This window comes from Miniopterus natalensis, chromosome 12, assembly GCF_054644295.1.
Source record: "Miniopterus natalensis isolate mMinNat1 chromosome 12, mMinNat1.hap1, whole genome shotgun sequence".
NCBI lineage: Eukaryota > Metazoa > Chordata > Mammalia > Chiroptera > Miniopteridae > Miniopterus > Miniopterus natalensis.
The window spans coordinates 58,770,711-58,914,889 of record NC_142092.1 but is presented as its reverse complement, the minus strand read 5'-3'; the positions used below and the strand labels follow the sequence as shown (position 1 = coordinate 58,914,889).

At 44.6% G+C, this 144,179-nt stretch overlaps 3 protein-coding genes across 3 annotated transcripts; 2 read left to right on the top strand and 1 right to left on the bottom strand.

Moving 5' to 3' along the window:
• The first annotated feature begins 3,522 nt into the window (after positions 1 to 3,522).
• On the top strand, positions 3,523 to 6,667 carry LOC148091862 (lipocalin Can f 6.0101-like). Its single transcript, XM_087822555.1, has 6 exons — positions 3,523 to 3,618; positions 3,977 to 4,113; positions 4,834 to 4,907; positions 5,598 to 5,708; positions 6,042 to 6,143; positions 6,519 to 6,667. Exons 1-6 carry the CDS (start codon positions 3,523 to 3,525, stop codon positions 6,665 to 6,667), a joined length of 669 nt encoding a protein of 222 aa, XP_087678681.1.
• A 42,794-nt stretch (positions 6,668 to 49,461) lies between these two features.
• Positions 49,462 to 56,421, top strand: SLC46A2 (solute carrier family 46 member 2). Its single transcript, XM_016213686.2, has 4 exons — positions 49,462 to 50,581; positions 51,484 to 51,567; positions 51,975 to 52,131; positions 56,364 to 56,421. Exons 1-4 carry the CDS (start codon positions 49,462 to 49,464, stop codon positions 56,419 to 56,421), a joined length of 1,419 nt encoding a protein of 472 aa, XP_016069172.2.
• A 3,747-nt stretch (positions 56,422 to 60,168) lies between these two features.
• On the bottom strand, positions 60,169 to 143,945 carry SNX30 (sorting nexin family member 30). Its single transcript, XM_016213699.2, has 9 exons — positions 143,695 to 143,945; positions 108,524 to 108,715; positions 99,049 to 99,159; positions 90,811 to 90,969; positions 86,998 to 87,193; positions 85,399 to 85,598; positions 75,043 to 75,129; positions 68,656 to 68,808; positions 60,169 to 66,251 (listed from the first exon to the last, which is right to left on the bottom strand). The coding sequence occupies exons 1-9, from the start codon at positions 143,848 to 143,850 to the stop codon at positions 66,192 to 66,194; spliced, it is 1,314 nt and encodes a 437-aa protein (XP_016069185.1). The 5' UTR covers positions 143,851 to 143,945; the 3' UTR covers positions 60,169 to 66,191.
• Between the last annotated feature and the right edge of the window lie 234 nt (positions 143,946 to 144,179).

The window sequence follows — 144,179 nt, the reverse complement described above, 5'->3', positions numbered from 1 at the left end:
CCCCACATCAGACCCCCCAGCCCAGGGTTCCAGTGCCAGGAACAGAAGTCCTCACAACTCTGGGCTGTGAAAATCAGTGGAGATTGTGGCTGAAGGAGGCAGAGGCATGCAGGAGGCAGCCAATCAATGACAACTCTCTCATCATTGATGTTTCTATCTCTTCCTCTCCCTTCTTCTCTCTGAAATCAAAAAAGATATATTTTTAAAACTAATTAACTAACTAACTATCTAACTAACTAACTCCTTTAAAGGGCCCGTACACAAACTTACTCGGACTCACTCCCTCTGAGCTCCAGCACTGGGCAGCAGCTTGAAAGGAACCTGGGACATTTGGGGAGGAACTAACTTGTCTGCAGGGTGAGAGCTGGAGTGACAGCTTTTCCCAGAAAGAAGAGCTAGCACAGGCCATTGCTCCTTTGACCATCTGTGTCCCTACTGAGTAGGCAGACAGGCACCTTCTCTGAATCTCTATCGCCTGTCTCACACCTTTTGCCCACCCTGGTGATTCCTGGAGACCCTGCCCCTCCCTACCTGCAAGCTCATCCAAAGCCATTTCCAGTGGCTTTTCTATGCAAATGGTGTCTCTAGCTTCATGCTTAGAATTTCCCTAAAATCTCTCAAACAAGCAGGAGCTGGCTACAGTGTGCCTCATACCACTCAATAAGCGGCCCCAGGCCTGGCACTGATGGCAGCCTGCATTGGTTCATAGCTTGGCCTCTAGTGGGCACCTCCAAGCCCAGCATAAGTATCAGCCATTTACTGTTTGCTGTGTAGCTCATGCTGGGGGGCCCTGGGCAAGGCACACGCAGAGGCTGACTTTGCACCTCCCGGGAGGCCCGAGACAGGGCACCTGGTGGTCACCTTCAACCACCCAGGATTACAACCCTACCACACCTAAGAGTGACACACTCAAGGAGTGGACTCAGTGAACACCAAAGCTCCACTGAAGTAATTCCTGCTCCATAGGGGTGTCTCCAGCACAGCAGCTGGCATTATGGTGCCAGAAGGAGAAGAAAGAGAGCAAGAAATTGAAAACCTATTTGAAAAAATAATGACAGAAAACTTCCCCTACCTGGGGAAAGAAAGAGACTTACAAGTCCAGGAAGCTCAGAGAGTCCCAAACAAGAGGAACCCAAAGAGGCCCACAGAAAGACACATCATAATTAAAATGCCAAATGTTCAAGACAAAGAGAGAATCTTAAAAGCAGCAAGAGAAAAGCAATTTGTTACCTACAAGGGAGCACCCATACGACTGTCAGCTGATTTCTCAACAGAAACCTTGCAGGCCAAAAGGGAGTGACAAGAAATATTCAAAGTGATGAAAAGCAAGAACCTACAACAAAGATTGTTCTACTCAGCAAAGCTATCATTTAGAACTGAAGGTCAGATAAACAGCTTCACAGATAAGAAAAAGCTAAAGGAATTCATCACCACCAGACCAGCACTACAGGAAAAGTTGAAGGGTCTTCAGGACGAAGCAAATGAACAAAATAATCTGACCAACAAAAGAGACCCAGAGACATTGAAGCATGCAACAGACAGTCGTATCTCAGAGGGAAGGGTGGGGGGAGTGACAAGAGATTAACCAAAGAAGTTTTATGCATATATGCATAACCCATGGACACAGAAAATAATGGGGTGAAGGCCTGGGAAGGGGGTGGGAGTGAGATGGAGGGGATCAATGGGAGAAAAATGAGAAACCTGTAATACTTTCAACAATAAAGATAAATTTAGAAATAAATAAGTAATAAATAAAACAAAAAACCTAAAAGACTGGAAAGACATCTGTGGCATATTCCTACATTTCTGGTTTTCTCCTAGGGCACAGAGTGGGAGTGCCCAGAAGAAGGCAGTTGCGATGTGGTGCTCAGATGTGGGTGCAGAGTTAGCAGGGGTGGAGGGATGGCATAGGGATGGATGGTGGGGCAGCAACAGTAGCTGCCTCTCCCCTCAGCATCCTAGACTAGTTCATCTTGGAAACCCAGTTGTTCACAGGCGGGCCATCTATCCTTGGAGAGAATCCCCTTGACAAAATGAAGTGCACAGCCTTTGCCCCATCTGTCAAGCTCAGTTTCTCTACCTCAGTGGCAGAACAGCTTATAGCCCACCAATGGTGCCTAAAGTTAGATTAACCTCAAAATACCAGTGACTTGATATCAGTTGAGCATGAAGTAGGAATGATTACACAGGGACCACACTGGGTTGACTTTGGAAAGCAGGCCACAGATACAATGCCACAATTCCTCGGTTCATGCTTTTTGCCCAGCTCCTTCCATGACACTGACCTCTTTCTGTTTTGGGGGGTACAGAAATGGATATTTTAGCACAAGCTTTTAACAAGCCACATGGGGGGGCACAGGTGCCTAAATCACACCATCCCTCTCACTAGGAACCTCATCCCACATGCTCTCCACATCTCCCCACCTGACTAATGTTCAAGACCTCCCCTAGATCAGGAATCATTCTCTGATCCCACCAGCCTAATTGTGCCAGACATTAGCCTTAGGGTTCTATACACATCATCCCATTGAATCCCTAGATCAATCTATTCAGGTACAATTATCCCTATTAAACACTAAGCTCCAAGACATTAAATTTGTCCTCATGCCTTCAAAATGACAGAGATAGGAATGAAGCCCAGGTCTACATGACTCCAAAGCCTCTTTTTTTGAGCACTTTCTTTGTGAAGTCACATCTACAGCATCACCTCCAATTCTGATTCAAAAGGGTCTGGACTTGGTCCCACTCTCTTGGGTTACTTCACAGACTTGGAAAATGAAGATTTTGTTGAGAATATAAAGTATTTCCCCAACTTCACTGAAAGTTGCATGAAGAAAGGAGTGACATCTACTGCTTCTCTATTTCTCTAAGGGGGTCTGTGGTATATAGGGAGGTATATGTAGTGATTAAACATCTGTTCATTCATTGTGGTTGAATTCAGACAATAAGGTAAAGGAATTAAAATGTGCTCAACACCAGACACCATTCTTTCAAGGCATTATTTAATCCAGCTCTATTCTAATCTCTTCTATCTGAATGCTTTGTGAAAAGTACTGTCATCTTTCGTAGACAGTTTCTCTTCCTTAGGCAAGTTAACATGGAAGACTCAACTGTTTCCACACACAGTGTGATTGGTGGAACATGGGTGGTCCACACATTCTATTTGCAAGTTCTACTCCATTTCTGTCACACATATTTGGCTTTCTGATCTCACAATTAACTCTGGTTCCCAACGGCAGCCTTGTATGGCATCCACTAGTTTTCTTTTCCAGTGTGTGATTTGAATAATTTCAGGTCACTGAAATTTCAGGTCACTCAGTATTTCTAAAAAAGATTGATAGGAACAATCTTGGTCCTACATCAATGAATACAGGCTGTTCGTGAGCAGGAGACGGAAAGGTGAATAAAAAACTGGACAGAGAATAAACATAAAGACAGAGAAGCTGGGAGTGGGGCCACCATCAAGGGAAGACTCACTCTAAGCGCCTCACTCTTAGCTGAGTCAGTGCCGTCCTTCCCAATATGAAGCTGCTGCTGCTGTGTCTGGGGCTGACTCTGGTCTGTGCCGATCATGAAGGAAACAATGCTGTTGTGACAAGGAACTTCGATATGTCAAAGGTAGAGTCAGGTCTTTATTCTAAGGCAGACTTTGAGGGTGGTTTGGAGGATTCCAAACAAGGTGGGTCTACTGGAGGGCAAAGGTTTTGGGAATGTTAAACAAAGGAGGTGGTTTCTGACCTTGGACTAAGATCAGTTGTAGCATGTGGAAAGGTGGCAACACTTGGAGACCTCCATTCTCATTGGAGGACAGTGGAAAGAGCCTTACATGTCGAGTCAATTGACCTGAGATTTAATTCCATCTTCACATCACCACTAAGAGTCCTGGCCCATGGGCCATAGTTCAAGCAGACAAGCGTGTGTGTGGTATCTCCTCTCTCTTCTTTTCTTACCAACTCATTTTACTGATTTATTGCAGATTTCAGGGGAGTGGTATTCCATTCTCTTGGCCTCAGACATGAAAGAAAAGATAGAAGAAAATGATAACATGAAAGAATTTGTGAATTCCATCCAAGTCTTGAAAAACTGCTCTTTGTTACTTAAGTATCATAGAAAGTAAGTAGACTTTTTTTACTTGGGAAGAAAACTTCAGAAGGTGGCTATGGTTTTGGAGCTCTGTACACACACACAACACAAACACACAAACACACACATGCATGTGGACCTGTATCCACAATCACTGTCACTTCTTAGACACTGAACCACTACATGATGAACCTGAAGCTTTTCTAGATTCAGAGAAAAGAATTGGTGACAGGAATAAATTTAACTGGGAGCTGAGGTCAGTGGCAGAGAGTTTCAGAATCACAAGCCGTGGGGCAATACAGCATAGGCTAAGAGCAGGGATGGGAGGTCAGCAGCCTAGCCCTCTCTCACTAGTTGCACGGCCTAGAAATGTTCTCCTTCCACCCCAGCTTCCCCTGAGGGGAAAGCAAATGATACTCTCTCTCCTGGTGCTTCTTCCTGAGGACCGAGTGAGGCCATGTTTATAGGGCCCTTATCTGAGAGCTGGCACAGCTGAGCCCTCAGCTAATTCTACAGGGAAGTGGCTGCAGTCAGAGGATAGTGGGAAGTGGCGGTAGAGTAATAGTGACATCAGTAGGTGACTCATTCATAAGTAGCAAAAGAAGTGAAATCAGGTCAATAAAAGCTGCTTCAAATGTGTACCAAAAATGTTCAACAGTTAAGTAGAATCAGGTACACATGTTACAGGTGCAGTATAAGGGAGCGAGGCCCATCAATATCTCTTGAGCATCAGCTCATTCTGTTTTGCAGGATTGATGGAGAGTGCACTAAAGTTTCTTTAATTTGTGACAAAACAGAAGACGATGGTGTATGTAATATTGACTGTAAGTATAAATAATAAAATATTTGTAAATTCTATTCCCAAGCCCATTAAATTTACTAAATTTCAATATCCTTAGGATCTTGATCAATTCAATAACAGTGCTTATTTAGGTGATATAAAAGAGGTCATCTAATAGCCAATATCCTCCATTTGGGAGATCCCTGTGTGTAAAAGCCCACACATGGTGCATAATATGATCAGAATAAGATGGTGACTTGGTCATATGACTCACCTGCAACAAAGGAAAATGGATACAGATAAAAGAAAATTTTTTGGGTATATTCTGATTCCCTGCCCACTGTGATGATATTTGGTGGCCACTACCACAGCACATTGCTTGGCTAGAGTGCTGGGTATATATTGCCAGTGGGGCTTATAGACAGGACAGAGACACAGAGTTCGCAGAGTTGGCCGAGGGAGGTAGGTGAGCCTCATGGAGGATAATAGCAGGTTAGTTACAGCTGTGGCAGAATTCTCTGCCACAAGCAATCAACGTAACTCTTCTTGTCAATTCTACTCTCAGAAGTCACCAGATGAAGCCTAGGGAGATACAGTGGAAGACATTAGGTACCACTCTTCATTTCTCCAGGACATGCTCTTGAATTTGCTCCTTGAAAGATTATAGGTAAAGAGTTTCACTTGCTTCCCATGGACTAAAGAAGTTCTAAGCTATATTTTGTTTCTTCCACAGATGATGGATTCAGTAAATTTCACATATTTGAAGTGGACTATAATCAATATCTTATTGCTTATATCTTGAATCGCAAGGATGACAAAGAAACCCAAGTGATGGAGCTCTATGGTAGAGTATTTCATATGGACCCTCACCTTAGAGTGGGCTGGAGACAAAATGATTCCCCCAGTCTTACCCTGGGATGTCTTCCCTCCTCTGAAGAGAGGCGCTCACTTGGGTAATCCCTCAGGCTCAGTGATTGGAAGATGATAAAATTTATCATCATGCCAGAGGATAGCCTAAGATGTCAAATTCAGGACAGGTTATAGCCCATCCCTACCTTCTCCCAAGGACCAATCACTGCCATCCATTTCCCAACCATCTGTGCACATGCCCCTGACTCCAAGTCCCTCAACGACCAAAAACACAGTGTTACAACAGTTATGGTCATTCTTCCCACAGCCCGAAAAACAGATGTGGATCCAAAGATCAAGGAAAGATTTCAGGATCTTTGCCAAATAAATGGAATTGGTGAAGAAAACATACTTGACCTGACCCAATTTGGTAAGTTTAGCTGTCTCTGGTGTTCTTGTCATCAATTTCTATGTCACTGAATGGAGAAATGTAAGAGAAGGTAACATCTCCAATCAGTCCACTCTGTCCTAATGCAGATAATCATTTCCTTGTTCACTGGGAAATAAATGGGTTGGTGTTTGACTGTGCTCTGTTCTGCCTCTGCAGATCGCTGTATCCAGGCCCGAGGGAGGCAATGTGGCCAAGGCCCCCAGGTTGGTGATGGTTCCTGGAGAGGGGGTGGCCCAGGGATCGCTGTCTTCCAACACAATTAGGGGTTTATAGCCAAAGGTTACAACCAAATTAATTTGGAAAGGGAGCTTGAGGGATGAGCTTGAAATTTGGAACTGTGTGTCCTGGGTTCAGGATCCACTCCTTCCATGAGCTTTAGAACCACTGGCCTAAGCAATGACGAGGAGGCCAATGATGTGGACTTCACAGAGTTGCTGTGTGGATACCCTGCTGGTGAAAAGGCCTCAGTAACTGATAATGTCTTAAATATCACCAAGACATAAAATTGGAAATAAGAAAAAAGTACTAGGGTGTGAGTATGAAACAAATACATTTCAGTGTTTTGTCCATCTTCCAAGGGCAAAATGTGTGGTCTCACCCTCCAATTTTTGGTAATAATGTCTTCCTTTGATCTGGGCACATCCTTAACTTCTGATCTGGAAAGAGAGCCTTCTCACCTTCCAGTTGTCTCCCACCTGGAAAACAGGATCTGAATTCCCTCATCTGTGTCCTACCTCAGCTTTATTGTGGGGCTACATTCAGGAGATACATGGGAAAGACTTAGCAACTATGGCTTGCATAAGGTCAGCATTAATAAAAGGTAGCTATGGTTTTAGCCATTCTTCCTCAATTTATCAAAGATTCCTCAAAACATTTAATACTGACAGTGGCAGAAAGCAGCCTAGGGTCCTTACTGATTCCTTCTCTTTATCATAGACTCAGTGAGGAAGGTTAAGCAATCGAAAAAACACATCAGCCATTGACTCAGTGCCCTCCTTCCCCCTAATCTGGCCAGTAACACAGGTTACAGAGCAGGTTGATATCCATTTTCTCACCATTTTTCTCTGTAATAAAAATTCTCTTTATGTTCAATTCAATCCAGGAAATGATTAATGAGTTTCTGTTCTCTCTCCCATCTGCTCATTTAGTGCTGAGTGAATGCTTCCTCACCTGGGCTCCAGGATCTTCATTCCATGGACCCCGTGTCACCCTGTGATCAGTTCTGTGACCTGATTTCCATCACTATTGTCCATGAAGGCATTATCTCTGAATCTTCAGTCTTCTATAATTGTCTAGACAGACTCATCTACTCCCTGAGAATCAAAGGTTTCTTCCAAATTCCCGATTCTCTTCACCATACCCAGAACTCTACCATGAATAAGACCTCCTGAACCTGTTCAATAAATTATTAGTCTTGCAATCATTTGATCGTCTTATGTATGTGAGGAACCTGGGGATGACAGCAAGTGAGTGACCGAATTCCTTGGCCCTGTACCCATAATGGTTCTCTAGCATCTCCAATACTCGCCTGAGATTCAGGGTTTTCCCTCCCCTGCAGTCATTCCCTGTCCCTGTGAAGCTGCTTGCCCTTTTATTAGCCTATTTATTAGTGACCCAATAAAGCACGTTATGGGACTTGCCCCATTCCTGATTTCTCTTTCTCAAGGAAGTACTGAGAGACAGATGCTGTTAAGGCTGATGCAAGCCTGCCATGCTTTAGGACATGCCTCCACATCCCTGCTTCCCTACATCATCCACTCTATGACACAGTCGGCGTCCTTTCATGCTCTCAGAAAACCTCCTTCACCCAGCGCCGTTATCTACTGTGACCATGTAAAGTGAGGGGCAAGGAAATGGGAGCATTAGTGACCTTTAGCTATCTGTACTTGGTATTGTCAGGAGGCATCAAAGAAGTTAAACCTCTTTTTTCGGAGTTTCTGGGCCTGGGGAAAGGGAAATTAAAGTTCTTCCTGCACTTAGATTAGCTAATTCCTAGAGAGCATGGCCTAGCAGATCCTTGGGAAGGTTTAGAACATTAACAACCAGAATGATCAATGCAAGGAGGACCACTGTGGTGGTGGGGGAGGGCTGGTTGTGTCACATGTCAGGAAAGTACAGATTAAGAGAAGCACACAAGGACCCTCAGCTGCCCCTGGGTCGAAATGGCTGCTTGAACTCACTCTGAAAACTACTGTTTAATTCCAAACTTTTTCTGCAAATGAAGCATGAAATGTTAAGAACACTCAAAAGCAAGGAGTGAAGATGTCTGTAGATCAGAAACAGAGCAGAGAGGTCATTTTCCAAAGAAATGAAAATGAAAAGAGATGAAAGTTATGGGGAATCAGCCAGCAGCAGGAGCTATGTTACTGCTCCTTGGTGCATTGTGCTCACGGACTGGAGGGCCAAGCTGGCAGCCCAGTCCCACTGCAATTCCCACCATGGCATTTCATACTAAGTTGATTTTTCATTAGTTCAGTATCACCCACTCTCACCTCACTGTCCATCACACATTCTTAGGGTCTGAGAGCAAACTGAGCTTGTTAAAGAGAAATTAGCCTGTTGCACAGAGGGCCACAGAATCATATCCCCAAGGCAGGCAGGTGCGAATTAGGATCACTCAGTAGGTCATAGAGGCCACACTTCCTCCAAGAGTTAACTCTGCTTGTGTCTCAGAAATACAGTGGGGAGGCTGTGTTCTTGGCATCCATCTGGACAGGAGAAATGGGTCCTGTATTAGCTTCCAGTTAGTGCTGGAACAAATCACCACAAATATACTGTGTTAAAATAGTACAAGGTTTTTATACTACAGTTTCAAAGTTTAGAAGTTGATATGTGGTTCCCGGGACCAAACCCAAACGAGCCCCATGTCCGTAAACATATTCAGATCATCTTCTATGTCCTTTCTTAGAGTTTTAAAATTCTCTCTTTGGTAGTCTTGTTATTGCTGGTTGTTAATTCCTATATACTTTTGTTATGGAATAAATTAGGAGGTCCAATTTCCCCCATACTAGTCAGTGTGGAATGGCTCTTGTGATATTTTCAGAAAATGAATTTTCTAAGATTCCCATAGGAGAATGATTGGTTTTTATTGGCGTGGAGTCACATGCCTTGGGTTGTAAAGTCCCACGCCCTTAACGCAGTCCTGCAAAGGTGCAGCAGGCAGCTCAGCAAAGCCAAAAGCAAGGCCAGTGTCCAGAGCTTCCCTGCCATGTTGCAGCCCTTCCCAGTCCTGCATCAGGTTAATTAAAGTTCATTAGTCCATTGTGTGTCCCCTGCAACAGGAGTCCCAAGACTGCCAAGAGCCAAGAGAGCGAACTTCTTAGGTTCGGAAGTTTCAACATTCAGGTTTCGCATCCTTGCAGTGGCCACACCTATTCTGGCTAACTAACTGTTCCCAGGAGTGATGGACAGACAGGAAAGCACCTTTCCAGGTCACTCAGACTTTACTGGGCATGTGTCTATTGTCCAGTCCCTTCCGCCAGCAATCAGAGGGGAACAGACTTGGAGAGTGTTAAATTAGCAAAGCAGTGTAAATGGCATGCCTATTATCTAGTCTTTCCTTTACTCCTTGCCTGTTAAATAATAGCCAGATTATTATAATAGTATCACTTTTACCACTTCGTTTGTTTTACTGTGTAAAATTTTATATTTAGAATTAGCCAGCTGGATCCAGTTTAGATGATCCCATTTCTTTTTGCCAACATCCAAAGCATCATAGTTGGGAGACAGGCGAACATATGCCTCTTCTCTCCATTGAGCCTGATGAGGGTGTTGACCTTGGACACGTCACTGCCATAGAGCTTCTTCACAGCCTGTTTGATCCGGGGCTTGTGGTCAAGCGTGTTGCTCCTGGGAGCGCTCTTCCGAGGATATTGATGCTGCCTTCATAGTGGAGCCGCGGTGTCTTTGGCCATAGAAGGTAGATGACAGGCACATCTTCCCTGTTTTGTGGCTGTGGCCTGTCAGCACTGCTTTCTTTGCCTACAAAGCTTTTGCTTTGGCCTTGGCTTGGGCTGTGGGAGGGGCAGGGGCTTCCTTCTTCTCTTTGGGCTCGTCTTTGTGAAAGGCTGTTTGTTTGGTTTTTTTAACCATCAGTTATTATCATGAGTTTTTGCTGGTATAGGGAAATGCTATTGGTTTTTGTAAGTTGATGTTCCTAGCAACTGTGATGAAATTTTTTGTAGTTATAATGAAATTATTTCCAATACTTGTGGATTCTGTTGGTTTTTAGGTTATAGTCCTATTATTGCAATAATGTCAATGTGTGTCTTCCAATACTTAACTCTTTTCTTTCTCTTTTTTTCCTGTTCTTGTAACTTTAGTCAGAACTTCCTAGGGAACTTAAACTTTGAAACCATGTTTTCCATACCAGAAGTTGGTATTTAACTGTGGCTCACAGGCCAAATACCACATACTGCCTGTTTTTGTATTGCACACCAGCCAAGACATTTACAATCAATGCGATATTAGGAACACTATTTACAAGCCCAATGAAGCAGATTTCCAAAAATCTTATTTCTAAACAGAATCCAATCCTTTCACTAATAGTTCTTATTTTCAAAAAAATTATACTTAATATTTGTGAATTTCATCAAAAACTGTGGAAATGTGTTTTCCCCATTATTATATTAGCACCTATGTAATATCTTTGATTTTACCTCTTGGGCTGCAGGATCTAAAATGCTTCCTATCTGGCCTTTTAACGAAAAGTGTGCTGACCCTTCTCTGTACTATGGCCCCTCCCCTGACTGCTATTTGCTGTAGTTATTTGTGCTGCATTGTCCCCAAATACACATTTTTGTCAAATCGAACCCCTCAGAGACCATTCAATAAAATGGGCATTCAATTATACAATCCTGGTAGTGCGGAGATATTTTTTAGTTCTGCTCTTACTTCTCCCCTTAATGACTCAAACCTGAATGGAGGAAATGCAAATAAATGTCAAATAAACTTCCAAAGTAAATGGCTAACCTGGACACCCTGAGGTTATTTGGGGTTCCAAGTGCAACCCTGAAGACTCCAGGTCTTCCTTCCTGGCTTCGGGGACTTTGCCATCTGAGTCTCCAGTCCCAGGACAGATTTTAGTTGACACTGTCTGCTCCCAGAGACAGGCCCATCAAGATACCAGGGGCTGTTCTGAAAAGTTATCTTTTCTGAAGCACTGTTTTACTGCCTACATAAAATATTTGATGGCTCTGTTTGGTTACCAGAATATGAGACAATTGGTGACTGACCCTTTGGTAAGGAAAGACAGAGGACTGGAGAGCCCACCTGCTTAAGAGAGGCTGGCCCAGAGAGAAGCCCTGGGCAGCAGCACTGACCGCCAGGACCCCGCTGCCGGGCTTCCCACAGCCACCTTCAGCTGTCCTTGGTTCCTGTTAATCCTGAGTCATTTTGCACACAATGTTCCTCACACACCCAGGAGCACTACTGTCTCTGGAGCCTTTGTGTAAAATACTCCACCCCAGATATCTGCATGACCTACCCCCTCACAGCATTGTGGCCCCTGGGTGTCACTTGACACTGAGGTCTCCTCTGAACCCCAAGGACTAAGTTGTGTTCTTTCCCCACCTTCCTGGCCTGCCTCTCATATTGATTTGTGAACAGCCTGCACCCACTTGCTGGAAGGTAAGTGCAATGAAATCAAAGAGCTGATTTGGGGCACTGCAATAGCCAATAGCTGACACAGTGCCTATCTCCACACAGAGGCACTCCATGTGTGGGCTTCATCAGTTGGCTTCCCTGAACTGCACAGAACAATCTTGTAACCTGCTTTGTCCAGTGACATGGGAGTGCAAGGTCTCTATGTCGTGAGAACCAGGATTTTTACAAGCTCCCCAGGTAATTCAAAAGTGCAACCAAAGTTGAGAAACGTTAATGTAATGGTGGAGTGAGTTGGTGTGACCACTTATGTGTAAAGTAGATTCAAAGAGCCGGAGCCACGGGGAGGGGGTGCAAGAGCTGCCCAAAGAATGCTCTGTGAATGGGGACTAGAGGGGGTTGATGATCACAGATTGGCCCAATACTCCAAGAGGCTCTAGAAAATGGATTAGGCCCCCTCACAGGGAACCTGTCCAATGCCCCTGGCTCAGGCTTGTCTCCCCTGCAGCTGGGCAGGCATCTGTAGGTAGGCATTACAAGGAGCCTGAAGCCCCACTGGGATGACATCCGTGGGAGGCCTGGCACCTCCTGTTGGTGAATGCCCGGATCACAACCACCTTTTCCAGGGCTCTGCAAGAAAGAGCCAGGTGTCCTGAGGCCTAGACTGAGTTGGGCCCTAGGAGACTAAGGGACACTTTGAGAGTCCTCTTTCAGAAAGTCTTTCACACTCGCTTCCCCAGATTGCCTGCACACCTGAGAATTCAGGTCTGCGCGGAGCATGACAGAAAAGGAAGCCCAAAGAGGCGGTGGGGAAAGGGGAAGTTTGAGGCTACAGCTGCCTCCCTAAGGGGATGCTTTCAGAGCCTGGGTTTCTCCTGGACAGCCGCTGGACTGGCAGAGCATAGTATTAGGGCCTGCAGGGGCCCTGTGCTGACAGAACTTGCAGCCAGTGGGCGAATTGTTAGAGGCAGTGCCCCAAATATGTTTCAGAACCACGACTCTTTGCTTTCAGAACTCAGGGTCCATCTAGGCATGTTCAGAGTCTGGACCTCACAACCAGGGCGTGGTGGTCAACCAGAATTCAGCAGGATGTGAGCGGACTCTTTTGGAGTCTTAGCTCACACCCATCAGGCTCCAGGGCCTTTAGGAACTTAGAAAGCAGCTTCACCTGCCATAGGCCAGGGCCTCACCCAGCCTCCTCTCTGAGGCCTGTGTGTCAGCGCAGGGCCAGGAACTCATGAGTTCTGTCTTCCAGAGACAGGCATTTCCCTGATTAACATCAGAAATGAAGAATCATGTTCATAAAATCAGAGGTTCCATGCGCAAATGCTAACTGCAAAGTTATTTCCTATTGTTAATAACAACTTGTTTGAGGTAAAATTGACAATCAGCTGCACATATTTAAAGCATAAAATTTGAGCCCTGGCTGGGTGCTCAGTTGGTTGGAGCATCGTCGCATATACCTAAAGGTAGTCAGTTTGTTTCCCCGTTGGGGCACATAACTAGGTTGCTGGTTCCGTCTTTGTTTGGGGAGTGTATGGACAGCAACAGCAATGTTACCCCGAGCATCTGCACCCCCCAAATCAATAAAAATATGTCCTTCAATGAGGATTAAAAAGGAAATTAAAGTATGAAATATGACAAGATTTTACATGGAGACACCCATGAAACCATCACGAAGTCAGGAGGGAGAGTTTACCCACCCTCCTCTGGAGTTTCCTTTGGGCCTTTGTGACCCCCTCCCTCCCACTGAGCCACCCAAAGCCCCAGGCAACCACTGATCCACTGTCTGTGTCTAGAGTTTGCATTTTCAGGAGGTTTATATCATTGCAGCCATCAGTATGCACTTTGTTTACTGTTGTGGTTCTGCCTATTTTCACTCAGCATAATTGCTCTGAGATGCATTCCTGTTGTGTTTATCAACAGTCTGTTCCTTTTCATTGTTGCATCACATTCCCTTTTATGGACATACCACCAATTATTACCCATTTCTGTTGATGAGCATCTTGCTTGGTCCTAGTTCTTGACTATTAAATAAATAAAGTTCCTATGAACATTCACATACAAGTCCCTGTATGGACACATTAGGTGCCTAAATGAAAAACAGTAAACTGTAATGTTTGGACATAAAAAGCTTCCAACATTGCTTTCTCATCACCAAAAAGTGACATGGTTGCTTTGTGGTCAATAAGCCTGTGATGCTTTTCTTAGAACATCAGAGGTGCACATGGCGTTCTCGGATGGTTCTGAAATTCTACCACTTGAATTTGGAATGGCGCTAGAGTTTTCAACACAGATTGTTTAAAAAGTATTGCATTTTTTAAATGCAAACATTGGTTTTCTCTAAACTGCCAAAAGACTTATGTTGAGAGATACAAATATTCCACCAATATTTGGGTATTAGAAACTGAAAGACTGGAAAAACACTCTGTGCCATATGCCTTCATTTCTGGTTTTCTCCTGGGGCACACAGTGTGAGTGCTCAGAAGCAGACAGTTTCAAGGTGGCGCTCAGATGCAGGTGCAGAGTTACAAGGGGTGGAGGCATGGGATAGAGATGGCAGAGAAACAGCAGTTGCTGCCTCTCCCCTCAGCATCCTAGCCCAGTTCATCTTGCAAACCAGGTTGCTCAGAAGCTGCCATCTATTCTTGGAGAGAATCCACTAGAAAAAATAAAGTGCTCAGCTTTTACCCCCATATGTCAAACTCAGTGCCTCTATTTTAGTAGCAGGAAAGCCTACATCCCATGCGTGGTGCCTAAAGTTATATCGACCTCAAAATACCAGTGACTGGATATCAGTTGAGCCTGAACAAGGAATGATCACACAAGGATCACAATGGATGGCTTTGGAAAGCAGGCCACAGATAGAATGCCGAAATTCCTCAGTTCATTGCCTTGTGCCCAGCTCCTCCCATGACACTGGCCTTTACCTGTTTTGTGGGGTGCAGAAGGGGACCATCAGCACAAGGCAGAAGTGAGGCATACCTTTTAACACGTCCCAGCTGGAGACACAGGAGTCTAAACCACAACATTCCTCTCACTAGGAACCCCCTCCCACATGCTCTCCACATCTCCACAGTTGCCTAAAGTTCAAAAATTGCCCCATGCCCCACCTTCCCAGGAGAATTCTCTGATCCCACCACCCTAATTGTGTCAGACATTAGTCTGAGGGTTCTACCCACACCATCCCATTAAATCCCTACAGCAATCTATTGACAGGTACGATTATCCCCATGAAGAGGACACTAAGCTCCAAGAGGTTAAATCTGTCCTCATGGCTTCAAAATGACAGAGATAGGAATGAGGCCCAGGTCTACATCACTCCAAAGCCTGTGTTCTTGAGCACTTTCTGTCTGACATCACCTCCCCAGCATCACTCCCTTTTCTGACCCACCAGGGTCTGGACTTGGTCCTACTCTCTTGGGTTCCTTCACAGACTTGGAGAATGAAGTTTTTATTGAGAATATAAACCATTTCCCCACCTTCATTGAAAGTTGCTTGAAGAAAGGGTTGACATCTACTGCTTCTCTATTTCTCTTAGGGGGTCTGTGATATAGAGTGAGGTGTATGCAGTGATTAAACATCTGTTCATTCACTGTGGTTGAATTTGGACTAAAGAAAAAGGAATTAAAATGTGCTCAACACCAGACACCATTCTTTCAAGACATTATTTAATCCAGCTCTATTGTAGTCTCTTCCATCTGAACTCTCTGTGAGAGGTCCTGTCATCTTTGGTAGAGGCAGTTTCTCTTCCTTAGGCAAGTTAACATGGAGTAACTCACCGTTTTCCACCCACAATGTGATTGGTGGAACATGGATGGTGCACAGATTCTATTTGCAAGTTCTACTCCATTCCTGTCACACATACTTGGCTTTCTGATCTCACAATTAACTCTGATTCCCAGTGGCAGCCTTTACGGCATCTACTTTTTTCTTTTTGAGTGTATGTTTTGAGTAATTTCAGGCCACTGAAATTTTAGGTCAAATAGTATTTCTAAAAGAGAGAGATCAACAGGAACAATCTTGGTCATATTTCAGTGAATACAGACTATTCATAAGAGGGAGGCGAAAAGGTGGAAAAAAACTGGACGCAGAATAAATATAAAGACAGAGAAGCTGAGAGTGGGGCCACCATCAGGGGAAGACTCACTCCAAGTGCCTATAGCTGAGTCAGTACCGTCCTTCCCAATATGAAGATGCTGCTGCTGCTGTGTCTGGGGCTGACTCTGGTCTGTGCTCATCATGAAGGAAATAATGCTGTTGTGACAAGGAACTTCGATATGTCAAAGGTAGAGTCGGGCCTTTATTCTAAGGTAGAACATAGGGGCTTCTGACTTTGAGGGTGGTTTGGAGGATTCCAAACAAGGTGAGCCTACTGGAGGGCAGGAGGTTTTGGGAATGTTAAACAAAGGAGGTGGTTTCTGACCTTGGACTAAGAGTAGTTGTAACATGTGGAAAGGTGACAGCATTTGGGACCTCCATTCTCATTGGAGGAATGTGGAAAGGTCTTACATGTGCAGCCAATTGACCCTAGATTTAATTCCATCTCCAGATTATAGCTAGGAGTCCTGGCCCACGAACAAGAGTTGAAGGAGACAAGGGTCTGTGTGGTATGTCCTGTCTTCCCTTCTTACCCAGTCGTTTTAATGATTTATTGCAGATTTCAGGGGAGTGGTATTCCATTCTCTTGGCCTCAGACATGAAGGAAAGGATAGAAGCAAATGATAGCAGGAAAGATTTTGTGAATTCCATTCAAGTCTTGGGAAACAATTCTTTGTTACTTAAATATCATAGAAAGTAAGTATGACTTTTTTTACTTGGGAAGAAAACTTCAGAAGGTGGCTATGGTTTTGCAGCTCTATACACACACACAACACAAACACACAAACACACACATGCATGTGGGCCTGTATCCAAAATCAAAGTCACTTCTCAGACACTGAACCACGACATGATGAACCTGAAGCTTTTCTAGATTCAGAGATAAGAGTTGGTGACAGGAATAAATTTAACTGGGAGCAGAGGAAAGTGTCAGAGAGTTTCAGAATCACAAGCCGTGGGGCAATACAGCATAGGCTAAGAGCAGGGATGGGAGGTCAACAGCCTAGCCCTCTCTCACTAGTTGCACGGCCTAGAAATGTTCTCCTTCCACCCCAGCTTCCCCTGGGGGGAAAGCGGACGACACTCACTCTCTCTCCTGGTGCTTCTTCCTGAGGACCGAGTGAGGCCATGTTTATAGGGCCCTTATCTGAGAGCTGGCACAGCTGAGCCCTCAGCTAATTCTACAGGGAAGTGGCTGCAGTCAGAGGAATAGTGGGAAGTGGCGGTAGAGTAATAGTGACATCAGTGGGTGGCTCATTCATAAGTAGCAAATAAAGTGAAATCTGGTCAATAAAAGCTGTTTCAAATGTGTACCAAAAATGTTCAACACTTAAGTAGAATCAGGTACCCATGTTAGGAGGAGTGTGAGGGAGTCAACCCATCAATATCTCTTGAGCATCAGCTCATTCTGTTTTACAGGGTCAATGGAAGTTGCTCTAAAATTTCTTTAATTTGTAACAAAACAGAAGAAGAGGGTATATGTAGTACTGACAGTAAGTATAAATTAAAAATATTTGTAAATTCTACTCTCAACTTCAATAATTTCACTGAATTTCAATATCTTTAGGATCTTGATCAGTTCCATAGCAGTGCTTATTTAGGTGATATAAATGAAGTCATCTAATAGCCAATATCCTCCATTTGGGAGAACCTTGTATGTAAAAACCAATACATGGCACATAAGACCACCAGAATAAGATGGTGACTTGGTCATATGTACCATCTGCAACAAAGGAAAATGGACACACACAAAAAGTAAATTTTTTGGATAGGTTCAGATTTCCTCCCCATTCTGATGATATTTGGTGGCCACTACCACAGCACATTGCTCAGCTAGAGTATTGCCAGTGGGGCTTATAGACAGGACAGAGACACAGAGTTGGCAGAGATGGCTGAGGGAGGTAGATGAGCCTCAGGAAGAAAAATAGAAGGTAAGTTGCAGCTGTGGCTGAATTCTCTGCGACAAGCAATCAATGTACCTCTTCTTATCAATACTACCCTCAGAAGTCACCAGATGAAGCCCAGGGAGATACAATGGAAGACATTAGGTACTATTTTTTATCTCTCCAGTACATGCACTTGAATTTGCTCCATGAAAGATTATAGATAAAGAGTTTCACTTGCTTCCCATGGACTAAAGATGTTCTGAGCTGTGTTCTGTTTCTTCCACAGATGATGGATGCAATAAATTTCAAATAATTGAAGCAATCTATACTCACTATGTTATTGTTTATATCTTGAACCGTAAGAATGACAAAGAAACCCATGTGATGGAGCTCTATGGTAGAGTATTTCAGGTGGACACTTACCTTGGAGTGGGCTGGAGACAAAATGATTCCCCCAGTCTTACCCTGAGATGTCATTCCTCCTCTGAAGAAAGGTGCTCACTTGGGTACTCCCTCAGGCTCAGCAATGGGAAGCTGATGAAACTTCTCATCACGCCGTAGGATATCCTAAGATGTCAAATTCAGGACAGGTTATAGCCCATCCTTAACTTCTGCCCAAGCACCAATCAGTATCAACCATTTCCTATCCAGCTGCCCTCCCCCCTATGCCCCTAAGAACTCAAAGTCCAAGACACAGAGTTATAGCAGTTATTGTCATTCTTCCCATAGCCCGAGAACCAGATGTGAATCCAAAACTCAAGGAAAGGTTTGGGGAACTTTGCCAAGTAAATGGAATTGTTAAGGAAAACATACTGGACCTGACGCAATTTGGTAAGTTTAGCTACCTCTAGTTTTCTATTCTTCAATTCCCATGTTATTGAATGGAGAAATCTAGGAGAAGGTAACACCTCTAACCATTCCCCTTGGTCATAACCTGGAAAATCATTTGGTTGGTCACTGGGAAATAAATGGGTTGGTGTTTGACTGTGCTCTGTTCTGCCTCTGCAGATCGCTGTATCCAGGCCCGAGGGGGGCAATGTGGCCAAGGCTCCCAGGTTGGTGATGGTTCCTGGACAGGGGGTGGCCAGGGATCACTGCCTTTCACAACATTAGGAGTTATGTCCAAAGATACAATAAAAATCATTTGGTAAGGGAGCTTGAGGGATGAATTTGAACTTTGGAGTTGTGTGTCCTGGGGTCAGGATCTGTTCCTTCCATTAGCTTTAGAGCTATTAGCCTAAGCAATGACAAGGCCGTAAGCCAATGATGTGGACCTCAAAGAGTTGCTGTGCAGATACCCTGCTGGTGAAAAGGTCTCAGTAACTGATAATGTCCTGAAAATCATTAAGACTTGAAATTGGAATTAGGAAAAGAGTACTAGGGTGTGAGTATGAAACTGAAATACATTTCAGTGTCTTGTCCATCTTCCAAGGCCAAAATGTGTGGTCTCACCCTCCAGTGTTTGGTAATAATGTCTTCCTTTGATGTCTGCTCATCCTTAACTTCTGATCTGGAAAGAGAGCTGTTTGACCTTCCAGTTGTCTCCCACCTGGAAAACAGGCTCTGAATTCCCTCATCTGTGTCCTACCTCAGCTTTATTGTGGGGCTTCATTCAGAAAAGGTATGGGAAAGACTTAGTAACTCTGGCTTGCATAAGGTCAGCATTAATAAAAGGTAGCTACAGTTTTAGCCATTCTTCCTCAATTTATCAAAGATTCCTCAAAACATTTAATACTGAGAATGGCAGAAACCAACCTAAGGTCCTCAATGATTCCTCACTCTTTATCATAGACTCAGTGAGGAAGGTTAAGCAATAGAAAAAACACATCAGCCATTGACTCAATGCCTTCCTTTCCCCTCTTCTGGCCAGTAACATAGGTTACAGAGCAGGTTGATATCTATTTCTTCACCATTGTTTTCTGTAATAAAATTCTCTTTATCTTCAATTCAATGCAGGAAATGATTAATGAGTTTCTGTTCTCTCTCATCTGCTTATTTAGTGCTGAGTGAATACTTCTTCACCTGGGCTCCAGGATCTTCAGTCCATGGACCCGGTGTCATCCTGTGACCAGTTCTGTGACCTGATTTCCATCACTATGGTTGATGAAGGCATTATCTCTGAATCTTAAGGATATTCTCTAATTGTCTAGACAGGCTCATCAGCTCACCAAGAGTCAAAGAGTTTTTCAAATTCCAGACTGTTTTCACCATACCCAGAACTCTACCATGAATAAGACCTCCCTGTACCTGGCTAATAAATTATTAGTCCTATAGTCATGTGATCATCTTTATGGATGCCAGAGACATGGGGCTGACAGCAAGTGAATGATGGGAATCCTTGGCTCTGTACCCATTATGGTCCTCTAGCTTCTCAGAGTCTTTCCTGAGATTCGGGATTTTCCCTCCCCTGCAGTCATTTTCTTTACCTGTGATGTTCGTTGACTTATTTCTTAGTGACCCGATAGAGCAGATTATAAGACTTGCTCCACAATTTGCCCCATCCCTGAATTCTCTTTCTCAAGGGGTACTGAGAGACAGATGCTGCTGAGGCTGATACAAGCTTGCCATGCTTCAGGACATGCCTCCACATCCCAGCTTTCCTACATCATCCACTCTATGACACAGTCGGCGTCCTTTCATGTTCTTGGAAAACCTCCTTCAACCAGCGGCGTTACCTACTGTGAGCATGTAAAGTGAGATACCACAAAATGTGAGCAACAGCGACCTTTAGTCATTTGTATTTGGTACAGTCAGGAGGCATCAAGTGGGCTAAAGTGTTTTAACCTCTTTTTCAGGGAGTTTAAGAGCTTTAGAGAAAGGGAAGTTAAAGTTCTTCCTACACTTATAACCCTTTCCTTAAATCAGAGATAAAAACAGAGTGAAAGTTGCTGGAATAGAGCAACCTGAGGGTGGGGGCTGTCATGCACGAAGAATGTCTCAGTCATTATAAACATAAGCTTAATGACAGGTAGGCCCTGTTGTTCTTTTGTACATAAACAATCTCATAAAACATCAACATCATGAGACAAGGTCACTGCGAGATCATTAAAATCAGATTTTCATGCAATCCAAAACCATTTCCTTCCCTCAGCTAACATGAGAGACTGCTGCTTATCAAGTACAGCTTTATACTCATGCTTATCCACTCCCTATAGATGAGATTGATGGCTGTATTCTGTCACAAAGTTGCCCCTGATTTCTGACAACACCCAACCTAGAGTTTCCTTAGATCATTCAGGAACCCAGTTCTCTCTATCTTGTTTCCCCTCTTACCCTAGGACGTTGTCCTAATGTGTATGGCCAAAGCCGAGTTGCAAGAAGTAAGAGATCAGAGAATGTGGTGGAAGCATGGTTTTATGTCCGCTGTCCTCCGTGGGCCTGGTTCTGGGAGGTTATCCCTTACCCATTATCCCCCACAGGCACACCACCCTCTGCTTGTGAGGCTCAGAAAGATTATTTTGAAGACTAAGAAGTCACATGCTTTTGTGATAGGACAGACCTAAATTTCTTTTGGCAGTGACAACTCCTCAAAATCTTTGCCAACTTCTGATGTGTTTGCCTCTTGACTTCTCTGTGTGCAGATAACCAGACACCAAAATTCTTACTAGACATAGAGTTAGGCATGGACACTGGTATTTTTTAAATTGACCTTTATGCCCTACCTACCCCACACCTTTTCTTAACTTAATTGAGGCCATCTAAAACAATGGTTTTGGTGAAATGAGCCCTTAATCCCGTCTTTGCCAACAGGCCTGCAGCCTTTCATTGCAGCAGCATTCTCTCCTATGATACTAGACTTCCACTTCAGAGCCACTGCTTACAACTGCTTCACTTTGAGGTAAAGAAGTAGTGACCCTCACTCAACTTGGAGGCAGGCTTCAGGCAGAGAGGGGTGTCCCTTGGCTGTGCTACCTCCTCTTTCTATTTGCAGCCTGATTGGCTGTAGCCCTAGTCCCATCCTCTCATAAGTTTTGCTGAAAGCTGCAAGAAGTCATGGACACAATACCAATATTTCAACACCCTGAACTTCTCCTGCTTCTCCAAATGCTACTGTCTGTGTCAGCACACGGTCTCTGTCCCAAGGTACAGCAGAAACCATTTGGCCTAATGTTTTTCCAGCATAGAATGAGACTTACTAGCTTTCCAGGCTGTGAATCCTTGATGTCCCACTCTGGCCTTCCTGCAGTAAATTGGCCACATATTTTAGGTTCCTCCAATCTCCCCAGCTAGTAAGTCTCTAACATATCCCATATATTTTTTTAACAAGCCTTGGCTAATAAAACTCATGATAAAGCCAGACATTACACTTGTTCATGAAGATCTAGGTCCATTAATGGGCCTCTGAAATGTGCAGCAATTTATGCCTTATAAAGATCAAAGCCTGAAGATGTTTGCTGCTAGTTTCCCTACACATATTAAAAATATAAAGCTCAATCCAAGTTAGGGGTAAATGACCCTTTCTATTCTGTACAGGTGCCCTGTACTAACAGTACCCTTGCTGCTCTAATTTGCTTTGACTGTTCTCAGTGACACTGACACATCAGGACTTTAAAAACATTGTTTTCTCCTGGGTACATAAGATTTAGTCTTAAAGCCATAACAGCAATTGCTTTTCCTTGGGAAGAACACCCCCCACCAGTGGCCATAAGGCCCCCAAGAAATAAATACAGTAAGTGCATTTTTTAAAAGTGAAGAGTGCTAAGACTTTCTAGCCATCTCCATTCGTACCTGATTGTACTATATCAATGCCACTGACAGATTGATTTCCTAATAGATTTTATTATCAGCAACATGAGTGTAATTTTCTTCAAAAAGTTAAAGTGAATGTACTAGATCTATATGAGCATGGTTAGATCTCAAAAATCGATTGTAGAAGGATATGTCCAGTATGACACCATTCACATAAATCATAAGACACACAGAACAATGCAATATATCGTTTATGGATTCCTGTATGTGAGATAACTCAGTGATTCTCAGAATGTGCATCCAGATCACTTGGGGATCTTGATAAACTGAGAGTTCTGACTTGGCCAGTCTTGGTGGGGTCTGAGCTTCTGCTTTCTCACAAGCTCCCAAGGTGTCAAGGCTGTGTCACCTTGGGAGAGGGGTGACATAGGTAAATGGAAATTGTCCTCCTTACCTTCTTCAGTGCGTCACTGTTTTGGATTATCTTGCTTCACCTGGGTACTGGAACATCTCAGTCGTACTTCTGGATTCCCATAAAGGTATCCTTATAGGTGTTTCTATGGCAACAGGACGGCTGCTACCTCCTATTCCACAGTCTTGCACATGTCAACCCAGATAAGTGATCATTTCATCTGAAAGAAACAGAAGGAGAAAGACATTGAAATTACAAATCTATATTTTAATTTTCTAGATTATCTAATAAAATCAGGAATCAAATGAAAGTTATGGTGGATCATCCATCAGTGGGAGCTATACTACTGCTTCCCGGTGCACTGTGCCCAGGAGCTGGAGGGCCAGGCCAAGTCCCACAGGGGCTTTTCCACCATGACACTTAAGTGCTAAATTGTTTTTTCATTAGTTCAGTATCACCCTACTCTCACCTCACTGTCCATCACCACATTCTTAGGGTCTGAAAACAAATTGAGTTCATTAAAGAGAAGGAAATTAGCCTGTTGCACAGAGGGCCACAGAATCACATCCCCAAGGCAGGCAGGTGCGAATTAGGATCACTCAGTAGGTCATACAGGCCACACTTCCTCCAAGAGTTAACTCTGCCTGTGTCTCAGAAATACAGTGAGGAGGCTGTGTTCTTGGCAGCCATCTGGACAGGAGAAATGAGTCCTGTATTAGCTTCCAGTTAGTGCTGGAACAAATCACCACAAACGTAGTGTCTTAAAACGGCGCAAGTTTGTTATGCTATAGTTTCGGAGGTCAGAAGTCAGACATGGGGCCCCCAGGACCAAACCCAAATGAGCCCCATGTCCGTCAATGTATTCAGATCATCTTCTATGTCCTTTTTTTAAGGTTTAATATTCTCTCCTCGGCAGTCTTGTGTATTCCTGGTTGTTAATTCCTATATGCCTTCACTAGTTTATTTGTTTTACAGTATACAATTTTTTATATTTAAAATTAGCCAGCTGGACCCAGTGTAGATGATCCCAATTTTGTTGCCAACATCCAAAGCATCATAGTTGGGAGACAGGCAGACATATGCCTCTTCTCTCCATTGAGTCTGATGAGGGTGTTGACCTTGGACACGTCACTGCCATAGAGCTTCTTCACAGCCTGTTTGATTTGGGGCTTGTTGGCCTTGACATGCACAGTGAACACAAGTGTACCGTTGTCCTCTGCCTCTTCGTGGCTGGCTCAGTAGTCAGGGGGAACTAGATGATGGCGTAGTGGTCAAGCGTGTTGCTCCTGGGGGCGCTCTTCCGAGGATATTGATGCTGCCTTCACATTGGAGCCGCAGTGTCTTTGCCCATCGACGGTGGGTGACCTGTGGATCTTCCCTGTTTTGTGGCTGTGGCCGCCTGTGAGCGCTGCTTTCTTTGCCTACAAAGCCTTTGCTGTGGCTTTGGTTTGGGCTTTGGCTTGGCCTGTGGGAGGGGCAGGGGCTTCCTTCTTCACTTTGGGCTCGTCTTTGTGAAAAGGTCTGTGTGTTTTTTTTAACTATTAGTTATTACCATGAGTTTTCCTGGTATAGAGAAGTGCTACTGATTTTTATAAGTTGATGTCTCTAGCGACCTTGATGAAATTTTTTTATAGTTATAATGAAATTATTTCCAATACTTTGTGGATTCTCTTGGTTTTATAGGTATTTGGTCATATTATGGCAAATGTCAATGTATCTCTTCCAATACTTATGCTTCTCTCTCTCTTTTTCCTCCTCTCCTTGTAACTTTAGCCAGAACCTCTGGGGATACTTAAATAGTGAGACCATGTTTTCTATACCAGAAGTTGGTATGGAATTACGGCCCATTGGCCAAATCCAGCCCATTATCTATTTTTGTATTGCCCACCAGCCAAGACACATGCAATCAATGCAATATTAGAAACATTATTTTCAACTCTAATGAAGCAAATTTGCAAAAGATTTATTCCAAAAAAGACTCCATTCCTCTAATAGATCTGTATTTAAAAAAAAAAAAAAATTGTACTCAATGTTGTATTTTGAATTTCATTCAAAAATGTGGAAATATGTTTTTTCCATTATTATATTAGTACCTGCATAATATCTTTGATTTTACCTCTTGGCCTGCAAGACCTAAAATGTTTCCTATCTAGCCCTTTATAGAAAAATTTTGCTGGCCCCTTCTCTGTACCATGGCCTCTCCCCTAACTGCTATTTGCTATAGTTATTTGTTATGCTATGCTTTTTAATTCCTACGTGTGAGTCACTTAAAGATTAATGACATCAAGATGGCCATTAAAATACGGGGATGCTTAAAACCCTAAACCAAAATATTTGTCAATGAGAATATTTTTCAAGCAGCCCCTTGGGTCACCTTGCAGTTGCAGAATGAAAAACATACTTTATAATAGCAACATCTGGTGGTCACCCTCTTAACCAGATGACTAAATTAAGCATCACTAATAATGGGACTGAGATTATGTGTCTCCTTGTGTGATGCATCACCTATGACAAATTCTTGCCAAAAATGTTTAGCTTGAAATTAATCAAGCCCTTAGCCCTAATCTCCAGTTTACAGGAAATTCAAGGGACATAGGAACAGGGTAGCCAGCATTATGAGAACAGACAAATCCAGAGATGGGACACTTAAAAAACAAAACAAAACAACTGGCCTAGTCACTATAGAAAGTGAATATCATATTGTATGTCAATTGTACCTGAAAACAATTTTTAAAATTTTAAGTAAATATCATGGGGGGTTGGGCGGGAATCAATGATGTAGGAAAAAAGTGGGAGGACTGTTCCCAAGGTAGTATTGATCATTGATAAGGTTCACTATGGCTAACAGGCTTGTATTTTTTTGGTGCCCCCATTCGACAAAATCCCAGAAGGTTATGAGACATTACCAGTGAGTTGTGAAGTTGAAAGAAACTTTTCTAAACTACCCTTTAAAAAATTATTGTCACATCAAAAGGTGATCAGAGTGTGCAAAGAACCTGAAGGGGGGAGAGTATTAGAGATGTGTCAGGCAGTTAATTAATATAAGTACTTTTATTTCTCTAAATTTTATGACGTTTGAGGTCTATTTTAGCATTTTGGAATTTGCAATATGCTGATTTATTTGCTCACTCTTAGCAAGTACTCATTTTGGTGTCTAATTTCATCGGGGTCATTTTGAATTGGCCCCACTAAACTTTTATCTGAATGTGCTGTTGGACAAGTGGCTTTCTCTCTGAGCCTAGAGAGCAAACGGGGACTGAGGGGGGCAGTGCAGGGACAAAGGTGGGAAGAGGAATAGAGGCTATACCACAAAAGGTCTTGATGCTCTGGACCTTGGGGGCTCCTCTCCTGCAGAAAGCAGGGAGCCAGAGAGAGTTTAGGCAAGGGCATAGTGTGAGCAGGACTTCCACGAGCACTGTAGAGGGGAACGTGGAGTCGGGGGCCTGTGGAAACCAATGCAACAGTCCAGGTGAGAAGGGAGGAGGTCAGACTTCCAATAACCGAGGAACCAGCCGCGAGCTCACCCAAGCTTTAGGAGAGGCTGTGGGAAGATGGGTTGCTTAAAACCCAATAATCAGAATGTTCCCCTTTAAAATATTTAGGCCCATGCTTCGATATTCTGTCCGCTTTAGATATCTCTGCAGAAACAACTTATTGTATGATTCTACAACTTAATCAAATTGCTAACATAGTTTTCCAATCAGGTGTTCACACATGGGCATTTACTTCATTTCACTTATACACAATATTATGAAGGTGTCACGACTCAAGTGTCAGACCACCTTTTGGCATAACATGTAGCAAAAACTTTTTTTTTTTTTTTTTTTAATCACAGTGTAGGTTGTAATTTAAATCAATCACAATATGCAAATGTGTTTCATACAAAGTACCAGAGCCAAGCTGGGCCATATTTTATAAAACAAAAAATTATTTAGCACTGTTGATTTGGAATTCCTATCTGTTCTGAGATTTCCCCAAATTGCCACTATTTGTGAGAGAAAGATGAGCCACTTAGTGTTTTTCTCAAAGGGAAACAGCTACCCTTTCCCTTCTGTTTATCAAATAAACATGCACTGGCAGAAACAGTCTGGGTAGTGCAGATTATAAAATAATTGCTTTAAGAAGACTATCCATTACACCGTAGTGCTAAGCATTAACTAATATGTCCCTGTCCTTTATTTACCAAATGGCAGAGTCCTTAAAGATTTTGATTAAATGTGACCAGGTAAGAAAGACAAGGAACTCTTGCATAGAAATGCTGAACTTGAGCAACTTTGCTGCTGACACTCAGACCACATTTTTCATTTTAAAAACTCTTTATACTAATTAGCCTGTTAAAGTATGAATAGAGACATTGTTCTTTTCAAATATATGCTCGGAAAATAAGCATGTACCTGTAACGGAACTCACGGTGTATAATACAACACATTGTGAGATGCTAAATTATATGTCATTTTAACTATGTAGACAACATCTCAACCAATTGAAATGGCCTTGTATGGGGGGCGGAGCTTACATTTTTATATGGCCTTCCTTGTATGGGGGCTCAGAGCCTAAATGTTACTAAACACTTATTTTCTACTTTAAGTACATACTCCCCCTAGATGAAGTGGATTCTTATGGGGCCTTGTTCGAGCTGCAAAGACAGAAGGCTTGTGTGATGCTCCTGGTTGATCAGGCTGAGCCCTCTGGTCCAGGATCTGGAAAGCACGTGAGGGGCAGTGGTGGCTGCAGGCCAAGGAAAATATGATCAAAGCTTGATGCCCAGAGGATCAGATCCAGAACCAAATCTCTCTCTCTTCTGTCTGTACAAAGCATCCTCACCAACAGTGGATCATTTATAAACTACACCTTTACATGCCAGGGGTTACTTTAAGTCACAAACACAGTCTTTGTTCTGAAATTACAATGCCCACTTTATGAATCAACATTTTGACGTTGGTTGCGAAGCTAGGTCTCCTCCCTTCTCCTAGGGCTAGGGCCACTGCAGACTCCAGGGAAGTGTCTTTTTCTCTTTTCTCCACTTCTCCACCCTTAGATTCTGAAGGGCAGCCTCTGGCCTCTCTGAGAGTGGGGTGCCGAGAGGGAGAGGGAACGGGGAGTGAAAACCGGCTGATGCCACCTATCATATGATGGCTTTGTGCTCTCTGGACTTGGGAGGCGTTTAAAGCTTACGTTTTCTTGTGTGTGTTCCCCTGAGAGGTTCCTCTGACTACCCAGCCCTGCAGTGTTCCTTTGACTGGCTTCTTCTGATCTGCCCCCTCCCCACCCCCATCCAGCATCTTCCTGTAATAATGCATCCCAGAATCTCCTCTGGAAGGCCATCCTCTTGGGAAACATTCTTGTTTATCCTGGCCAACATTTTCTGCAAACATTTCTGAGAATTCTGGCCTTTGTCCTCAGTTATGAGAAACTATCTCTAGGCTTTTAAAATATTCGACCTGATAAGAGTGCCTTTGTTTACCTCAGGGTCCTGGGCCACAGTGTGATGTATGATGGGGGTCTTGGGCCACACAGTATCAGCTCAGCCTCAGAGGGGCCAGAGACAAGGTCAGCCACACAGATTGTCAACCATGTAACATTAATGTCTGTGTGATGGAGCTCCAATAAAAACTCGACTCCAAGGCTCAGGTGAGCTTCTCTGGTTGGCAATTCTCCATCCATATTGTCACACATTTTTGCCGGGAGAGTAGCGAGATCCATGAGTTCACTAGGAGAGGACAACTGCAGGCTCCACCCTTGGAACCTCCCTGACTCTGCCCCATGCATCTCTTCCCTTGGCTGATTTTAATCTGTATCTTTTTGCTGTAAAAAGCATCACTGAGAGTTTAACAGCTTCCAGTATGAGTTCTTTGAGTGAATTATCAAACCTGAGGATCGTCTTGGGAATGCTCCTAACTTGCCATCGCTGTCAAAAATGAAGGAGGTCTTGTAGACAGTCTCCCCAACATGGCAAGTGCCTTGTACAAGCAGGTGTGCAATAAGTGCTCACTGAAGGAAGAAAAGCATGAAGGAATTTATATATACCAGCAGGAGAAGCCGATGCCAGGTACCCAAGGGTAGTGTTTTCTCAAATGCAGCAGGATAAGGTTTACGCTCACTTGTTTTGCGTGACAAAATTAGACTTTTTAATCCTGTGGATTTTCTTCCCAAGTACACTTGAACTTCCCTGGCCACGCTTTAAGCTTATTTCAGTTACCACACTACTTCAAAGACTAAACATTAAGCAGATTTCTGCCTTAAGAGTGGGAATAACAGCAATGTTATAAAGCTCTTCACGGAGTTTATGCAGGGTGTGAGGCTGGCCTGAACCACCGCCCATGGTACCTTTCTCCAGGGCTCCTCGGACATGGACACCAAGAGGGCAGCTGGTGGCAGGAGAGACACACCCTCCACCCATAGTTGGCAAAAGCTTCACAGTCAGCAACGACCACTCCAAGAAGCCTCAGGGACACAGCACACTCCCTAAACTGCTGTCCATGGACAAAATGAGGGCTCCCCTCAGTGTTATTTATGACCCTGGAGATGTGACAGTGAGGGCTTCCTCCCTGTCTCCCTCCTTTGGAGACCCAGGAAAGGTCTTCTCTGTCTTCTCTGGCACCTTTGACCTCAGGGACAGAACCATCCCATTAACAGGTTACTTTCCATAATCCTTTCAGGGCTGCTATTCCTTCCCGCACTGTTTTCAGGAGCGAATAGCCGCGAGGCAGTTGCCATATAGTCATTATCAGAGAACGGAGAGTGCTTTCTGATATTATGAGAATGAGGCCTGGCAGGGCGCAAAAAGAACTTCATATTCCTAATGCCTATCAGCTTCTTGATGGTCTGGTCTCTGAGTTTTCTCCCAGGAGGCAACTCTGGCCTCAGAAATCACCAAAGAAATATTGGCTACATTATCCAGACCTGGAGTCACTGCCCTTTGAAATTTTAGATCCCCAACAGAATAGTATGGTTTTGCTCAGATATTCTCAGGCGATGCAAAATTTTGCTTCAGATAGCCATATTTTCACACCTTTCTGCATTAGTGGCATCTAAATATTAGGTGGTGCCTTCTAGCCTTTAAGTTCTAGAGAACACTGGCTTGACCCTCCCTTCTAAAGTCTGTGAAGTCCAAAGCTTTTTTTTTTTTTTAACACTTACTATAGTTTTGCAAGGGGTATGTTCTTATATCCACTTAGTTTCCATGCTCTAGCTTCCTTGGGCTGCCTTTTTTCTAGATATCACAGTTCTTAAGAAATATCCTTTAACTACCAGCTACATAAAACACCCCATCTAATCATACTGTCTCTTTCCATCCTTTCTTCTCCAGCTTCTCCAAACAAATTTCTTTATTGCAGCCGAGTTCTTGCTCTTGAATCCCATCCTCTATCCGTTTATCAAGGTATTTCTTTGTTTAAATAACTAAAGTGTTTTTCTTCATTTCATAAAGAACTATTTTGGCACTATTGGGCTCAATGAATCAGGGATCGTCCCCGACAAACCACTCATTCTTGGAGGTGGACACTGTTTTGTGTTAGGTTCCCTGGAGACAGGCTCCAAAACAGAGAATTGCGTGTAGAAGGCTTATCTCAGAGTGTTCTTGGAACTAACCCTATAAGGAAATCAGAAAGGCACGATTGGGCAGAGGGAGCAGCTGACCGGCAATGGGACTGTGACACTTTAGTTCTGCCGTTACAGACTCTAAACAACTCTGATAGGCACATCTGGAGTCATCCCAAACTGAAGCAAGGAACCGGGGCTTTATATCCTTTCATTGGCCAGCTGTTAGCTTGGAGATGCTCCCGGGAAAGGACATGGAAATGAGCAAAGCAGCTCTGTGCCAAGTACAGTTACCAGTGAGGGACACAGCTGTGGGCCAGCAGTGTCTGATAATCCCAGGAACTGGGGATTAGATGCATTGGCCCTATAGAAGGGATCTGAGTCAATACCACAATGTCCGCTGCAGCTCACTCTCACACCTCTCAGATTCACCTGGGAATGGCTTTTCCAGCATTCTGGCTGGCCTGGCTTACTGGGAACCTTACAAGAGAAGGGTTAGTGGGACAAACTACGGACCCCACTGCCACAGCTAAGTTGAGGCCATAGATGATGTTCGTTATCCCCCCTCCACCTTTCATTATACACAGGCACACCTCATTGCATTGCGCTTTGCTTTTACTGTGCTTCACAGATGTTGTGCTTTCTACAAGTTGAGGGCAAGATCCTCCGCCAGCAAAAAGATTCCAACTCATTTTATTGTGATACTCACTTTGTTGCAGTGGTCTGGAACGGAGCCCGCAATATCTCCTAGACATGCCTGCATCTTCCTTACCACCCCGGCTGGTCCAAGTGGCTTACCTGGTGAGGTGACCCAGACCATCACCCGTAAGGTGTCCACACCTAAATCTACTATGTCAGGCTGTGGCTACTGACTTGTCCGTTTACCATTAAAACTGGGTATGGGAACACCCAAGAGGCACTCCATGGATCTTCTGATCACCAAACATATTCTTTCCTGCCCCACTGAGCAGAAGTGCCTGAGCAACAGCCACAGTTTAGAGTTCGTGGGATTCTTACTGTGTCCCCTCATGGAAGTGGCCCCTTCTAGACTGCAAGAATGGGAAGCACTAATTGCCTAAGAGGGTCACTGGGAGTGACCTTTAGTTTCCAGACCCAGGTACTGTACCTACTGGGGACAGGGAGTAGCACCATATAATGGTTCTTAATTTAGGGTATCATGGATGATGGTATCCCAACCTTACAATGTATTAACTCTAAACTGATATCTTGGCTGGTCTTATAAAAACTGTTCTACCAGGCTGGTAGCTTCTAGGTGATGAAATATGTGAAAGAACCAGTGGATCCCATTACCGTGTATTAACTACCGCACCTCTGTTGCTGTAAAGCAAGACCCTTAGCTTTGATCCCTTGCTGATACTGAACAATCTATAAGGTATCAGACAGTGATGCTGGCCCCATATTAGGAAAGATAAACCCATATAAAGGACATGTAGTTGCCCTGGTCAAGATGATAACTGTCCCTTCTAGTGTGCAAGAGATCTAATGGAATCAAGTTGCAGCCAAGTGACTGGTTAGTTTCCTTAGGAGATGATGCTGTATCGGCGGTTCAGTGTCAGTCTCTGCCGCTGACAAGTCAGACTTTAAGCAGAAGCAAGATCAACTGTTGGACCAATGCATAGCCTCCTTCCCTGGTTACTCTGTGAATGCACTCATTGTACCAACACTCAGGCAGCTGATGACAGAGGCCTTAGCCTGCACGACTCTTAAACCCTTGAGATCAACTTGTACTCCCCCTTCTAATCACAGCTTCAACATCTCTGTCACCACTACATACACACATGCCTTCCCTCACTATTCTTGCCCTGGTCTCGACAGTGACATGTGGGTGCCCTACCTGGCCCCATGGTCCTGATCCTCACAGAAATGATTGCTCCTCTCGTATCCTTTATAATGGGACTCTCCTCACCCTCCTTCCTCATCTTTCTCTTCTGAGCCAAGACTTCATCTTTGATAAGGAAGAATTGTTGGCCCTAATTGGGGTCACTAGCAAACTCCTGAACTGGGGGGCTCTAGTGTCTGATCCCTTCACTCAACACACAATGGGTGTCCCAATGCCTCGGTCCTCAGAGGTGGTAAGGTGATGAAAGACTGAGCCCTACCCTCTTATCCATAAAGAAAAACTGAGACCCCGGCTAAATAGGATTGAGATCTAAGGATACCAAAACAGAGTGGTGTAAGCTTGGGGTTTTGGAAAGAGAGGGACTGTGAACTAATAGGGGATTGGGAAAGAATTCCCACACTGAAGAAAATGAGCCAGTAGAAAGAAGCTTCTCCCATACTGGGTGAAAATGAGTGATTATTTGTCCTCTGGGCCCAAATCCCACAAAAAGTCTAGGCCTGGGTATGCTGGTCTCTTAAATGACAGAGGGACAAAGTCAACAATTTCTAATTTCGGAAATCAGTGAGAGCAGGTATCATTTTTTGGTGAAAAGTGATAAGTTTGAGAAAACTTATGTCATATATTTTCCCAAGACATGCTCAATGGAAAAGTATTTCTCTTTGAGTACTTTAAAAGCTCACAACTGTCTAGGAAACAAGATGCTCTCCCCTAGGGTGCCTTCTTCCCACAAAATATCTCAGCTACATCTGGCCCATCTTACCTACTTCCCTGGGACCTTCTCCAGTCCAAAGAGAGGCCAGCCCCTCCTCTCTGCTGCAGGAGCTTGATGCATCCTAATTCTTCAACCAATTCCTTTCCACTGGCTCTTTTCCCTCTGTCTATAAGCCTTCCCAATAACCACACTTGAAGGTCAGGGATGCCAAGTTGCACAACTGCACAAGGCACCATTGAATCATAGTCTATGTGAATGGCGCCTCCTGGAGTTAATAAAATGAATGAACAATGATGAATGGGGAAAGGGGGCATTTCCTCTGCTCACTAGGTGGAGCTCAGGCAGTTTTCAACTATGTGACGTGGCAATGGCTCAGAGACTGACTACAGCAATTCAGCAAACACTACTATTTCCTTAGCTAAGTAAACCTTTATTATAAGCGTCCTAGGATTATAGACTCAGATTCAAAAAGAAGCTTTGGGTTTGCATATCTTCAGTTTAAAACATCTCCAGTGGAAAGAGTATAATTCCCGCTTAAAGAGCTCAGTGAGTTGCTCATGCATTCATTCAGGAAGCATTTATTAACCACCTGCTACATGTCAGGCACTGTGCTCCCTGCTGAACATTCAGACAAGGATAAAAAGAAAGAAAAAACAATCCAACAGGAGGAAATAACCCTTATAAATATATATATGCACTCAATATAGGAGCACCTAAATATATAAAAAATTTCTTGGTGGACTTTAAGGGGGAGATCAACAGCAACACAATCACAGTGGGGGACTTTAACACCCCACTGTCAGCACTGGACAGATCATCAAGACAAAAAATCAACAGGGAAACATAGACCTTAAATGACTCACTAGATCTAATGGGTTTAATTGACATTTACAGAACATTTCATCCCAAAGCTGCAGAATACACATTTTTCTAAGTGCACAAAGAACATTCTAAAAAAATAAAGCACATGTTAGGGCATAAGGCAAGTCTCTACAAATTCAAGAAGATTGAAATCATATCAAGCATCTTCTGAGATCACAATGCCATGAAACTAGAAATCAACCACTATAAAAAAATTTTTAAAAAACCTCAAAAATATTCAAACACATGGAGGCTAAATAGCATGTTATTAAACAGTGAATGGGTTACCAATGAGATCAAGGAAGAAATCAAATACTTCTTGGAAAAAAACGAAAATTAACAGACAACAACCCAAAATCTATGGGACACAGCGAGAGCAGTCCTGAGAGGAAAGTTCATAGCATTACAGGCCTATGTCAAGAAACAAGATAAAGCTCTACTAAACCATCTAACACAATAACTAAAAAAATTAGAATGAGAACACCAAGAAAAGCCCCAAGGAAATAGAAGGAAGGAAATAAAGATCAGAGCAGAAATTAATGACATAGAGACTAAAAAATCAATGAAACCAAGAGCTGGTTTTTTGAAAAGATAAATAAGATTGATGCACCTTTAGCCAGGCTCACCAAGAAACAAACAGAGAGGACCCAAATAAATAAAATCAGAAATGAAAGCGGTGATATAACTGACCCAACAGAAATACAAACGAGGAAAAAACAAGATGGCAGCGTAGGTAAAAGCTGCGCCCGCCGCCTCCCGCAGCCACATCGAAATTACAACTGAAATACAGAACCACCGTCACTCAGAGCCTCCTGAAATCTGGCTGAATGGAAGCCCCACAACCAGGGAACTGAGGAAGCACCGAGACCGGGAGGAGGGGCGGAGATGCGGGCGGGTCGGGGCTGAATCCCAGAGACGCGGCCGCGGGCCCACACCCGGTGCTGCAGGTTAAACCCAGGAGGGAATGTTGGCTGCGGAGGTTTCCCAGAGGAGCGAGCGCTCCCAGCCCCACAGAGGCCCCCAGCCCAGGGCTCCAGGGCAGGGAAGAGACGTCCCCACAACTCTGGGCTGTGAGACCAGCGGGGACTGTCCCTGAGGGTCGCGGAGGCTGCGGGAGCCCCAGCAGCTCCTCTAAAGGGCCCGGCGCAGACTCACTCGGACGCTCCCTCTGAGCCCAGCGCCGGGAGCAGCCTGAAAGGACCCGGGACACTCGGGGAGGAACTAACCTGCCTGAGATCCGGGCGAGAGGCGGAGGGCGGCTTCCTCCCGGGCAGAAGGGCTGGCGGAGGCCATGGCTCCTGTGGCGAGTCCTCCCCACACACAGCCGGCAGGCAGGCGCCATATTTGAGTCGCCAGCACCTGACTCGCACCGTTGGCCCCGCCCCGTGATTCCCGGAGGCCCCGCCCCTCCCCACCTGCAGCTCATCCAGGCCCTTTCCAGGGGCTTTTCTGTGCAAGTGGCCTCTCTATTCTCATGCTTAGGACTTTCCTAAAATCTCTCAAACAAGCAGCAGCAGGCCCCATACAGCTTGATAAGTGGCCCCAGGCCTGGCACTAGCCGCAGCTGCATTGGCTCATAGCTTGGCCTCTCCTGGACACCTCCAAGCCCAGCACAAGTAGCAGCCAACTACGGTTTGCTGAGTAGCTCATGCTGGGTGGCCCTGGGCAAGGCACTGGCAGAGGCTGATTTGCACCTCCTGGGAGGCCCCAGAGACAGTGCACCTGGTGGTCAGACTCGACCATGCTGGATTACAACCCTACCACAGCCACGAGTGACACGCTCAAGGGGTGCACTTGGTGAGCACCAAAGCCCCACTGAAGTAAATCCTGCTCCATAGGGGTGTCTCCAGCACAGCAGCTCTTTGGCTATAGCTGCATCTGGTCCTCACAGCTGATTGGCCTGGGGGTCAGTTCCTCCCAGGGACGCCAACAGCAACCAAGGCTCAACTACAACAGGACAGTGTACACAGCCCACACAGGGGAGCACCTAGAAGGCCCAGCTCAGGAGACTGGGGAGGCTGAGCCACTGGACCCTACAGGACACCTACTACACAAAGCCACTCTACAAATTCCAGGAGACACAGCAGCTCTACCTAATACATAGAAACAAACACCTGGAACCAGCCAAAATGTGGAGGCAAAGAAACATGTCACAAAGGAAAGAACAGAAGAAATCTCTAGAAGAGGAACTAAATGAAATAGATCCAAGCAAGCTAACAGATAGAGAGTTCAGAATTTTGGTTATAAGGATGTTTAAGCACTGTTAGGGAAATAACTGAGAAAATCGATAACATAATAAAGTACAATTTGAAATGAAAGCTACAGGAACTGAAATGAAGAATAATTTACATGGAATCAACAGTAGAGTAGAGGACGCTGAGAATCAAATCAGCAATTTGGAACATGAGGAAACAAAAAACACCCAACCAGAAGAGCAAAAAGAAAAAAGAATCCAGAAATAAGAAGATAGCATAAGGAGCCTCTGGGACAACTTCAAGAGGCCCAACATTCATATTATTGGGGTGCCAGAAGAGGCAGAAAGAGACCAAGAAATTGAAAACCTATTTGAAAAAATAATTACAGAAAACTTCCCCTACCTGGGGAAAGAAATCGACTTACAAGTCCAGAAAGCACAGAGGATCCCAAACAAGAGGAACCCAAAGAGGCCCACAGCAAGACACATCATAATTAAAATGCCAAAGGTTCAAGACAAAGAGAGAATCTTAAAAGCAGTAAGAGAAAAGCAATTAGTTACCTACAAGGGAGCACCCATATGACTGTCAGCTGATTTCTTAATAGAAACTTTGCAGGCCAGAAGGGAGTGGCAAGAAATATTCAAAGTGATGAAAAACATGGTGGAACTACAACCAAGACTGCTCTACCCAGCAAAGCTATCATTTAGAATTGAAGGTCAAATAAAGAGCTTCACAGATAAGAAAAAGCTAAAGGAGTTCATCACCACCAGACCAGCACTACAGGAAATGTTGAAGGGTCTTGTTTAAGAAGAAGCTAATGAACAAAAGAATCTGAACTAAATAGATCCAGAGACATTGACACATGCAACAGACAATCATATTTCAGAGGAAAGAGGGAAAGGGGGTGGAGGGTGGGAAGAGATTAACCAAAGAAGTTATATGCATATATGCATAACCCATGGACAGAGTCAATAACAGGGTGAAGGCCTGGGGAGGGGGTGGGAGCAAAGTGGAGGGGGTCAATTGCGGGGGAAAATGGTATACCTGTAATACTCTCAACAATAAAGATAAATTTAAAAAGTAAAAAAAAAAAAGAAATACAAACAATTGTAAAAAATAGTGTGAGAAACTATATGCCAACAAACTGGACAGCATGGGGAAATGGACAAATTCCTAGAAGCATACAACCTTCCAAAGCTGAATCAGGAAGAGGCAGAAAACCTGAATAGGTGGATAACAACTAATGAAATTGAAGCAGTAATCATAAAAATCCCAGCAGTCAGGCATGGCTCAGCGGTTGAGAGTCAACCTAGGATCCAGGTGATCGGGGTCCGATTCCTGGTCAGGGCACGTGCCCTGGTTGCGGGCTCCATCCCCAGTGAGGGGCTTGCAGGAGGCAGTTGATCAATGACTCTCTCGTCATTGATGTTTCTAACTCTCTATCTCTCTCCTTTCCTCCCTCTGAAATCAATAAAGATAATGTTTAAAATAAAATAAAATAAAATAAAATAAAATCCTCAACAAAATACTAGCAAACTGGATCCAGCAATACATTAAAAAGATCATACACCATGACCAAGTGGGATTTATTCCGGGAATGCAAGGCTGGTACAACATCCGCAAACCAATAAATGTGATACATCACATAAACAAAATGGACAAAAATCATATGATCATATTAGACGCAGAAAAAGCATTCGACAATATCCAGCACCCATTTCTGATAAAATCTCTCAGCAAAGTAGGAACAAAGGGATCATACCTCAACATAAAGGCCATATATGACAAATCTACAGCCAACATCATACTCAATGGTCAAAAACTAAAACCATTTCCCTTAAAAACAGGAACAATACAGGGGTGTCCACTTTCACCACTCTTATTCAACATAGTACTGGAAGTGCTTTCCATAGCCATCAGACAGGAAGAAAACATAAAAGGTATCCAAATTGGAAAGGAGGAAGTAAAACTGTCATTATTTGCAGGTGACATGATATTGTATGTAGAAAACCATAAAGACTCCATCAAAGTACTACTAGATTTGATAAAGGAATTTGGCAAGGTAGCTGGATACAAAATTAACATCTGGAAATTGATGGCATTTTTAGACACCAACAATGAACTCTCAGAAAGAGAAACTAAAAAAAAATACCATTTACCATTGCAACTAAAAAAATAAGATACCTAGGAATAAACTTAACCAAGGATGTAAAAGACCTATGCTCGGAAAACTACAGGACACCGGAAAAGAAACAGAGGAAGATATAAACAAGTGGAAGAATATACCATGCTCATGGATTGGAAGAATTAATATCATTAAAATGTCCATACTACCCAAAGTAATTTATAGATTCAATGCAATTCCTATTAAAATACCAACAGCATACTTCACAGAGCTAGAACAAATATTCCAAAAATTTCTATGGAACCAAAAAAGACCCTAAATAGCCACAGTAATATTGAGAAAGAAGAACAGAGTGGGAGGGATCACTTTACTAGATATCAAACTATACTACAAAGCCATTGTAATCAAAACAGCCTGGTATTCGTACAACAACAGACACATAGATCAATGGAACAGAACAGAGACGTCAGAAATAGACCCATGCAATTATGGTTAGTTAATATTTGGCAAAGGAGGCAAGAGCGTACAATGGAGTAAAGACAGTCAATAAATGGTGCTGGGAAAATTGGACAGCTACATGCAGAAAAATGAAACTAAGTCACCAACTTACATCATACACAAAAATAAACTCAAAATGTATAAAAGACCTAAATGTAAGTTGCAAAATCATAAAAATCCTGGAAGAAAACATAGGCAGTAAAGTCACAGACATCTCACATATTGGAATTTTCACTGATACATCTCCTAGGGCAAGAGAAACCAAAAAAAAAAAAAAAAAAAAAAAATTAACAAATGGGACTATATCAAACTAAAAAGCTTCTGCAGGCAAAAGAAATCAACCTCTAAATATAAAGGAACCCCACGGTATGGGAGAACATAGTTGCCAAGGATGAATCTGATAAGGGGCTAATTTCCAAAGTGTACGAAGAGCTCACAAGCAGAGATAAAAGCATGTTCTAGGGCCCTGTGGGGTGTCTGAGGAGGTGAATGATGAAGACCAGTGTGGCTGGACCAGTGTGAGCAAGGATGAGTGTGGAGTGAGATGAAGCTGGAAAAGTAGGGTGGGCCAGACCTGGTAAGCCTTAGAGGCTATAATAGGAATTTTGGTCTTTATTCCAAGAATAACTGGAAGTCACTGAAGGGTTATAAGCAGAGATATGACATGATCATATCTGTACTTTAAAATAATCACTTTTTAAAAAAACTTCATTGTTGCAAGTTTTACAGTATAAACATCTGACTTCTCTAGCAGGCTGATCATAGAAATCAACATTTACTAAAAGTATTTTAAACATATTACATGCATTAATTCCTTTAGTCCTCCCAACAACCCTTGAGGTAGGCCCTAATATTATTCCCATTTTACAGATGAGAAAAATAAGGTATGAAAGACTTCAGTCACACAGTCAGGAAACATCAGAGCCAGGACTCAGGCACCAATCTGACTTCAGGGCCTGTCCTCTTAGCCACTACACTACACTACCTTCAAGGCAAGGAAAATTATAAACTCAGAAGGAGGAAAAAAACCTCACATCTTTTGTTTTATTATTGAGTTGTAAGTGTTCATCATGTATTCTACATACAAGTCCCTTATTAGATATACAATTTGCAAAAATTTTCTGTCATTCTGTGGGTTGTCTTTTCACTTTCTGATGGTGTCCTTTGCAGGTCAAAAGTTTCTAATTTGGATTAAGTTCAAATGGCCACTAGATTTTGAGCTGAAGTGGTGGACGTCGCTTGCTGGGCCAAGCCTTTCATCATCAGTAAGAGAGTCTGTAGAGCTCTCTTTAAAAGGTGACCGGAAATATTTGAGTTGGTGATGGCCCTGTCAGCTTGGGTCCCTGAGAGACTACAGTGAGCAGAGCCCCTCTGCCAACCCATGAACGATACGTAGCCTGAGAGAGAAATAAATCTTGGTCATTTAAGCCACTGAGATTTGAGGATTATTTATTACCACAGTATAACCAAGCCCATCATGACCGATACACGTCTTTTATAACTTCACTAATTGTCAGCATATTATCAAATGAGAACTAAAACACTTTAAAATATATATCAGTTTAAATTAAGTGAGTTTACAATCTCAGCTCTGAGCACTTTATGTTTGAACCCATATTCAGTCAAGAATTTTAAATAGTGGTTTCATGATATGGGAAAATGCCCTTGCTACAGTAAATGGGGAAAAAAGTTTTCAATTTCAAGACAAAGTGTTAGAATGTTAACAGTGGTTATGCCTCCCTGTTGGATTGTATTTTTATTTTTTCTTCAGAAGTTATCTGTATTTTTACAATTTTATACTCAGAAAATAATTTTCTTTCATTTAAAACATTTCTACCTTAGAAATGGCATTTACATTTGTTTTGTTTTCTAATATATTTTTTTAATTGATTTCAGAGAGAGGAAGGGAGAGGGAGAGAGATAGAAACGTCAATGATGAGAGTCATTGATTGGCTGCCTCCTGCACGCCCCTGACTGGGGATCGAGCCCGCCACCCGGGCCTGTGCCCTGACCAGGAATCGAACTGTGACCTCCTGGTTCATGGGTCGATGCTCAACCACTGAGCTATGTCGGCTGGGTTACGTTTGTTTATTACTAGACAAAAATCTAGCATGAAAAATATTTGCCATTCTATATACTTTTATGTGGCCATCTAACAATGTTTATAGAAAATCACGACAAGAATTGTTGCCCCATAATCAACAGAATATATTTTGTATCATATTTTTAAAAATTATTTTATATTTCAATTACAGTAGACATTCATATTATTTTATATTCGTTTCTGGCATACAACATAGTGGTTAGACAATTATATAATTTATGAAGCGATCCCCCTGATTATTCCAGTACCCACCTGACACCATACAGTCATTACAATATCATTGACTATATTCCCTATGCTGTACTTTACATCTTCATGACTATTTTGTTACTACCAATTTGCTGTACCATATTTTTTTAAGCGATTAACCAAAAGAACACAATTTTGCATGCTCTGAATATCAGTGCAATAGACCACACTAATTTCATGTTTTTCGCTTAATTTCTGGATTCAGGAGTTAGGTATCATCATCACAAATACAGGTTTATTTAAATGAGTCACAAGCTATTAATATTCTGCAAGATCCTGGATACTTCAAGATATAATATAATATGGCTTTTATCTCAAGATGGTGGAGAATATATGCATAGGTAATGCATATATAAATAAGTATAACTTTATTGAGCCAGAGGTAACCAGGATAGATGCCATCAAGAAACATCTGGAAGATGCTAGGCAGATAGAGCCAGATTGAAATCCATGAAACAGAGAAGTCCCAAAGCCAGTTGGAAGAGGAGATGGCACTGTCCTCATTAAAGGGAAGTGACGTGGAATAAACTAGCCCAGATATATGGTGACTCAACCTAAATCTTCAAAACATTAACTTGATTTCTGGAAGGGGAAGCAGATGTATTTTTTCCTCAGCTCTCTACAGTTCTGCAAATTTGGTTATATCGCCCGGTGGGAAATGGCCTTGACTTTCTCTCTTCTCCCTCCTGACTAGTCACTCCTTTTCCATAGGGTTTGTGTTTTCCTAACACTTTCATTACCTGGGATCAGAAAGTGATTATGTGCCCAACTTGACTTAGCTCATTACACAGACGTTTCCTGACCTGTACCAGCTACTTCTTTCCAAGATCTACTTTTTCTGTGTTTTCCTAACACTTTCATTACCTGGGATCAGAAAGTGATTATGTGCCCAACTTGACTTAGCTCATTACACAGACGTTTCCTGACCTGTACCAGCTACTTCTCTCCAAGATCTACTTTTTCTGTTTGATGAAGCAAAATTTGACTGACGAGATGACAGTGCAGGTAAGTAAACGCTGAGTCAGGGTAATAGCAGGAATATTGTCCTTTCCCCCCTCCTTTCTTCCCTGAATTACACAGTGCAGATTTTGAGTCAAAACTTAAGCATTCAGGAACAGAAACTTTTCTTTTTGAGGAACAGAAACTTGATTTTCATTTCTTAATTTTTATAAATATTGTGGAGACTTTCACTTTGAGGCTGCTGATTGTGTGTTGGGTAAGAAGTGTAGCTCAGAGCCCCCACTCCCTAAACTAGGGAACTAGTCTCCATCAGCTCCTGAAAGACGGAGATCTTTCACCCTAGAGAATCCCTGCGGTGAAGCTCCTGAGTGGAGGGAGCAGTGGAATTAGTTTCTGAGGACAGAGTGCGAAGCACAGATGTGTGTGTTTCTATATCCTGGTCAAGAAGAACTGAGGAGAGCTGGTTAGCTGGGATTCATGTAACCCCAAAGGCTACTTTGCCAAAAATGTTTCCTGGTATAGTACATCAGGAGCTGCCAGCAGGTGAAAAGACAGGAAATATGGAAACACGGGCTGTAGCTCCTAGCTCTACATCCAGCCTCAGTGGCTGCAAAGCTTTCAGTAAATCAGAGCTTGGAGGAACAGCAGGATTCCCAGTTCACCTTTGTACGTTTGATTTCATTGTGACAATTTGTCCAAAGTGTAGTGCTGATGAGACTAAGAGTGTCATCTCAAAGATGCCCCTGAGGTTAAACCTACACCCACGGTCCCTTGCTACTCTGCCCGCCAGTCCACGCTAGGACGTGAGAGGGTTTAGTTTAGTGCAACCCATCACCACGGCTGCCTGGGAGGAAGAGTGGTACGTGGAAGGCCTGAGCACACAACTGGAAGGCTCGTCCTTACTAACCGTGGATTTGCGGGCCCAGGTTCTTTAGGAGGCTGGTCTAAAGAATGACTGACATTTAACTTTTCTATCTCTGAAAGTCTAAACCCATGGGTTCCCCAGGCAATGGAATGTAATAGATCTTTATTCACTGTTTAACAAATATTGATTGCACGCTTTCTAAATGCCAATGTGTTGGCTCTGGGGCTTTGATGTCAATGAAAATATGGTCGCAGGCCTCATTGATTTTACAGTCTAATGTTGCCAAAAGACATGAATCAAAGTTATCACCAAAGCAAATGTGGAAAACTCAACCGTGACAAGAAGAGGAGCTAGGAGGCACTAAGGAACCCTACAATGGGGAAGGGGAGGGAAAATGACTTAGCCAGGAGAGTCAGGGAATGCTTTCCCGAGGAAGCAGCATGTAAGCTGAGACCCAAAGGATAAGTCGGTGTTAACTAGGCAAAAACAGAACTTTAGCAGGTTGTAGATAGAAGGAATCGCATGTGCAGAGGCCTGTGGTAGGAGGGGCAGAGAACGTTTGAGAAATAGAAAGCCAGTATGGCTGGAGTAGAAACAAGAGACCACATGGTACAAGACGAAGGTGGAAAGGTAGGTAATTACCAGACCCAGCCTCAGTAATTACCAGACCCAGACCATGGTAAAAGGATTCAGCTTTAGAGGAAGATGTGTATTTTGAAAAGATAAATCTAGTTTCAATATTAGAGAGGAATGAAGATGGTTACAAATAAAATATTAGTAGTTTATTGTGTGGGCCAAGCAAGAGAAAATGATACTTTGAACTAGAGTGCTGCTATGAAAATGGGAAAAAAAAAAAATGAATGAATTACAGAGTAATTTAAGAGGTAAAATAAACATGATTTGGTAAGGAATTGGGTAAAGAAAGCAAGAGAGAGAGAAATATCAAGGAAACCTTTCTAGCTTGCACATCTGGGTGTGCAATGATAGGGAACACTGTAATGCGGGTGGGGAAAGGAGACTATGAGTTTGGTCTTGTACACGTTGAAAGGATATCAAGTAGGTAGCGGGCATGTGGGTCTGGAGCTCAGAGAAAGGCCTGGATTGGAGACACAACTTAATGAGTCAACTACATATAAGTGGTAGTTGAAACTACATATGTGGGTGAGGTTGTTTACATAAGAGCCTAAGAAGAAAGCCTATGAGTGGGCAATATGAATTCTAACTTTAAAGACTGGTTAGAGCTTGATAATTCTCCAAAGATGAGAGGAGTGATCAGAGAGAAAGAAGATAAGCCAGGAGGTGTGGTGCTACCAAAGCAAGAGAAGAAACTCTCAGTGGTTTGGGAAAGAGGTCAAAACTCTCAAAGGTTGCTCAGAGTCAAGCAGAATGAGAACCGAAAATGTCCGTTGAATTTAGTGACATGGAATTACTGATGACCCCAGAAAAATTTGTTTTAGTGACATGATAGAGCTAGAAAATAAATAGAAAATGGTGGAAGAGTTTGAAAGTTTGAAGGGAATGGCAAAGTTCTGAACTTGTAATTTTGGAGAACTAAAGAGTGAGAGTGGGCTGGAGAAACATCATAGGACTGCTGCATAGTTTTGAGGGCTCACTTGAGACTGGAGTTTGTAAATTTATAGTTAAAATCTGCCCTATTGTGAGACTTCCCCCAATGGTCCTCAGCTACTTGAATGCCAGCTGATAATTGGGTTCATCCAAGGTTGACATGCATTGAAAAGATAGAAGATCAGAGAGTTTGATCTATTGAAAAGGGTGCTGTTAAAATGATGTACCACAAAGTCTAATTTGGATGATAGAGGAAGAAAAGAAAGGAAAAGCTACTGGTTTGGAAAATCATACACTAGTGTAGGGGCACATGGGTCCTGATAAGATCAAAGAACCATTGAAGTAGTAGTTGAACAAGCAACACAGGAGGAGAGGAGGCTGTAGGCAGAGAGTGGGATATTTGAATTAATGACTTTGGAAGCGGCACAGCACAGTTGATCAGACACAGGATCCAAGGGACTCTGTGGCTGAACAAGGGTGGAAGTCACTAAAGATGAAAGGCCTTGGGTTTGACTCCATCCAGTCTCTTTCAGTTGCAGTTGATAGAAAACCCAAATTAAACTTGAAAAGGGACTGCAGAAGCTTGTGTTATTAAAAAGTCGAGGGATAGTTTAACTTCAGGCACAGCTTTTATGGTGTCATCAGGATTGGGACTCTCTCCATCTTTCAGCTCTGCGGTCCTCTGCATGGGCTCAGACCTCAGGTAAGCTCCTCTCTAGCGGTAGCAAGACAGGTGCCAGCAACTCCTTTCATCCTCACCAGTCCAAGAGGAGCAGGAGAGAATAAACCTAACTAGGCCTAAGCCCTGGGCCTTACTCTGACTGGCCCAAATTTGAGTCACATTCCCTTCTCTGAACCAATCCCTGTGATTCTAGGCACATATTGCTGGGGTTGGCCAGACCTGAGTCTCATATCCACTTGGCAGATGGTTCAGCAAAAGAAAAAGGGGGTGTTGTTACCAGAAGAGTCAATGTCTGCTGGCCAGCAAAAACAACAGATGTCTTTCTTCTTCTGCAGTGTTGAGCAGATCATTCCTGAGGTTATTCAAGTGGCAACAGAGCTTGGGGTGGAGAGGAATCCCACAAATCCAGTCTTTGATGCAAGAGGAGGCATGGCCTGGCGTCAGTGACTTCATACGCACAACAGAACTTCGAGTGTTAGTACAAGTGCCTTTTGATAACTCTTCCACACTAAAAGATCTTTGAGGGCAAAGGAGTTTGTATCCCTGGTACCTACTAGTAGACCTGGTACTCAAAATATTCCTATAAATAAGTGGATGGATGGATGGATGGATAAATGAATGGATAGTAAATGATAACTGATGAATGAACAAATGAACCACTGTAATTGAATATATCTTAGGAATAAGCTCACAGTATTTGATGGAAAGTATTTAACAAACAAACGCCTTTTCAAAACGTATCTCTTCTGTTCACTTAGGTCAAAAATGGAGCACTGTGAAAAACAACATACACTTGGAAGTCACACAAACCTAGATTTGAACCTTGGCTCTGTGTGAACCTTGTGCAAATTATTTAGCTGCCCGAAGTCTTAGTTTCCTCATCCATAAAATTGGGCAATGTTAGGGTGCCATCTAAAGGGGGAAAGGCCAATGAAACAATCTCCCAAGGGTATCCATACGTAACATTTATTATTTTTATAAATTTATTACAGATAGGGCCTAGCTCTCAGCCTGACAGAATTTAAAAGGCTTCATTTCTTCAGCACATGGAGAGGGAAGACATTTGCCAGACAGAGGCTCACATTAACCAAACCAGATAGGCAGAAAGAGTAACCAGAATGCCAACTTATTAATTTACCATGAGAAATTATTTGGAGTATCCAAGTAATTATCACATTTTCTCCCTGTGTGCAACTGTATTTGAGGAGTAAAATCATAACTAGATGATTGTTGTGATCAGACAAGGGGATTTGGGCTGCCTCTTGCATGTAGTGATGGACCAGTCACTAGGAAACCCTCAGAAGAACTGGTCACTGACAGGGTCTGTCTCCGTTCCTAGGATGAGTTCGTACATCTCTGCTTTGCTCCAGTATACAGTTATGTTTCAGAAGGCATCTTATCTTCCTCACTTACAATGTCTTGGGGAAAGGCTGGTGATCCCAACCCCTAAAATATTAACAATAAAAAGAACAACACCTTTTTCATCCATGCAGCCTTCATGTCAGTGGCGGGGGTCTCTCTGGCCTTCAAGATCAGGGTCCGATGGCCTAACTCCCCAAGCCCATAGCCTGTGCAAGTTGCAAGCCCATCTAAGATATCAGCAAATCCTTGTGTGGTCCCTTCCACCTGGTTCCTCATGATCTCTGCTCAGCACATGTCAATCCAGACACAAATCACAGCTGCTTCACTGATATCCATCAAAATGAAAGACAAAAAAATCCCGCTCACACAGGCCATTCATGAGCAGACTTTTCTAAAGACCTGAGGAGGCAGGGAGAGGTCTCAGGAAGGATTCGTATAAACACATGACACCGCAAGCTGTTCAAAACCCGTATGAGACATTCCCATCCTTCTAAGGCCCCTCTGACCACCCTGACACCAGGGGTTCCTGTCTTGGCACTTCCCACCAACAGCCCTCCCCCCACACACACTCCCTCTCTCCCTCCCGTCTCCCTCCTCTGCTCTCTCTCCACCCTCCCTCCCCAGCACATCAGACACCCCCTCCCTGGAGCCCCCTCCACCCCATGAAATCCAGGCCAGGGCATTTCACCTTCTAACTGATCAAAGGTATTTTCCAAACAAAGGCTGTTCCCTTCTAAATTGCATTTTGGGACTATCGGTTAAGAAAATAAAAGTATTTCCTTGTTGACTGTGAAGCATCTGGGATGTGCATTCAATAAACCAGCTTCCGTCCACTCCTCCTGTCCCTCTCCACTTGTGTAATACATTGTTGATCAACGATAATTTCAAAACCATGAAGGTGTTCCTGCTCCTCTCCACATTCCTGTGCTTGTTGAGAGGACACCTTCAACCCAAATTTCCCAGAGCTACAGGCTTTTAAAGACGGGTGCCAAAGACTGGCTCCCCAACTTGCGAGCTGTATGATCTTGTGCAAGTTACTTAACCTCACTGGCTTCCGTTTCTCCACCCAGAAAACGAAAGGATAGACTGGCTCAGAGACTTCTCGGGAGTGGCGCATTTGGTTGGACAACATCCTGTGTCCCGAAAAGCTGCCGTTCCCATTCCGGGTCAGGGCACATACCTGGGTTGTGGACTCAGCTCCCGGTACAGGGTGTGCAGGAGGCAGCCAACTGAGTTTCTCTCTCTGCCTCTCCCTTCCCTTCTCTCAAATAAATTAACCAATTAATAAATTAATTAATTAAAATTAAAAAAGACTTCTTGGAAGGATTAAAATAATTTACTCCTGTAAAGTGCTTAGTATATAGTAAGGGCCCAGTAAATGTTAGCTGCTTTAAAAAAAATGTTTTTTAGTTCCTTTAGCCTCAATTATGTGACTTTATCAATGTAAAAGATGAGAGAGTATAACCTTTGCATTTTAATAAAGCCAGCCTTGAGCTAGAGACTGAAGCAGCAGGGTCAGGGTTCAACGTGGCTCCCGGGCTATGCCCTGCCAGTACCCTAAGCTACAGATGGCCAGGCACTCACTCAGTTGGGACCTGCATTCAGAGACGGAGGGGGTGGTAGGGACATGGTGAAAATACGGTCCAAACCAGGGCAGCCTAAACTGGGAGACACCAACTGCCCTGGGCCTGGTTCACTTCTGGGTCAGAGGATTCAGGCCCCAAGCCCTGAGGGTCCCAGGGCTGGCTGGCATCATGATGAGCCGCTTCCACGAGGCCTGTCCTGTATCGCGTGTGACTCTCAGAGGCCTCTCCAATTTCCCTGGTTTCACAAGACGACGGGAAGGACTGACACCAAGGACCCTCCCGGAGAGAATAAAGGCTGCCCTCTAGTGTCTGCAGCCCCAAGGATAGCCAGGCTTGATGAAGTGGCTAAAGTGGGCTCCCTGATTCGGGCTGTCCTCATGGCCATGCCTAATTGCTGAGTACCACCTTCCCCCACCACCTACCCCCCCTCCCCCACCCCCCCACCCCCCGCCGGCGCCTCTGCCCCTCAGGGGAACAGGCTGGTTGGACTGCTTTGCTGCAGCCTCTGGAAAAACAGGGTTAGGAATGGAGTGGGAGAGCCACGCATGGGCTGGGTGAAACCAATTCCTCCCCAGGTGGGCCTAGGTGAGGGCGAGGAAGCGGGAAGGAAGGACGCTTTGAGGGGACTGCCCGGCCAGCTCCATGGGGCACATCTTGGAGAGGGGGACTACATGGGTCTTTTTCTTTGCACAGGCACATTTGTCTGGGCCTGGACACAGGGGCTGGGCAGTGACGGGGGGGGGGGGGGGGTAGAGAAGATTATACCTCACCTAAAAACTACCTAAAGGACATATTTCTACAGAAAATCGTTAGTTTAGTCCCTACACGCAGAAGTACATTATCTACGTGGCTTTGTAAACTCTCCCTGCAGACTTGTGTCTCCCTTGTGTGACTCGGCTCCTGCTCATCCGCGCTGCCAGGGCTGTCAGGACTGAGCAGGCGGGGAGGAGCTGTGTGTTGACTCTCCATCCCAGGGCAGGACCATTTTTGCCCCTGCACCGCCCATCACCCTGGTCCTCTTTGCAGAAGTGTGTTCATAAAGAGGAAGCCGGGCATCCTGGGGAGTCTCAGCCCGTGCGGTGACAAGCCCTAGAGGAAGATACCCAGCGACCTGCGGGAAGTCCCGGCACGCCTGGCTGTGGGGAAATCGGAGCCGGTCAGGCTGCCGGCTCACTGGAGCAGCAGGACGCGGCCGCCAAGGGTGGGGACGCGGGGCCGAGGCTCCCTGTGCGCTCCCCTCCCTGGCTGCCCGGTGCCGCCGGCGCGGCTCTGGCCCCTGGGGGCGGAGGCCGGGGCGGAGCGGCCTCTTCTGGCTGGGGAGGAGTGGCCAGGAAGGTCGCTTGGCTGCCGAGCTGGTTCCAGCCACACGCATCCTGCATCCGGCTGGGCTCTCCCCTCTCCTACCCTCACCCAAGCCCCTCCATCCCCCAGCCGAGAGACCACATGGGCTCCGAGGTCACCCGCAGGGGCTACCTGTCTGGCCTCCAGGTGAGGACCTGGATTGAGCCTGTGGTGGCCTCCACTCAGGTGGCCAGCTCGCTCTACGATGCGGGGCTGCTCCTAGTACTGAAGGAATCCTTAGGGGCCCGAGCCTCCAACCACAGCGCCAGTCCATCGCCCCGGGGGACCCTGGAGGACCAACAGCAGAAGGCCATCTCCAATTTCTATATCATCTACAACATTGTGACGGGCCTGACGCCCCTGCTGCCCGCCTACTGCCTGGGCTGGCTCAGCGACCGCTACCACCGCAAAATCTCAATCTGTGTGGCCCTGCTGGGCGTCCTGCTCTGCCGACTAGGGCTGCTGTTCAAGGTGCTATGGGATTGGCCCATGGAGGTGATGTACTGGGCCGTGGGCCTGAACGGGCTCTGCGGAGGCGTCTCGGCGTACTGGGCCGGGGTGATATCCCTGGGATCCCTCGGCTCCTCTGAGGGCCGCCGGTCGGTTCGCCTCATCTTTATTGACCTGATCTTGGGCTTGGCGGGATTCTGTGGGAGCATGGTCTCCGGGCATCTCTTCCAGCAGACGTCTGGGAAAGCCTGGCAGGGCCTGGTGCTGACGGCTTGCAGCGTGAGCTGTGCCTCTTTTGCCCTTTTCTACAGCCTCTTGGTCCTGAAGGTCCCTGAGTTGGCGGCCAAGCCCCAAAAGGCACCCCCTACCGTGGACACAGTGTCGGGCACGGTTGGCACATATCGTACCCTGGATCCTGATCAGCCAGACAGGCAGAGCGTGGTGGGGTACCCTCTACCTCCTAGGAAGGCAAAGCCCCAAAAAAACATTATTGTCCTGCTCTTTCTGGGCGCCATCCTCTATGACCTGGCAGTGGTGGGCACTGTGGACGTGATGCCCCTGTTTATGCTGAGGGCGCCTCTCAGTTGGAACCAAGTGCAGGTGGGCTATGGAATGGCTGCAGGGTACATCATCTTCATCACCAGCTTCCTGGGAGTCCTGGTCTTCTCTCGCTGCCTCCGGGATACCACCATGATCATGATTGGGATGGTCTCCTTTGGATCAGGAGCCCTCCTATTGAGTTTTGTGAAAGAGACGTACATGTTCTTCATTGGTGAGTCTGACATTCTTGGGAGGCAGGACAAAGACAGTGCTGGTCCTGAGTCACGGGGCTGACGCCAGGAATGCTGTGGTCTGGGTGTCCTAGCTCAGCACCAGGGATTATACCTGCTAAGTAGGAGGTTCAAGGGGGACAGGATTATGTGCACTTGAATTTACCTGTGTTGTATTGTGTACTGTGTTATCTGTATTGCCCTCTGAAATGTTACCAGAGTGGTGTCCATGGTTCTAGGAGGTCATGGGAGGAACTGCCAGTGGTACCTGGAGTCAGTAGAAGAGGCTTCAGAATGGTCTTGGATGGAGGAGACGGGGTTGGGTTTCTTCCCCCCAATTTTAAAGGGATAAAATAGTAAATAATCCAACTGAAAAGATCCCTTAATTAAGATTACTTCAGGCCTAGCAAAAGCTTTCTAAAAATGAATTAAAATTTTATCCATAAATGCTTTCTACAACCAATGTAATAAATTCCTTCAAGGAAGTAGAATGAAGTTTCATGTGAGGACACAGTTCAGACAACCACAAGCGGAGAGCTCTAGACCAATGCTCTAGTAGCACTTTCTACAATGAGAAAAAGGTTCTGTATCTGTTTTGTCCAATATAGTAGCCACAAGCCACATGTGGCTAATGAGCACTTGAAATGTGGCTAGTGCAAGTAAAGAACAGAATTTAAAATTTAATTTCATTTTAATCAATATAAATAGCCACACAAGGCTAGTGGTTAACATATGAGAAAGAGCAACTTCAGCCAGTTACCAGGAGGGCAGGAGTCTTCCAGAGCAAGCCACATCGGAGCTATGGGGAGAGGGAATTCTAAGTGAGACTTTCGCTTTATTTTAATTTATGCCTTGACCAAGGTTGGGCTACAATTAGGAGTGTTCTCGTGTGATTTCTTTCCAGCTCGAGCTGTCATGCTGTTCGCTCTCATCCCCATCACAACCATTCGATCAGCAATGTCCAAACTCATAAAGGACTCTTCATATGGTGAGTAAAATGAATCTCTCTGAGATCCTCTGCCGGGGCTGTTTGGCTTGAGGCACAGGGTTCGGGCTTGCAGAAGGCACACGAAGAGAGTTCCAGAAGCAATCTCAAACACTCCAGAAACACGCTGGATGGTGTCCATCCAGGGCAGAGGGACTAAAAACAGGAGGGTGGGACAGACTCAGAAAGTCAGTCACTGAAAAGCCACAGCCAGAGGAAGACACTACCATCCACAGGCCATAGGTAGATCCACCGGAGGGAGGCAGGAGCCCTGGTGAAATGAGCCATGAAGGCTGAGGGGGAGTCCTGGGAAGGAGGAGGGGTCTCCTGAGAGCTCCCAGAGACCCAGCTAGCTGGGAGCAGACAGGGAGAGCAACACAGCTCCTTAGTAACTTCCATTCCTTCCACAGGCAAGGTGTTTGTCATCCTGCAGCTGTTGCTGACTCTGACCTGGGTGGTGACATCCACGCTGTATAACGAGATCTATCAGCTCACCATGGAAAAGTTTGTGGGTACCTGCTTCGCTCTCTCCTCCTTTCTCTCCTTCCTGGCCATCGTCCCGATTGGGTAAGATGGGACCATGTCTGCTGCTTGGGCTGGGGCCCTGGGGCTTAGGTAAAGGGCTGTTGGACCATCTCCAACCTATTATCATAAAGCATGATTTATTTTCGGTGGGTTCTCAGTAGGTTCTCTCACAAAGAAAAAGTGCTGATGTTCTCCCACATTAATTATTTGGGAATTCCCCAAAGTCATGAGTAATGAACAGAAGGCCCCAGCCAGCGGGCTCACTTCCTGGCAGTTTTGTAATACAATTTATTTATAGGAGCCTCATACACTTCCTTATGATCAAAAGCTGAGATTAGAAAACCTCTTGAACCTCTCAGACCTCTTTGGCTTAGCTCCCTTTATGGAGGAGTCAGCCCTCCTCACTTCGGCACTCATTCTTCTCTGTGCCTCCCAGGGCTTGGCACCTGGCAGCCTCTGTGCTCAGTGCCCCTGAAATCTCACGGCCACTGGACTGTGTGAGGTTCCCCTAAGACTGGGCAATTCCCTTGATGTCTTTTGGGGGAATTGTCTCATTTGTAAAACAAGAGCCCTCAAGTTGGGGAGATAACAGGCAGGAGAAAAGCTAGACAAGCAAAAGAGAGGCCCTCCAGGTCCGTAGCCAGAGTGCCAGCCTAAGTCATCACCAACCTGGACCACATGGAAGAGTCTGGTCTTCGACCAGCCCTGTCCAATGAAAATATGGAACGAGCCACAAGTGCAAGCCATGCTGGTGATGTTAAACTTTCCAGTAGTCACATTTAACAATGATAAAAGTAACCGGTGAAATCAATTTAATAACATATTTGCTTTAACCTACTATGTCCAAACTATCATTTTCTCATGTAATCAATTTACAAAATTAACCAATGAGGGTTTTTGTTGTTTTTTTTTACTGAATCTTTAAAATCTAGTATGGATTTTATGCTGATGCTACATTTCAATTTGGACTAGTCACACTTCAAGTGGTTGGTAGCCAATGTGACTAGTGGCAGCACAGCTTGGACTGTTTAAGCCCTTTTCCCCCTTTCCCTTAGGTACGGTTCTCTCAGGCTTGTCTCAGTCCCACCAGAGGAGAAAGGAGTGCAATAAATATATCCACAGTAAGGTGCATGGGATTTGATGTAGAGTTGCATTTTAATTAATTAATTTTTATTTTTAAAACCCTCACCTGAGGATTTTCCATTGCTTTTCAGAAAGAGTGGAGGGGGGGGGAGAGAGAGAAACATCGATGTGAGAGAGGCACATCAATTGGTTGCCTCCTACACAGGCTCCCAACCAGAGCCGGGGAGCGAGCCTGCAGCCAAGACTTGCATTTTAAGGAGGGCTGCCTAGGAGCCCATGACGGCTGTGCGTCCCAGTAAGGGTGGTATTATAGACGGCAGGGTGGGAAACAAGTGAAGGCAGGTGGGAGAAGTAGGAAGTGGATGGTGGTAAGGCCCTGTTTTTAATTCTCACATCACATCACAGTGTACATCCCTGCCTGCATAGAAAGTCGGGCCTTCTGACAAAGGGGCCATAAATCATTAAGGCTTTTTACAGCTAGAATAGTCCAAGGCTGTACCATTAATCATTAAGTGACATCAACAGGAAAGACCAGTAGAGCTCTCTAACTGCAGGGGGAAAAGCTACATTCCAAGGTCATAAGAACCCAGGAAGGCACATCAGAGCAGGGGCGCGGGGAGCCCGTGGAGGGCAGTAGGCTGGGAGGAGAGGTCCTTGGGCTACAGCTGTCAACAGCCTATTTGCAAGAAGGGACTTCGGCCCTGGCCCCTCCTGGTGCCAATTTCACATTACTGTGGGACCTGACCTCTCCTGCTTGCTTTCCTTATATGCAATAGGGAGATGCTGAGGAAATAAACGTCTGGCCCAGTCCATCTGCAGCCCACTCCCCACCCAACACACATGCGCTCAGCCAGTGCGTCATGCTTTATGGAGAAAATAGCAGCCATCGCCATCCCCAGAGTAAACCTATAAACCTATCTTTATTTGCATCCACCCTAGTCTCCTCCTCGATCCTTTTTTAAATAATAATTGCAAACACTTGAGTGCCTTTGATATGTGCCAGGCACTACTTTAAATATTTAATATATTGTAATTCATTTAATCTTCTCAAACAGTCCTTTTATCAAATTACTATTATCATCCTCATTTTGCAGATGAGGAAATAGACTCTAAAGTATTATGTAACTTGCCAAAGGTTACACAGCTAGTAAGTGGCAGAGACAGGATTTGAACCCAGGCAGTGTCTTTTATCTACTACATGACATTGCTTCTTAGAAAAAGTCACCAGGTGTCTGGGTGCCACCTCTCCCATCTCCTCAGAGCGGTCACTACACTAGTTAGCTGCTCTCTCTCCTGAATGTTTCCTACCAGAACTGACACCTGATGCACTACCCTCTGGACCGCCTCCTCTCCTTCCTCCTTCCTCCTCCTGAGAGCCAAGTTCTCCAAAGGCTGGTCTGCACATGCTGTCTCAGGTCCTCCCCTCCCATGCACTTTGCAACCCTCTAGAGACTGATGTCCCCAGTTCAGCTCTGCGGAGCCGATCTCACTGAAACTAGGACATGACTTCTTCAAAGCTGAATCCAGTGGATTCGCTGCAGTCCTCACCCCACATGATTTCTCAGTGGCCCTTAACACTGTTGATCACTCTTTCCTTGGGTGGCAATTGTCACTGTCACTCGCTTTTCTCAGCACCTTACTCTCTCGGTTGTTCTTCTACATCTCTGATCACTTCTCTGCAAACCTCCAAATGGAAGAATTCTTTGGGGCTCTGCTCTGGGTTGCCTTCTCACTTCATGTTCTCTAAGTCACCTAAAGTACTTTCAAAACTTGAAATTATTTAAATTTCCAAAATTGGGTTCTTGACCCCCTCCTAAATCTGTTCTCCCTCCAGTCTTTCCCATCTCATTAAATGGCCCTGCCACTCACCCACGGTAGAAATCATCACCATTATGTTCCCCCCACCTCCAATCCATCAGGCCTCGTTGATTCTAACTCCAAAATATGCGTCAAATCCATTCTTTTCCTTTTATCTTTCTGTTGCCACTCCTGGTCCAAAGCACCTGGATGACCGAATTAGCCTCTGAGCCATTCTCCCCACAGCTACTCTTGTTTGCCTCCCATCTGCTCTCCACCAGGTGGCCAAAGCAATTTCCTAGAAGGGTAAATCAGATCATGTCATCTCTTGCTCAAAGCTCTGCACTTGGCTTTCGGTGCTCTTTGGATAAAACCCAAATATCTCACCATGGACCACAAGGTCCTGCAATATCTGCCCTTGCCAACCTCTCTAGGCTCCAATTCCTGCCACTAACCACTTCCTACAGGGACCCCATGACTGACTCACCATGTATCTTCTGTGTCCAGTAGCGAGCCTGGCATAAAAGAAGTACTCAAGCACATTTGTTTAATGAATGAATGATCTGTCAAAGGGTGTGGCACCTACTACCAACACTGCTGACCATCCACATCCCCTGCTGGCTGACCCTGAAGTCAGGGGCTCCCCATGCCCATGTGGCTGTGCTATCGTGGTCCATGAGACACGGTCAGGGCTCAATCCGAGCTCACGTGGTCCCAGGCTGGCTGCTTTCAAGTCTTGGCTCTCTTCTTGCCAGTTTTGCAATACAATCAGTTTTAAGTACAGTAAGTGTCCCTCCCTGTAAAGCCCTGGGGCTCATGGAAGGTGGGAAATCATAGTGATGGGAAGTTTCCACAAAGTTTTCCTTTAGAGATTTGGATTTAAGCTTCTACCCCATCCAGCCAGCTCTAAGTGTTCAATATCATTCAGGAAGAGCTTAGAACCAAAAGTCACACAGATCCAAGATTTCAACTTAGAGCTATGCATTCCTACACATTCATTTACCTACAAATATTTTTAATCAGTGTAATGACTTATGGAAGAGGTAAAGGGGCTGCGGAAAGGCAGAAGATGAGGCAGCTAATTCTACTTGGGATTAGAGACCCTTGGTCTTGAGATAGATGTAGGAGCTACTCCTTGGGACAGAGGTGGACACAGAAGGAAAGTGCAAAGGCTGCAGATGTTACAGGGCTGGAACACGGCTGGGGGAGCGCCGTCCCCTTGGGCCACCTCTCTCCACTCAGTACAGCATTCTGGTGCTCTCATGGACTCAGCCTCTCAGTCTATCAGTGATGGAGGTGGCGAGAGCCCTCCCCGCCATCGGTGGGGAGGAAAAAGCACGCCTTTGCCCCACTCCAGCTGTTCTCTTATAATTCTCTCTTGTAAATTCTTACAGCATCGTGGCCTACAAACAAGCCTCATGGTTGAAACATGCAGACGTCACAGAGACATGAAGGCGCTGCAAACACCAGCAAGAGCCAGGCCCCTCTGAAGACCATGGAAGGGGCCAGGAAACGGTGACCAAAGCAACCCCCTGCTGAGAAACCCGAGCTCCAGCTAGAGTCAGCCTCGGAATGACCTGCTCTGGCTCAGGGGTCCCTGGTGGGTGGGAAAAGCATTTTCCTGGTGATGGAAGAGCTGTCTCAGCTCTCAGATGCCCCTGACAGGCAGAGGTTAGGTTCTGCGAGCAGTAGTGTGAGCTTTAATGGGTACACGCAAGCCGCATGCACAGCCATACCAGACGCTGCCAGGAGCTTCAGGCAGCAGCCCCTTTGCTTCCAGAAATTGTCTCCCGGGCTCCAAGGTACGGCTAACTGGCCATCTGGGTGCCGTGCTAGAAGTCCCAGGTGAGAACTCAAACCAAGCTTGAGGGGAATGTGGAAGGGATGTTTTGTAAGAACTGCTAATAGTGAACATCAGTCAATATTTTTTTAATTAAAATAAAACCTTGGATAAAAGTTAGCTTTCTTCCTGTGACCTTGTTAGCTGTGAACACTCAGGAGAGATTCAGAGCTCAGGCTCTTGGCTTCGGGGTAGTTTCGCTGTTGTTGTCACTATTGTTTTTAAGAAGCAGTTGTCAAGCTGTTTTCTTTAACGGAACATTGAAACACCTTCTGGCTATTTCCAGCCAGAACTTGCCCTTGAATACTCGTGACCCATCAGCAAGGTGTTAAATTGAATACTTTCAATCAACACTACTTCAAAAAGCAAAAGCGAGTGGTGTGAAGGGAGGGGCAGAGGAAACACACGAAGAGCCATTTTATTTTGAGGTGCTTTTATTGCCTAATTCCCTTACATGTAAAAGAGCAGACTCGCCTCCTCGTAAAATCATCCTTCATAACACGTATGTGACCCATTCTCTCCCCGGTCAGATTCCCTCTGTAAGCACAGGCACGGCATCCTTATACTGAGTAAAACTTAAAGCTAGAGAATGTGTTTCAATCTCAGAGCATCTGGGCTCAGGGGCTTTGTATCTCTGATCCTTGCAGGGAAGGAACAAAACTTCTTGGCTAAGAAGCTGGGATCTGCTAAGGTCCCAGCGCCACGCTAGGCGCTGAGATATATCAAGAGCATGACCGCTCCTGTCCTAACAGGGTGTACTGTCCAGCAGGTGGAGCAGACAGAAGAGCAGGCAACGACATGTCCTATAATGAATGCTAACATACAGGAGCATTCGATCCAGATTTAGGAGAGCAGGGAGGGCTTCTCAGAAGTGGCATATGATAAGACTACCAAGGCCAGAAGTTGGGAGACATTCCAGACAAATGGAACAACATTCTGGAAGGCCTGAAGGTGAAAATATAGCCAGATAAAGGAATTCAATGTCAGGAGAGCGAAGCGGAAGGGAGGGAGAGGTAGCAAAGAGGATTGCATGGAGAGATGAGACTGGGCAGTAAGGGGCACAACATAAAATCCAGGCTTTAAGAAAGTGTCTCTCTAAGGAATGGGGCTAGCTGTTGAAAGGTTTTAAGCAGGAACACGGATCGCCTACCTGCGTGTCTCAGAAAGAGCTCTCCGGCAGCACCGAGGATGAACGGGTGGAGGAAGGAATGAGCAAGGTTTGCAGAAAGGAGACAAGCAGAGAGACCCTTGCAGCAGCCCAGGTGAAGGGTGATGGTGGACTGACACTGGGCAAGAAGGTATGAGGACGGAGAAAAGAAGGTGGGCTCCGAGAAATATTTGGAAACTAGGGGTGAACAAGAGGTGATGATGGATGGACTGTAGGGGGTGAGGTAGATGGAGGCAAGAATGACTTGGATTCGTGTTTCAGGCAACTAGGGAGAAGGCAGAGCCCTCACTGAGAGAGGCAACGTAAACCCAGGAGGGTGGGTGTTCAAGGCCATGCTCCTGTCTAACTCTCACCAATAGGCTCGTTCCTCCTGATTCCTTGCTGCCCACCCTGCCCCTGAATGGTTTCTCCAACCTCAGTGAATCATTGGCTTCTTCATTCCTACTCCTGAGAAGCTCGTTCTGAACATCTAGAAAAATGTTCTTACTTGTCCACACTGACCCTGCCATACACTGTGGGTTTTAACCTGAGTTAGGCTCTCAAAGCCCCAATGGAGGCTCCTTTACAACCCCACCTGTCACTAGGGTAGCAGTTTCAAACCTTTTCTGCTCTCCCCAGGTCGCCATTTCTTCTAACATGTTCTAACCCTGGGGTCCTCAAAGTGAGGTCCCTGTGCCAGCAGCATCAGCAATCCCCGGGAACCCGTTAGAAATCCAAATTCTTGGGCCCCAGTGGAATCAAATGCTCTTGCGTGGGGCCCAACAATTGGTGTTTTCACAAGCTGTCATGCTTAAGAGCCAGGGTTCTAATCTGTAGTCCTGACGTTTTTTCCTAAAAATCTGTCCCTGAGTCCCCCTCCTCCTCTCCCTGCGTCCTGAATGCTTTAGTCCCCCAAAGCTGCTAGTTTACTCCTACTGACTCCAGAACGCTCTTTCCATCAATCCAGTCGACACCCCCGCCTAGATTTCCTCAAACATAAATCCAAACCAAATTCCCCTTCTCCCACCCCAGCATCTAAACTCACTCCATCTTTTATGCTCCCATCCCGATTGATTTCACAGTTCACCTCCTGGCTCCCAGGCCGGAGGTCTCCACGTCATCTCTGACCGCTTCCCGCCACAGAAATCTCTCAAACCCAGTTCCCTTTCCATCACTTCTTGCCACTGTTTCAGTTTATTCCCATCAAATCCTCCCACATGCTACCTCCATCATCTTCTTTAAAAGAAACCAGTTCAAAGGGGTATATCCCAATTCTTAATTTTCAGTGGCAAAGCACCCAGGAAGGATGGTTATGGGAACATCCTTAATATTGAAGTTGGCCATATTTAAACAAGTTCTAGGAAGAGCCTTCCCATAAGGGCTATCCTATAATGGGTGCCTGGCAGACACTTAGGTGCTTTGTATACATCATGGCTGGTTCCAATCAGCAACGCTTCAGGGGAGATGTACCTTCATTCAAAAATCACAACACTGAAGTTCAGAGGGATGTGACCAGCCCAAAGCCACATAGTAAGTGGAAAAGCTGAAATTTGATCCCAAATCTCTCTCTTTTATCCCACCTTGCTGCTTCATTTTGTATGGCTGCACTATATAAATGACGTCTTCCATCTTATATTATTTTAATGAGGTCTAATGTCTATCAGTAAGCCAAGTTTAACACCAGTTTCAGTCCATTTCCAGGTCACCATTGTCATCATTAGGAAAGCTTAGCCGAGTATTCTGGTCTCTAATTTGCAACACACTGGAACACTCTAATGAACCACAGACATTTCTCCTTTCCTTACGGATTTTTAAATAACATCTAAGCAGTCGAAAAGAAATCAGGAAATGACTGGCTCTGTCCCAGAATATGGTGTTGTGCTTTGCTACGGATGAAGTAGGAACAAAGCCTTCGTGTAATTTCCTGGGCTGGCTGCCAGCTTCCCTGCCAATCATGGTTTCGTACATGGTTATGGTACAGACACTAGGTAGTTTCTTCATCTCCCCAAACTGGTGCGAACTTATAGATGTAGGAGGCGGTAAACTGAGGATGAGTCTATAAAGAAGTGAAGAAGATTAAAAATTGCTCAATTATACTTTGTTTCTGTTGCTCTGTATATCCTGATCCTTGCAGGCAAACTTTAGAGAAGAAAAAAGAGGCACACATGTTTCTGCTCCTATAAAGGGGTACAAATGAGGACATGACTCAAGATAAAGAAAGCATCTTTCATAGGTTTATTGGTCCATTACTTTAAGTTAATTGAGGTAAAGAAACCTTGGAAATTTACAGGCTAAGAGTTTATCAAGCAATACAAATTCTTTTGTTTACCTCAAAATGTAATACTAATCCCATAGTAAACAATGGACAGAATTTTTTATACACAGACATGTGAAAAAAATGGACAAAAACCTCGTGCCAGCATCCAAAATGCAACAAAAGCTCTTCTTTTCTTTTTATAATCTCTCGGTTCCACAACAAGGGAAAAAAGGTGACATTCTTTTAAAAATTTGGTAGCTTCGTGAAACAGACTTTGATCCGTAAATAAATCACTTTCTCATCGACACACGTTCCCGAACACATTTTTTATTCACAGCTTTTGATTTGGCTTAATGGCAGCTTGGAGAGAGAACACATTTACACAGGGGACTTTATCAACACCTCCGAAGGTTTTTTTCCCCCCCCTTTAAAAATTTTAAATGTAAAGAATGACTTCTAAACATAAGAAATACAGTCCATAATTTGGACATGACCTAAGCAAAAGTTTGTTTTTTTTTTAAATCTTTTTCAACAGTTAAAATACAAGTTAGAAAGTCTGCTGGCAGTTTATTTCGTGGGAACACTGTCAGGCGTACATCACTTCTCCATGCATTCCCAGCCCACAGACATCAAGGGAGCAGGCACGCAGGAGGACAACGGACAGGGCACCTGCTGGCCAGGACCCAAACCTCAAAGGCGTCCAGGCGAACGGTGCTCACTGTTCAGAGCTGCTGGTTTGGTATTTGATGGAGGCCCAGCTGACACGGGCATCATTTCAACACAATGAGTCACATTTTTGTTTGCAATCTACTTCTATCGCCATTTCCACACCGAGGAAAAAGCAATTCCCCTTCTTCTCTCCGGTTTGTGACTGGAGGGTTGGTCTGGGCCTGCGAGCCAGCCTGTGAAACGGGTGCTGACAGGGGCCGCCTGCTCTCACCTGCCTCCCAGGGAGCCAGAATCCCACGGGGAGCGCACAGCAGGCGCACGACTCAGTCACTGGTCTCCACTGAAAGCACTCTGTTAAAATGGACTAAGTTACGTGAGTCAACACAACATGTTTTATGTTTTTGGCATTTCAACCTGTGGAGAATTTCTTTCTAAAATGTGCTGCCCTGAGGCCCCCACAGTATCTCGTAAAGAGCTGCTCTGCAGAATCAGGGTAAACCTTTAATATTGTCATAATCTATAGAGCTCTTTGTATCTATGTGATTTGTCGATGCTGATGCCCTATCTCCTCCACAATCAAAAGTGTGCCAACAGGCAAGAAATTAATCTTCCACACTCTCAGACAAAAAAAAGGTTCTGTGGTCCCTGTGTTTCCTTACATTAGCAAAAACATCATTTGGCAATAGCAATACTTAGCTTTCTCCTCCCAAAAGGCAGCCCTAGTTATGAGCCTCACCTTCTTGCCTGTTTCTTTAAGAGGACTGAGCACTGGCTATGTTAGACCTCTGGCATTTAAGCTGAACAACTGACTACATTTCTAAAAACTCTTTTTTATCCAGAATCTAAAAAGTGCTCGTTGAAGAATAAGGCATTTTAATAGGTGTTGACAAATTCTCAAAAAAGTAGAGTCAGGCTTTTAACAGTCTGTGGCATTTTTCAAAGTCTGAATTTGTTGATCTGCAAGTGCTAAGTACACAGAACGTGTATGTCTGAGACAAATAATCTTACTGGTTTGTTAATGTTATTTTTTCAAAGCCCTTATTTACAGGCTCTCTATAGTAGTAAAAACCACCTGGATAACATATTTCTCGGCCACACAGAAGGGGTTAGCCAGCTGTACCCAGAAAGCATTTCAAACACATAGGATTAAGAAAGAACGGTCAATGCCCCGCAACAGCCCCTCCCCGCCTTTTCTGATGCAGTCTCAGATCTGTGCAGCTGTGGGGAGACAGACGTCCTTCAGATAAAAGCCAACCACCTACTGGGTGGGCTGATCGAATACTGAGTTTCTGGTTTAGTCACTGAATTTTTAAAAAACCACAAGGAAAAGGACAACTCCAGCACACCCAGCTCAATTTGTCTGGCCCAGGGGATGAAGTTTTCCTCAAATTTACTGGCAAATGCCACCTGCCATCCAAACAGAGAAAACATAAGGAGTGAGAGGGCTTGTCCAACCTGTCATCATCTTGAAGACTTTTGAAAGTAAGAGGCAAACCCCGATTCCCGACATCACTGTGTAAACGGGGATGACCAAAGCAGTGTTACCCCAGCCTTGTAATTAGATTACCCGGTTTCCACAGGCCTTTAAAGTAGGCGTCTAGGAAGGCGGAGTCCAGGATGGTGGGCCCGCCCTGACCACAGGCAGCCCATTTTCTGAGCAGAAGCACCTTTTAGTGCAGCCCTAACCCATCCCAAGACCCAAACAGATGAGCCCAACACAGACCTGGGAGGTCGCCCTGGGCCCCGGTGTGCCTCCTCTCTCACCAGTCGGGATAGAGTATAGAGAATGACTGTCCTGCTCTCCAATGAATGGTGGCAAAACAGAGCCAGGTGCCCATGGTTTCAATGCTCTCAACTGCAGGGCCCAGTCACACAAACTCTGGGTATTTCTTGGACTGAAACGGTCCTCAGAGAAACTCCACTTGCAGGCTGTCACAGGGCCAGGATGCCCTCCTGTGAAGCAGAACTTCCTGTCGTTCATCACAAAAGGCAGCCTCACAAGAAGCCAGCAGCAGGTGTGCACTTAGATTTCCCACATGGGCAGCGACTAAGAAAACACATTCGCTTCAACATGTCAGACACGCTCAGGATGTGGCTGGAATTTGGCATGAAGACAAGATTACGTTACATTCACCACGATCCCCAGCGTGGTGCTGGGTTATGTTATTTCAGTAAAAGAAAGGTGTCTGGTGAGTTCAAGGAGCAGCACAGTGAAATACAAGCAAATCGCCTCCATAATCGCACTTATCTGAGCTCACCAGGAATCATCATTACGTCTTATTCAAGAAATCCTGACCCAGAACCTGGCTGTGTAGGATGTTCCTCCTCCATCAGTGGCAGTGGTTCCTTGCAGAATAGCCTAAAATCTTCCTGTAGGCCCACCACATGATAAGGAAGAGCACTGTGGGCATCTGCTACCCGTCACAACTGCTCTCTTCAACATCATTTGCTCTCTAAAATCTGCTCTGTTTCTAGGAATTCTCTCTTCTGCCTTGGCCTGAATTTTTAACCTGGGTCAATGAAACCTTTCACTTCCCAGGCCCGGGGGCAGCTGACAGGGATGCCTATCTACTCCACTGCCATGTGCTCAAGCCTCAAAACCTGCCTATGTCTGTCTGCGCAAGGTAAGGCCCATCTGCAAGCAAAAATTTCCTGAAAAATAAATACAAGATAAGAGTTGGTGATCTCAGCACCACGGCTTTGTGGAGCCAAGGATGGGGTTATAAAGCCTCTATGAGGCAGTCTTTGGCACAGAAGTCTCTGAGTTACACGTCTCCCAGGGGATCAACCACCCTTGTGCTAATTGAGCTGAAGAGGCAAATGCTTGGGGCTGCTGACCCTCAGGGGCCCAAGGGAGCCCTGGGGAGGACTGGAGAGCCTTCTTCCCTGACTGCTGTCCCTTTCCTTCTGGTCCTGCCTCCTAACCTTATCAGATGCCAGCCCAGACAGTTTCTCCAAGGAAGTCTGCAACATACTGCTTTTCCCAGCTCTGCAACCAATGGCATGCGGGGAGAGAAGGGCAATTTGCCTTGTTCCCGCTCTCTGGTGTCTTAAGCACAGGAACATCACATGGGGACTGAACAGAGGAAGACAAAATCCAAAGATGGCCAAATTGTTTCAGAGCTACTCTTCCGCCTCCAATAATGTGCAGGGATGTCTGTGGATCCTACTCCTTTCTCCAAATGTCCCAGCGATGAACCTGATGACTTTTGAAGGGCTGCCTTCTTTCCCAACTAACCCTTACACAGAAACGTCCCTGGGCCTTGGCAACTAGCAGCAGACTAGCATCTAGTCTTCTTGTAACTCCTGCCATAGTTCTTTCCAAGTATTCATGACACTAGGCAACATTTTTAAAGCACACATTCCATAAGGCAAGACTTCACACATTCCCAAAGATGAGTGCTCGCTGCTGGGCCAGTCTACTGTCTTCTACCAAATATCAATAGAGGGCCATCAACCCACCCCAATTCCACCAGCAAGCGGTCAGGCTGGACCCGGGCACCCATGCCCACACCAACGTGATGGTTTAGAGGTAGAATGAAGCATTGAGTGACCCTCAGGGTAGACGGACTGTTCTTATCCATCTACTTCAATGAATCATTTCTAATCGTACCAAACTGAAAATTCACATCAATTAGTATGAATGGGGTCTAGCAGTGGACTCAAGTACCCATTGATATAAAAATTATCATTTAAACTGCGACTTTTTCAAACACGATGAAACAGAACCAAACTGTCCTGTGGTGTCCAGTTGCTGCCCCGACAGCACCACCCCATGGCTGACACAAGGTCAGCTCTGCCATCGGCTGTGGGATGGAGTGACTTCAACATGCTGTGCGGGTGGTGCCTGCAGGTAAACTTCCACATGCAGTGGTGTCTCCACACAGCTGCTTCATTAAAAAAAAAGAAAATACTACCACTTGTTGAAGGCTCAGATTTCTAATTTTAGAGGGATGAGCCACAGGAAAGCACGCAAACATGACATATGTAGCTTCATTTCAGGAGAAGGAAAAACTGAGTTGGAAGATCTTTTCCTGCAAGTTTTATGTTGATTTGAAAAGTAAACCTGGTAATAGCTTGGAATAAAGACTTTAGATGCAGCCAGCAGGCCCCAGGAATTTGGCTACAAATAGGCTTTAGCTCAGCTGGAAGCAGAGAGTTCGCCGTTGCCCATGTCATCGTGGAGGCCCAACCAGAGACTGGCTTTTCCTCTTGATCAGGAAATACTGAGGGTTAAAGCACTTCATGTGGGACATTCATACTGAGTTTGCAAAATTTCTACTGTGTCATAACAACACACCAGCCTCTCACCAACACGTTGCCCAAGCATTCAGTGGACACCATAGGAAACATTAAACTCGGAATTTTTGGTGAGGTAAAGGCAATTGCAGAAAGCAGACGTGGGAGGTGGGGCTTTGTTTCTGCCCCAAGATCTGAACAACAGGGGAGCTACTCTGACTTGGAGACAATAGCTCCACCCTAACAGGCCTAATTTCTACTCTGATGACATTTAACAAGCAAAACATGGAAGGACGTCATGGAGAAAAATGCACCTTTTTTCATTTTACACAAAAACAGTTTTCAGTTTTCAATCTACCGCATTCTAGTGTCAGAAACAACTTTGGGGAGCACTGTCCCCCAGCTCCCCGAGGCATCATGTGAGGACAAGGACACTGGCTCACTTGCTCCAGCTCAGATGCATTTAGACACTGATTTAAATGGTCCTGTGTGAACCAGAGACCATCAAACAGGTGTCACTCATCACAAACAGGCAGCAGGCCACACTCACAGCTACAGGCCACTGTACATTAAGGTCCCTCCTTCCAGGCTGGACATCAGTGCCCACAGAGGTCAGTAGCAGAGCTGCTGTGTAGCCACAGAAAGCAAGAATGACCTCCTATCCATGCTTTCCTCACATCCCGGGAAAGCAGGACCTGGATTCTCTTCTTCAACAGGCAGCTCCACTGTCCCAGAAAAGGATACTGTAATGAGATGTCAGAATGTCAGCTGAGGATGTCTGGTCCCTCACTCTCGAATCTTCGTAGTGTTCAGTTTCATAGGTCCCTCCACAGCGCAGAGGTCGGCTTCTTTCACTGAGAGATGAATATAGCCTTACAGCCTCCACCGGGGAATAAATACTAAGTGAAAACAACTGTCAGACAAAGGCAGGTGGGGAAGGAAAGAGGTACACGAGGAGAGATGTCCCTGTGGTGGTTTGCTCGGTGCCTCCTCTCTGGCACGGCAGGGACATTCCAGGATGGGATGACATGCCCTGTGTAGGTAGAAGAGTCTCAGTCCCAAGAAGGACCTCACTTGGCCTCTTGCTTCTCCTGCAGAAGTGGAATAATCGACTCCCACGCCATGAGGCACTGAAACAACAACACGTGCACACAGCATGTCAGTATCGGGTTTCAGATCTCGGGGTCAGCTTCTTAATTCTGCTCTAATCCTGCCGATCCTGCTGGGCCGCCTTTGTCTAATGATGCCCACGTGCGTTATCCATAACTACTAGAAACAGGGGAGGCAGCAGGTGTTGGTTTCTAATACATCACCCCCATTTCTATGAAAGACCACAGCGTCTGTACAAGGTCACAATGCACTGTCCATTCTAAATGCTCATGTCCGGGGTGTGGAAGTGGAGTCACTGAAAGAAATTTGTTCCCTTTAAAACACAGAGAAGACACCAGGCTGCAAACTCTTGATGAGGCCCTAGGTTCTTGGCCAGGAAGGAGACATGGCTCCAGGTACAGGTGGTGCCCGCATAAGGCTGTAAGTCACACTGGAATGAGTCAGCCACCTGGCTCCGAGGGGGCAGAAACCCGCTCTTCTTCACCAATCTCACCTTTGCTTGTATGGCTGTTCCTGGATCTCCCCACAGGGACAATGGTGGGAGGAACTCGGTATTTATTGTTTCATCATGTCCAAACACACTCATGTATTTTACAATCACTATCAGTAGTTCTCACAACACACACACACACACACACACACACATTTTATAGATGGGGAAAATGAGACCCAGAGAGGTTAAATAACTTGCCCAAGACACACAGCTAGTAAGTGGTGGAGCTCATGATTCCAAGACAAGCTTCTTCCCACTATACCCATCCCCTTTCACCCCAGATCCTTAGACAAGTCAGGCACTCTTCTCTAAGACCACCCTGCTCAGCAGAAATGGTTCTCCCTTTGAGGAGTCTTTTGCAAAGCAGGATGGACAGGGGAATCACACAAGGCCTGTCTTAGAAGCAGCCGAGGAGTGAAGCAAGAATCTGTGCTGAGTCATTTGGGGATGAGTTCGGAGGAGATGGGAGGAGAGAGGCATACTAGGTCAAGCCAGGGAGAGGAGTGGTGAAATCGATCCCTGTTTCTCTTTCTTGGTGACTCTGAGGTTGGAGAAGATGCTAGACTCGGAGCTTGCTTTTGACCAGAGACCCAGGGAGGGGCCCAAGGCATTCCGAGCCCTGCTCTCTCCCTGGGCCATCACCTTGGACCTGGAGGGATCCTTCTCTGTCAGTGATGGGGAACCAAGGCCACTCCAGCCTTCCTTTTGATCCTCAAATGCTCAAGCTTTTTCCTACCTTGCATATGTTATTCCTTTTGCCTGGAAAACTTACTCCAAGTCTTTGTGTCTGAGAATCAAATATTTTTATGCTAATCTTCACCCAAGAAGTGAGGATATTTTTTCCATTGATTTTAGAGAGAGTGGAGGGGGTGGGGCATCAATATGATAGAGAGACACATCGATTGGATCTGACCTGCAACTCAGGTACATGCCCTTGACCAGGAATTGAACCTGAGACCCTGTGGTGCTCAGGTCGACACTCTAACCACTGTACCACACCAGCCAGGGCAGAATCGGATTAAGTGTAATTTCCTCAGTTTGGCCTTTCCTGCCCACTTCCATCCCTAATCTGAACGATGCCCCCTAGTACTTTCTCCCACAATTTCCTGTTCTTTCTCTCACTCGGAGTAGTGGAATTATTGTATCAGTGTGTACCCTCCATCAGAACGAGGGCTCCTTAACAGCAAGAGTCCTGCTGTTTTGTTTACTAATGTGTGCCCATCCCTTGTACAAGACGGCATTCGTTAAAAGTATGTAAGAGCCAAGACAAGGTCCCAAGACAGTGACCCTGTTTGTGGTATAAGGGAATTCATGAAAAAAGCTGTTTTTAATAGTTTTCCTTTGTAATCCTACATGTCTTTATTTTAGGTATTCAAAAGCAGTATTTTAAAGTCTATCTTTTTAAAAAACAAACAGTATTTTGATAAGGGCTCTATAGGCTTCACCACATGACCAAGGGATCCATGGCACAATGGAAGCGAAGAACCCTGTATGTAGAACCACAGCAGGTGATTCCTTTAAGCTATAACCCCAAAGCCCCTATTAAAGTAACCCAAAACCGCATTAATGTAACCCCGAAGCCTCCATTAACTGGGGACATCCCTGCACTGAAAGGCCTGATTCTGGGAAGCAGTGAGCCTCCAGGACCAAAGGGCACAGAAGATAAAACTGCTTCCCTCAGCAGTGACTGCAACTGAAATCCCTGTGGGCACCCGGCGGGGGGCAGGGGTGGGGACTCTACTCCTCAAATCAGCACCGCATCTGGCACAGCTGGGCAAAGACATGCAGAAGTTGCTAAGAATAAAAATAAAATGGGGAAGGAGTTGGGACTGGCAGGATCCCTGCTCCCGGGTTTCCGACGGCCCCTCGGAAAGGCTCTGGCTGGGGGAGCGCCTCCTCAGGGGGGGCTGTGTCTCACTGGCGCGCCCTACCTTCTCATAGTATTGGATGTTCTTATCAGCCATGCCCATGAGCAGCTGCCGGAAGTCCTGCCTCTTGTTGTTCTGCCACCTCTCCATGTCGGCTTTCAGGTCGGCATTGAAGCACTCCATCCGATCCTGACACTTCTCAACGTCTGCGGGCACCTGGAAGGGGACACAGGAGTGGGTGCTCTGTCCTTGCAGCTGGCCTCTCTCGCCTTGAACTGCTCTGCTCGTCCATTTGTGAGGGGCCAAAGTACTACATTAAAACGCCAGAAGCACACGGCCCCTCTGGAGGCACGCAGGCCGCGAGGAGGTGGCTGCAGCTCACGGGAGCAGGGAGACGGAGGCAGCCGGCGAGAGGGTTCAAATGCGCCTGCCATGTGACTAAACGGGGATGAGACGGGATGAGACAGGATGAGTTGGATGAAAGAGATAGCGAGGCACCCTAGGCAACCTGAAACGCAACTTTTCTTTTTTAGGATTTTTTTTTTTTTTTTTTTTAGAGAGAGGGAAAGGGAGAGGGAGAGAGGAAGAAACACTGATGTGAGAACAGAATGTTGATCGGCTGCCTCCTGCGCGGCCCCGACCGGGGGTCGAGCCCACAACCCGGGCATGTGCCCTGACCGGGAATCAAACGGCGATTTCCTGGATCCCAGGTCGATGCTCAACCGCTGAGCCACGCCGGCCGGGCGAGGGGAGTTCTTACAGCGGCGGCAGGAGCGGCTCATGGGAATGGGAGCTCTGCTTGACCCACAAAATTCAAGAGTCACAACCACAGCCCTGGATTTATGACCGCCCGAGCCTGGCTTTGGGAAATATTTTTAGCTCATCATTTTCACAACACATTCCACACTTGGCACTGAGGAATATGAACGTGCTTAGGTCTCTATAGGCCAACTTGTCACCTACAGTCTACTTAGGAAGAAAATGAACCTTCCTGGACAGGACGGTGAGATGCTTGCACTGCACTCAGAGCCCCGTGATGAGCAGACTGTGAGGTGGAAATGGAGAGCGAGTCCAACAGGGATGAGGGATCGGGCTTCCTCAAGAAATGCCACTGAGGCGACTCTTCAGAGACGATAGAAGTGGCACGTGTGATGACGTGGAGAGGGCACTTACAGTGACAGTGCATGCAAGTGACAGAAGTGAGACAGCACCTGGACCCACCTCGGGGATAGCTTGCAGGCCACAGTGCCTACAAAGGCACAGAGAGAGAACTCCAGATGGCAAGGCTGGGGTAGGGGGACATAGAAGATGAGAATCCTGGGACTCTTCCTGAGGCTAGGTTTTCTGGTTCATTTACCTCATGCCGTTTTTAGAAAGAAAAGAAAAAAAAGCCTCATGCTTTCTCCAACTGTATAGACAGTTACGGGGCCAGATTCCCAGAGTCTGAATACCACACCTACCACTTCCTGGACAGGTGCCTCTGGGCCTCTCTGTGCCTCAGCTTCTTTTTCAGGATAATACTACCCACCCTACAAGGTTGTTATGGGGTTAAATGAGATAGAATGCATAAAACACTTGGTGCCTGGCATATATTAAACACTCAGCAAATATTTGCTTGTTCTGGTCAGTATCAACATTATAAACTGAAGTTCATAAAAGATAATCTATCATTTGCATAGTTCCTCAATTCAGAATATTTTATCAAGCTTTATTCCACATCTTATAATAAAAGGTTATGTCTTTGTTTTCCAAATATAAACTATTATAATATAATCAACTATATTCTTTCAAACTTCATTTCGCTCTTCACCCTTGCTATCCAACCCAAGATTTCACCAGAGATCAGAGATGAGTCAACACCAAACTACACTGTCAAAGATCATCCTCAGCAGCCTGGAACCAGCACAGTAGCTGTAACACCAGGAGGGAGAGATAGATCAAACCAAGTTGGTGGAGATAGAACTGACAGATTTAGTAGACAATTGCATGTGAGATATAAGATGTAGAAAGTCAGAGAAGAGCCTGAAGTTTCTAGTCTGGGTGAGTAGGGTAGCAATAGTCCACTGTAGGGCTCAGGATAAAGGACAGGCCCACAGACCAGACAAAGGAGGCAGCTGCAGCCATGGGAAGGGTGAGACCTTCCTTCCACAAGAAGGGGGCTGAAACAACTCAACAGCAATAAAACAACCTGATTTTAAAATGAGCAAAGGACTTGAATAGACATTTCTCCAAAGAAGGCATACAAATGGCCAACAAGCACATGAAAAAATGTTCCACATCACTAATCATTACGGAAATGCAAATCAAAACCACAACGAGATACCACCTCACACCCATTAGGATGGTTATTATTTTAAAAAACAAAAACAAAACAGAAAATAAGAAGTGTGGGCAAGAATGTACAGAAACTGGAACCTTTGTGAGCTGTTGGGAGGAATGTAAAATGGTACAATCATTGCGGAAAACAGTGTGATAGTTCCTCAAAAAATAAAAATATAATCACATTATGATCCAACAATTATACTTGTGGGTATACACCCAAAAGAATTGAAGGCAGGATCTCAAAGATATATTTGCACACCCATGTCCATAGCAGCACTATTCACAATAGCCAAGAGGTGGAAGCAACTCAAGTGTCCACCTACAAATGAAAAAGCAAGCAAACTGTGGTATTCACATACAACGGAATATTATTAAGCCTTAAGAAAGGAAATTTTTTATCCTCACTTGAGGACATGTTTATTAATTTTAGAGAGAGGAAGGGAGAAAGAGAGAGAAACATCAATGTGAGAGAGAAACATCAATGGGTTGCCTCCCACACGCGCCCCGGCTGGATATCGAGCCTGCAACGTAGGTGTGTGCCCTGACTGGGAATTGAACCCACAACCTTGCGGTGTACGGGACAACGCTCCAACCAACTGAACCACCTGGCCAAGGCAAGGGAGAAAACTTTGACACATGCTACAACATGGATGAACCTTAAGGACATTATGCTAAGTGAAACAAGCCAGTTGCAGAAAGAGAAATGCTGTCTGACTCCGCTTATATTAGGTGCCGAGAGTGGTCAAATTCATAGAGCCAGAAAGTAGCATGGTGGTTGCCAGGGGCTGGGAGAAGGGGAAATGCAGAGCTGCTGTTTAATGGGTGAAGAGTTTCAGTTCTGCAAGATGAAGAGAGTTCTAGAGGTTGATTGCACAACAATGTGAATATACTTAACACCACTGAACTGCACAATTAAAAATGGTTAATGGTTAATAAATTTTGTGTATTTTTCCATGATTTAAATTTTTTAATATATGGGGAAATAAAAAAGGAGGCTGAGGAAGGGAGGGGCGGTCGATGGGTAGAACTCATGGAGAAGCCTCCATTTATTTACAGGGTTAATAAAGGAATCGGCAAAGGCCACTAAGAAAGATGGGCACAGAAGCAGGAGGCGAGTCAGCAGACGCAGAGCCATAGAAACACAGGGGGCAGGGGAGGTTAGAGGGAAGAGAAAACGAGGATTCGGGTGAGCTGTCTGAGACGACCAGCTGCTGAAGTCGCCCAGCTTTATCAAGAGGAGGGCCGGTGGCATCCAACGCACAGAATTACATTCTTCTGGCTTCTGTTTCTTTTTGGATGGTGTGTTTGTGACAATCAGTTCACTGACCGGAAACATTGAGCATTCCTTTTTATTTCAATGTTTTAATTTTCTAACTGAGGTATTGTTAGAGTTGTGCTATCTTGTGTCTGAAGGATGTTGAGATGGCAATTTCCAATGCTAATGGTTGGGTGTTGCTTATCACAAGCCACCAAGGGGAAAAAAATCACTAGATTAGAACCTCAAAAGACAGAAAGTCCTAAACAGAGAACAGGACTGCATTTTTCTCATCAGGCTCCTTATCTCTCACGAGAACATCCACTACAGAATATGGGAGAAGGGCACCTTGGGTTTAAAGCATTTTTGTGTGTTGGGAAGCAGGGTGTTAATGTACGTTCACTCAACATTCATATAAAAATGTATGTATCAGATATTTCTAGGCCTTAATAGAAATCTCTACCCAAGTGTCCTTCTTGGGGCTATGGAGAAGTGGTCAGATTTTGCTACTACTCCGTGGCTTCACAAAAATCAACTTTCCCTCAGTCCTCAGAGCAACCTTCCACGATTTCACTTCAAAACAAGGTAAGCCGCCAGCCCTCTCAGATCTTCTGTTAACGCGCCCCGACCGGGACCCTCCCTTGTGAAAACTCCCCCTCATCCCTTTACTGTCCTCATCTCTGTGATGGGCCTGTGAACAGTCTTGCTTCCACTCTAAGTTACTAACAACAGAGCTCACTGAGTCCTGGGGTAACGTCAGCCCTGACCCACTTCCTGGGAACTCGGCTTTCATCTCACCTATAGGAGCTCTGGAAAGTGGAGCTCAACCACGTAAAACAAGGCACAGCAAAAGCTTAAGCTATTCATTTCCTCGATTCTGTCTACTGCTGATGGGTGGTCAGGAAGGATAGGTGGTCGAGAGGAGCAGAAAGTAGGAGAAGCTTTAGGACACAGAGAAACAATGCCTAAAAAAGTATGTTCAGACAAAAACAGTTTTTTAAATCATAAGTGGCAACCAACTCAGAAAACACATTCAGCATTCCTACTAGAGACAACTGGAACTCAAATAGGAAGCAAAGACTCCACTGCTGAACACCTGGGACCATATCCAACACCATGCCTATCTTTACACCCTCAAGGCAATCACCTGTATGAACCCCACCAAGGCCAATGAGCAAATCAGCCCAAGCTGGGACAGAGCTGGGCTTTGGAGCCAGGGCCGTATGATTCAAAATCTTGTGTTCTTTCTACAAAACCAGTCAACTTGGACAGGCTGCCAACGAAGCCCTCCTCTGCCCACCGAAGGAGAGGATGCCCCAGATTCAAAATTGGTGGCACAATTTCTGCTGCCCCACTGTTAAAGCCTCCATCGTGACAGCCCCTACTTTATTGCTGAATATCACAATTCTAAATAGGTAACAAAATTAACGTTGGCAAAGGCTCAGTATCTCACCAGAATGAGGGAAGATGAAGACTGCCTACCCACGGTGTGCTAAGAGAGTGTCACTCTGTTTGCAACCTAGTGGCTCCTCTCATGGGCTGGGAAGAAACCTGCTCCTCTTGTAAGAACTCCTGTGAACAAGACAATGAGTCCTATGGGTCAGTGATGCCCCAGGGAAGTGAGAACAGCAGCAGCAGCAGTGAGAACCAAGGCAGAGGAGGAAGCCCAAACAGTTCTGATGTCAAACGATTTCCCTGAAACTTGGGAATCTGCTATTAATCTAATTACATTCCCTACCCTGCCCCTTTTTCCAAAAACAATTACCCCTTCCAACTGCAAACACAAAGGAGCAGCGTAACATCATGACAGCTGGCAAGGTTCTAAATTCAGACTGTAATAAAAAAAACTTAGGTGCATATATGCATATACCATGGACACAGACGATAGCATGGGGAAGGTCTTGGGAGGCAGATGCAGGGGTAAAGGGGAAGGGGGACATCTGCAATACTCTCAACAATAAAGATAAATTTTAAAAAATAAAAAATAAAAATAAATAAAATCAGATCCGGGCTCAGGCGCCTGCTGGCTGTGTGACCTTGGGCCTTGCTTTGCTCATCTCCAATGGGAATAAAGCTGGTACCTGAACTACGTGATTGTTGTGTGGCATTAACGAGACAATACAAATACAAAGCACTAAGCACATTGTAAGCACTTGCAAGTTGGCTGTTACTGCTCTCATTTTTAAGCCTGGCTGGTGGGGGGAAGAGAGAGGCTACAAATGGAGTGAGCCATACAACAGATGCAGTTTCACAGTTGTGGTCCATCTAGGCCCAGAGTGCTGGAGCTGGGCGGCATCTTAAGCTAGATCAGTGCTTTTCAAACTGTGTGGTGAAGGACCGCCTTTGGTTGGCTTTTTTCCCAACCCAACCACGCTGTAGTGCTACTGTGCGTAACCGGTGTGCAGCTTGCTCCACATGCAACTCTCCACGCTAGTGTGACACACTGGTCCCGAGCGTTCCACACAAGTCAGCGCGACTCCTCTGGGCTTCTATACTTTTCCCATCATGGATCAGGAACAGTGTGTGGACCAGTCTGCAAACCACACTTTTGAGAACCCCGATTTAGACTGTTCTTCCTCTTTCTCCTCAATCCCATTCAGAGAGAGGACCTGCCATGGTTAGTAGAGCTGGAAGTCTTAAAACTCAATCCCAGGAAACAGCAGAAAGCTCAACCCCAAGTGCACATTAGTAACCCCCAGAAATAAGGCTGGAAGGGAGCAAAAGAGGAAACGGCAGCAACACAGCCCAGCTGCACCGAGCACCTCCGGGGCGTGTGTCTAGGGACAGGATCCCCTCCGCTCCAGCGGGGATTCTGGCACACAGCCCTCACCCCCATCCCCCAGCCGCCCACCCTTTCCGGGGGCTCCCCTGACCTTGGGGCGGTCTTCCTTTCTCAGAGCCACGGCTTCCAGTTTGGCTTCGTACTCTGCTTGCACCTGGTCCCTCTTCTTCAGCACACTCTGTGGGAGGCAGAAAGGGGACGCATGTGACACAGAGTCCACAAGGGGCCTCCAAGCCCCAGGCACCTGTTTCTTCACCCCATTCCTCCCCAAATCGCACCACCCAGGCCCAGCCACGCGCTCCCAGGACAGTCTGGCTGTGGCCTGACATGTGATATGCACTCTGCAGGCAGAGTTTTTGTTATTGTTGTAAACTGGTTTATTAATTCATGCAAACATTTTCCAACTGGGGAAGAAAGGGGGCAGAGCCGGTACAAAAGGCCTTTGAAGACATGAGCTCAGGTGAGAGAGAGGTTGAAGACTTACCCCCAAACCAACTGCAGTAGGAGAAAACAATGTATAGCAACATTTTTACCACACTTGGACAAAATACAGTTTCATCCATAATTTTCAAGCTGATTTTCCACTTTAAGGAGAGAAGGAGAACCATTCCCAGAGACAGCTTTCTAGTGCGGTGACTCAGTCCAACTGAGAGTGACAGGATTCCAGGGAAGGGCAAGTGGGTGACTGGTGCCCATCCATCGCTGTGCTGAAGAGAGGGCCCCCGGTTGAGAGAACTTTGCTGTGCAGAAATGTGGAGCCTGGCAGGTGACAATGCAGGACATTCTCTGAACTGTTCATGGAAAAGTCTTTCTCCTACATGCTCAGAAGTTCTCTCCCCACAGCCATCAACCTTGGAGCAGAAAGGTTTTCGGTGCTGCTCACTAGAATGTTCCGCTGCAAGGGGCGTGTTCTACAATCTCACCCAGTGGCCATCAGCCCCACATGCTGACTGAGCTCCTGAAATATGGCTCATGTGACTGAGGAACTGGATTTAAATTTTTATTTAATTTTATCTAATTTGAATTTAAACTTAGTCACCTATGGCTAGTGGCTGCTGAATTGGACAGCATAAATCTAGAGGGTAAAGCAAATAAAAAACAAACAAAATCAGGGGTCCTTTCTGGACTTCACAGAGCCCAGAAAATATTCTAAATGTACTAGTCTGGTACCAGCAGCAATAAAAAGCATAATCTCCATCCCAGGGAAGTAAACACAGGATGCTATTCTTGGAGACACAAACGTGGGCCCCTGAGGGGCAATGAGACAGCAGGGAGGGGGCCATGGAATGCTGATCACTTCCCCATGCTCCCTTCATAGGGAGCCAGCCGCACACCTTACGGGGAAAAACACACATAACCGGACCAGGGACGGGCACATGGATGAGTCGTCCCAGTAGCACATTCTCTGTCGGTGTGGCAAGAATGGGAGGGATAGTGAGAGATGTGTCAGCTCCACGCAGCTGAAACAGCCCCAGGGCATCTCCTCTCCCTGCTCCACAGTGGGCGAGGGGTCCCAAGATTCAGCCACACTCCCTCCCCCGGTTAGCTCGGGCCTTCCCTGCCCTCTGTCTCCTCAGCCACTGTCCCCTCGCCTCTCCTGGAGTGACCAGAACGCTGCATTCTGCAGGCCGATGGGAGGATTTGTGCTGACACCCCTCCATCACTGGACAGCAGGAAAAACAACCAAAACAAACAACCACCCTGTGGAAGTGAAAGGGTACTGTCCCCATTTTACACACGAGAACACTAAGGTACAGCAGTGAGGCCACGCTGCTGGCTAACACCACGGTGCTGACTCACCTGGGCCTTCCCTGCCCAGCCTGTGGCTTCCCGGTCTGCCTGCAGTCCAAGCACAAGAAAAGGTGGGGAAACATGTTTTGAATCAAGAGGGTTTGCTTGTGACTACCATCCCTGGCCAGAGGACCTTTGCACACTGCTGGTGATGGTCTGAAAGGCCTGGCCTCCCACCCCCACAACACAGGCTCTGTTGATAAAACTGGTCAACCAGCCCATGGCCGATGGTGCCTCGACCTGCAATCGGGTGAAAGGGCCAGCAGGCCAAGTCGGCACTGACAGAGAGGTTCCCCCATCGCTGAGTGACAGCAAAAGGTGTTCGCCACCTGAGTAGTCTCACAGAGCTTGACGGGGATCTTTGAGTCCGGTGAATACCAGAGATCAGAAAGGTGGAGTGCCCGGAGACACTTCCCTCCTTACGCTGGGTCCCCGTGCACCCCGGCTCCACGGCCACCCTCTCCCCCTTTCTGCGCTGCCTCGGTGTTTCCTCATTTCCCAGGGGCTGAAGATGCAAAACCCGCAAAACCCTTGCCTTCACGGAGCTTACACTCTAGAGGGGAGACAGGCAACATGCAAGTAAAATATATTAATGAAGAGCACGTGGGAAGTGCTAGGTGTTGGGGAGGGAAAGGAGAGCAGGAAAGGGTGATAGAAAGAAGGTGCCCAGGGTTTGGAAGACGGCAGAACTGTCCATAGGGTGCCAGGGAGGCCTCGATGACAAGGTGACTTTTAATTCAGGACATGGAATAAATCCCTCTCGAACCCTGTATTTTTTTAATGTGGGACATTTCATCACAATTTCAAAATGGTCCTAATAATACAGAACTTCACTACTCTCTTCTCAAATATAAAGAGGGAAAATGACTCCATTTCTTCAAGAAATAAATTGCAAGGGAAAATAAATAGATGGGGAGGGATTTTGAAAATACTTAAGAAATGTATTAACCAACATATGGATTTTATTTGGATCCTGATTTGGAAACATATATAGAAAAACAGTGCCTGAGACAACTGAGGAAAATATGTAACAAGAAAAAATGTATTTAGGTGTGATCATGATGCGGTTCTAGTTTTTAAAAGAATGCTTGTGTTTTAGAGATATGAACTGTATGTTTTTGCATGAGATAACATGACATCTGGGGCTCACTTTAAAACAACTAAAGGGTGGGAGTTGGGAACAGAGCTAGAACAAGATAGACCATGAGTGGACAGATGTTGGAGCTGACTGATGGGTACATGGCGATTGTTATACTTCCACTCTACTCTGGATGTGTCTGAATTTTTTTATAATAAAAGTTAAACAACGGGAACATAATACTTGTCATCCAAAGTGTTTATCACAAACTATTAACAGTCATTAAACTACAGTGACAAGGTATCTGGGAGTTGGAACACAGATACCTTCTGCGGTTTGGATTTCAACATCTACACTGGATTCTTTCCAAGAAAGTGCCACGGTGGTTAGTATCAACAGGAAAGCTCACCATTCCCATCTCTCACGCTCTGGTCTTCCTCTGGGGAGGCTGTGAGCTCTCACCCACTTGGAGGCGGAGGGAAAGGCAGGCCCGAACTAGCCCCGGTGCAAAAGGTCAGCAGCTACCAAAAAGCCTGCCCAGGTCCAGAAGGTTTTTAAGCTTCAAATCTTTTTGTAAGAGGGACATTCAGATGCAGGGTTGAGAAACTGTATGAAAGCAGCAGGAAAAGTTTGGCCACGCACAGAGCGCTGAGAACAGAATGGTTCATTCTCTGGTCAGGGCCTGACAGCCCAAGGGACCCAAGAGGAATTCATGTAGAATGAGTGCTTAGAAATTGAAAAAAAAAACCTCAAATGCAAATAAAAATCAAGCACCGAACAGACAGGCCTGTGGCCTGTTTTGGGGTGGCCTTCTAGGAGAACACTTTCCTACAGGCAGGAAAATGAGTCTGACTTGGTCCTAGTAACATAATTTCTGATTAAATGATTAAATCTAAGTTGTCCCTTTCAACATGTTCCTTTTACACATTCATTCTATTGAAAACAAGATCACCTGTGAGTTCAACGTTCTAGGGCAATGTTGGTAATACTGAAACCACACATTTCCCCCTACATTTAAAAGATACTTGTTACAGAAATTTTGAAAATTAAAGAAAAATGTAGCAGAGGGGGGAAAGGCATCCCTAAATCTCATCTTTCAGGCACAGCCAGTAACACAGTCTCTTGAATGACTTCTTTGATGCTCTCCAATTGTCTATTTTTTCTTCTTGGCACTTCTGTTAGTTATTAAGATGTTGAGTATTATGGTCTAGTCCTCTCATTTTCATATTTTTTTCTCTCCAAACCTCCATCTGTCTTTTTGGTTCACTTTAAATGTGACTTTCTTAATTTTTTCTTCTCACTCTTGTACTGATTATTTTTTTTCATTTCTATCATAGTCTTAATTTCCATGAGCTCTTTTTTCTCTGGATTTAAAAAAAGAAATCTCATTTTATGGCTATGCTACCTCTTCTCTTTTTGAAGATATTAATGCTTTTTTTTTCCTGGAAATTTTTTCCTCCCTCAACAATGCTTCACTTGATATGCTTTTTCATTGTTTTAACTTGATACACATATTAGAATCTTCTCTTAAATATTTGGTGGCTCTTGTCCACTAATTCGAGAGGGAAACGTTAAGAAACTAATGGAAAGCTCTCTATACCTCGAGGGCTTGTGGGCAGTTCTCTGCAGGGGCTCTGCTGGGTCATTCTGCTGAGGATCTCCCCTCCCCTCCAATACCAGTATCCCCAAGCCTCTTCTCCTGGCCTCTTCAGATGTTCTAGAAAAGAGCCTTTTCTAGAACATCCTTGCAGGGGAGATATAAGACCAAGGGCCAAAGAGAGGAAGATGACTGAGGGTCTCAACATCCAGCAACCTTTTACTTACCATCCTGATTTTAGGGTTTTTGCTCCCACCCTGCACTGTGCCTGGTGCCCAGAGACCCTCTACTTTACCCCCTCCAGAGAACACGTCTCGGGCTCTGCAGGATGGGGAAGGGGCAGCGCGGCTTCTGTGTGAGGAGTGGGGAAAGGATCAGAAGCTCTAACTGCTCCTTGGGCGCCTAACAGTCTTCTCATCGGCTCCATCTTTCCCTTAGCTCCAGAGGTACCCGGGGCTCCCCATTCTTGACCTTTTGAAAAAGTTCCACAGTGTAAACCAGGTCGCTTCTTAGTTTTACCCCACAGGGAGCTCCTAAGGCAGCTTGTTTGAGTTACCTGAGCCCCTTGTCACCTCTAAATCTGCTTTCTAGTCCCCAGCTGCACTGCTGTGGCTTCCACTCCTAGCACTCTTTGTCCTTGTAGGTTCATGTCTTTTCGACAAAATCATTCTGGTGTCATTTTGGTGCAATTTCATGAATAAGCCTAAAAATGTATTCATTCTGCCATCACTGGGAATCTCAAGAGTTTTAATTCTACACTGTTTAGTTATTTTTAGAAAATGTTTGAGAGCATGTACATTTCTACATCCCACTTCTTCACATTTTCAAGAAATTAGAGCCTCGCCCAGCCGGGCATGGCTCAGTGGTTGAGCATCGACCTAGGATCCAGGCGATCGGGGTTCGATTCCCAGTCAGGGCACATGCCCGGGTTGCGGGCTGCAGCTGATCAATGACTCTCTCATCATTGACGTTTCTCTCTATCTCTCTCTCTCTCTCTCCCTCTCCTTTCCTCTCTCTGAAATCAATAAAGATATATTAAACAAACAAACAAACAAACAAACCTTTAAAAAAAAAAAATTAGGGCCTCAATCACTTTTATTTAGGAAGGAGGGTTCTTCTCCCCCCACTTAATCCTCCAGGAAATAGCCTTTTTAGTTTTTTGAAAGGCGCCAGAATTGGTCAACCTAAAGCAGCGATTTTCAACCCTTTCCATCTCATTGCACACATAAACTAAACTAAAATTCTGCAGCACACCAAAAACTATATTTTTTGCCAATCTGACAAAAGAATAGGTACAATTTTGATTCATTCACACCGACAGCTATTGTTGTGCTGGCTGCTGTCATTTTTTATTTGACAATCTTACGCAAAAGAGATCAGTGCCCCTGACTAAATAGTCAGGTAGTGCATGTTTTAAAAATTCTTGCGGCACAGGGTTGAAAACTGCTGACCTAAAGCATAAACCAGTTACTTGACTCGTTAGCTCCACCTTGTGGCCCCTGAAGGGAAAGGTGGGCAGGTTGAAGGAACCACCTCACCAACAACTGGCATTTGAGTATCTCTAATGCAAAGGCGAATTCTGTCTTTAAACCCAAATTTATGCATCCATATATGAGACCTCTAATCATGATCTTCAATGACGCCCATATGATTAAACCCAATGGTCGCTGTTTATCATGTTCCTTCTCCTAAAAACATTTCTCTTGGTTTCACTGAGGTAATCCTCAGTCTATTTTCTCCTACTACACTGACCTTTCCTTCTTAGGCTCCTTTCCTACTGTTCCTCCTCCTAATAAGGTGCTTGGCCACTAAATATTGTCATGCCTCTGGGCGCAGACCTAGACTGTTAACCTCAATCTCATCACTAGACAATCTTCCCAGCTCTCACAGATTTAAGCACCATCTATATACAAATGACTCTCAAATTTCTAATCCCACTTGGAAGTAAACTCACCATCAGCTGCCATGACATAGCTACTTTAGTGACTGATAGGCATTTTGTAACTCACCATGGCCGAAACAGCTTGACTCCTGACTGCCCAATCTGCTTCTCCCAGATTTTCCCATCCCAAGAAACAGGGCCACTACCCACCCAGTTGCTAAAGCCAAAACCCAGCAGTCATTCTCAGTTCCTGCCTTTCTTACTTCACATTAACACAGCAGCTAATATACTTGGCCCCTCGTCCAAAATATACTCTAAATCCACCCACTTCTCTGTCACCATTTAGTCCAAGTTCCAACACCACTTGGCTGCCTAAATGGTTCCTACCCCACGCCCACATTCTACAACCCATTCTCCATGCAGCAGCACCAGCTGTCTTCTTAAAGGAAGAACTGTATCCTGTCACTCCCTGCATAAAACCAGAAAAGTTCCCTTTTATTCCTAAGAATAAAATCCAGACTCTTACCAACCATGGCCTTTAAGGTACTACCATAAGTCCTGGCCCTGAACTATCTTGCCTCTTCCTCCCTAGCTCATTGGGCTCCACTCACACAAACACCAAGCTCATTTCTGCTTTAGAACCTTTGCACTGGCTGCTCCTTCTGTCTAAAATGCTCAGTCCTATGCGTCATTCGAATCTCCAACTGAAGCACTTCCTGTGCATGGCTTTTCCCTACCGCCCACTCTTCTCTCATTCAGCCTAGTCATTCACCAGCACCTCTGAGATAAGCATGCTCTTTGACTTGTATATAAACCTATCTCAGTCTGTCCCACTTATACCTTAATAACCAGAAAGTTATTTTGGATGTAAAATTATGTGATCCTCTTAGAAAAATAAAATATAGTTAAGAATTCTTAAAAAGCAGCATTGTTAAAAGGCATGGGAGCCACTTACGACACCTATCACTCGCCCAATGCCTTTAGTCTCGGTCACACGGGCTCTGACAACCCTATGTGCAGTCTTGGCTTTGCCACCAAGTCCTCCTGTCTCACCCAGACCACTCTGTAGATATTTTCCTGTTGGAAAGATGGGGAGCAGGCGGCCTTGTTTCTAACTGAACTTAGCTCAGCTCACCATGGGCAGAGCTAGGGTTTCAGACACTGCCAGTCCACCCTTCCTCCACCATGCCCCTCTCCAGACAATACTGCATACCAGCGATTTTCAACCATTTCCATCTCATGGCACACATACACTAATTACCAAAATTCTGTGGCACACCAAAAAATACATTTTTGCCGAGCTGACCGAAAAAAACAGGTACAATTTTGGTTCATTCACACAGGAAGGCTATTGCTGTGTTGGCTGTTGTCACTCTTTTATTTGACAATCTAAGGGAAAAGAGTTTGGTGCCCCTGACTAAACAGTCATGGGTTGCATGTTTTAAAAATTCCTGTGGCACACCAGTGTGCCTGGTTTCAACAGGAAACCAATTGAAGATTGCTGCCTGATTAACCCAATTAATATTTCTTCAGGCTCAGTGAACAAGAAACGTAACGCATGTGTCACACATCGGGTGAAAACAGCAAGCAAGCGTTTCCTCGACGCATAACTTCAATTATTCACAAAAGCTTATGTCTGGCTGTGTAAAAATATTTTAATAAAGAGGCCAGATAAGTCCTTGCTAAATGACAATTTAAAATCCTGCTTCAAGTACAAATATACAGGGTGTCCCAAAAAAATATATACACACTTTGGCTGCCATTATTAATTCCAATGGGTTAAATCTGAAAAGAAAGAAACATCAATTGAGCTATCAGCCATTAAAGTGTGTACACACCCTGTATATTAAGTATTAACTTACTTGCCTAGTACAAGAACAAAGTAATATGTACTGTAATATCCCAGGACCATGTATGCATCAGATTCTCAGTCGGGCAAGGTTAAGGGAGCATTTTTGGTGAAAGGTGTATCTATATAAGAGACAAGTTCAAGGACACCCCAGGGATTGTAAGAATTTATTTTTGTTTACAAAAACAAATACTATTAACTTTATAAGCAAAATATTCTGATTCATTTTAAGCAAGTCAGGATGCCTTTTCATTGAGATATAAATCACATATAACATTGCATTATTTTCAGGTATATAACATGATGATTTGATGACTTGTATATACTGTGAGACGATCACCCCAATAGGAGTAGTTAACATCCATCATTTCATATACAACAGTTAAAAAAAATTTTCTTGTGATGACAACTTTTAAGATCTACTCTTACCAACTTTCAAGTATACAATACTGTAGTAACTACAGTCACCATGCTGTACATTAGATCCCATGACTTATTTATTTTGTAATCGGGAGTTTGTACCTTTTGGCCCCCGTCACCCATTTTGCCCATTCCCCCGCCCCCTCAGGAAGCCTTTCTATATTTGTTTCAGCCCAGGATCAAATATGCAATGTGTAGGTCTCAATTAAAAAACACACACAATATAATAGAGGAAACTGAGATACAAATTTAGAGTCAAAAGCCCTGGTTTTCAGCTTCAGTTCCAATAATTACCAGCAAAGCTGCCCCAGGTTAATGATCTCATGTGTGAGTTTGTTCTCATTGTCACCATCGCTACCTTTATTTCCACCTTACAGATAAGGAAGTTTATTCCATTTTCCCTCATCATCGTGAGATCCAGACCCGATCCTGCCTTTAAAAGTGTTTTATTAGCAGCTTTATATAGAGCATACATGAGACAGTGATTCCTTCTACCAGGAACAGGTTCCATTTTCCACTGTTCACACTTTAATGTGTACCAAGAGCCTTAAAACTTCATACCTGATGGAACAAGAGTGATGGATATATGAGAGCCCTTCATACTATTCTCTCTGCTGTTGTATATGCTTGCAATTTTCCATAATAAAGTTGATGAGTTGGTTGGGTTTTTTACCTCCCTCTCATAGAAGCCATGATTCTTCTGATTTTCCATTTTTACAACCCAAGTTGAATGACAGGTTTCTCTCTAGAGATTTGTCAATCCCTACCCACAGAGGTCTCCTTTGGAAAGCAGAAAGGGGGCTACTTGAAGGCAGGGATGTTCCACATATCTTCTTCTGTTGGTCAGGAAGACTGAGCCACATGTCTTCTTCTGTTGGTCAGGAAGACTGAGCCACATGTCTTCTTCTGTTGGTCAGGAAGACTGAGCCACATGTCTTCTTCTGTTGTTCAGGAAGACTGAGCCACATGTCTTCTTCTGTTGGTCAGGAAGACTGAGCCACATGTCTTCTTCTGTTAGTCAGGAAGACTGAGCCTTTTCTCTAGCTGTTGTCACCGTCCTAGGAGTCCCCAGAAGCTATGCTCTCCCACCAGCCTAAGTACAGGCTGGGCAGTTTCTAGTGTGGACATTAAAGCATTTGATCCTGTATTTCATCGTTATGACTTTTGTTCCTAAATGTTACAATTATATGCCTCGGGTTGGTCCTCTATTCATTCCTTTGGCTGGGGAATTAAAATGGCCTTTTAATCTGAAAATTCATGTCTTTCATCTTTGGGAGATTTTCTTGCATTACTTCTTTCATAATTTCCTTCCCTCAGTTTTCACTGTTCTCTCAGTCAAATACGCTGAACCTCTGCTACTAATCCTTCTTACCATTCTTTCACATTTTCAGTATTTTTGCATTTTTGTCCTACTTTCCAACAACTCCATTTTTTTACCTTCCAAGATTTCTTCAGCCTTATCTTCCAACTTTAATCTGAATTTCAGAAACCATATTTTAACTTTCAAGAGCTCTAATTATCCAATTTTGTTCTTTTTCCACAGCATCCTGTTCTTGTTTAGTAGACTTTACACCCTCTTGAACTCTCAGTGAACACAAATAAGAATTTCTTCCAAACTATTTTTTTTTGACTTAACACACTTGGTTCACCATGTGTTCTATTTATATGTCCATGATGTCAGTCCACATGTCTGATCCTGCCCACCCAGGATAAAGGAAACCTGTACCACATTATAATTTTATAATTATAAAAGTAATTATAATCAATTACTTTTTTATAATAACTACAACAAAGAAAGTACCTAGGTGCTCAAGAAGTGAGCCAGCTTACCTTCATGGAGTCAGAGTATAAAATGTATTCCCTGAGCACGGGCAGAAAGTCTTCCGTCATGTCATCTGTCAGCTCTTCCAAGGCAGTGGAGCAGTTGCCGATGCACGCTGACACGCCCTCCAGGGGTTCCGCCAGCTCCCCCTCTAAAGCACTCCACGTGGAGTACACAGGTCCATATTCTCTCAGCTCTACAAGGTACTCTAAAGCAGAAGAGAAACCAATAAGCTCTGGCTGGGCAGCAATCGCTGGCATTACTGACTCAAGAACCACCACAGCCAAGAGCTTTCTATATTAAGATGTTTCCTTGGCCATTAACTCACCTGAGCATGCTCCCCGTTAAACACAAAACACTTACACCACTTTTTTTTAAATCTCTGAAAGCTGATGTTACAGTTAACATCATAACTTCCATCAACTCCACCCCATAATGAGAATGCCATGCCTCTGGATATTGGGGACCACAATGCCTTCTGGGGGGAAGAGGTAGGAGCTACATCCACCAAATACCTTCAAAAATAACCACTCTCCTACCCACACAGTGAAGCAGCATTTTAACAATGGTGGCAGAATTTCCTATAGGTTTAGAGGGATGTTTTTAAAAGGGAAAAAATCAGTCACAATGGGAAAATAATGGAATTTTAGGAAGCATTTGATACAGGAGATGTGGTCTTACACAGGCAGACTCACTCTCTCACACAGGGGTCCTTAGGTGTTGACTGTACCTAAAGCTATCTCCAAAACCTGCAGGCCCTACATGATATCATCAGCGGGTAAAGGAGAATTAAACCACGGGAACCAAGAAAAAATGTTATTGCCCCTCACAAAGAAAATCTGGCCCATCCCTGTCACCAGGATTCTTCACATGACAATAAAATGTTGCTGCCATCTTTTTAGAAACCAGTGGGTGGTAACTATTGGAGAATCCCATTCAATGTGTTTCACATCAGTGTCAGCATGTTCATTAACACTGTTCAGGTCCGTCTGGCTCACATGTGTGTAAGACGACAAAAGGCCCCAACATTCAGGGATAAAGAAAAGCAAGTGGCCATGAGACGGGGGAAGGAAGTGGTGGCAACAACCAAGAAGAATAAAGGAAGGTCTCACAACTCCCTAGGTCAGAAAGAGTGGGTTTGAAATGCAGCAGGGGTGGGGCCAATGAGTCAACTTCAAGTCTGAAGGCTCATTAGGATCATGACTTAGGCAACCACAGGGCACCATCCTGTCCTTTTGAACCATCTTTCTGCCAGAAAAGATACCCAAGTGTGTGTTTTTTAATTATCATTCCTAGCAATGAAGGGAGGTTGAGCCAATGTCTCCACTTCTAAAGCTAAAGTTAGGAGAGAGGAAAGCCTACACGTGGTTGTCTGCCCCAGGAAAAGCAAGCCTGAGGCTGAAATGCAGGGCAAAGGAGAGAGCACAAGGTTGAACTCTGGCCACAACTTCCTCTTCCCCTGCTTGTATTTATTTGTTTTCTAAGCAAAACATGGCCTAGTTCTGTCACTCCAGCACTTCCGCAGTTTCCTTCTACTTAGCACACATGAATGCCATTTCTGAAAATGTGGTCCCTGGGCACAATGAAACTCCCAACAAAGAGCTCACCTATTTCTTCTTTGATGATCCGCTGGGCTATCCGATCTATGGTTCCCAGTTTGAGTGCAAACGTGTCCAAGTATTCGCCTATGGCTGCAAACTCCAGAGGCCGACTCCTCAGCTTGTAGCCTCCAGTGACATGCTTGACCGACTCGCCCACCCTGGTCAGCAATGCCATCCCTTGCTTCTTGTAGGCATTCAGGTCCTAAGGATGACACACAAACAAACAACTGAAGGGCCCAATCACTCACGAGTCCAGGACTCAGTGAACCAACTCCACAGGCAGTTGCTTTTTGAAAACAGAGGGCTCAGAAAATAAGGAACTGAGTTAGAAGACCTAACCACATACACAAAAGTATCCCCTCCCTGCCATCACAACCACCAACCTCACAGCCTTTCTAATCAGATTCACTCACCTGAGCATGATCTCCTTTAAACACTGTTCCCACCATAGTTTTTAAAAACTTTTGACTAAAACCAAAAAGTCCCTTTCTCCCTTGCAAAATATCCTAAGTTGTCTTTAGAACCAAAAGTCAAGGGCTGGAATTCATTCCATTCATTTATTTATATCTCAACAAAGCCAAATAAGAAACGGAGAGAGTAAAGGGTGGGAAACCAGACACGGGGACTGAAAAGCCAGTGCTAGAAAGCTCAAGGCAAGGGCAGCTGCTGTAACAGCAAAACACTGCACCCTGGGCTTCTTGGTCAAAGCACACATGGGAAGTACAGTGAGCGACATAACCCATTGTGTCTAAGTTTAAAAAGCATATTAGTCTGCCAGGTAAAACAAGATTCTTCCTATTGCTAAATTCTAAGAGGACTGACAGTGTCTTCAAGCTGTTCTGTGTCCCTAACTTGAAAGGCCTGCACAAGTGGTTTTACAGAAGATGCAAGTGTCTGTCCCTTCTTTCCACCCTCAGTACAAACAGAATGCTAACTCCTAGTCCTAGAAAGGCATGACTACAGGGAGCTAAGGGAACATCACACAAAGCCATTGCTTTCCAGTGACCCAGCCTGATGTAGGGATAAGGCGAGAACAGGGAATCACAGTAACACAGCTGTCCAGCAGCCCCCACCCATCTGACACTCAGTCGCAGGCTCAGATCTGTGTGTCTGAGAGTAGACTCCTCCCGATTTCACTTCCCCCTCCTTTGCGCATTCAGGGCCTTCACTTTTGCTCTTGATTCTACTCTTTCCAACCCACCCTGCCCCCGCCAAGGCACTTGCCCTATCAACCCTCCCCTCGCCTGTCTGTATCTTCAACTCCTAACCCTTCAGTACGTAAACTATGCCCAAGGCTCCCCCATCTTAAAAACAGCGGCAGTCACCTCCAGCCCCCTCCTCCACTTCTCTCCTTCTTTTCAAGTCAGGCTGCCTGAGAAAATGGTCTAAAGATTCCATTTCCCCTTCTAACCTTATACATCCTCGATGAAAAGTATCCTTGTGGGCACCAGGCTTCCACAAGACCATAAGTGAAGCCTCGAAATTCTCAGAACTGCTTCTAATATTTTTTGGAGCAGGGTTAGATCCAAAAGGGCTCCTTGGACGGCATACGCTCCACTTTGAGTAGAGCTCTGAACGGGTGACCCCAGTTATCCAGGTTAATTAACATGTTGAATATAGTTATTTACAGTATTTTACAGTATTTACCTATCTGATTATTGCACCCATTCTGCCAAAGATGAAGACACTCATTTGAACATAGCTGATACTGAGTGGCGCCTACCTCTCCCAGCATCCCTGGCTGCTACTTCAAGACGCTTCTACCTGGGATAAGATCATGTCATCATGGGGAGAAGAAAGCGTTCACTGTAGCAGAACGTGGACGTGGGTAATTTAAGAACAAGACCAAGCATTTCCTGGTGTGTTAAAAGGTGGGGCACTGGGGGGAGGGAGGGATGGGGGGATGGGGAGCTGTTCTCTCATGGGTATCGTGTTTCAGTTCTGCAAGATGAAGAAGCTCTGGAGATCAGCTGCACAACAAAGTGAATTTACTTAACACTAATGAACTGTCCATTTTCAAATGGTTAAGATAATCAATTTTATGTTATGTGTATTTTACCATATTAAAAAGAAAAAGAAAAAGAAAAAAGATGGGGTTATTCAGTGCATTTAGTTCAACAAGTAACATTGAATTAGGACTAGACTTTGTTCTACTTGAACAAGCCAACTCCCCTTACTCACCCACATGAATTGGGTTTTGATTAAGATATTGAAGGACTACTTTTAAAAATCATTCCATACACCCGGCTGGGCATGGCTCAGCAATGGAGCATTGACCTAAGATCCAGGAGATCACAGTTCGATTCCTGGTCAGGGCACATGCCCAGGTTGTGGGCTCGATCCCCAGACAGGGGCATGCAGGAAGCAGTTGATCAATGATGACTCTCCTATTATTGATGTTTCAATTCTCTCTCTCCCTCTCCCTTCCTCACTCTGAAATCAATAAAGATATATTTCAAAATAAATAATTCCATACTACATGGCCCACAGATAAATACACACACACACACACACACACCCACAATCTTCCTATTTATTCTTCATGCAGATTCCTAATCACTAGGGGTCCAGGTTTTTCCCCCCTTTTGTCTCTCTGTGTAATTAAAATGACTACGCTTGAGGACCCACCTGGCTGGCGGACTTATAATTTGGGTGAATCAGTGAATTGCTCTTTTGGAGAACACAATGGATTTTACTTTGTATATAAGCTGAAAGAACTATATCCAAGGATCAGTTTACCAGGAAATACTTATTTAAAAAATAACACGTTTGACCTACTGGGGAAAAAGCATCCCAGGAAAAGAGAAGATGAATGAAACTGTCATCAATGAGGCTAAAACATAACTGAGGTTAAAAAAAAAAAACAACCTCAAACACTAAAGGACTTTGCCACGCAATTTCCATTGTCTGGAATGGCACCCTTGCTAAAGGCTCTAGTGTCAACTGATGTTATCTGTAAACATTTCTCAATTTTGCCATTTCAAAAAAGAAAACTGAAAAGTACCTGGGCCTCAATACTCTTGCCCCATGGGAAAAATGACCTATGTCCTGAATATGCAATATGATACATGAAACTAAACAGAAGGAGCTGGAAGGAAACTCGCACAAGATCACATTTCTCTAGACCATTACAGTAGAGTGGCGCAGGTTTACTGGCGGGTTCTGCCAGCAGGGAAATGCAGAGAGAAGTGGCTGAGTCATCAAGCTGAATTTGAATACACAGAATCTGGCAACTGGGGAAAGCCCAACTATTTCTCTGGCAAAGGCTCGGAAAGTGCCACCTGATTAGAAACATGGCCGGGGGAAAGTCATGCTCTTGCTCAGGCAGTCTGTTGCAGAGAAAAACTGTGGCCACAAAGACCCACTTTCAAATCCTAGTGATTCCACTTGAACACGTACAAACTCCCAGAACTTGTTTCCTCATCTGTAAAATGGGGTAAGAGTAAACTCACCCAGGGCTCTTGTGAAAAGCATCCTTACCACATACTCAATGAATGTTCTGACCCTTGCATACCCATTGTTGCTCAGAATGGCCTCACCCAGTAATATGCCAAGAAGGGTTTAAAGAAACTCTTATCCCTGCTTTTGGCAAGTGAAAATATTCTAACTTCCTCTGCTGCTGCAAGGAGGCTCTTCTCCTAAATTCTAGCACAGTAACCATGCTAATGCAAACGGACACCAAAAACACAGGGCAGTTCAATGACGCCCACCAGAGTGGGCCATTCATGAAGGTGGCTTGTGAGAGACAAAAACAACTTTTAAGAAAGAGCCCAGAGAATGCTGATTTGGGGGAAGGAATAGGAAAAATTCTGTCCTTACCTTAGCAGTAAGGAAAACATTAAAGTGTTCATTGAAAGAAAGTACAGGATGATCCGTAATCCTTTTTAGAAATTTATCCAAAGCTTTTCTTCTGGTCTCCACAAACTCTTCTGAAAAACGATCCACAACACCTTTCACCACAAACTTCTCAGGAAGCGGCTGTGAAGACAGGAAGGAAAATGTTCGGAGCAACTGATAAAATGGTACAAAGAAAAACCACCAGGCTAGCGAATCATTCCTATGACCCATCTGCCCAAGAACAGTGCTTGTTAATCAGATCTCTAAGAAGCTAGTCATCAATATAAACATTTTTTAAAAATATAGACAGGATAAATCAAGAACTACCCTGTCAATTTTAAAATGCAAGAAATAAAACACTAGAGCATAGTTCCTGGAACACAGAAAACAGCCAGTCAGTGTTTATCCAATAAATCCAATAGTTAGTTACCTTTACATTGCTTGATGCACAGAAGATATAATGAGAAAGTTAGGACGAGATAAAATAGTTTAAGGAAAGAAGGCAGACAACACCAACCGCACAGAAATGTATTTAAATATAATAAGATTCTACTCCCAGTTCAAGGGGTAAAAGAACTTGGTGGATGGAGAAATAAGCACATTAGGCAAACCCACGTTATTTGAAAAATACCTTTCCTCTGCTTTTTTTGTTTGTTTAGGTTTATACTAAAAGGTTCTTAAAATTGAAACTTCCTTTACTGTACTTACACAAATTTATCATATTTACTTTCAGTCAATAGTGTGGGCAATTTCAAACTACCTGGCCATATATGGGGTTTGAGCATACTCGCATTTGCTTCTGCTGAACAGGACCTGGGAGGAAGGCTAATGAGCAACTAAGTGGCTAGGTATGCCTCACTTAACATAACAGCCTCCTGAAATCGTTAGCCTTTCTTCAGACTTAGTACATTGAACTTCATGTGTAATGAATCAGGGGAGCTTGCTATTTGAAGGAACCCTGGGGTGAATCCTTCTGCAAACAGAATTTCCTTCCCTAATAAGCATAATTATCCCCAAAAGTACATGACTTCGAAAATGTGTTTCTTCCTATTTCAAACTTCCTGAAAGGGACACACCTACTCTCAGCCTCACCTTTGTAATTACCTCCCTGGTTGTTTATGCAAAGGAATCTGGGTTACTGGTGAAATCAAGGGCATCTATACTCTGTGAGACAACTAATGCCAGTGGGAAGCTCAGCACAGCTCCCAGCACACGGGGGATGTCGTAAACCCTGAGAACAGAAAGCAAGAAGAGGACAGTGAACTGAGAAGAGTGGAACTTCCGTATATCTTTCAGGCCAAAATGTTTTTAAAAGTCATCTGGAATGCCATTTCACACCACTGAGAGGGCTATGCAAGAAAAATAAAAGGAGACTAACAAGTGTTGGCAAGTATGTGGAGAAACTGGAATCCTCATACATTGCTGGTGAGAATGTAAACCGGTGCAGCCTCTGTGGAAAAGCTTGGTGAATCCTCAAAAAATTAAAGACAGAATTACCACATGATCCAGCCATTCCATCCCTTGGTACATAGCCAAGATAACCAAAAGCAAGTGCTTAAACAGAAACGTGTACAATAAATGTTCCAGCAGGGTCATTCATAGCAGTTGGGCTGGGGAAAAGGGAGAGTGGGAAGTGATTGCTTAGTGGGTATGGGGTTTCTTTGGGGGGGGTGATGAAAATTTTCTGGAATTAGATAGTAGTGGTGATTACAAAACATTGTGGAGACCATCAGTTGGCATCCCTTCCTTCCCCTTCCTCTCCCTCCCCACCCCATTCCTGGAAAAACAAACAAACACAACAACAACATTGTGGATGTAGTCAAAGCCACTGAATTGTACACATTAAAACGGTGACTTTTATCTCAATTTTTTTTTTTAAAAAGGTGATGATGGAAGATGTCAGAGAGGAGAGAAGATGCCATGCCACTGGCTTTGACGATGGAAGAAGGCGCCATGAGCCAAGGAACGTAGGTGGCCTGCGGGAGCTGGAAAAGCCAAAGAACAAATTCTCCCCTGGAGCCTCCAGAAGAAATGCAGCCCTGCCTGCACCTGGATATGAACCTGCTGGGACCAACTTTGGACTTCTGATTCAAAAACTGTAAAGTAATAAATTTCTGGTGCCTAAGTCGCTTTTTAAAAAAAAAATTTTTAATCCTCACCCAAGGATATGTTTTTGATTTTTAGAGAAGAAGAGGGAGAGAGAGAGACAAATATCGACTGGTTGCCTCCTGTACACTCCACGACCAGGGACTGAGCCCTCAACCCAGGCATGTGCCCTGACGGGGAATCGAACTGACAACCTTTTGGCATATAGGACGACGCTCCAACCAACAGAGCCACCTGGCCAGGGCCTAAGTCACTTTTTAAAAACAAGTCACTTAGTATGGAGTGAGGGAGTGGGTGGGTTAGAGATGAAACAAGATTGGCCATAAGTTGAAACTGAGTGATGAATACATGAGGGTTCATCACACTGAATCTCTCTACTTTAGTATTATTTGACATTTTCCATAATGAAAAAGTTTTTTAAAAACTATACATGCACATACAGGGTGCTCCAAAAAAATGTATACACACTTTAACAGCTAACAGCTCAATTTTGAAAATGAAATGCATTTTAATAAACACTGCCTTTATAATTATTCAAAGTGTGTGTATACATTTTTTATGTATACGTGAAAACATATATATATTATATGTGTTGGGACACACACTATACATGTTGGGACCTACCAAAAATCCTATTTGCAAAGCATTACAATACCCCATCAAATATTTCAAGGTTTAATCTTAAAATATTTACATTTTTTTGCCCTGGCTGGTGTGGCTCAGTTGGTTGGAGCATCATTCCATACACCGAAAGGTGATGGGTTCGGTTCCCAGTCAGGGCACATACCCAGGTGGTGGGTTCAATCCCCAGTTGGAGTGTACAGGAGGCAACTGATCAATGTTTCTCTCTCACATCAATGTTTCTTTCTTTCTTTCTTTCTCTCTCTCTCTCTCCCCCTCCCCACCCCATTCCTCTCTAAAAAAAAAATTACGTTTTTACAGCGCTTGATACTTTGGTAAAACACTTTCACATGTATTTCATACTAGTTTATAAGAAAGTACTTTACAGTCTGCGAAACAAAAGCATATTTCCTGTAGATTGTCACTGAAATACTACTATTTCTGGGTGGGGAATGTGGACAAAGATTTCAATTGCTCAGTCTTTAAATGTCCAACTTCCTTTTGTCAGCATTTAAATTACTTCTATGAAATTCAGCAAATATTCAGTGTACACCTCCTCTACATGACAGAAAATTATTTTTCCTATCCTTATCAAACAAACAGAAAATATGGCTCTACGCAGAAATAACAAATAAAAGCGCATCAAAATGAAAAGCTCTGTCCCCACAGAGAACAATCACCAAGCCTGGTTAAATTCAAGGTACTTCGAAGGTCAACCAATGTTTCACTATCTTGTAACTAATCTACTGGTAAGCTAAAGGCATGCATATTTAAAAGTACCAAAATGATAGAACCAACTGGAAAATGAAGTTAGAGTTTTTACTGATTATTTTATAGTAAGAATAGCTGCTGCATTACAAATGTCTTTAATTAATTCCTATGAGTTTACCACTACCTAAAACAAAACTAGGTGCGTAAGTACAGATGTTTCCTTCCAGCAAAGCTTCCTTCATAAAAAAATTGAAGCAAGAATTAAATTTCCAAGTGAAATTAAACACTACAGAGTTTAATAAATGTATTTGTTTCATCTCCACAATCTACCTATGCTCACAGAATCATGACATTTATCTGCTGTGTAACAAGTTGTGCTCCCGCAAATGAAGTAGTGTAAAACCAACTTTTAAGCCAAAAAAGTTTCTAATTAAAAAACAAAAACACATCAGTGAAGACTCTAGTGACTCCTGTTATTAGATAAAGACATACAGAGTGAATTGCAATGATGAGCTAACAAACATACACATCCAGCACACTTCTAGCTTTAAGATGGCATTTTAAGAATGTATGATTATTTCTTTCTGCTTTTAAAATTCCAGAGAAACAATGCAATATTAAAAAAAGAAAAATCTGTCACAGCACCAGAAAATATATTATTAACAGGACAGAGTTTGTTAAAGACACAAAGCGGAAAAGACTGGGTCAAAAGAAAAGTCAATGGATATCAACCATCTTGTGATTCCACTGGGGTGAAGAAAGACAGGCTGAGGAAGTAAGGGGCTGGGTTTCTCCAGCAGAGCCCCAGAAGCTGCTAAGTTCAGAGCCATAGAGGCCAGAAACAAGGGCAGGCCTCAGGACAGCCAACAGGGAAAGGCAAATGAAAGAACCTGGGTGCCTCCCAGAACAACTGTCTGGCTGACTGTTCACCTAAACCTTCGCAAGACTCCACTGAAGCCCAGGTAAAGTGGGAACTTTATCTCCATGCTCCTAACATAAGCAGTAGCACCTGAAAGCTCAAGAATTCTAACACATTTTAATCATAATCAACTTAAATTGTCAACACCTTCAAAAAAACCAGAACCTCCCCACCATTCCCCCTAATATTCCAAGTTATTCAAAAGATTCTAAAGTTCATCTTGAAAAATAAAATGTGCCCTGGCCAGTGTGGCTCAGTTGGTTAGGTGTTGTCCCTGTGCATGGAAAGGTTGTCGGTTCAATTCCCAGTCAGGGTACATACCCAGCGTTGTAGTCTCAATCCCCAGTAGGGGGCGTACAGGAGGCAGCTGATCAATGTTTCACTCTCACATCGATGTTTCTCTCTCTTCCTCTCTCCCTCCCTCTCCCTCTCCCTTCCTCTCTCTCTAAAAATCAATTTAAGCCCTAGCCGGTGTTGCTCCGTGGTTAGAGCGTCGACCCACACACCAAAGGGTCTTGGGTTCAATTCCCGGTCAAGGGCACATACCTGGATTGTGGGTTCACTCCCTGCTCCTGGTGGGGGCACGTGCGGGAGGCAACCAATCAATGTGTCTCTCTCATATCGACACTTCTCTCTCTCTCCCTCTCTCTCTCTTTCCCCTCCCTCCCTCCCTTATACTACCTCTGAAAAAGCAATAGAAAAAACATCCTCTAGTAAGGATTAACAACAACAACAACAACAACAACGCTCAGCCTCATTAACCGTCAGGGGAACGCACATCAAAACCGCAATGAGATACCACTTCTGACCCAGCATGACGGCTGTAACCAAAACCAGGTAATAACCAATGCTGATGAAGATGTGGAGAGACCGAAACCCTCCTACACTGCTGGCGGGAAGATAAAATGATGCAGCTGCTCTGGAAAATAGTCTGGCAGTTCCTCACACGGTTAACTATAGAGCTACATACGATTTAGCAATTATACCCCGAGGTGCACACCCAGGAAAACAAAAACCTGCACATAAGTGTTCACAGCATTACTCATAATAACGAAAAAGTGGAGGCAGCTCAAACGCCCAGTGAAGGTGAGTGGATAGACAAAATGTGATATATCCAGACAGCGGACTATTAATCAACAATAAAAAGGAAGGCGGTACTGCTACATGCTTCTACATGGATGAACCCTGAAAACATTATGCTAAGTGAAAAAATCCAGTCGCAAAAGATTACATAGTGTATGATTCTACTTATATGGGATGTCCAGAATAGGCAATTCTAGAGAAGCAGAACACAGACTAGCGGTTGCCAGGCACCAGGAAAGATAGAGAGTTTGGAAGTGAAAGGCAAGGAGTAGGAGGTTTCTTTTTGGGGTGATAAAAAGATTCTAAAATTGATTGTGCTGATAGTTGCACAACTTATGAATTCATTAAAAGCCCTTGACTTGCACATTTTAAATAGGTGAATTGTATGATATAGGAATTGTATCTCAATAAAGCTATTTTTTAGAAAATAAATGAAAATTTAAACAATAATTGCATTGCATCTTTACTGGGTCTCCACCTGACAATAAACTCTCCAGGGTGGGAATCCCTTTTCTGTCTTACAACACCTTACCTTCCCAAGGGTACTCATCAGATCTTGTAAAAAGACTAACACAAAGACGATGCTTAATAACAGGTAGACACCTCCGAGCAAAGTTGCTGTAGGGGAAACAATTTTTCCATAGGGGAAACAATTTTTTGTTTCCAGTTTGACTTTCCTATTTAAGTCAGAGATGCTCTCCTATATTAAATCTCTCTGCAGCCCAGATATGCACTAAGGATTAATGAAGAAATTTAAGTCTCCACTTGCTTCTAAAATACCGTCCTACTCACTGCTTCTACCCAGACCACAGGAAACCATACTTAAAGATAGTCTGGATCATTCCTGAGCATTCTGGAGACTTCCATTCTCTTTCAGTTCTGGCTTAGGTGCCTGCCCACGAGCACTCCTCCGTTTCACCAGCAGGGGTTGCTACCTAACCTTTGATGGTTAAGTACCAAACTTGAAATGCGCCGACCTGCCAGGAGGTGGAGCACAACTCCCCGTAAGCACACAGTGTGGGCTCCGCATAAAGAGCAACTTCCTTCCAAAGCGTCCAGTATGGAAAGGGGTAGAAAGCAAGAGGACCCGCACAGTGGAGAAACCTGTAAGCGCTACCTCAAGTCAGGTGATCAAGGTGAACACCAATAGTGATAAATACTGTGGACAGTACTGACCCTTGATAAGATGCAATGACAATGGCACTTTACCCTCTGTGCTTTTCCTCCCTAAAATACATTACCCCGATCTAATCATGAGAAAAACATCAGGTAAATCTCAGCTGAGGGGCACTGTACTAAAGGCCTGAGCAGCACACCTCAGAACTCTCATCATCGAAAACAAGGAAAGCCTGAGAAACTGTCACAACCAAGAAGAGCCTAAGGAGACCTGAGGACGAAATGTAATGCAGCATCCTGGGTGGAATTCTGGGACAGGAAAAAGACATTAGGCAAAAATGGAGGAAATCTGAATAAAGAACTTTCAGGCAATAATAATGTACCATTTACTGGTTTGTTCGCTGCGACAAGTGCACCATACTAACGTGTTAATAAGCAAAACTGAGTGTGGGGTATAAAAGAACTCATGTACTATCCTTGCAATAATCCTAGAATTCTAAAACTGTCCTAAAATAACAAGTCTATTTTAAAAAAATTCACTAGCTGCCAATTTTGCCAAATTAAGGTGTGTTTTTTTTAAGATTCTATTTTAAGGAATAGTTCCAAAGGTTCCAAAGCTATAGTTTCTTCTTCAGGCATGTTTTTAAGTGACTATAAGCCAGGAAAGCAGAATTTCAGGCTTGAAGAGCAGAGGGGATACATGGTGGGGGTGGGGATGGAGGTCAGAGTCCAGATAAGAGGTGGGGAGGGGCCCTGAGAAAGAAAAGACACCCAGGCAAGTCCCACCATTCCCATCACAGCACCAGCAACGTGGCTGCTTTTGCCTTGAAAACCAAGAAAACCACTAGTGTCCCACATATTCAGCCTCTTCCACCCGTGGGTAATAAGAAAGTGTTAGAAGCAGCAGTGGCAACAGGAAAATTGGGAGTGCTAAGAAGTTATTCAACCAAGGTTATTACTGAAAGAGAAAGCCCTGCTGAAGGGGTTTATGACCTACATTGCCATAAAGCCACCAAAGCCCCAGAAACACCTGGGATATAAATAGCTATTATTTCTACTAAAAAAAAAAAAAAGTAGAAAAGTACTCAATGTGTATGTTGATTTTAGGTATCTTTTTTATTTTATTTGCTCTGGTTCTGTTTAAAATGTGCAGATCTTCGTAACAGATAAATATTATGCTGCTTAAATAAAGAGAGGTAAAGTGGCTTTGGGGCTTGTTTTCTAAATGGGAAGCTGGCTAAGTGGACTGTGTGCTAGATCCCTGCTGCCTGAATGGCCCATGTCTGAAGAAAGCGCAGGCCGCTGCAATCGGAGGCATCACTCGTCACCAGGTGGCAGCTGTCCAAACTTCAGGAACAGCGGCGAGGAAGGGGAATCGGTCTCTAGAGGCCGCAAATGAGAGCTAGAACTCTCCATGCTTCAAAAATTTGTCATAATGGAAGTGAAAACCTACCCTGCCCCACTCAAGAAGCCAGCATACTGTAGAGCAAGTCAGAAACCAAAACCCCAAAGGTAAAGTATGTTATACAGGATCCGTAAGCATTTGATGGGTGAGTCTGGACTAAAACCGAGTTTGCCTGTGATGTAAGGGGTGAGAGGTGAGTGAACAGTCTCGGGAAAGAAAATGCAGGAAAAGCAACAAGCTACAGCGACTTAGTACCTACGGGAATGAGATGAGTGGGCTGCGATTCTTCCAGTTTGTTCCTCAACCAGTCGAAATCCTGGTATCTGCGACGCACAGAATATTCTGGCAGGTCAAACTCCACCCGAGTGCTCTGCAAATAAGACATGGAACAAAGTAAGCATAAGGGAACAGGAGCCTATCCTGGCAGAGGGGGGGAAGCTCTGTGAATGACTAAACTGAGCGAGAACATACTTTCCTTCCCCCAATCACACCAGCCAAAGGGCAGGGTTTTACCAACCCAAATGGCGGGCCTGGGCCACAGGGGCCAGTTAAAAATTCCAAGATCTAGAATGAAAATGTCGATGTTTTTTATTTCTACCCTCAGGAAATGGAACTCAACTACCCCTCAGAATTGTGTTCAGAAACATTTGACTCATTTCCTCCAAGCTTAACTTTGAGAATTTCTTTTAGCAGAATCATTCCACCGAGGATATTGCTACTGCATCCGAACCTAGAATTATGTGTCCACCTTCTGCTAAACATGCTGACGATTTTTGCCAAAGGCAGTGGGGAAAAAAACAAAAAGCAGAAAGAACAGACCACCTCCTCATTTGGGAGCCCGATTAGATGAAAATAGAAAAGGTTTTGCCTCATCTGCCATATTCTGGAAAGATCCATAATCTTAAAATTATATTGTATTTCAGATGATAAGGGAAAAAATGTACAAGGAAATAATACCAAAGTGTCACTGTATTGAAGAAAAATATTTATCTCATCCCCCTTCCTGAATTAAGTTTTCTAAAATGTGACTGTAGCACTTTGATCATGAAAACCAATGTTAAATTAAATCAAATTAATTTATAGGGCAAGATTTTTACACATTAATTTACCCAAACTAAAGTAGTGTCTCAGCTAACCCATTTTTCCCTACGGGGGCACTAACTCCATGACAGTCACATTTCTCAGAAATTAAAGTACAAAATAAAAATGGCTCAAGCTACATTTTTTACATGTAGTCTTTAAAGCCAAAAGCCTGTTTTAATCCACAACACCAAGAATATCTTTAAACACATGAACAAGAGTCATACATCAAAGAAAAAGCTTGTTGAAGGCCTGAAAATTATGGTCTCATCCTCCCTGAAGCTATGCTCGCACAGCCTGGGCAAAATCATGCAGTTAAAGGACTTGGTCTTGGACTGACCCTCAACTAACCCTTTCTGTATCTTTTCCCCTTTTCAGAGTCCCACGCACTAGCTATGCCCATGAAACACAACCTTCCCCTATGATGGGGTATAGGGGTGGGAGGATGTGGGGAAATTCACTCAACTTAGACTCTCAAAAGGAATTAGTGCTGCAGGATTGGAGAGGGGAAAAAAAGAGTACTTAAATCAAAGAACATATCACTGCCGACAAATTTTCAGGCCCACGGATCATGGAAATATTGAGAACAGGTAGCCTGAGAACTCTGCGCAGGAGTAGTCCCAGCACCCTAACCAGATTCCTGAGGCACCACTAAGCCTCCTGGAGCCTTGGTTTCCCCCACAGTTAGAAGACAGTTGGAAAGGATGTTCTTTGAGACCCCACAGCAGCCCCCCGGAGGCTCCATCTGAGGACCTGCCTATGATTATAGGCCCATGAAAAGGAGATTTTGAAATGCAACAAATGGAGGCAATGCATCTTAAACGGGGCTCTGCTTTTTGCCTTCTTAAATGTTACATGATACGAACTGAGCATTTCTCTTTACTATGCTTCTGCAAACCCACTCATAAATTATAGTTTATGTAACACTTCTCTTCTAACTTTGAAATCAATATCTGGTAACTACAAAAAGCAGTATGATAAAACACATGTTTTGTTTCTGCTGTAACCAGTTTTACAGGGGAAACTGCCTTTTTTCTCCCTCCTATTAGTCAGGTTGGACATACTTATTTTAAAACATCAGGAAAAATAAAGAAATTAAAAAAAGATCAGCCATACTCCCTCAAAATATAGAAAAATGCTATTTATATTATGCTTTATATCTCTTCACATTTTTTCTGTACATATTCATTCACTCATATTTTCTATATCTCTTTAACACATCTTGGACATCTTTCTGTCAGTAAGCTCAGATCTACATAATAATTTTTAACACATTATATAGCATTCTACTGAATGCTATTTAACACATTATAAAGCATTCCATATCATAATTAAACCAAATCCCCATTTAAGTTGTTTCCAATTTTTCAATCAATAAACAATGCTACAGTAAACATCACTGGGCATCTGTTTGATAATTCTCTTAAAATAAATTCCTAAAGATAGAATTTCTGGATAAGAGTATATGTGGCCCTGGTCAGGTAGCTCAGTTGGTTAGAGAGTCATTCCAATACACCAAGGTTGCAGGTTCAATCTCTAGTCAGGGCACATACAAGAAGCAACTGATAAGTGTGTCAATAAGTGAAAGAACAAATCGAAGCTTCTCTCTGTCTCATCAATAAATTTTTAAAAAATTTTAAAGACTATATGTATTTTTAATTGAAAAATTGCTTCCAGAAATATACCAATTTATATTATTACCAGATAGTCTCATCAACACTTTGATGGACTTATAACTAAAAAAGAATATGTCATCTTTACTGTACTTTTGTTTCTTTGATGACTATTATGATTGAACAGCCTTTCAAATATTTGTTGGCTGTTTTACTTCCTTTGTGAGAGGTCTTTTTAAAATGTAACTCAAGACTTTTTCTTTTGTGAAAGCTCTTTATAGTCCCTAGTCTATCATAATTTTTAAACGGTTTTTCTGATACAGAATTTTTTAATTCATCCATTATTTTCCCTTATGGCTGATACTTTTGGTGTCATCCATAAGAATGCTATCCCCATGGCAAGTTATTAAAAATATTTGCCTATATTTTCTCCTTCATTTATGGCTTTTATATTTATGTCATTAATTACTGCTATTCTACTTCTAGGAATCAATCATTAGAAGATAACTTTTCAACTGTGGCAAAGATATCTGTATAATGATGTTCACAGTAATATTATTTAAAATAAAATAGCAAAGGAATCAAAGCAACCTAAATGTCTGACATAAAAAACGGTCAAGGAAATGATGGCATATTTGCCCTGTGGTTATCAGTAATCATTCTGTAGCACATTTTTAATGACAAAAATGATTCAATATAGTTTTGACAAAACAGCAAGATACAAAATTAATTGTACATAAATTATTATTTCATTGGTGTTAAAAATTTAAATATAAATGGTTAGAAGAGAAATCTAAGACTAATAATGACAAATGTCCTTTTTTTGTTTTGTTTCATCAATTCTCACCAAGGATATTTTTCCATTGATTTTTAGAGAGTGTGGAAGGGAGGCAGGGGCAGAGAGAGACAGAGAGAGAGAAACAGCGATGTGAGAGGGACACATGGGTTGGTTGCCTCCTGCATGCACCCTGGCTGGGGTAGGGAACGAGCCTGCAACCCAAGTATGTGCCCTTGACCGGGAATCAAACCCACGACCCTTCGGTGCTCAGGGCAACGCTCTACCACTGAGCACACTGGCCAGGGGAACAACTGTCCTCTTTATATTCATCCTTATTTTCAAATTTCTTACTATTCTCATACAATACTTTTATAGTCACACACACACACACACACACACACACAAATTGCTCATTTTTTAACAGCTCCTTTAAGGACAAAGGGGATTTAAAAATGTAGTAAAACTTGTTTGATGCTTTGGAAAACCATAAGGTAAAAAAATAATCATAATACAGAAGGATGTTCACACTCTCTGGCCCCATACTTATTTTTACCACAACCTGTTCTAGAAAAGATACAGTGATACATATAGAAATACGATCAAATGACATAAATTAGAAGTAGGTGAGAAAGACAGAGGAAAAACAAGGGCAGAGAAAAGAGCAGAGCCAGGAACGAGGTCAGCAACACGCTCACCTCGGAATTCTGCACCCTGGCTGAAACTGGGCCACAGACATTACTGAATTTCTGGAGAGAAAGCCAGACACAATACTCCTAAAATATGCAAGCCAATAAAATGCCAACTATGAGTTTGTAGTAAAGTTTTCCTCTGTGAAATTCAGGGTCTAACTTAGAAAGGGAAATAAGGTCCCCTAAGTGTTTGTCTCTGTTTTCTAGTATCTGTAGTAAACAAAACAATAAAGAAAGAAAAGCCGCACCCACAGTTCATGGCCAGAGACAGCCACCATTCTGTTCGTTCTGTATATTTATTTCCATACCTGTTCCACAATCTGGAGTGCCCTCAAAGATCACAAGGCCACAGGTCCACACCTAAAGTCAGGTGAACAAATAAGTAACCTCACACAAGAGTGGTAAGAATGTTAATTTTCACCATCGCTCCATAGGAATATCTTCTTGGTGATCTCCAGACATCCACCAATTTCTTTTTTTTAAATTCAACAATTTGTAAGACATAGTACAGAGTCAGAGAAAGAAATATAAGTGAAGAAAATAAATTTGAACCCTAAAGAACAAATTAGGCCCTGGCTGGGTAGCTCAGGTGGTTAGAGTGTCATCCAGATATGCCAAGGTTGTGGGTTTGATCCCTGATTAGGGCACATTAAGAATCAACCAATGAATGTGTAAATAAGTGGAATGACAAATCTCTCTCTCTTTCAATCTCCCCCCCCCTCCTCTCTCTCTAAAATCATTTTTTTTAGGAAGGGAAGTCTGTCAATGTGCATACAGAGATCTAACCAGGAGGGTGCCCTGTCCTCTGAGCCTTATCCTACCACAAAAGAACTCCTTTTACTCCCCTGGAGTTAATGTTCAATGATTGTGGCCTGGAGCCATTCCAAAGAATTTCCATTCATTCCAAAACTTACAGCCAACTCACTCTAGAGAGATTTGGTCTTTGTCAGAAATGCCATCTCTCTTGGCCATAGCTGAATATCAAGAAGTCAGAGTGACCCTCCTTCCCCAGAAGGGACCTCTTCTGTCATCAGATATTAGCCAGCTCCTCGCTTTCTGCTTCATGCCCCAGCCCTGAGAGAACACCTGGAGGGATGACCGGCCAGGTGTCTTCCCCTCAGGCTCCTCTGAGCTGCCTTCTTCCTCACAAGAGCTGTCGCTCGTCTCCCTTTCCTCAGACATTCCAGCAAGCTCTCTGGAACACCCATTTCATAACTAACAATAATGTCCTGTACTTCTTCAACCTATTCAAATTCTGAAAGCTGGCTCTCCCCTGAGAATACAGCCTCCCTCCTGTCCCATCAAGGGGAAAGCTGCACATTTTCTCACATTTCACAAACCTCATTTCCAAGACCAAGGGATGCTACTGACACCTCCTCATTCCACACGGCTGCTTACCACCACCGCTCCTGGCTCTGCAAAAACCCTTTGAGGCTCCTGCCATCAGCATCTATCCATCTCGATCCCTCCTCACGCCCTCACCTTCTGACAGCCCTGTCATTTCTCCTGATTCCCCGAGAGTGCCTGGCTCTCAGGCTTCCTTTCCGAAGCCCTTCCATGATCTGGGCACCCTTGAGAGCCAGGTCGTTTGCACACACAACACCCACCACTAAGCCCAACAATGTCTACTTCCCACGGCCTCTCCACAAACTGTCATCATGCAGAAATTTGGACATCTCCCTCTCTCATCGGCACCTCCTATTTTCCAGACTGCCATTTCCCTGGTTTTTCAGTCTCCTGGGACCTACAGTTCTTAACATTCTGTCCATTCCTGTCTTTACTTCCTTCCTTACTCAGGGTCTATTCCATGAGCCATCACTTCGACCTCTGACTTGCCAACATGGTCTTCCCCACTGTCCATCCCACAACTCTGGCAGAAACACAATCATCCACTTCTTGCTCTAACAGACGTGGGCGTGTGAGCCCATCCCTGAAAGAAAACAAAGCCAGGAAAACATAGCGATTGACACAACAAACTCCACCACTGGGCCCTCCACACCGGCAAGCGATCTTTCTTTACCCCCGTAGGCAGCCCTCTCCCTTGTCTTCCACACCAGTTGATACAAAGCCGGCAGGAGTTGTGAAACCTTCTATGCCCCACTTCAAAGCTTCCCTGCCGCTCTCAGTAGAAGGCCTCGTACCTACCCACAGAGAAAACCACAGTTATAAGCAAAGAACTCTCAACTTTGTGCCACGAAAATACTTCCCTCCTTTCTGAAACAATGAGAAAGTTCGCCTCCCTCGGCGGAGGACACTCCCTCCCTCCACTTCTGCTCAGGATACTCTCTCCTCCCACTTCCCACGCCTCCTCGGTGCTCTCAACTCTCCCATCTTCAACCCAGTGTCTCCTTCTCTCCCCACACTATCCACCTGGCACTTACACAAGTCTCTTTCAACCTTAAAAACGAAACAGGAAGCTCCCCCCCAAAATCCAGATCCCCCCATTACTGTTCTTTCTTTAGACTCACTTTCATTGCCAAGCCACCAACACTCACGCGGTGTTTCCTTTCCTACTTCTCACTCAGCCTAACCCACTGCAAACTGGGTGCTGCCCCACCACACCAACGGCACTGCTCTCACCAGAGTCGCCAATGACCTTGTCATTACATCTTAAATTCACTTTGTAATCCTCATCTATAAATTCACCTCTGAGCACCATTTAGCCTACTGACCACTGAGGCATTTGAAGAGAAAAACGAGCAGGGGCATAAGTGCTGGTATGATTAACTGGCGATGGGGTAAAAGACAAGAGGAGGATGCCTTCCAAAGGGAGCTGAAGGACCCTTCTCCTTCCCAACCTCCAGTCGGCTTCCACATCATCATGTTCCAATAGCCAGGTTGCAGTAGTAAACCACAGTGCTGGGGGCAGGCGGGGAAAGGGGGGGGGGGCATCCCTCTCTTGAAAATCATGTCACATCCTGGATCCAAGTTCTAGCTTCACCACATATTAGATGCATGTCTCTGAGCAATTTTCTTAATATCTGTGTCTCAGATTGCTCATCTGCAAAATACAAATACCACCAGCACCTATTTTGTTGACTGTGAGGATTAACTGATGATATATTTAAAGCACTTAGCACATAACAAACGTTACCTCATCCAGAATGCTGAGCACTACTACAGTCTTAGAAATGACAGCATAAAAGCATGTTTACTGGCATTTATTAGCATAGGAAGATATTTGCAACATACTAAGTGAATTGACAGCATGCAAAATACTCATTTTTGTAAGTGAACAGAAACAAATAGTTCCTAAAGTTATAAGTGATTATTTCTGGCTAGAGAGCTTATAGATCTTCTATTTCACGGTTTTAGCTTACTTGCATTTTCCAATTTCTCTACAATAAGCACATACTACGTCTATAAAATTTAAAGGGTTTCTATTGCCAACATGTATAGCACATGGTAAGTGCTCAATAATCAGTTATTATGATGATGTTACTTTCTAGGAGCCAGCTGAGAAAATTGCCAATTCAGCCTACCCTGAAAAGACCTCTCTCCACCATTAGAGAGATAAGAAACCCACCACTTAGATTTGTTTTGTCCACATTGGCTCTCAGCCCTAGGCTCATTTTTTTTTTTAATTTTATTTACTGATTTTTAGAAAGAGAGAGGATGGGGGGGGGCGGGGAGAGAAACATTGATTTGCTGTTCTACTTACTTTGTCCAGCTTTGGCCATCAGGAGTCTGGATTAGGACTGGGAGTCAAAGCTCAAAGTAATAGATTAAGTACATGGATGACCTTGTCCTCTGACTACTAACTTTGCTTGAGAACCTCAGCAGAGGTGGGGGACCTGGGGCAAGATTAGGTGCCTGGGACCCTGTGCTCCTGTTTGTCTTCTCTCATTCCCACACTTCCCTGCACATCCTTTAACACAACATTCAGAAAGAAGGCTCCAAATGCATCAATGAGATATTAAACCTGGTGCCACTGTTTGAAACAGGGAAAGAAAAGAACTCCAGTCTGAGACCAGAAGTGGAACTGACAGTAATAAGTAAAACTTAATTTTGCAGCAAGTTTACCTGGAGGTGTTAACATCACAGCCAAGTGAAAATGTGGGATTGGAACTTGGGAAAAGGTTATCCTAAGACATTACCTGGCTTACAGGAAATCAAAGAGCCCCAGGAAAAGGAAGAGATATTAGAACACAAAGAGAAAGGAGAGGGAGGGAGGGAGGGAGGGAGGGAGGGAGGAGGAGGAGGGAGGGAGGGAGGGAGGGAGGGAGGGAGGGAGGAGGGGGGAGGGAGGCAGGAAAGGAGGGAGGGGGGAGGGAGACAGGAAAGGAGGGAGGGGGGAGGGAGGCAGGAAAGGAGGGAGGGGGGAGGGACGGAGGGAGGAGGGGGGAGGGAGGGGGGAGGGAAGGAGGGAGGGGAAGAGGCACAGGAGAGAGTGGTGAGTTGTAGTATGTACCTTAGCCTGTGAGTCAGTGAACAAAGGCCCTGCAATATTAGCATTTTGGGAGGTAAACTGCAGGGCAGAGAAATACAGTAGGGGTGGGAAAACATCAAGGGAGGCAAGCATCACTGTGTCAGCAAGGTAGTCACCTTGTCATTCAGCTGTTGAGAGCACAAATTCAAGAAAAACAGGTTTTGCATTTCACTGACTACAGGGTAAAAAAAAAAAGTTGACCCAAGGGGTGGAAATAAGTAACTGGAAATAATTCATGGGAATACATATATCAACCTAGGACCTCTGAGGAGGCAATATACATCCAAGCACCTAGCCCACAATGCCTGGGAAACAGCAGGTTCCCAGTGGCCATGGTAATGGGGGAAGGCTGTGTGAGTGCATGTGCATATCACACATGTGCAAATGTGAACCAGGTGTGAGAAGGACAAGGCAGTAATATCCTAGCGGCGCACAGCAGAAAGTCAACAAATATTAGCTTCCATCCTTACCATCAGTCTAATCACACCAAATTATAACCATGGTCCCATCACAGAGATTTAGGTTAATACAATGATTTATAAAGTTTCAAGTGTAATGGGAGGCTAATATGTTAAATAGTACCATGACAGAAAATAAGTGAAAGTACAATTGACCCTTGAACATCGCGGGGGTTAGAGGAGCTGAGCCCCCCAAGCATAAAACTTTTTACTCCTCCAAAACTTAACTACTAATCGTCTACTGTTGACCAATAACATGAACAATTAACACAATTTTTTATGTTATATGTATTAATACTGTTCTTACAATAAACTAAGCTAGAGAAAAGAAAATGTTATTACAAAAATCATGAGAAAATACATATAGAGTATTTACTGAAAAAAAAATCCATGTATAAGTGAACCCACACCACTCAAACCCATGTTGTTCAAGAGTCAACTATATCAGGATTAAATGTTTTCTTTGAAAGACTATAATCACAATTTCTCCTTCATTTTAAGATTTTAAAAAAACTTACATATAATCTTTTTCATCTGTGTGCATCCACTCTCTCAGAAAGCCACACCCACAATTATAATAAAGGGGAACAGAGTTGTACAAAAGGAGAAAGCAAAGGCAGAAATCTGGAGGTAGGGCTCATTCTCCAAGGCCAAGCAACATGGACATAAGATAATAAAGGGACCTACTTTGGTGGTGATCCTATACGTGATATAGGTCTCCATTGTACAGACATGCTTCTTGGGATCATCCACCGTGACAAAGAGGTCTCTGGTCTCACCATCGATGTCATCATCAAGCTGGAGTCTGTTGAGAAGGGAGGATGACGAGGCTGGACTCGAAGTGCCTGCTGGAGTACCACCGTTGGGCAAAATGAGATCCTGAAAAGAGAAAACAGCCGCTGTTCAAATTAAATGAAAACATACCTCTGGAGAATATCGTCAAAAGTAGCTAGTTTGCCAAACCAAGAAACACTTCCAAATACAAAATAACTTCCAAAGAATCTGAGCCTCTCTTTACATAACATTTCTTAAGTGAACAGGTCTTTTATGACCAACAGAAACAAGCCATGACAGAGCACTACACCAAATTCACACAGATTCATCTTCCAGCAAAGATCAGAGGAACCAACAGAAGCAAATAATTCAGAGACAGAGAATATAAAGCCCCCACTATCGTCATACCTCAACAGGGAGAGAGCTCAGTGAGCTTACCACATACTCTTTCCCACCTTCTCAAGACCACCACGTGGCCCAGGTAAACATTAAGGGACCTGAACCCTCTAAAATTCTTAACATTTAAAAAAATCAACCAACACAAAGAGACAACTAAACATCTTGTGCCTCCTGAAAGAAGTTCATTCACAAAACTCCTTGCAAAGTATGCTTGCCAAAAAACTGAATCTGAGTCCTGAACAAATCTCTGTACACAACAAAAATTTACAGGAAATACAAAGGAGTGAGGGAGATATTAAACAATATTATGAAGATGCAATGAGCAAAATCGGTACTGTGTGACACTAAAGAGAACTAAAGACCCAGTTTCTTCAATAAATAAATTGCAAGGGAAAAAAAAGAGACGGAGATAGGAGCACCTAGAGATGTAAAGAAACTTAAGAGAACCACAAACAATTGCAATGGAACCTGATTAAAGTAAAATGTTCAAAGATTTTGAGATACTCAGGAAAATTCGAATACTGGTTAGTTATTTGATGATATTAAGAAATTATTAGGGGCCTTGGCCGGGTAGCTCAGTTGGTTAGAGCATCATCCCAATACGCCGAGGTTGCGGGTTCGATCCCTGGTCAGGGAACATACAAGAACCAACCAATGAATGCATGAGTAAGTGGAACAACAAATCCCTCTCTATCTAGCTCTCTCTCTCTCTCTCTCAAATCAAAACATTAAAAAATAAAAATAAAAAATTATTAGGTGTGATAACAGAAATATTAAGATTTTACAACGTCTTCATCTTTTAGAAATACATACAAAAATATTCACGGATGACATGGTAGGACGCCTGGTATTTGCTTCAGAATAGCCAAGGATGGGCAGGTGGGGATATAGGTGATATAAAACGCCCCAAAGCTGATCATTGTTGAAGCTGGTATGTGCAGGTTCGTTATACAATTCTCTTTTTTGTATATGTTTAAAATATTCCACAATGAAAAAAAAAATTAGGAGAGGTGGAATGGGGGCAGTGGGAAAATGCCAGGGAAAAAAAGGGAAAGATTTTTTAAATTATGGACTTCTTTCTCTTTAGGCCCTACTAGGAAATCGTCTGAATAAATTAAGTCCCTTACAGTTACCTCTTTTGGTTTTGAAAACAGAACAAAGCCCCATCTAGAGGTGAAAACCTCTGCATGTAACCTTGGAATCATTGAAGGGCAAACACTAAGGAATATGGCAAGAAAGTGATGTAACACCATGGAAAGGTCCTTGATCAGGAATGCAGAAAACACTCCTGACCCATGGGCTCCCAGATCCCAGAGAGGGGTGGAGTTGTCATCCCCTGAAATCTCTGCTCCTGCATGCAGGCTGGATATGACTGAGACCTCGGATTAGAGAACATACAGGAAATTTGAGGTCATCCTAGTGGTCCTATCCATGAGCTCCAGCTAATCATGGGACAAGGCAGAGGGAAGCAAGGCCTGAGGTCAAGGGCAATGTCACCAACTCAGATGTTTTCATCACATACTTTTTATGCAACATCAAAAATACTTTTGTAGCTGCCCAAAGGGTACCATTTTCACAGAAGGTGCTCGTGAGAATGGACCCCATCTCCACTTCTCAGCGGGGACAGCAAACCCCTCAGCAGCTGCTCTTGGCATGGACGTGACTGGGAGCCCAGCTATAGCAGGAACCAGCTGATTCTGACTGCTTTCTCAGCATGCTGACACCACAGAGCTTGCAGTGTCTGGGGATCTGAGGGAGACATCGTCTCTGAAGCCCGAGATAACCATCGTGTTTTTATCATTTCAATGAATATTTAAACAGGCACCATGCTTGGCATTGCAGGGGCCCACCCTTACATTTCATCAACACTAGCACACTGGGCCCCAGAATGGCTCTACCGATGGCTAAATATTGCACAAAAAGAAGAATGGATTCAAAATCTTTAGTCAGATGAGCCAGCAGCAGCTTCCACAGCAGTCTGGCCTATACTGATCTTAGCAGCCTCATTTCTCACGGCACCAGTTCCTGGAATCCACCTTGCTGTTTCATACCCCCGATCTTTGCTCGCAAAGCCCCCTCCTCTTTTTTATGTACAGGTCTCCAGGTATCTCACAGGAATCTGCTCAAATTCCCCTTCCCCTTGGAATCCTTCCTTGATCCACTCCCTCCTCAAAACTTTGAAGATACTTCCACTGAAGCAATTGTACAGTTTTAATCACACATATAACATCCATAACACTGTGAGTCCCCTACAACTGTAATTGTGCCTTGTTTACCTGTGGGTGTGTGTGTGTGTGTGTGTGTGTGTGTGTGTGTGTGTGTGTCTGTGTGTGTGTGTGTGTGTGTGTGTGTGTGTGTGTGTAACTGTTTGCAGGTCTCCCATGACTCCCAGCCAACTTCCTTAACCTTTGCTATGGGGACTTCAGCCAATAACCTTCCAGGAACAGCCCACACAAAGTCTGAAATGTCTTGGCCAGACAGTGGGACGTTAACTATTTCTCAAATCACTAGTGGGGTGAGGGAGGGGGGAGTCAGTCAGCCAGATCTTGTGGCACACTGCACATTCTTTCCTTTGGGACTATGTGACCAGGGAAAACACTCACACTCTTACCAAAGGTGTTTCACAGACAATTATTTGAACACATACAAATAGCCACCAAGCTAGAAGCATCTGTAATTTCCTGAAAAGGGGTGCTACCAGCTCAGACCTCCATGCCACCTGTGGACACAGTGCTCCCACATTCTTATTTCACTGCACCCATATCGGCCTCATGAGGTTAGCAGGACAGACCTGGTCTCTACTGATGAGGAAGTAGATCCAAAAAGATTAAGTATCGTGTTCAAATGTGTCAACACTAGTCATTGCTATACTAAGAGCTGAGCCAGGTTTCTGGTTCAAGGTTCTTATCAAACTGAATCCCCTTTGTGGCTTTTCCCAATCCAACGCTGCCCCTCATCTCCACTCTCTGGCCATAAATCCTTTTGGGTAAACATGAGGCTTCTGTTTTTAAAGGGAGTCAAGAAAAGCTAACATTTGCCTTACAGTCTTAATACAAATTATTCCCCAAATGACTCCCCTCAAGATATGGTCCTTGTGTGGAGAGAAAATATGAAAATCTTAGGAGGAAAGGGCTCTGGTTAGGTGGACAGAATGACCCAGGCTCCCCTGCCCTCAGGATCCTCCAGCTGAGGATTTGCTGCGCTGAGAGACCTGAGTCCAGGGCAGGTATCGTGGGACAGCAGCACCTTTATGACTGGCGTGAAGTATAGAATTTGAGAAGTGAGAGATCCCCTTGGCTCAGCACAAAAGCCTCCTGGGTTATTTTTGCTACCCTAGAGTCAGCCAGTCCTCTAGCTGCAGCCAGAGTGCTCTTTGAAAAGGGTTAACCATTGTTGAATATAGTTACTGTGTTGCATGTTTGAAAGCTGTTAAGAGAGTAGGTCTTAAAAGTTCTCATCACAAGAAAAAAATTCCAAAGAGCCTGACAAAGCCTCCAATGCGGGCAGAGCGAGGCCCTCAGGGTGTGCGGACTATCCCTGACTTTCCTTACTAACCCCGCTCCTCCAGCACACAGGAGACGCTTCAAGTGTTCCTCCACAAACTGAACAGAGCGATCTTGACTGCTGCAATTCAAAGGAAAAATCCCCAAAATATTTTGTTCAAAGATGTTCCTAACAGCAAAGAACACAACGTGAACTCTGGAAAAACCCCAAAGGCACAATAACCAGGAAACAATCGTGTTTACCAATAAGAATGGTTTTAAAATTACGAGCCTAGACTCTAGTCTAGATAAGGTCAGTGAACTGAGCACAGGCCTTTGCTTTCTCCCTCCTCCCACCCTCCAGGTCCTAACTTAACAACCTAGAGAATGGGAGAGAAAGAGCAGTGCAGGGGGAGAAGAGAGAGAGAGAAAGAGAAAGAGAGAAAGCGAGGGAAGAGAGGGAAGAGCGGGAGAGAGAAGAAAGAGAGAGACAGACAGACAGACAGATAGTGGCTGGAACTGCGCCAAGTGGAAACTAGGAAAGGGTGGCATCCAAAACTTTCAAAAATTTTCTACTGGATGTAATTGGGATGCAACTGAGAAAAGAACTGAAGTATCTTTAACCCATGAGGTTACTTACATTATCAAGGTTACCTAAGAAATACCAAAGGTCCTGAGCTCCTCACACCTGCTCTGTCTAGGGACCGTGGGAGAGTGGGAAGGGCCGACCGTGGGGCCGAGCAAGACCACCAGAGTGTCTCACGGTCAAAGAGAGAATGTCAAGCCCCGGCAGATACACCGCAGGAGGGTCACCAGCAGAGGGCACCCTGCCCACACGGCTTCATTTCACCAAGATGGGTAGAGATGTAACAGAAAGATCAGAGCAACATGAACGCAGCTGGGTCAGCTGCCCTGGGCAGGTCCACCAGGCACAAAGCAGGCAAGGCCGCACATTCTGAAAGGGTGGTCTCTGCACAGATGGGGAGAGCACCCAAAGCAAAAAGGAAGCCAGGCGATGCTGGATCCATCAGAGAGGAGCCAGGCCAAGTGTCCCTGACCAACTGTCCAGGACCTGGCTTGCTTTCTTCTGACTCCTTCCTGCAATGACAGATCACTCTATTGAGCTGTCAGCCGATTACTCAACTCAACCAAGAAGACAATTCTAACATCAGGTAGAAACAAAGGGGATCCAGTAATTTACTTGTTCTGATGGGAGGCAAATCGCAGGCCTGCATTACCTCATCAAACACAAGCGAGCCGAAAAATACATCCAGCTGCATTATTTCATCATTCAAACACGAGAAAAACAAATATGAAGAAGCATAGCTCTCAAGGGCAAATACATACATTTGAAAAAGATTTACCCCATGAAATAGAATACTTTAGACTACATCTACTTTGCATTTCCATTTAAAAATTGCTGGAAGAGAGAATTTAAAAATTCAAAGAAAGTGGGAGAATAAAAAAAATTAAAGCACAAATTGAAAACAGAAAAGAGTAGCCCTGGCTAGGTGGCTTGGTTGGTTGGAAAATCGTCCCATGCACCAAAAAGGTTGCCGGTTCAATTCCAGGTCAGGGCACATACCTAGGTTTCAAGTTCAATCCCCGGTGGCAGCGCATATGGAGGCAGCCAATCGATGTTTCTCTCTCACATCGATGCCCCCCTTCCTCTCTCTCTAAACTCAATAAAAGTATGTCTTCAGATAAGGATTTAAAAAGAAGAAACAAAAAAAGAAAACAGAAAGTAGTAAAAGCTATAAATAAAACCAAATTTTATTCTTCTAAAAGATAAAATAGATAAACAAAAACTTAGGAAGCCTGATCAATATAGAAAGGGGTGGGGAGAGCAGACAGTAACTATTTAAGTCTTACCTCTATGTATGACTATAAATTATAAAAATGTGCTATAAATAACTATGTTAATAAACTTGCAAATCTGTATGAGTATATGGTCAAAGAGAAATTAAGTTGAGATAGGAAACCTAAACAAGTAAGTAGCAACACAACTGTTGTCAGAGAACTCTTACTAACAGGTAAGCTAAGCCCTAAAGGTTTTACAACTGAGCTCTGAGGAACCTCAAGGAGCAAGTCTGGTTTTATTCAAACACTCTAAGACACTTTTTTTAATGGAAAAACCTTTCAAATTGTTTTATGAGGGTTACCTATTTTGATGTCAAAATACTAGGACAAAAAAGGAAATTAGACATAAATGCAAACATTGCCAATAAAGTAACAGCAAAAGGTATTATAAAAGAATTTTTAAAAAGAAGAATATAGCAGTACTGAGTCAAACTTATTCTAGGAAATCAAGAATAATTTAACATTACGAAGTTTACCAATGTAATTTATATTACATTAACTGGTCATATAATCACTGTTGAATATAATCATGTCCACAGCTACCAAAATGTTTATTGGAATCATTCACTAGTAACTATCAGCCATCCCATTAAAATCTCTAAGCAAAATTAAGCAATAAAAGGAAAGTTCCTAAATATGCTAAAGAATGTATATCAGAGAACATCAGCAATGAACGTTGAAAATATTTTTCTCAGTAAAAAATTTAGACATGAAAGGCCACATGCAGATTCCATTTATATGAAATGTCCAGAACAGGAAAATCCAGAGAGACAGAAAACAAATTCAAGGTTGCTGGGAGTTGGAAGGAAGGGGGAATGGGAGTGAGTGCTTGCTGAGTATGGGGTTTCTTTTTGGGGTGACAAAAATATTCTGGAATTAGATAGTAACGATGGATGCACAATACCATGAATATACTAAAAACCACTCAATTGTATACTTTTAAATGGCGAGTTTTAAGGTATGTGAATGAGATCTGGATAATTTTTTAAAAGCGGCAAACAACATAAAACACTGGAGGGAGAAGTGTCTACTAAATTCAGAAACAAGACTCTGAATTATTCAAATCACCCTGGAGACTCCAGCTGATGCAATGACATACAATGGAGCTCCATGCACCGAGGAGCTGGAGGCTACGTGAAGACGTGCAGTGACCCACCACCTTACTTCCCTGGCAAGGGGTCAGCTTCCCCCAAAGCAATCTAAAATTTTAAAACACATACTGTGGAGAAAATTATTCAAAGCAATCTAAAATGATAAATCTTAACAGATGTAAAGTATTTACTAAATAATTCAGTGACAAAAGGAGAGGACACAAACTATATGGTGGACTGTATCATCCTTTGCAATTATTAACTCCCTTCCTTTAGAGGATTATACATTCCTACTATTGCCCAGTGACTGCCCACAGGACACATCTCTACTTCACTGACTTTCAGCTTGGCTGTGTCACTTCCTCTGGCCAGTGGCACGTAAGCAAATGTGACATACACCAGATGGGAGCAGACACTTGAAGAGACATTGCATGATTCCGCCAGCTCTCTTGTTCTCTCTCCTCTGCCTTGAAACGAGCATGACCCAAACAGGGCTGCTCCTTCAGAATGAAAGTCTTGTGGAAAAAAGCCACAGCAACTGGCTTGCAGCCACCGACATGTAGGGGAACTTAGAAATTAAGGATTGCTGCAAACGTTTGAATTTTTGGAGTTGTTTACTATCACAGTAAGGATAACTAATACACATAATTATTAAAATGTCTATAATTTTTTTGGATCTAGATAGGCAATAGCTGCTATAAACAGTATGAAATTTTAAGATGTGGGATTTATTTTTGTGGGGTTTTTGTTTGTTTGTTTTCTGTGGAATTATTCAAACACATCTTAACTGCATGCCCTAAATTCTGGGACCCTACTTTGCTTGTCAGTAGGAAGTTCAGTCCTCTTTCCCTCCCACTCCCACCCTGGAATCCCTACCTCAAATATTCTCCAAAACCTCCAAGGACACTTGTACAAGTATCTCTCAGGTCCCAAGGCCCAGCAGTCTGCAGTTTCTAGCATCTTCCCTGAAGAGTCATATTTGCCTACTTTGGATTCTGGACCATTTCTTATGAGGTAAACACTTTTCTTCTTTAGTCCCTTAACAGGGTTAAGAGGCCACCTGTTTTAAAGCTTTTTTTGTACGTTAACAAAGTTGTCTGGAACTGAAAATGTTTTCCTAGCTTTTCTATTAGTAAACCTGCCATTCAAGTAAAATCTACCCACTGCCCAATGTAAAACACCACCTCCAACGAGATCACAAGTGAAGTTGAAATGAAAGAGTATAGGTTCACATTCCTTGGCTAAGTCCAGTGTCTGTTATTAGTTTTTTCTAAGAATTTCCAGACTAGCAATCGCTTCTCCAGACATTCTTGTCATTCCTGGGAGCAAAGGTTTTCCCTCACTCTCAGCTGAACTTAAACACAATCCCTTTCCATTCCTTCTAAGGAGGATCCACTATTTCAAGCACGTATTGAACACCTAATACACATTAGCCAAAGTGCCGACACAAGGCTACCAAACAAAACAGGTACGACATCTGTGTCTAAATAACTCAATCTACCTGGGCACATGGACACGAAAACCTCTAACTACGATGCAACACAACATGGGTTATAATAGAGCTCCAGGCACAATACAGGAGGCAAACAAAGGATTCTGGGCAACTTGAGAAGGAGTCAATTTGCCACATGGAAAAACAAGGTGGAGCGCATGGCGTGGACATTCCAGGCTGAGAAGTTACCGCCACTGGAGGAGAGGTATTTCCAAAACTTTGTCCCTAACTGAATGAGAACAAAGACTCCCACCACGAAGGTTCCTTCTCTACTCAAGCATGTGCATACCATCTGGAGGGCTCAAACCCCCAACTAAGCCGACAGCTTGCTAAAGAGGTGGAATAAACCTCCCAAAAAGCACATATTCAAAGAGAATATGTCTCCGATACCTCCTAACAGTGCTATTTGTTCATCTTACAAAACGTGGTCCTAGTTTACATGTTTTTGTGCTGCCGACACAGTCTTAAATATATGGAACACACTCAGTGTTTGATGAAACAAGATGCCTATGAGAAATTAAAGGAAAGGCCCTGGCCGGTGTGGCTCAGTTGGTGAGTGTCGTCCCGCGCACCAAATGGTTGCCGGTTTGATTCCCAGTCAGGGCACATGCCCAGGTTGTGGGTTCAGTCCCCAGTCGGGGTGCATATGGGAGGCAACCAATTGATGTTTCTCTCTCACATCAATGTTTTTTTCTCTCTCTCCCTTTATCTCTTTCTAAAATCAATAAAAATATCTATTTTTTAAAATTCTGATGCTTAGGCTCCACCCTGATTTAATTATTAGTCTCAGATGTAGCCTGGGTGTCAGAACTTTTTAAAATAAAGAATAAATTAAAAATTAAAATTAAAAATAATTTTAAAATATTAAAAAGGAAAGGAAAGGACATTTTTGGTGTTCAGAACAAAGACTTAGGCAAAACGAGATACTATACAGAGCTGAGTACCTACTAGGTGATCAAATGTCTGTTGATGAATCATCACCCAGGCCAAGCCTTTTCAAAAACAGAAACCACTCAAGTGAGGAACAGAACAGAGCAGGACTCAACCACCAATAGCACTGCCATGTGGTTACTGTTAACTCCACACTTGCAGCCCACACCACTCAGCTGTGCTTTATAAAGGCCTTCCACATTTAACAAGACTAAGTGTCCTGGCCTCAAATATTACCTGAGGTGCCGCTACAACAGGGACTCTTTCCCTAGGATCCATACGGACCCTCACACCAAAATTATGTGTAAAATTTGCATGTGCAAATGCAAGTTTGAATCTTCCTTCAGAGAGAACCTATCATTTTTAGAGCCCTAAATATACCCGTGGGGGGAAAAAGTTAGACACTGCAGATTCTAAACTGTCTCTCTTAACTAAAAAGAGGAAACAGAGGTACATTTCAACTTCCACGAGCTGCCCAAATTCAAAGTGCCCTCTAGAATACGCTCACATTCAACGATTTGTGACATATACACCCTACCTTTGGAAGTGGGGATATCCTTAAACCCTGAACCCAGACCTAAAACTAACCTGAGGTGGGAATTTGTAAAATTAGAAGGAAATATGTGACTATATCTAAATAGGTCACACTTGCTTGAAAAAAATGTTTCCGTTCCTTCTTTTCTCCTACAGGATGCATAGGATTCTCCAAGTACTAGTTCTGCAGCGTTAAATACTGTTGTATGGATTCTGGATTCTGCACCTTACCGCAAAGATGGTCTTCTGTGGAACCCCTCAGAGACTGAGGCCGCCTCCCCCACGGCACCCTTTACAGGAGCCTGAAGCGCACCTGCCTCCCACCCACAAGTGCAGATGGGTTTCCGGGCTTGAGATCCACCTGGCTACCTGGCTGCCCCAGATCCAATTCCCACGTTCCCACCCACATGACTCACACTGGATGCGGGGGTTCCTTTTCATTTTCATGGTCAACTGATCCTGGGGGGTGGGAGGCACTCAACAAACAGGAGTCTGTTCGCAGTCTGAACAACAGAGTAAAGAAAAGGTAGAGCAGGACTGCTCAAGAGTTTTACAACTAAGTAACCAGACAGGGAGAGTAGGAAGGACATGAAGGAAAAAGGCCTTAAACTTAATACTGGCCAGTCTGGCCCTCACACGAGCTCAGAGGCAGAAAGGAGCCTGTGAATAAGGGCAAGTGGGAGGATTCCAGACCAGGTGCAGGTGCCAGAGGGGCAGAAACAGATGACGGAGGAAGTCAAGGAACAGACAAGAAGAAAAATCTTACAGACTTATTTGCCTATAAACTCTGAGGTTAAAACAAAGTCCAAAAGGAAGCAGCTCCCATGTCGGCACAGCAGCGGCTCTGGGTACCCACCTGTGTGGGGAGGCATGGAGGCCTGTTTTGAAACCATGTGTGAGAGATCAGTAAACAGCAAGCCTTTCTCGAGATTCTTTTATTTACACTTCACATAAAGAGAGAAAAATATCAACTGTCCAAAGTGAAGAGTATTATCATTTTTCAGTTAAGGCTGTTGTGGTGGGAGGAGGTGTTGGTAGATTAATAGAGGGCTAACTTTCCTCAAAGCCACTCCTAGGTAAACTGTTGTTTGACAAAACTTAGCTAAAAGGAATAATATATATATTACAGAAATATATAGGAATACTCTAGATATATTCCTATAACATGTATAATTAAGTGTTTTAAGCACCTCTCTTCAAGTAATGAAAAACTTGATTATGTCTCTATGAGATGGCAGAGGGAATGAAAAAAATATATATATATCACTTTCTATTTATTCTATAGACCAAAAGAAAGATGCTTTCCAACACATGGGAGATTTAAGTAGGTAATTACCAGGATGCTATACTCCCCCAAACCACAAAGCTGAGGATATGGGGGGAAAAATCCATTCATGTATTCGTCCAAACAAACGCTGATCGAATTCGCACTGAGGGCCAGGTACTATTCTAGATGCAGGGGAGCACAAGCTGATAAGGAATTTGCTGGAGGAATCCAGTATTAGGGGAGTGGCATACACCCACGACAAACAGCAAGGTGATATAAAGTGACAAATACATACATAAGGAGAAACCTGCTGTGCTAGAGTCTAGAGAAAGCCAGAGGAAGGCTTCAGAGGGGGCAGTCTGCTGGCTTTGTGGGATGGCAGAGGCCTGGGTTTAAAATCCAGCTCTCCTACGAGCCATGTGGCCTAAGAAAACCACCTAAATGCACCAACATTCGCTGACAAATGGCAAGAGCACCGGGAGGTGATGAGGTCGGCTGTATGGAGATTCTGGAGCGTGTCTGTGAAAGCGGCTGTAAACTGTGGTGAGCATTCCTTGGGAGAGAAGGACACTCTTGGCGTGCAACACTGCACCAGCAAAACTGTCACGGGGTGAAGTGTGGCAGCCAGGGCTGGAGAACGTCATCACAGACAGACCGTGAGCCACCCAGGGATCAGCTCCAGACTCAGGGATCTTAAGAATTTGAGGTGGACCTCCTGGGCGATGGCTGGCTTTTAAGCAAGGAAGTGGCAATTATAAATAAATTGGATAAAAAGAGTTTAGAAAAAGCACACAGAATAAAAAGGTGAAAAAATCAGAGATAAGAGAGAGATCAGGTAGGGAGCTATTGTAATGATCTAGGCACCCTCTCCTCCCCCCCATTTGACCTGAACTTCGTGGCAGATGCCATGAAGAGGAAAGGACAGATGAGAAGTGTCGTCAGCATTAAGGTCAAATGGCCTGAGATACTCTGAGGAATGTTTCCTATGTAGAAAAAACAAAGCCTGGCCATAACAAGGAATCATGTTTCAAACACAGGTAAATTACAGAGGATTAGAAATGCTGCAGTTCTACCACAAGCAAGAAAACCCAAGTTCAACGGCTCTAAGTGCTTGTCCTGAAATCCACAGAGCGCACTGTTAGGACAAGAGGGAAATCCTGTCAAAATGACCGTGTTCAGCAAAAGCTTAAAGCAAGGTCACCGTGTACCCAACATTCTTACCCAGGTGGGAGCTGCCTCCCCGAGTAGATCCCTCCCACTCACCTTCAGTCATCTGCTTCAGTGATACCTGATTCAAGTCATTTTTCCACCGTCACAAGCCAGCAACTTTCACAGAGGGAACTCACATGGGCAATTCTGCAACATAGTCCATTTAAGGAGGCCAGCTGACCAAAGAGCCCACAGGCTGTCATCACAGCCTGATGTGACATGGCCAGAGGGTCCTCCTTGGATCATCTGGACAAATGACCCAAAGAGCAGAGAGCAAAAGGTGGTGAGCCGAGCACCCCAGGAGCCTGAGCTATGAGTTGACTCAAAAACATAGTACAACCCCCGAAACAGCAAACTCTTGGGGCTAAGAAATACTAAAGGACTTGGAGACCAAAACCACACTTTTCACAGCAATCTACACATACACCTCGAAGTCAAGCAAGATAAAAGAAATTAAATGTTTTAAGCTCATACTCTCTGCCAGGCACTGGGCAAGCTTTACACATTATGTCTCATTTAACCTTTAAAATACCAGAAGATGGGGGAGGTCCAGGGAGGTGACCCTTATTATCCCTGTTTTTCGTACAAGAGAACAGGCCTGTGGAAGTTGGAGGGTGGACAAGCAGAGGCTCACCCCAAGAGTCCAGAGCAGAGGCTAGTGGCCCTCCACCACCTGCCCTCTTGTCACAGGAGGTTTCATTAAATAGGCACCTACCAGCCAGGAGCCCCCTCCTCCCCCCCCATTCATCTTTGCATCTGCACCAGTGCTTGGTCACACAGAATCCTTCACGTGTCTCTTCAATGAGTTCCTGACGCACCAGTGTCAGAGAAATAAATCAAGCCGCTTCTCTCTCGGGATTTCAAGAGCCAGCTGGTTGCAGGGAAGATCCAACGTAAAGGACCAGAAACCATTAACAAACAGCTCCATTTGGCTGTCAGCAATCCATCATGGATCCCCACCACAGCGTCTGCACATAGGAACGAGCCTGAGTGGTCAGACACCACTGTGCTCGGGCACACCTAGCTTTAACAGTCGGGGATAATGCAGGGGACAAGGGCTTCTCATCCCCAGAGAACTTGCGGGTAGCATATATCCTGCCCAAATAGCTTGATGATTCACCCTGTCATGCGTTAATTGATGGAACAGACCTGAGTTTTTAATATAGGCTAACTACCGAACTTCAAATAGTGAGGAAAAAATATTCAATAAACGCTGATGGAGGATTTGGTTAACCATCTAGAAAACAATGAAGTCATATCCTTCTCTAACTCCAAATGCAAAGATAAATAGCAGGCCATGGAAAGAATTCAATGCAAGGTTTTTAAAAAGAATATTAGATGACGATTTATATCAGATGTCAACAAACACTTTTTGTAAAGGGCCATCAGCAAGTATTTTCAGCTTTGCAGACCCTACATCTCTGATGCTGTAATAGTGCAAAAGCAGCTGTAGACAGTAGGTAAACAAGTGAGTGCGGCTATGTTCCAATAAAATATTACTTATGGACACTGAAATCTGAATTACACCAATTTTCACATATCATAAAATATATTTTTTCCCCAGCCACTTAAAAATAGAAAAACCACTCTGAAGACTGATAGTGTCAGGGGTTAGGGAGAGAGTGAGTGTGGCTGTAAAGGGGTAGCTTGATTGTGGTGGTGCTGGTTACAGAAACCTACACATGTGACAGAACTGCACAGAACTAAATACACACATGCACCCAAACACAATGAGTGCATGTAAAACTGGGGAAACCTGAACGAGTTCTGTGCACTGCGGCAATGTCAATTCCTGGTGGTGGTGTACAGACATTACCATTGGACAAAACGCTAAAGGACACCCGCAACCTCCTCATCCACATTTTTTTTGGTAACTTCCTATGAATCTGTAATTATTTCAAAGTGACAGTTTTGAAAAATTATTAACTCATGGGTTGTACAAAGCCAGTGGCTGGCTAGATTTGACCTCTTGGCCTTTGATGGTTCCTGATTTACATGAATAGTATATAAAATCCTGTGCTTGGGAAGGGTTTTCTAAACCCAAAACCAAAAGCAGAATCCATACAGAAAAAGACTAACAGGTTTAACAATATTTTGTCAAAAAGGCACGATTAGTATAAATGAAAAGATAACAGCAAACTGGGGAAAGGATTTGAACATATATGACTAGAGGTTTTGAAAATCAGTAATAAAAAAAAAGCCTGATACACAAATGGACAAATGATATAAATACAGCCAATAAACAATAAATGTTCAGCATCAATAGTAAGCAAAAAAATGAAAATGAAAACAAGATGTCATTTCTCTCATCAAGATGGCAAAGATTAAAAAGATTACCTCTGATTCTAAAGTCACTCTGTTTCTACTATACCATACTAAAAACATTTAGAAGAACAAAAAAAATAAATAAATAATCTAGCTTTTTCAAAGCTCTGTTCAGAACCAAGAGAACAAGGAAGGGCTTTGTAAACCAGAAGAGAGAATGTGGGTTGGATGACAATACTGGGTTGGGGACTCTGACTGGTTGATCAAGCTCAGCTAAAGAGAAAATGTTGACAGTAGAACCGGTGTCCCTTCTTCCATCTTCAGCCATTTCAAAGTATCATCAATGTCAATGCCAAGGACAAAAATGCAGGAGATGTTACCATTTGTCTTCAATGACCCAAGTGTTTTTCCTCCGTCAGCTATGACTAACGGCAGATGGTAATATTTATACCCAGTGAATTTCATCTTACTATGAAATTCAAGCCCCAGGAAAGCAGACAGTCCTCAAAATCACCCAAGGAAGCAAAGGACACAAATGGCGGCCAGCCAAACGCTGTGTTGAAACTTGGTGTAGGAAACATTTTTAATTCTATGCACAATGGTGTTACCACACCAAGGGAGGAGTCCACCGAGAAAAGGCAGGAAACCCATTCTTCTTGGGGTTTGGTAGGAAGATAACAGCTTCCAAAAGTGCAAGTAAAAAGCTTAGAGATCTCCTTCCAGCCGCCATGGAGTATTTTTAGGACTCTAGAATGATTTAGCTCCTGCGCTAGACCAAGATTATTACCTTGAACATATATCCCGGAGATAAGCATTGGTCTGAGGGCATTGGGACAGGGGGGCGTGGGGGGGGGGGTTGCACAGTGACAAATAACCCCGCCTCACGTCTGTTCCTAACTGACTGACAGTCCAGGCTCCCTCTCAGAGCTTCCATTTCCTTACCTATAAAACAGGGATAATATCTTATTATCTGCCTACCTCAGAAGGTATCAAATGAGGGAATTTCAGTGAAATGCTCAGCCAAGCCCCTTGTGATGAGTAGGTTCTTCAACTCTCACTCCCATCTGTCTCTTCCGTTGTCTGCCTTATCCTTCAACACTGAGCATAATTCTTTTCAACGTGCTCGCTTGCGCTCCAGATGGAGGAACAAGGACTAGCATAAGTAGCAGAAGGGGGAATGAATGATGGAGAGTGGACAGGACCCAGGAAAGGATCTCCAAAATGGAGGTGATAAGGCTTGCCTCGCTACCATCCCCTAAAGCAGCCCATCCATCACTCCTAAGGAGACACTTGAGCTCCCCACGAACACAATACAGAACCAACTGAGGCCCTCACAGGCCAGGCCAAGGATTCACAGAATCCAAAGGTAGACCAGACCTTTGCTGTAGTTTCACCTCTCAGCACATGCCAGCAGCACCGAATTACTTGCCAATTCTCAGTCTCCCAGCAATTCCCCCAAAGTGCCATGAGCGCTCACGCCGTCATGTCTCTGTATGAGATGTTTCCTCTCCCTGAGATGCCTTCTTTCCCATTGTTCAGCTAGCTAGTGCCCATTTGTGCTTCAAAACTCAGCTCCAAATATCCCCAAAGATGCCTGCCTTCTCAACAGAACTTTCCACCCCCAAGCCTGGATTAGAGAGCCCTACGATGCTCTCATCAGGCCCCTGTGCCCAGTGCTTATATAACACCATTTGTGCTACCATTGCCTGTCTATCTACCTGCCTCTGCCACTGAAACATACGGTATGAGGTGCTATGGACCTGGTATCGGTTACCTTTCTGTCTCCAGCATGGTGTCTGGGTCAGCCTGTAATTTTTAAAGGACGGCCACAACAATATCCCCTATCGAACATGCCATCAATGTGACGGGGCTGCTGCCCACCAAGAGACAGAGTCTGTATCAATCCACCCTGCTGAATCTGGGCAGGCCCTGTGAATGCTTTGGCCAAAAGAATGAGGCAGAAGTGATGCTGTGCCAATTCTGGGCAGAGCCCTCAAGTGGCCCAGCAGCTTCCACTTCTGTCTCTTAGAATGCTCATTCTTGGGACACATCCTCTAGGAACCCATCCACCATGCTTTGAGTAGCCCAAGCCACATGGAGAGTCATGTGCCAGCCACAAGTGAGTCATCTTAGGCATCCAGTCCAGTTGAGCCCTCTTATGACCACACGAAGACTCCAGGCAAGAACCACAATAGCTCAGACAACTCATAGAACCACAAGAGATACAAATAAATGTGTGTTTTAACCTATTTCATTGGGAGTGGTTTGCTAAGCAGCAGTGCATAAACAGAACAATGTCTGCCTGGAACACAGCAGGTATAAAGTGAGAGAGCAATTCAACCGGCTCTGACATGATACATGGCACACAGCAAACCCTCGATTTAATAGCTGCTGCTGTTATTAAAATTATGTGGAAGGGGAACAAATGAGGACAGAGACTGGTTACAGAGGCTGTTACAGCCCTGCCAGTGACAAGCATGAGGGACACTAAACCCACATGGTGATGGGCAGAGCCCTGGGCTTGACTCTCGTGTCACTCCAAATTCCAAGGAAATGACAAAAGAACTATCAAAATAAGAATAGACTCATAAAAAAGCCAGAAAACAGGGGTGGATGGTATCAGTCAATAAAAAAATTTTGAGGAATTTCTGGAAGAGATACAGCAGATAGGAGAGAATTTACAGAAAAATCAAATTTAGCCAGAGTTGAGAAACCAAAACCTAAATGGGCCGCAGTGGGAAATGCTGAATTTGGGAAGGGTCTGGGAAAATTCCAAATTCAGGAGAGACAGTAGCTGAGCACAGAAGCAAACACTGAGTTTCGACTGCGACTTGAGTAAAGAAAAGAGGAAGCGCGTTTGGATCAGTTGTGAAATTCCCCATGTGCAGAGCAGTTCTTTTCCCACTTCCTCAATTAAGAAGAGTCCACCCAGCCTACTGCCCTGTTATCAGCCGCGCCCGGACAGGAAGCCTGCCCAAGCGCAATGCCAAGGATCTATTCTCCATTCTCTCACCTCATCCCACCCCTACCCCAAAGGCTTACACATCTCACTTCCAGCTGCCATCGTGAAGGTTTTTCAGGACTCTGGAAGGATTTCCTTAGGCTGTGCCAAGCAGAGTTGACAACTTTCTCTTTTTTTTTTGAAACTGTGGTAAAATACACGTAACATAAAATGTACCATCTTAACCAGTTTTAAGTGTACAATGCAGTCATGTTAATTAAGTACATTCACACTCTGTGCAACTCATCTCCAGAACTCTTTTTACAAACTTCTTTTTTTTAACCGAAGGGGTTTGGGGCTATGAATGGGCTTGCCCCTGCCCCTGCCCCCGCCCCCACCCCAACTGAGCCCAAACGGCAGCCAGGACAAAGGCAACTGACCACAGTCTTTGAGCACACATACGTACATGTTTATACATACACAGATATGCATGCATGGACACAAAAATGGTGGCACAAAAACCAGTCTGAAGGCTAGGAGCAACAGCATGTGCCTCCTCAAGAAGGCAGAGGCAACACAGCCCCACATGTGTGGACTAAAAACTCGGTGCTCTCCAGTCCAGGTGGTTACCAGGGCAGGTGGTCAGCTCCTGCCCTAAGTCAAGATCATCATCATCTTGGACACTGCATTCTGAAAGCAGGTCCAAAAACATGAGTACTAAAACAATCACAAGTGAAGTTAAATGCCAATTAAATAGAAAAGTAGAAATATTGGATGGGATGGGGTGGGGTGGGATGGGGTGGGATGGGGTGGGATGGGATGGGATGGGATGGGGTGGGATGGGATGGGATGGGATGGGATGGAATATAAACCCACCATTCAGAAGATCAAATCGAGGAATTCTCCCAACATACAGAGTAAAAATAAAATGCAATAAAATGAGACAAGAAAAAACTGAAGCCAAAAAAAGGCGAGACTAAAACCCAAATATCCATTAAGTCCTTTCTCCAGAAAAAGGGGATGACAAATGAGAAGGATGTAGACAGAGCAGTAAAACTGAAAGGGTTTAAGGTAGGACTACCTAAGAAAAATATACATATAAACACCAACAGGCTAGTGAACTTTCTAAATTTAAGAAGAAAAGTCCAGGGCTATGTGGAAGAGCATCTGAAGGAGGGAGAAAATCACTGGCACAGACTTCTCATCTGGAACTGTAAGAGCTGAACTAACTGAAACAATGGAATACTATGCAAACATTAAAAAGGAAGGAAGGAAGGGAGTGGAGGGAAAAGAGGGGAGGGAACATCTTTAGGGACCAATAGGCTACAATCTTCAAGATCTATGGCTGTGTAAAGCAAGGTACAAAACACTGTATAAGGGACCACTTGAGGGTTTTTTAAAGACTACATTTATGCATTTTCATATTTATCTATACCATACATCTCTAGGAAGTTTCTCCAGAAACTGATAACACTGGTTGTCTCTGGTGAGGGATGCCTGCTGCTAGAGGAAGGGGAATGATGGGTCCAGGGCAAAAAGGAGACTTTACCAGATGAGTGTTTACACCTTCTGAATTTTGTGCCATGTGAATGCACTGCCCACACCGGAAAAAAAAAAAGAAAAGAAAAAGAAAAATCTCAATCTCTCTCCCTTGCACACACAAATTGAACATAAAAACAAGACAGAATGGGAGAAAATGCATCTATCTGACAAGGTCTTGTATCCAGACTATATAAAAAATTCTTAATAAGAATATATACGTGGGGGGTTTCTATCCCTAGCTCACACCCATCAGTGGGCAGAAGGGGCAGGCCTGGAGCAGAACTCCCAATCCCCCCACAGTACCCACCCCCAGCCCTCTTGGGGCCTCCCACTGAGGATGCCACATCCTCCACCTTTGCCTCCACCCCCAGGACCTGCAGCAGCCAACCCCAGCACAGCTTCCCTGGCCAGGGGCTCAGAGGGGCTGCAGACCATCACTACCACCTTCCCACACACAGGCAGAGGCCCTGGTGGGAGCAGCTAAAGTTGTAAGAGAAGAATCAGTAAGGGAAGATGACAAGAGGAGAAACTACGGAGAGGTATATGAGGCTCTGCCATCTGAAGCTGTCAGTGCTGTAGCCAATGAAAATGAGACTGGCCCTGGCCAGTGTGGCTCAGTGACAGGTACCTGGGTTGCAAGTTCCATCCCCCGCCCAGTAGGGTGCGTGTGGGAGGCAACCAATGGGTGTGCCTCTCTCACATAGGTGTTTCTCTCTCTCTCCCCTCCCTCCCCACCTCCCACCTTCTACTCTCTAAAAATGAATGGAAAAATATCCTTGGGTGAGAATTAACAACAACAAAAGACTGTACGAAAAATTTAGGAGAAAATAATATGACTCAATGACCAAGAAATTGCTAATCAAGATGTGGAAGGAATTTCGCTCCTTGGGTCATTGTAATGTGCATAGACATTTCCAATGACATTCTAAGCAGCTGTCTGCGCGCGCACACACACACACACACACACACACACACACACACACGATTCTTAAGTCTATAGTCAAAACCATGGGCACATATTGAATGTTGTGGTACTAGAAAGAACTGGTTAAACAATACACTCGGCTATGGAACCCTCTGTGGTCACCTGTGTGAGACAAGCTAACAAACTGTCATTGCCCAGACGGCCTGCTGTGTCCCGTCAGCATTTTCACCCTGGCTACTCAACACAGTTCATGAAAATCATGTCTTTTCACTGATACCTTTTGATAGTTTTTATATAACAAAATCCTTATTAAGGAAGTATGATGAATTACCTACAGTAATATTTTTGCTTATAACTCTACCTCACATTAATTTTTAGCTATAAAATTGTTAAACTGATTCTTACTGCTCTCTCTTTTTTCTATTTGGTTTTCAGCTTTATTTAAATGTCAGAGAATTTCCTTTATTAGCAACAATGTATTACATTGAATATTTTAAAATAAATCACTGAAATTTGCATGCCATATGCACATTTTGACTAACGGTCTATTTTCTTTAGTCAAAGGCTTATGTAACTTCAAATACTTCTAGCCACTGAGTCTCTCCATTCTGCTGTGTGATCGCAGATCTCATCAAGTTAATTCTATACTATTTTCAAGGACTTGTGAGTGAGGGTTAGTGGGACATTTGGAAAGTTCTTAATTTGATAATGACTATGTGTATCCACACAGTACTACAGTGTGGGTTACTCAACTTACCAATGTATTTCAAAATTAAAACATTTTTATCCCTCTTTTTTAAAAAACAATAGAGCACATATGGCATATACATATAATATCATTCAGCCTTTAAAAAGGGGGAAGACTCGGCCAAATTACTCTTCAAACAATAAAAGAGTAATGCATACCACTCAGTGTTGTTATATAATGTACACATTCCAGGGTTTTTATTTCCCTTATGTTTCTCACAGACAGAGTGCAGCACACTGAAAAATAAATCAGAATAAAGCTTGTTCAAGAAGACAGTTTAATGGAGCGCTCACATTACTGTGAAGTTTGCCGCAATCGTTAAGAAAAGAATTCATATAATAGACGGGGAGCTCGTTTTTTTAAAAAGATCAATCACAGTCAGGAACTCCAATTCTGAATGATTTCAAAGAAGGGGAAGTAAAAGCAAGCCCAAGGTCTCCTCTTGTTCTGGAGAAAGTTACAGACACTAATTAAATCATGCCTATGTAGAAAAACATAATTATAAGCATTAGGCAAATAGAAGCAGGAAATAGAACTTGGAGGAAAATAAAATTGAACAAAGCACATTTGACCAATCCACCCAAAGTCAGGAAATGGAGAAAAGGGAGAAGAAAAAAATAGCATAATAAACAGAAAACATAGAATAAGTCTAAAATTCCATATACAATATTAGCAAAGGGAACCCAAGACTAAGTAGGACCTATCCTAAGTCTATAAATGTAAGTATGGTTCAATATTAAGAAGCCAACTAATTATATTAAAAGATTCGTGCAGAAAAATCAATTGATCGCTTCCAAAGATGCTAAGGCGGCATTTCGAGGCCCCTGCAGCTCAGAGGGCCTGCGATTCTACAGCAGAACAGCCACCGTGGCTCGGGAGCTCGTGGTAGGGGCGGAGCCTGGGCCCGGGGCTGCTCCATGCTAGGCAGGAGGTGGCAGATGGCGAGGCAGATGGAAGCAGTGCCGGAAGACCTCAAAGACCTCTCATCCGAGAAGCCTGTCAGTGATGGGAAGAGCAAGAGGGCAGAAGGCGGTGAGCCTCAGGAAGCTTCTCTAACAAGGCAGGCTGCTACGAGGAGGAAGGCGCTGAAAAGCCAGAAACCGAAAGAAGGGAAGAGACACAGGCTAAGACACGGTACACGCTGGCTTCCTCCCTGGTGGCCTGAAGGCTGTGCTTTGTGTAAGAAACGCCACATGCTGTGCCCAATGCGTCTGAGTGCTTGAAAACGGGGGAGAGGGCAGGGGAAGGAGGACAGTGCTGAAGCAGTGCTGGTTAAGAGAGTGGGCTCTGAGTCAGAAAGGCCCAGGTTCAAATCCCAGCCTCACTATCTTCGAGCTCTGAGAACTTGAACAGGTTACTTCACCTCTCAAAGCCTCCCTTTCCTCGGCTCCCAAAGGGGAGTGAGAAGGTAACTGCATCACGGGACAGTGCTGCCAACCAAAGTAAGTGCTGTGTGAGCGTCAGCGATGACAGCAAACACGGTCCATCATCTCCAGGGCAAAGGGAGCGCCTGCTGACCACCCTCAATGAGGAAGGGGCCGGAACAAGGAAAAGAGAAGGGGCAACAGGTAGGAAAATGAAAAGCAGTCCCAAGCATGTGTAAAACATGAGCACCTGGGCACAGAGGAGACCACAGTACGTTTTTCTAGAAACAGGGAGTACTAGAATGTTGACAAAGGATGGGTATTCCCGGCAAGCTCTGCAGTCAACCCAGGCTGGAGAAGCAGGCCCTGTGACCTCCAACTCATTGCAAGCAGGCTCAGAGAATGACAACGGTCCTGAACTAGAACACCGAGGTGGATGAGGGGTGATTTTAACAGGCCCTGAAAACCAGTACCTCCAAAGGATGCTCTCAGGGCCTGCTTCATGGTGTGCAATTTGGGCTTCTGTCGCTATCTTGAAATTCTTAATAATTTTTTAACAAGGGGACAAGCATTTTAATTTTGCGCTGGGTCCCACAAATGTTGTGGCCAATTTTGGACACACTGCTAAAGAACATGCACCAGATTAACATACACAGAATAAAATCTAAGGGCTGGATAGTAAAGAATTTCCCTTTATCATCAAACCAGAAAACAATTATTCAAATTCTCATTGAAATTCCAACACTGACTGTTAATTTAAAAGACAAAATGTAGTTATTACCTATAATAGAGCACCCAAAGTCTCCTTCAAACATGTTTCACTCTGGAATTTCTTTAACGCAGAGAAATCTCCCCGGTGACCATCATGGCATCCTGTTACGTCATGTTAAATTGCAATTATTCTCTTGCACCGCCTCTGTCTCCCTTCCTGGACCTTGGGTGCCTAGAAGGTAAGGTCATCTTGTTCAGCTGCGCACCCCTCAGCCATGGTGTACGACGGGCTCACATAAATCTTTGAGGAGTGAAAGAAAAGTCCAAGTGTCCTTCACAGCGACTGACGTAAGTCATGAAATAAACCAGATTCTCTTGACTGGACAGGGCAGAGAAAGGCTGCGATACTGCACTTTTGCAGCATAGATGCTGATGCCAGCAGGGTGACAAGCCCAGTTCCTTAGAACATACCTCTGCCCTAATTAAGTAGTCCTAAAGAAGGTCTAGCTTCCCTTTTTGTAATAAAACGACTATTCCATAGCCATTCTTATTCTAATTATAATAAGGTATTATTTATCTGAATGTCTGAGACCTTATCGGAATGTCCCAGGCTAATGTCCATTCCAGAATTTAGATATCTTAACTACCAAGGAACATAAGGTTCCTCACACACTTAGCACTTCAAGTATTAACATAACATGGTTTATTGATGTCAGTAAGAAATGAACTTTAAAAGTATATACACCCTCAGTGGGGAAAGCACAGTCTTTTCGGCAAGTGAAAGTGGGAAAAATGGATGTCCACATGCAGAAGAATGAATCTGGACCTTCATCTTACACCACATACAAAAATTAACTCAAAGTGGATTAAAGGCCTAAACCTAAGGTCCAAAACAATAAAACTCCTAGAAGAAAACAGGGAAAAAGCTTCATGACGTTGGACTTGGAAATGATTTCTTGGATATGACACCAAAAACAGGCAACAGAAGCATAAATAGACAAACGGGATTACATGAAACTTTAAAAGTTTTGTGCAAAGGACACAACAGAATTAAAAGGCAATCTACAGGATGGGAAAAAAATATTTGCAAATCATATATCTGATAAGGGGTTAATATCCAGAATAAAAAGAACTCCTACAATTCAACAACAAAAAATCAGATAACCTGACTTTAAAATGAGAAAAGAATGTGAACAGACATTTTTCTGAAGATAAGATGCGAATGGCCAACAAGCACATGAAAAGATGCTCCACATCACTAATCATCAGAGGAGTGCAAATCACGGCCACAATGAGGTATCACTTCGCATCCATTAAAACGCCACTATCGAAAGAAAAGAACATGTGTTGGTGAGGATGAAGAGAAATGGGAATCCTCGTGCACCGTTGATGGGTTTGTAAAATGCTACAGCTACAATGAAAAATAGCAGGAAGTTCCTCAAAAGAATAAAATTAGAATTACTAGGCCCTGGCTGGGTAGCTCAGTTGGTCAGAGTGTCATCCTCATACACCGAGGTTGCGGGTTCCATCCCCAGTCAGGGCACATACAAGAATCATCCAATGAGTGCATGGACAGGTGGAATAACAAATCTCTCTCAAATCAATAAAAATTAAAAACAGAATTACTATATGATTCAACAATCCCATGTCTGGCTACGTATCTGAAAGAACTGAAAACAGGATCTGGAAGAGGTCTTGCACAGCCATGCTCACTGCAGCATTATTCACAACAGCCAATCAACAGGTGAACGGATAGAGAAAATGTATATACATATAATGGCATATTATTCAGTCTTTTAAAAAAAGAAAATTTTGTCACATGCCACTACATGGATGAACCTTGAGGACACTGTAGCACCATCTGGATTTCTATCATTTGCAAACCAAACTCCTGACCACTTCACTGCCTGATCCCAGTAAGTCAAAGCCCTAGTGGAACTGCCTCCCCCACCTTTCTGCTGCAACAGCCGCCTCCCTGGATTCCCAGCATCCAGCCAACCCCAGCTAAGGGTCAGTCGCTGTGACCTGTCTAATCACAAACATGGCACTGCACCTCCCCTGCTTAAAATACAACTGGCCTCCCAGACACACAGGATAAAGCCCTTACTACTTGCCATTACAGACCACAATCTGCCCACTACCTACCCTTCCAGCCGAATCCCTCACCAACACCTCCCCACCCTCACACACTCGTGCAACCTGACACTGCCAAACTTTGCACGTGCTGGTTTTTCTGCTCAAGTTACTCTTCCTTCCTCTGCCCATTCGTAAAATATCTACTTCTTCATTCTCCAGCTCAAACATCATCTCCTTTGGAAAAGCCACCATCCTCCTAAGCATAGTCACTCCTTACTGCTTTCCCTGTGTATTATTTTCACAACTGTAGTAGATGATGTCAGTGCCTCAACCACATCCCTTCAGCCTGACCACATCAGTGCCCGCTGTCCTGACTTCCAGCTGCCTGCACCTGCATTTCTTGGCCTGACTGCCTCCCCTGGCTGCTGAACCTGCTTTGCTCACCCATGGGGTAGGCTGCAAAGTGCTTGAGGATTCACCCCAGCAGTGATCAACCAATGAAGGACAAGGTCACTATCCCAGCTCCCTGACCTGGGGTAGGAGTAACCGAGGTGCATGCTCTATACAAGCTTCCAGGGGTCCCCAGGAGAGTACAACTCCAGCTATGCTCAGTGAGCACCAGCCCTATAACATACCTTTCACTGGTTGCCTTCCCTTCCTTGTCTCACTCCTTCACCTGTCAGTTCAACGCTCTCTCAGGGTCTGCTTCTAATAACGACACCTAGTATATCCATAGTATTTACTGCATGCCAGACACTATTCTAAACACCCATTTAATATTCAGAGCACCCCTATAAAATAATCCAAAATTTAGATAGAGGAACACTGGGGCATTACAGCAGTCTCCCCTTACCTGCAGGGGATAAGTTGCAAGACCCCCAGTGGATGTCTGAAACCACGATTAGTAGTAGCAAACCCTGTATATATTATGTTGCTTCCTATGTATACCTACCTATGATAAAGTTTAATTTATAAATCAGGCACAGTAAGAGATTAACAATAACTAATAAGACAAAACAATTATAATATACTGTAATAAAAGTTATGAGACTGTGGTCTCTCTCTAAGTATCTCATTGCACTGCACTTACCCTTCTTGTGATGAGATAAAATGCCTACGTGAGATGAGATCAGGTAAGTGACATAGGCACTGGGAGGTAGTGTTAGGCTACTACTGACCTGACCGTATGTCGAATCGGAAGGAGGATCAGCTGCTTTGGGTGACCCTAGATCACGGAGCCATGACAATGTCAATAGTTAGATGTCAGGAGTAGATGTCAGGAGTAGAAGATGTCGATGGCTGAGAAATTTTCGTATTTTCAAACTGCAGTGACTATGGGTAACTGGAACCGTGAAAAGCAAACCCTTGGATGGGGGGAGGACACTGAACAAGGTTAAGAAGCTTGCCTACAGAGCTAATAATTACATTTAGCATCTTTCACATTCTATTGCAACCATCTGCGTATGTGTCTTTCTTCTTCATTGGACCATGACCCTCTTAAGGGAGGGATCTTTTTTTAATCTTTCTCAACATCCCCAGCATCTAGCACGGAGCCAGGCATGTAGCAGATGCTCAAGAGATATGGGTTTTGAAAAGTGCCTGCACTCTGCTACCCAAAATGCTGTGTGCTTTTCCTTTCTCTGTGCCTTTTCTCAAATAGGAGCCCTGAAACACTTTTTCTATATATCCCTCTTGTCCTGTCCACTCTACTCCCCCCCCCCCCCCCGACACACACACACAGGACAAGAACTGCTGATCCCTGCTGTGGCAGCCAAAATGAGGATTCTCACATCTGGGGCAAGGTGGATGTGAGATGGCATATGACTCCTCTAATACCGAGTAAACAAACCAGTTGCTATTTCACGAATTAGTGCACTTTTGCCAAGCTGTTACTTACGTACATATTTTAACTTGAGAGACTCTCATTTATCATGGAACCTGTCTTCTTCCCCACAACCTCCACTAACGCTCGATTCTCCCTTATCCTGAAGCCCTTCCCTCAACCCCGTTTTTCCCCCTAACCTACCACCCTTCTTATACCAAACTGCTCTGACCTCCTGCCTTCCATGTGACTGTCAATATCTACTTGGTCTGAATTCTGCCCTCAACCACTGCCTCTCCCACCCCCGTCTCTATGCAGATATACTGGAGTGTTGCATCCGTACAATAAAGAGGAGCTTCCCGGAGGCACCATTGGTGCTAAGCCGTGAAGTATGAGTGGGCTTTCAACAGCAGGGTTCGGACAGCCTGTCCTGAACTCCTGACTTCAAATGGCATCTGGTCATCTTATACCTCTGGCTCACACTTGCTTCCCAATCTGTGCTCCTGCTCTCAATGAGGGCACCAGGAAGCTTCCGCCTCCTAGACTAGAACACCGGTCATCCCCACCTTACCCAAACTAGTCACCTTTACATTTGCTAATCTTTCTTCTTTCAGGCAACAACTCAAGCCCAGACCAGGCTAACACCTTCCTAAGCTACCCCTTTCACTCCCAGGCTCTCCTCGTGCCAAGCACTGATCACACATTCACCTGCTCAAAAAGCCCCTAGGGCTGGCGCCTGCCTACAGAACAAAAGCCACCTCCACACCACAGCATCCACAGCAGGCTCTAGCTTCCTCCTGACCCGAATTCCCACCTCCACTCTCAGAGCCCACACACGGCCCAACTCAGTGCACCTCCAGTGGCCACGGGTCTCTTCCACCTCGAGCTTTGCTCGGCTGCTCCCTCAGCCCATGATGCTCGCCCCACCCACCTGAAAGCCTCCTCAAACTTCCAGGACCTGGTGACACCTCTGCAACCATAGCTGGTTTGCCGCTAAGTACACTGCAATAGTGGGGCTGACCAATACGAACCGCACACCCCCTTCACAATTCTCCCAACGTAAAACTCAATTTTCACTTCACATCTTAAGTTCAATGTACTGGCCGATTTTTTACTTTTATTTTATTTATTTTTTTATTTTTTGAAGTTTCAAGTGAAAAACCAAATTGAAACTAGTGTAAATGAAAGGGAATTCCTGACCTCTGGTGGATCCAGGGGTCGAGTGATCTTTAGGCTTGCAGGCTTCCTCTCTAGCCCTGCTTTCCCCTCGGGCTTCTGTCTAAGGAAGGCACTCTCCACATCACAGGAAACAAAGGGTCACAATCTAACAGAAAGAGAAATTCTTTCCCCCAGCATATCCATCTGAGCAGATCTCAGAAAGACCACTTGATACATGCCCACCAAGGAAAATGTTTTGGCTGATGGAAGATACTAATGAAAGACCAGGAGGCAGGATGGGGAGGGAAGACAGGGTATTTCTCTCTGGTTCCGATAGTGTCCCAGGCAGCCGTTGCCCCCTCTCCAGGGAGCCTTTCCTCTGTGGTCCCAGCTCTTGTTGAGCAGCCCTACCATGGTTCTAATTCCCACGGAAGCTCCTGGATTCTGATAACTTCACCTCCAACCCTGAGGATGCCAGCAGCTTCCTGCTATTGCTACTTTCCAGGTTACTTCTCTGTCCTCTGCCAGGCTTCTCCTGTTTTCCATCACCGATGTAACTAATTATACTCTGTATTATACTCTCTCTGTTTTCTAAAAAAAACATATATATATCTTTATTGATTTCAGAGAGAGGAAGGGAGAGGGGGAGAGAGAGAGAGATAGAAACATCAGTGATGAGAGAGTCATCGATTGGCCGCCTCCTGCACGCCCCCCACTGGGCATTGAACCTGCAACCTGGGCATGTGCCCTGACAGGGAATCGAACCTCAATCTCCTGGATCACAGGTCGATGCTCAACCCCTGAGCCACACCGGCTGGGCCCTACAGTGGTTTTTATTCCCTGGCAGAACCACAACTAATACAGAAACTGACAAAGACGAGGCAAAAAAACAAAAACAAAGTCTAGGAATAAAAACCACCACCACCACCTCACATTTATGAAAGGCCCAGTGTATACCAGACACTCCTCATGGTAGTGTGTTTTAGAAGTGAACTCACAGCATTTTCAGAGCCCTGTGATGTAAATACTCTGTTACCCCCTTTTAAAGATGAGGAAACTAAGGCTTGGAGAGATAAAATACTAAGCTGTCACAAATAAGTCGTGGAACTGGGACTCAAATCCAGCCAGCCAACCTGGCTCCAGAGTGCACACTCCAAAATACAAAGCCAAGTGCCGTGTCTCAAGCAGGGAGGTGCTCGCCAGGATCAAGTGCAACCAGGAGGTCAGGTAAGATAAGGGCCGCGAGGCATCTACTGGGTTTAGCAATGAGGAAGTCACGAGGAACCCTGAATAGGAACGCCAGAAACCAGACGGCAGGGGCTGGCCAGTAAGCCAGAGGTCAGGAAGTACAGACAAGAGGAGCAAGCCTTTCTGTCGAGAAGTTTGGCTATGAAGAGGAGTCACAAAATCAGACAGGAGGTGGAGTGGAGGTAGAGAAGGCCGAGTTTTCTTTACTCTTGCTTTGTTTTAGAAATGAGAGCACCTTGAGCATGCTGAAATATTGATGGGAATGATCCCCGTTGGCAGGGAGTCTGAATACACAGGGGTGAGGCAGGAGGACAACAGAGCAGGGTCTGGTCTCCCAGGGGCATGGGCTGCGTAGTCCAGGACCCACTCAGAGCCTCTCCTACTGCAACAGGGGGTAAGAAAGCAAGGACGGCTACCGAGGCAGATCATTTTGTAGTTTGGTGAAAAGAAGTTCTTTTATTGTGATTTGTCTTCTCTGAGCTAGAAAACAAGGCCGTCAGCAGAAGGAAGGGTGGAGCAGAGGAGCGGAGGGTGTGAGGGGCAGAGAAAAGCTTCTCATGGGCCACAGTGCAGAATGGAAGCCTACCTTGGGAAGAAAGGAGCGCCCAGAGCCCCTGAGGCCCCAGTGGCGGTTGGAATCCATGGTTTTACACCGGCAGGAATTCTCAAGGTGCCTTCTCACCCTAGGTGTAGGCAAAGGCACGAGCAAATGGAATGATCCAGACTGGGTGTAAAAGAAGGAGAGCAAAGCAGCTGAGGAAAGGACAGTGGCAGGAGCAACGGACAAGATGAGCCATGGAATCTAGAGGAGGTAGGTGAATGCAGGAGGTCAGAGAACAGGTGCAGTCAGTTATTACTAAGGAGAGAGTAAAGCAAGAAAAGATGGTATCTGATGGCATTATCTCTGAGCAGGAACAGTTTTGATGTTATAATATAAGGGTGTGGTCATGGGAAAGGGTGGCTGATTTCGAAAAGAGGCGAAGGTGACTGGAAATAGGGTGAAAAACCAGAGAACTTTGCAGATTTGGACAGAGTCCCATGAGATGAGGGCATGATTTGAGAAGACAGTGAGTTCGGGGGGGGGGGGGGGAGCGGTCCTCAAGATTTTAATGAGTAGGAGTGAAAGGTAGGGAAGTCAGAAAATGACAGGGAAGAAAAGGCAGTGGAAGGTCTGTAAGGGACATTTGTGGTTTCTGCTTGTCCACTGGTTCCTACTTCTAATACCAGCATCTTGATTTTGCTTCCCTCCTCAGGCACCGAGGGGACTTCGAAAATATTAGTAATATCCCATAGTTTAATCTCGGGGATAGGAATATGAATGTCAGTGTTATTATTCTTTAAACCATATAGATACATTTTATTCTTTAGATTATACAGATACATTTCATATGCTTTGGATAGATATTTCACAGTTAAAACAAACAAACATACAAAAACTTCCCTTCTCCACGCTCTGAAGATAGGGACCAGAGTCAGGTCTGGGTAATCAGACCCACAAAGATTGGTTTCGGTGCCTGACCCAATTTAGGCCTATGAGACACCAGCCCAAGCTTTTGCTGGAACTATCAGGAAAGAGGTGCTCTCTTTCTGCTCAAGTTGTGAAGCTTGTTTGTAAAACATATCCCTTAACTAGCCTGAGAATAAAGCTAACACAGAAGAAAGCAGAGCCAAGAGGAAAGCGGCAGATTCCCGACATCATTTGAATACCTAGCTCCAGCCATGCCTGAAGCCAGATAACTGGGACTTTTCAACAACATGAGCCAGTTTGCCTTTGGTTTTATGTACTTTTAACTAAAAAGAAACCTAATTCAGCAGAACAAATAAAGGATTCTCAATTCAACAGCCTGTGTAATCTTTCAACGCACAAGCCAAACCATGCCCACCTTCTGCTCAAGACCCTGCAATGGCTCTCAAAGTAAAGGCTAAAATTCTCAGGGTGGCCTACCAGGCCCTACACAACCTGCTCCCACTGCGCCATGCCCTCAACTTATGACTTTCCATTGCTCACTCTACCCTAGCTGCACTGGCCTCTGGGCTATTCCCTGACACACCAAAAATGTGCCTTCAGGCCTCTGCTGTGGCTCTTCCCTCCACCTGGACAGTCCTCCAGACATCCACTCACTCGCAAACTCCCTCACTTCCTTCAAGTCTCTGCTCCAATCTCAAGTTCTCAATAAGGCCTACCAGAATCCCCATCCCCATGGCCATGATCCTGAACATTCCCCTCCCTGCCCTACTGTTTGTTTCTTCCTTCCACAGAATTTATTACATAATATAGTATGTACTCACTAAATGTATCCAATGAGGGCAGGAGTGTTCAACTGGTTGATCCATCTCAAGTTCCTAGAAACGTGCCTGACTCTTAGCAGGCCCTCAAATATTTGCTAAATGAACAAATAAAAAGACATGAGCCTCAAAGGAGCAGAACTTGGTTCATAACAGGCAGTGGAGAGAGAGGACACTAACCTCTATCTCCTGAACCTGATGTAAGTGGGGCACAGGAGGAAAAGGCACCTCCATGTCAAAGACTTCACGGGAAGCAGTGACCTAAAGGGGCGGGAAGTAGGTGGAAGAGTTCAGTGGAGAGGCTGAGGATGTGGGTAGGGTGTTAACCACCACTGGGGCTGAGAGGGCTTGATGTGAAGTCTTGAGAGGCACACAGTTGTTGAAGGCTGAGTCAGGGGAGAGGCAGCCCAGAGTGGTTTGCAGAGGAGAGTAAAAAAGAGAGATGGACCAGTGGTTTACACACAGTTTAGGTAGAGATGAAGGATGTTGTGAGAAGGCCTGGTGAGCTTAGCTGGCACTAAAAGAATTAGTCCTAGCAACTGTTGGTAGATAGAAAGGCTTCCTCCCATTGCTCCATTGTTTGAGTGATTTTAGATTTTGTGGGTGGAGAGGACATCACATATGGTCTTTCCCTACCCCCAGCACCCCAGAGGCCATTGAGAAGTGTCTTCTAGATGGAGATACAAGGCTTCCCTGCTCATGGCACCATCCTAGGCCCATGGAAAGCAATTCCCCTCATGTAATATAATAACCCTGCACCATAAGCAGTCTGTCAAATCCTCATTCTCCAAGCACAGAACTGACTCTGAAGCAGGCATCCAGGATCACAACCCTAGTATCCAAAGAGGCAAGAAAACAGGCTTCTTCTTAAAGACAGACAAGAGCACTCGGCATTCCTACTTGTCCTGCAGGTTGTCCAGGCAAGGAAAAGCAGGGCAACAGGAAGCCTTCCTTCCACTGGTCCTGACTCACCTCTGCTGCTTGCTAGCTTCTCACTACAGAAATTTCTCCAGAGTTATGAAAACATATGTGCAAGCCAAGATTCAAGGAAAATGTTACTACCAGTCAGAGAAAGAAGTCATATTGCTTAGCCTCTAAGGAAAAGTGGCTTACTATAAATCAGGCCCTTGGGAGTGATGTCATTTTGGTGTCCCTTACAGCTGTAAGGAAACTTATTAAATATTCAATAATTAATAATAAGGCCTTCTGTGCTAGCCGGTTTGGCTCAGCGGTTAAAGCATCAGTCTGCACACTGAAGAGTCGATCCCCAGCCCTAGTCCGGGCACGTGCGGGAGGCAACCAATTGATGTCTCTTTCACATCGATGCTTCTCTCTCTCTCTCTCTCCCTTCCACTCCCTCTGAAAAGCAATGGAAAAACACCCTCAGGTGAGGATAATAATAATAATGGCTTCAAGACTGTCTCTTCCTCAGAACTGTCTCTGTAAAGGCAGCCAGCAGTAATTAGACTTGGGCCCGACCTCCTGCCCATCAACGAGACTTGGGGGTACAGGGTTTGTTCTCCCAGTGCTTCTGGCCCAGGTGTGCTCCAAGAGTGGATCATTAAGCAAATATTTAAAATAGCCATCCATAGTAGCCAGCCTCCAGGATGGCCCCAGGGATCCCTAACTTAATGTTGTTCATCAGTTCTGCGACTTTAAGTGAAACTACATAGAACGAAGCCTAGTTAATATATAAACAAGAGTTAAGTTCCTACAGCATCAACGTTACAACAAAACGACATTATTAGAGGACTTATACTCATTCATACTCTGTTCCAGCACTGTACCAGCATTGTTCTCTGTGACCAACAGAATATGGCAGAGGCATGCCACTTCCAAGATTAGATTATACAGTGGCACCCCGGTTTCTTAATGTAATCCGTTGTGGAAGACCGTTTGAGTTCTGAAACATTAGAAAACCGAGAGATCAACAGCTGGCAGGCCTCAGGATCTTGCACTCAGCGGAAGCCCTGTGGCATGTTTGACTTCTGAGGCGTGTTCGAAAACCAAAGCATTTACTTCAGGGTTTACAGTGTTTGTAAACCGAAATGTTTGTCAACGGAGACGTCTGGAAACCGAGGGACCACTGTACAAGACTGGGGCTTGAGTCTTGGGATCTCTCGCTTTCTGGGATCACTTGCTCTGGAGGAAACCAGTTGCCATGATCAAGCAGCCCAATGGAGAGGAGCTAAGGCTGCCAACAGCCAAGTGAGTGGGCTTGGAAGCTCACTTCCCCCCAGCCAGCCTCCAGATGACGGCAACCTTAGGAAAGGCCTGAGTTAGAACCACCCGGCTAAACTGCTGCCACATTTTTGACCCACAGGTAATATTTTCAGGTGCTAAATTTTGGAGTAATTCGTTACACAGCAGCAGATAATTAATTCACTATCCTACGCAGACCTGAGAGAGAAATCAAAAGATTTAACCTCAGTTCCTAACGAATATACCTGTAGGACAATTTGTTGCTTTCCATAAGAAAAGAAACAAATTTCCATAAGAAAGCAACAAATTATTCATTCAGGCATTTCAACAACTTCTTATTGAGTGTATAATCTATAAAACAAAGAAAAACAATCACAAAGAGCCCCCCTACACACACCTCAGGTTGCTTAATCCACTGGTTTTATTAGCGTTTGAAGTCTTCTTGCTCCTAATGCTTTATGCCCGACTCCCCACTCCGCTTTTGCCAGCCCCCTCCAGAGGGTATAGCACGCACCCCTCCCTAGCTATTCCGAGGGCTCGGCGCAGGCCCGCGCATCTAAGGGAGAAAGAAAGTGAGGTCCCCTAATTGCATTTAGTATTAGGACAAGACGGAATTCATTTCGTATTTTACTAGGAGGAGGAAACCCTGATCACAAGTGTTGAGAACAATTCTAATTTCTGCCATGAGTGACAGGTGTCAACTGCAGCGCTGATCCAGTCACAGCTCAAGTCCTGGTCACAGCTGAAATGGCGACGGGGGAAGAGTGGGGGGGGGGGGGGCCTCGCCCCGCAGTGGACTCCGCCGCCTCTCAAAGCAGCAGGAGGGTTACGCTGCTCTAAGAAAACCAGGAGCCTCTCTTGGCACAAAGAAGGTCAAAGGGCGAGCTTTCCTTCCACCGACCGCAAAACCGGCGTCTGCCAAACCTGAGCCGTGGGGGAGGCCGTCGGAGGCGAAGGGAGCCCCAGACAGAAAACCGCAGCGGAGCCGCCTCCGGCCGCCGGCTGGGGTCTGAGTCAGGTGACTCCTCGGGGCGCACAACCACCCTAAACAAAGGTCCCTCCCCACGTGACGGACGGGGGAAGATGACTGGCAGCGAGACCGAAACTGCCCGGTCCTACTACAGAAAACCATTAACTCTCACTTCTCGGCCGCCCCGGCCAAGCGGGGGAGCTACAAGTTACGGTGCAGCCGGCCCTCGGGGATGCGCCGGGAGGAGCCGGGGACCCCATCCCCGGCCAGGCGCCGGGCACGGCACCCACGCCTCCCGCCCAGCCCGCAGGCGGGACCCCTCCCACCAGCTGTCACCAGCGCTCCGGACGGGTCACAGCCCCGCAAGCCCGTCCCCGGCGGCCGCGACCCCACGGGGGCGGCCGAGAGGAGGCGCCTTTTCCAAAGGCTCTGGGGCGAGGGCACGGCCGCCCCCCGGGAAGGGGCGCCAGAGCGGGCTCGGCCGGGTGCCCAAGGGAGCTCGGAATCCATCGACCGCTTCGGAGAGAAACGAACCTCCCAGTCCCAGCGAAGCGCGCCCCACCTTGTCGCCGAAGCTGCGGGCCATCAGCAGGTCCGGGCTGGGCGTGCTGTCGCCGCCCACGGCCTCCTCGCTGCTGGAGCCCGCCAACGGGTGCGGCATGTCGCGCAGGGAGTGGGGCCCCGTGGACGGCAGGGCCTTGGGGAGCCCGCCCGACATGGCGAGCACCGCCCGGAACGTGCGGCGGAGGCCCCGCTCGGCCGCAGCTCTGTCAGAGGCCCCGCACCCGCCAGGCTGGGAGCCGCCGCCGCCACCCGCCGGCTCGTCTCTGCCCGCGCTGGGCTGGGCCGGGCCGGGCCGGGCTGGCCGCTCCGCACCGCGCGCCCCCGCTCCGCGCCCGAGCCCGCCGCGGTCCGCTCGCACCTTGGCCGCGGGCTGCCCGCCAGCACCGCCACGCCGCCAGCCCGCCCGCGGCCCCGCCCCCGCGGCACCTCGGCCGCTCGGGGAGGGGGCGGGGCGGGCGGAGGGGGAGGGGCGGGCGGGGGAGG

Bases quoted from the DNA above. Each gene is read 5' to 3' on its own strand.
- LOC148091862 (XM_087822555.1), top strand. From the start codon at position 3,523: ATGAAGCTGCTGCTGCTGTGTCTGGGGCTGACTCTGGTCTGTGCCGAT. The intron at 4,114-4,833 runs GTAAGTAGACTT...TCTGTTTTGCAG, and splicing joins TTACTTAAGTATCATAGAAA to GATTGATGGAGAGTGCACTA. The intron at 6,144-6,518 runs GTAAGTTTAGCT...TCCTGGGTTCAG, and splicing joins ACTTGACCTGACCCAATTTG to GATCCACTCCTTCCATGAGC.
- SLC46A2 (XM_016213686.2), top strand. From the start codon at position 49,462: ATGGGCTCCGAGGTCACCCGCAGGGGCTACCTGTCTGGCCTCCAGGTG. The intron at 50,582-51,483 runs GTGAGTCTGACA...ATTTCTTTCCAG, and splicing joins GACGTACATGTTCTTCATTG to CTCGAGCTGTCATGCTGTTC. The intron at 52,132-56,363 runs GTAAGATGGGAC...AAATTCTTACAG, and splicing joins CTGGCCATCGTCCCGATTGG to CATCGTGGCCTACAAACAAG.
- SNX30 (XM_016213699.2), bottom strand. From the start codon at position 143,850: ATGTCGGGCGGGCTCCCCAAGGCCCTGCCGTCCACGGGGCCCCACTCC. The intron at 108,716-143,694 runs GTGGGGCGCGCT...TTCTCTTTTCAG, and splicing joins CCCGCAGCTTCGGCGACAAG to GATCTCATTTTGCCCAACGG. The intron at 87,194-90,810 runs GTAAGGACAGAA...TGTCATCCTTAG, and splicing joins ATGTTTTCCTTACTGCTAAG to GACCTGAATGCCTACAAGAA.